Source organism: Capra hircus, chromosome 23 (genome assembly GCF_001704415.2).
Source record: "Capra hircus breed San Clemente chromosome 23, ASM170441v1, whole genome shotgun sequence".
Lineage (NCBI taxonomy): Eukaryota > Metazoa > Chordata > Mammalia > Artiodactyla > Bovidae > Capra > Capra hircus.
Window position 1 is genome coordinate 39,190,087 of NC_030830.1, and position 127,868 is coordinate 39,317,954.

Genomic DNA, 127,868 nt, shown 5'->3' on the forward strand with positions numbered 1-127,868 from the left:
AAGACATGGAAACAAGCTAAATGTCCACTGATGGGTGAATGAAGAAGTAGTGAAATAATATATATAAATATATATAGATTTATATACATATATAAAAAATTCCATAAGTAGTGAGTTATACATACAATTGTATATAATTCTATAATATAATACATATAAATACTATATGTATATTAATTCCATTATAATGGATAATGGAATATTATTCAGTTACAAAAAGGACAGCTGGCAATTTGTGACAACATGGATGGACCTTGAAGGCACTATGCTAAATAAAATTAAATTCATACAAAGAAACACAAATATTGTATGACCTCATTTATACATAGAATAAAAAAAGACAAAACTCTCATAGATACAGATAACAGAGACAGCAGTTGCAGAGACCAGGTGAAATGGGTACAGGTAGGTCATCAGAAGGTATAAACTTCCAGTTATAAGATAAGTAACTCCTGAGGATTAATGCACAGCATGGTGACTATACTGTATCATATATTTGAAAGTCACTAGGAGAGTAAATCATAAGTTCTCAACAGGAGAAAAAATTATTGTAACTATTATTTGTGTGGTGGTAGATGTTAACATATATGGTCATTGTTTCAAAATACATACATATATCAAATCACTATGTCCTACACCTAAAACTAATATAATGCTATATGTCACTTGTATCTCAATCTTCTAAAAATCTCCCAAGAAAAATCCTAGGGAATTCCCTGGCAGTTCAGTGGTTAGGACTCTGTGCTTCCACTTGCAGGGGGCCCAAGGTCTGATGCCTGGTTGGGGAAATAAGATCCTGTGAGCTGTGCACCGCGGCCAAAAAGAAAAAAGAAAGAAAAGTCCTTGATGTGACAGCTTCACTGGTAAATTCTACCAAACCTTTAAATAAGAGTGAACACCAATCCTTCTCAAACATTACCCAACAACTGAAGAGGAAGCAATACTTCCTAATTCGTTTTCTGAGGCCAGCATAACCCTAATACCAAAGCACTACAAGGAAACTACAGAACAAATCCTTTATGAACATTGATACAAAATCCGTGACACATTACTAGCAAACAGAAATCAGCAGCGGGAGAAAATACTTGCTAACGAAGCAATTGACAATGGATTAATCACCAAAATATTAATATATAAACAGCTCATGCAGCTCAGTATCAAAAAAAAAACCAAGTAACTCAATCAAAAACTGGGCAGAAGACCAAAACAGACATTTCACCAAAGACGACATACAGATGGTCAACAAATACACGAAAACATGCTCAACATCACTAATTATTAGAGAAATGCAAATCAAAACTGTAATACCAGTCAGTACGGTCATAACAAAAAAAAATCCACAAACAATAAATGCTGGAGAGGTTGTGGAGGAAAGGGAACCATCTTGCACTATTAGTGGAAATGTAAATTAATATAGCCACTATGGAGAACAGTATGGAGGTTCCTCAAAAAGTTAAAAAATAGCAATGCCACATGACCCAGCAACTGCACTCCTGGGCACGTACCCAGAGAAAACCATAATTCAAAAAGATACATGCACCTCAATGTTCACTACTTACAGTAGCCAGGACATGGAAGCAACCTAAATGTCCATCAACACAGGAACGGATAAAGAGGTGGTACGTATGTACAATGGGATATTACTCAACCATGAAAATGAATGAAAATAGTGCCATTTGGAGAGATGTGGATGGCTCTAGAGACTGTCATACAGAGTGAGGTAAGTCAGAAAGAAAAAACATATCACATACTAATGCATATATGTGGAATCTAGAAAAATGGTACAGATGATCTTATTTGTAAAGCAGAAATAGAGACACAGAGGTAGAGATCAAACATATGGATACCAAGGGAGGAAGGAAGGGTCGGATGAACTGGGAGACTGGTATTGACATTTACACACTATTGATACCGTGTATAAAACAGGTAACTAATGAGAACCTACTGTGTAATACAGAGAACTGCACTCAGTGCTCTGTGGTGATCTAAACGAATGAACTGTCTGAAAAGGTTCACATGAACAATAAACTCTCTGAAAAAGAAATTGAAAAAGCAAGTCCATTTACAATAGCATCAAAAAGAATAAAATACTGAGCAGTTAACTTAGCCAAGGTGGTAAAGACTCATACAATGAAAAGTACCAAAGATCACTAAAAGAAATAAAAGACAACAGAAATAAATGGTAATATACCATATGGACGTGAACTGGAAGACATCATTATTTAAAATGTCAGTGCTACCCAAACAACCTTCAGATTCAATGCAATCTCAATCAAAATTCCAATGATTTTTTTTTTTTCAGAAATAGAAAAACTCTTTTTAAAATTTGTATAGAAACTGAAGGGGCCCTGAATAGTCAAAACAGTCTGGAAAAGGAAAAACTGGACAGCTGATTTCAAAACTTACTACAAAGCCACCATAATCAAAACTGTGTGGTTTTAACATAAAGACAGACATATAGACCAATGGAATAGATAGACCAATGGAATAGAATAGAAATAGCCCAGGAATAAACCCTCACCTATATGGTTAAATGAATTTTGGTAACAGTGCCGAGACCATTCAATGAGAATTTGTCTTTTCAACAAATGATGCTCAAGAAACTGAGTATCCTCATGCGAAAGAATGAAACTGGGCCCTTATCTCACACCATATACAAAACTTTTAACTCAAAATGGATCAAAAACTTAAATATAAGACCTGAATTAAAACTCTTAGAAAGAAAATTGGACAAGAGCTTCACAACACTGAATTTGGCAATGATTTCCTGGATATGACACCAAAAGAACAGATAATAAAGAAAATTAGACTAAATGAAGGTTTTTAAAATTTTGTACATCAAAAGACATTATCCACAGAGTTACAAGGCTGGGAGAAAATATTGTAAGTCATGTATCTAAGGGCTTAATATGCAGAACAAATACAGAATTTCTAAAACTCAACCAAAACCCAACCCACTTCAAAAATGGGCAAATGATTTGGACATTCCTCCAGTGAAAATAAACAAATGTCCAATGAGCACAGGAAAAGATGCTTAACATCACTCAACCAGTAAGGAAATACAAATCAAAACCAAAGTGCGAGAGTGTCTTATACCCATTAGGATGGCTGCTATCCAAAACCCAGCAAATGTTGATGAAGAGGTGGATAAACTGGAAACCTTGAGCCCTGTATGGGCAGTGTCTCAAAAAAATCAGAAACATGGTTACTATAAATAAAAAAGTGAAGTGAAAGTGTTAGTCACTCATTTGTATCCGACTCTTTGCGACCCCATAGATTGTAGCCTGCCAGGCTCCTCTGTTCATGGAGTTCTTCAGGCAAGAATACAGGAGTCGAGTTGCTGTTTTCTACTCCAGGGGATATTCCCAACCCAGGGATCAAATCTGTGTCTCTTGCGTCTCCTGCATCAACAGGTGGATTCTTTACCACTGTGCCACAGGGGCAGCCCCTCAATCTCTAGTACCAACTCTAAAACCTTACATACATACGCTTACTATATTACTAAAAGCACACGAAATCCTTGTATTGCCAATAGATGCTGGGAACTTCACACTGCATCCTCGAAGAGGCAGAATTCCATTTGCAAGAGGGCCGTGTAGTCCTCCCAGCCTGATGGAATAGCTCCCTCCCTGCCCTCGTGGTATGTATCTTGGAGAGCTTAAAGCAAGGCTCAAAGAGATCTTTGTACACCCATGTTTATAGCAGCATTACTCACAACTGCTAAAACACAGAAGCAACTAAGTGTCCACAACTGATGAATGGATAAGCAAAATGCTGTGGACACGTACAATAGAATATTACACAGCCTTAAAAAGTAAAGTAAATTCTCCAAAATGTTACAACATGACAGCATTTTGGTAAGTGAAATGAGCCAGTGAAATTTGTTTTTTGTCTTACAAAAGACAAATATTGTATGCTTTCACTTGTATGAGGTACTCAGAGTAGTTAAATTCATTAAGACAGAAACTAAAATGGTGGTTCTGGCGTGGGAAGAGTGAAGAATAGGGAGCTGTTATTTAAAAAGTATGGAGCTTCCGTTGTACAAAATACGGTGAGGAACCGTGACAATGGTTGCACACCAGCGTGAATGTATATAATGTGACTGAACTGCAAAGTTTAAGGCGTTAAATTAGATGTTTCCTGTATTTCACGCAATAAAAACAAACAAAAACACTAAAAAGTTCACTGTTCTTACTAAGAGTCAGCCATTTTTCTTGCATAAACACTTCCTGAATCCCTGCAAGCCTTTGGTGAATTTCCAGAGTTTGGGAAAGTTAATCCTGACCATTTTAGCCAGTTTTCTCATCGCTTTTATGGAGGAAATTTTGGAGATTCTTACTTTGGTGTTTTTTTTCCAATACCCATGTTTTCACATTGTGAATATCCCTGCGGCTGCCTGCTTTACCACCTGGGGAAAAGTAAAGATTATAATAACCCCAGGCCATTAGGAAAACTCCTGCTGGCCTTCCAAAGGGTCCCAGCTCTACCTGAAAAGCTCACCTCAGGCAAAGATGAATAATCAAAGAGGAACCTATGCAAAGATACTAGAGGGAAAAACAGGAGAAAGAAAGAGCAGGACAAATGTGAACACTGGAAAACACTTATTAGGAAATTGTTACCACAAAGCCGGTGAAAAAAAATCCGACCAGATATTTCATCTTCGGTTTAAAACAAACAACTCTTCCATGAAACCAGAGCCCAAGGATGAGACTAAGATGCGTGAGCATTGCATGGGTAATAATGAGCAAAACATGGGCTGGCAAAACCCAGGGGACGAGCGAAAGAAAGAAGATTAAAGCAGCACAGAAGAGGAGATGAAAGTATCTCGGGAAAAAGAGACTGCGAAACACAGAAGAGGGTTTGGAAATCCCGACTGCTGAAGAGTGAGCAGATAAATGGAAGTACTTACACAGGCTTAAAAGGAAATAGCGTGCATGGCAAATGGGCAAGACAGAGAGTGAGTGAGTGTGTGTGAGAGAGAGCAAGAGAGAGTGACAGAGAGAGATCCCCAGGGAAGAAAATCCAAAGAGACTCGAAAACAGAATCTTGACTGCTTTCACCAATGAGCAAACACACGACGTGACACCTGGAAAGGCCGGGTCCCAGGGAGAGGGGGTTACAAACTGAAGACGTCCAATGCTGGCTGTTACTGGACTTCAAAGAGAAGAACGCTTTGAACTGGCAGGCAAACAGATCACATCTGGGCTCACACCACCCTACAGCTGTATTCGGTGTCGGAGCACAGCGGAGCTGAGACAGGCTGGGACCCTTTGCTATAGTGCCTGCACCTGGACGACACCTCTCCTCCAGCAACGAAATGCAAAGAAATGATATGGGACTAAAAATAACTGCACGCATGAGCAGTTGGGGCAAATTTTGGACCCCCTCCCCCCAAAATACAAAGAGACCAAAAAATCCAACTGCCACTTCTGAAGAGCCTGGAGCAAAAACAAGGTGTTGGGAGCAAAAGCAGGGTACTTGCACATGGCCCCCTGCACATACCACCGCCTAAGGGGTGGGCAAACCGCCTAAGCCAGCCCTCCAGCCTGACCCCTGGACGCACCTTCACTCCATATAAAGAACAAGCTTGCCCCGCTCCAGCGAGAGCAAGCAAGCAAGGGAACCTGTTGGTCTCACTCCCCCTGCCCAGTGCTGCGGCAGGGTCCCCAGCAAAGCCTTGCCTGAATTTCCTGTCTGGCCTCTAGTCAATTTCTATTGACTAGGGAAGGCTAAGAACCCTGGTTGGCATCAGATTTATGGCGCCCAGAGTGGGACAGTTGTCCCCTTCTGGGGAGATCTGGGCACCTCCAGAATCACTGGATGCAGCTTTCCCATGGGCGACAGTGTCCACCTGAACTTCTTGTTCCAGAGTCATCTCCTTTGCTAAGCCTGCCTTCCTGCCCCTGGGGGCTTCAGCACCCTCATTCAGACCATGCGTTCCCCTCCCCGCTGTCCTCTTCCCTTTCCTGAGATCGCTCTACTTCTCTGTCTTCTCCATCTTTGACAGTGGACGTCAGGCACCTACAGCATCACTCCTCTCAACCTGTCAGACCTGACCCGTCTGGCCGGCAAGCTCACCTGGACAGGTGATGAACAGAGGTGGGAGCAGGCTCTCCCTGACGGAAGGCCTATGAGAGTGATAGAGGTTCAAACCTCACATCGTGCAGTGGCTGGAAGTCCTATCGTCCCAGGAGTCTCACCTTTACTTACCTGCTGTCTTTCTTTTCCAGTCTTTTTCTGTCCCTCCTCCCTGAACCTCTCCCTTGATTCTAATCCTTCAGTTCAGTTCAGCTCAGTTCAGTCATTCAGTCGTGTCCGACTCTTTGCAACCCCATGAATCGCAGCACGCCAGGCCTCCCTGTCCATCACCAACTCCCGGAGTTCACTCAGACTCACGTCCATAGAGTCCGTGATGCCATCCAGCCATCTCATCCTCTGTCGTCCCCTTCTCCTCCTGCCCCCAACCCTTCCCAGCATCAGAGTCTTTTCCAATGAGTCAACTCTTCCCATGAGGTGGCCAAAGTACTGGAGCTTCAGCTTTAGCATCATTCCTTCCAAAGAAATCCCAGGGCTGATCTCCTTCAGAATGGACTGGTTGGATCCCCTTGCAGTCCAAGGGACTCTCAACAGTCTTCTCCAACACCACAGTTCAAAAGCATCAATTCTTCGGGGCTCAGCCTTCACAGTCCAACTCTCACTGCCATCCCCTTTATCATGAAAACTGCTTGTTTGTGTCTTTAAGATTTTGTCATTGGCGTCTTTGTTTCACGTAGTCTTGTCTGTCCAACTGCTCCTGCCAGTCTCTGCCAAAATCATGGGCATGGCGGAACATTTAAATCTTGAAATACAAATGCAACCCACTTTGCCAGAGAGACCAACCTTGGGTTACTTGGTGGGATTTTAGAGAACACAAAGAAGAGAAGGAGCTTACATTTTTCCTCCTCTGCTCTTGCAATGTAACTATTCTGCCTGGGTTCTCAGTAACTGCCTGATCCATGTGCCATCCTCCAGACTAAAGAAAAAAAAAGGTGGGGGGCATTTTACATTCAAACAAGAAGGCAGACTTCCCTGGTGTTCCAGAAGCTAAGACTCCACACTCGCAATGCAGGGGGCCCAGGTTCGATCCCTGGTCAGGAAACTGGATTCCACATGCCACGGTGAAGATCAAAGATCCCGTGTGCTAAGACTAAGACGTGGTGCAGCCAAATACATAAATAAGTATTTTATTTTAAAAGTGCAACTTCCAGGACCTCCCTGGAGGTCCAGTGGCTAAGACTCTGCTTCCAATGCAGGGGGCGTGGGTCCGATCTCAGGTTGGGGAACTAAGATCCCACATGCTGTGTGTTGTAGCCAAATAAACAAATTCAAGTGAGGAAACTATGAGATCTCTGGCTCTATAGAAGTTGGCCTGACTGGCTTACGCTTGTGGGTTTAATTAACACAGACCTGACTTTAGATTCATCAGAATTAAGTATAGGACTTTTCTGGTGGTCCAGTGGTTAAGAATCCCCCTGCCAATGCAGGAGACACAGGTTCGATCCCTGGTTGGGAAAGATCCCACATGACATAGAGCAACTAAGCCCGTGCGCGACAGCTATTGAGCCTGTGAACCACAACTACAGAAGCCTGTGACCCGTAGAGCCTGTGATCCACAGCAAGAGAAGCCGCCACGTGAGAAGCCCACACCGCAACTAGGGTGTAGCTTCACCCACTGCAACCAGAGAAAGCCTGCACACAGCAATGAAGACCCAGCGCAGCCAAAATTAAATAAGTAAATAATTTTTTTTTAATTAAGTATAACACTTTCATTGTACCTAGGATCACTGAAAGTCAATAAGTACATATTGGTTTTGTTATGAAATTTGTCAACAGGGAAAACAAACTTTTATGATCAAATTTTTAAGTCAATGTAACTGTGATAAGAACTTTTTGGTAAACTCTTTAGGAATAATTATGTTTTGAAAATATCCATCTGAAATAGTCCCTCCGGGGCTTCCCTGGTGGCTCAGTGGTCAAGAATCCACCCGCCAGGGCAGGAGACATGGGTTCGATCCCTGACCTGAGAAGATCCCACGTGCCGCAGAGCAGCTAAGTCCAGGTGCCGCAACTATTGAGCCTGTGCCCTCTCTAGAGCCTGGGAGCCGCAACGCCTGGGCCCACGAGCGGCAGCTACCGACGCCTGGGCGCCCTCGAGCCTGTGTTCTGCAACAAGACAGACCACGGCGGTGAGAAGCCCGTGCGCCACCAACGAGAGCAGCCCCACTAACCACAACTAGAGAAAAGCAACCGCAGCGATGAAGACCCAGCACGGCCCAAAATAAAGAAAAACAGCGCCTCCAAACTTTGGTAACTCAAAACTACATGAAGTTACATGATAGGAATTCATTGAATAGAGAGGCCATTTCAAATAAAATATTGGGAACATTAATGGCTGAACAGGCCTAAATGTACCTCTTTTGACTTCTTGCAAGAAGTTTGGTGCCACCTTGAGATGTCCTCTACCAATCTATAGAATACTAATGTAAAAGACAGTCCCTGGGTGCTTAAAGAAACTATGTGTGTTTTTAGAAAAGAAGGTAAAAGGAATGGGAATATATTTTGTACAAGAAAAAAGGGTGGGTTTGTCCTGAAACTGATTATTTCTAAATGAAAAGAATAAGAAATAAAGTCTGGCTCCAGAAAGGTGCAGAAGGTTTGTGGAAGAGGAACACTGAGAAAACAATTTTGTATGTGGTCAGGATTTTCGAAGGTTGGACTAAACTTAATCAGGTAAATGGATTTTTTTTTAAGATAGGCTGATGCAAGACTGGATTTGGCCTCTTTCTCGTAAGAGAACAAACTTTCCCTGGAATGCTGCTTTTGATAACAGATTGCGTGAATTTCTGTGCCTTTAAGTGATCTGCATTTACTTTTGAAATCTTTTTTTTCCACCTTAGCTCAAGGAATAATTGTTTCACAGTGACCTATGATTCTATCTGACTGGGTTTTTTAAAAACTTTATGAAATCTTTGACAGACTTTTCAAATGTCAATTCTAATTAAAGTTCTTTTGACCTCCAGCTAGCTTTGGGGTGCTTCAAAGGACCCCTGGAGCATCCCAAAGTGAGATCCTAACCTAATTGGCTTGGTATGTTAAATTGTACTGGAAATTGTCCAAACTGGCTGTTGCCTGTGTCAGCTGGAAACATCAGGCTCTCCCCACCTTGACAGCAGCCATCAGACAGGGGAAGGAATTCTGGGTTCTTCTGCTGCCAAGTCTCTCACCTTACTCTATGTCCAAAAATATCCCCTGTGGGAATACTCCCCCCTGCAGGCCCGCAGGTCCTGACCCCTTTCCGTCCAACTTGAATTCCTCCAGGAGCTCCTTTTTGCAGCCCCTCGCTCCAGGCCTTGGCAGCCCATATCTTGCTACAGACTGCCTGTGGGGCTGGCCACCTCCAAGAGGCCCATATCCGAGGCTTTATAGCTGCTCAGTCTTGAAGAATACAACCCGACCCAACACCAGGAAAACTGTTACAGGACATAAGCATTCTAGGCAACAGTCCTGGCAACGCACTGGTTCAAACATCCGCTACCAGGGGACACCGCCACCCCCATCCCCCGGCAGGAGGGACTGAGTACCAGAGACATCTGGATGGGTGATAGGAGAACAGAGGAAGCCCCAGATCCCACTAGGTGAGGAGGGAATTCGGAGGACACCCCAACCCCCTTCTAACAAAAGCCTCCTAGTCAATGTCTCTGGGATGCTGGACTTCACTTCTAGGAACACTCTCAATTGCAAGTTACTCAACATGGGAGCACCCTCTTCTAAGTGAGAAGAAACACCTCTGGAGTGTATCCCCCCAAAATGGAAATTTTAAAAAACAGAGGGCTGAAAAGGGAAGAATTTAAATCCTACGGTAACAACGCATGGCCTTTATGTAAGTTGGGGGGGATAGAGGAAAAAAGGCCTAAAATGGGTCTTAAACTATGATACTAGCTTGCAATTGGCTCTTTACTGTCACAAGATGGGAAAATGGACTGAGGTTCCCTATGTTCAAGCCTTCACGGTTCTTTACCAGAACCCTGCCCTCTGCAGCTCCTGTATTCAAGTCTGAGGAATTGAAAAACACTCCCAACATTTTGGTGATCCTCTTTTAACTTTTCCCAACTTTCAGGGAGGAAACCAAGTCTCCCCTGCTTTTCCAGAGCCACCTACTTCCCAAAGGCACCTATTCCTTCAGATCCCTCTGCCCAATCCCACACACCACCTCCCTATGTCCCTTTATGGTCTCTGCTACCCCAGGAGAGAGACTAGTCCCTCTGGGATAACTCGTAGTGGAACTTCCTATCACCCAGGATCGGGCAAAGTGTGCCCTCTGAGGAAAGTGGCAAATGGTGAAGGGACACCCAGAGTACACGTGTCCTTCTCTTTAACCAATTTAGCCCAGTGCAGACAGAGACTGGGCCAATTTTCTGAAGACTCTAGTACGTTTGTTGAATGGTTTTAGGCCCAAACTCTGGCCTTTGATTTAACCTGGAAGGATGTCCAAATATTCCTTCCTACTTGCTGTGCCCCTGAAGAACATCAGGGAAGTATGGACAGCAGCCCAGGGGCCTGGGGACCAACTTGGCAGGGACCAACCTGAGCGTTTTGTTGTGGGTGCAGATGCAGTCCCCAATCAGGAGCCCCACTGGAATGATAACTCCTGGACGGAACAGAAGCCAAGAAGCCCACAGTCCAGGGTGTGTCGGAAGGGATGAGAAAGCGCCTCAAAAAGCCAGTTAACTATGGATAGTTGAAGGACTGACCCAAGAAGAAAAAGCAAATCCAACCCTCTTTCAGGGACGGTTTGTGGAGGCTTTTAGAAAATTTCCTAACACTGATCCATCCTGGGGGGTCAATCCCTGCTGGGACAACATTTTACCAGCCAGTTCATCTCTAATATTAGGCAGAAACTCCAACAGTTACAATTAGGCCTGCAAACCCCAATGCCCCAATTCCTAGAGGTGGCCTTTGGGCTATTTAATAATCGAGGTCAAGCTGAGGAGGAAGAGAAGACCCGGCAAACAGAAGAACAGGGCTCAAGCCACGCTTACAGCCACAGCCATCAGCCAGGCCCTGCAACCACAGGACAACCCAGGGAACAGCCATGAGCCAGGCCCTGCAACCACAGGACAACCCAGGGAACAGCCATGAGCCAGGCCCTGCAACCACAGGACAACCCAGGGAACAGCCATGAGCCAGGCCCTGCAACCACAGGACAACCCAGGGAACAGCCATGAGCCAGGCCCTGCAACCACAGGACAACCCAGGGAACAGCCATGAGCCAGGCCCTGCAACCACAGGACAACCCAGGGAACAGCCATGAGCCAGGCCCTGCAACCACAGGACAACCCAGGGAACAGCCATGAGCCAGGCCCTGCAACCACAGGACAACCCAGGGAACAGCCATGAGCCAGGCCCTGCAACCACAGGACAACCCAGGGAACAGCCATGAGCCAGGCCCTGCAACCACAGGACAACCCAGGGAACAGCCATGAGCCAGGCCCTGCAACCACAGGACAACCCAGGGAACAGCCATGAGCCAGGCCCTGCAACCACAGGACAACCCAGGGAGACCAAGGGAGCTTAACCACCCACCTGGAGGACGGTTAAAATCAGCAAGAGGGATGCTTCAAATGTAAGTCGACCAGCCACTGGGCCCAAAAGTGCCAAAAAGAACCCCCTGGTCCACGTCCAGTCTGCAACAAACAGGGAGACTGCAGGTGGGACTATCCCCAGTCCTGGAAGGGAATGGGGGCTCCCGCCCCTGAGATGGCCACGCTGGATGACTGAGGTGGCCTGGGGTTCTGGCAGCTCCCCTCAACGAGACATCTGTCTCCACTGAGGAGTCCTGGGTGGTCCCTGACACGGTAGGCAAGAAAATCAATTTTTAGTTGATACGGGAGCCACTTACTCTGCCTGAGCTCTCACACTGGGCCTCTTCCCTCCAAAACCTGTACAGAGACTGGTGTGGATGGAAAGCCCATCACTTCACTAGGTGTCTCACTTGCCAATCCAAGCAGCATTTAACCTCACACGGCTTTCCAGTGGTGCCTGAGTGTCCTACTCCACAACTGGGGAGAGACCTTCTCAGCTCCTTGGGGCCATATCACGATTAACAGGCCCCAAGCAACCTTCTCTTGATTCGAAGACAAATCAGCTGGAAGAACAAGGGCCTGTTCCCAGCCATATTCTACACATAGCAAACCCTACAGCTTGGGACAAAAGAATCTCTGGGAAGGCTACCAATGCCCAAGCAGTAAGAATTAGCCATAAGCCAGAAGTCACTTATCCTAACAAGAGAGAGTACCCTATAAAGTAGGAAGCAAAAAACAGTTTGCAAACTCTCATAAATAAATTCTTAAAACACAGGCTCTTAGTGCCTGGTCAGTCTCCATGCAACACCCCTACTTCGCAGTAAACGAGGCAGTGGTCCCCATGTATCTCTTACGGCCGATCCTTATGTTAGCTCAGATTCCTGGAGATGCCAAATGGTTTACTGTGCTTAACCTCAAAGATGCCTTCTTTCGCATCCCAACCCATTCCTCCTCTCAGAACGTCTGCCGTTAAGTGGACGAACCCCTGCTCGGGCCAAATGCAACAATACCTGGGCAGTATTGCCTCGGGGTCTCAAGACAGCCCACACTTGTTTGGTGGTGCTAGTGGTAAAGAATACACTTGCCAATGCAGGAGACGCAAGAAGACTCAGGTTTGATCCCTGGGTCAGGAAGATCCCCTGGAGGAGGGCATGGCAACCCACTCCAGTGTTCTTTCCTGGAGAATCCCATGGACAAAGGAGCCTGGCAGGCTACAGTCCATGGGGTCACAAAGAGTCGGACACAACTGAGCAACTAACACTGGGGCTACAGGATCTCTCAGGGAAAAAAAGCCCAAACCTCAAAGCAACAAGTTAAATATCTGGGATATATTATAAACCCTGGAAGCAGATAGTTATCTCCTTATAGAAAAGAAGCTATATTAGGCCTAAGTGCCCCAAAAACAAACAAACAAAAATCACCCTTTCTTAGGTGTGGCAGGATTTTGCAGAATTTGGATTCCAGGATTCAGACTAGTGGCCAAGCCTCTGTATGAAGCCACTTAAGACCCAGATACAGAACCATTACTCTAGACTGGTTCTTAATAACATCAAACAGATCCTCACCCAAAGCTCCTGCTCTGGGTCTCCCAGTTTCAAAAAGCCATTTATTTCATATGTAGCTGAGAAGCTGGGGGACAACTCTGCAGGGGGTCCCTGTACAAAAGCTAGGAGAAGTTCCTCAGCCTACAGGCTATTTTTCCAAACAACCAGATTCTATGGCCCATAGCTGCTTCTGGGTGCTAGCTGCCATCTCTTTATTACAGGAAGAAGCTAACAAGCTTGCCTTTGGAATGCCACTGGAAGTCTAGACCCCTCATCAAGCACAAGGGATTCTGGAGATTAAAGACCACCATGGGCTTACTGGAGGCCATCTGACTAAGCACCAGGCTTTACTCCTTGACTCCCCAGAACTAACCCTCAACACCTGCCACACCCTCAACCCTGCAACACTAATGCCTGCCGAAAGCCCAGAACTAACACAGTCCTGCCTTGAAACCTGTGACCAGGTTTATACCTGCGGGCCTGACCTAACAGACCAGGCTATAGACGACCCTGAGGAAGAATGGTTTACTGAGGGCAGTAGTTTCGTTAAAGATGCAGGCAGCAGGGCAGGGTATGCTATCGTGAGAGCTCATACTGCTGCAGAAGCCAAACCTTTGCCACCTAACACTTCAGCCCAGAGGTGAGCTAATGGTCCTAACTCGAGCCTTAACCTTAGAAAAAGGAAAAATTATAAATATACACGTGTGCTTAGTTGCTAAGTCATGTCGGACTCTTTGTGACCCTGTGGATTGTAGCCCACCAGGCTCCTCTGTCCGTGGGATTCTCCAGGCAACCAAACCGGAGTGGGCAGTCATTCCCTTTTCCAGGGACTCTTCTCGACCCAGGAATTGAACCCCAGTCTCCTAAACTGCTGGCAGATCCTTTACCGTCTGAGCCACCAGGGAAGCGTGGTGCATAAATATATGTACAGACTCAAAATAGGCCTTGTTTTACATGCCCATGCAGCTATCTGGAAAGAAAAAGGATTTTTAAATGCAAAAAAAAATTCCCTGTAAAGTATGGGTTAAGGGACCTCCCTGATGATCCAGTGGCTAAGAATCCACCTACCAATGTAGGAGACAATGGTTCAATCCCTGGTTCAGGAAGATTCTACATTGCCGTGGGGCAGCTAAGCTTATGTGCCACAGCTACGGAGCCTGCCAGCCTACAGCCCGTGCTCCGCAACAGAAGCAGCCCGCACTCTGCGACTGGAGAGAAGCGCCTGCTCACTGCAACTAGAGAAAGCCTGAGCATGGCAACAAAGACCCTGTGCTGTGCTTAGTTGCTCAGTCGTGTCCGACTCGTTGCGACCCCATGGACTGTAGCTCACCAGGCTCCTCTGTCCATGAAATTCTCCAGGCAAGAATACCGGAGTGGGTTGTCATGCCCTTCTCCAGGGGATCTTCCCAACCCAGGGATCAAACCCAGGTTTCCCACAATGCAGGCAGATTCTTTACTGTCTGAGCCACCAGGGTAGCCCAAGAATACTGCAGTGGGTAGCCAAGACCCAGCATAGTCATAAAGAAATTAGTTAAATATATGGGGCTAAGATTTGACATCTCAAAGAACTGACTCAAAATCCAAAACAAGGAACAGTCATTCACTGCCGTGGGCACCGAAAGGAAATTGACCTCTGAGTATCTACAGACAGAACAAGGAGGGGTGTGGCCACTGCCAGTATTGCTGGTAGCCCGTGTCAATACCTCGTTCCAGGTAGAAACCACTGTTGAGAAAATTCAGCAAGTCACCTGGCTTCAGCAGACAATTAACCACCAGTGCCTGCTATTCAGTATGGACAGGGAAACTGAAAGCTGGTTCTCTAGTTTGTTCTCTTGCATCCTACAAGATGTAAAAAACTTTTTGGCAGGAGGTTTTCATTTTCTTATAACCCTTTTCTTTTCAGTCTTGGTCACAGGTTTACAACAGTACTCCGATGTCTTCCCTAGTGTTGTAAACCTGTGACTAAGACTTTTTGGGCCAAGGAGGAGACCTGGAACCAACAGGTCCAGAGCCTCTATTCTAAAAATAGAGAAACATGTTCAACTTTAACCCTGAGAGTAACAAAAAATAGATACCCAAGCAGAACGGCTTCTTAGCAGGGGTAACAACTCCTCCCCTGTCTGGTCAACAGTTAAGCAAGCCCTCCCAAAGTTAACCTGGCTCCTTCCTTTCTGAGGCCCTTTAAAGGCTACTGTTGTTATTCTCCTTTCTGGTCCTTGTTTGATTAACCTTTTGTTGAAGTTTGGGTCTTTTAGGCTTCAGCAGTTGGAAGTAAGGCTCATGATGTCTCAAGGAGTTCAACCCACTCCAGCAGAGAGTGGCCCAGGTCCCTACGGGTCCTTGGAACAGTCAGCAAGGGACTTCTACACCTTTTGGGTAGGCTAGGGTCTGCTGCCCCTGTCCAGCAAGAAGCCGTTTCAGAAGATGAGACCTTCAGCCCCTTACCCCTTAAGAATAAGGAAGTCTCTCAGAGGGCATTGAGACAAGCTGGGACCTGGGACGCTTTTGCTGCAATCCTTGCACCTGGACACACCTCTTCTCCAGAAACAAAATACAAAGAAACTGTATGGGACTAAAAATAACTATGGGTATGCAAAGTTGGGGCAAATTCTGGACAAAAGAGATCAAAATACCCAACTGCCACTTCTGAAGAGCCTGGAGCACAAAACTGGGTGTTGGGAGCAAAAGCAGGGTACTGCACGCGCCCCCTGCACCACCAAAGGGGTGGGCAAACCACCTAAGCCACCCTCCAGCCCAATATGGACACACCCCTACCCTCATCCCACATGAGGAACAAGCTTGTCCCTGCCCAAGAAGCAAGCAAGCAAGGGAACCCGTTTGTTCTCGCTTGCCCAGCATCCCTGCTTCAGCAGGGGCCCCGATAAAGCTTTGCCCAAGCTTCCTGTCCAGCCTCTAGTCAAATTCTATTGACTGGGGAAGGCCTAGAACCCTTGTCCATATCCTGAGCCAGTGAGGCTTCAAAAGGCAGGAAAAAGCAAACATTGCCAAGACATTTATACTCAGTCCAAACAGTTCTGAACAAGCAAAATGAGGAATATTGTTTTCAGAAGGCTTCCTCAGAAAAGACTCAAGGGTGAAACTCAGCCTCCAGAGGGAAAGTCAGCACAGAAGACCTGGAGCCACAAGCCTCCTGGGATGACTTCTTCCTCTGAGGCCACTGCTCCATGTCACACCCTGTGCGTGCTCAGCCGCCCAGTCAAGCCCAACTCTTTCCCACCCTGTGGACTGTAGCCCATCGGACTCCTCTGTCCATGAAACTTTCCAGGCAAGAATACTGGAGTGAGAAGCCATTTCCTTCTCCAAGGGATCTTCCCGACCCAGGGATCGAATGCCTCGTTTCCTGCATTACAGGCAGATTCTTTACCACTGAGCCACCTGGGAAGCCCACGTTTCAAACCCCAGGCGGATCGTTTTAACACCCTCTTCTCTATACACAAAATTGTTTTTTCAGTAATAATCACTTTTCTTGACTCATTCCTCAGTTTTAAAATAACTATTAAAAAGAGTAACTTCAAAATTTAAAAATAATCAACAATTTTACGTACGAAAATTTGCACTCACCAAAGAATACACACACACACCTTGCAGTTTACACTCAATTTTGCCATTTAAAATTTTAAACACAAAGTAAAAACTTTAAGTGATCATATAAAGACAGAACTGAAATTGTATCAGTTCTGTGTGATAATTTTTACAACCACTGTGCCATCATTGTTTCTTTCATATTCACTAATTAAATGCAGGAAAATGCGGTACATATTATAGACACAATACAGCCAAAGTGAGCTTGGAGGATTTCATACCCCGAGGTTCCTACTTTCCTAATGAAAGCTATTGTAGATTGAGTGAGTGTGAGTGTGTGTGTGCGCATTGCATCAGGAAAAGGTTTCCTATTATACAAATTGAGATTTCTCCAAATGAGCGTCCAGGTAGACTAAAAAGGATAAATAATAAAAATATGCTAATTTGAAGCACACAGTGAAATTCTGTGCTTTGAACTTCAATAATAACCAAGGCAACTGGAACAAAAGATTTGGGGAAGGAGGCATTTTACCGCTAATATTGTTGAGGATTGCCAGTGCGAGGTTTTTTCAATAAAAAGCCAGCAAGATGCTCAGTTTTATAATTGTTTTCAAAACTCTCCTACATCTGTCTCATCCATTTTACTTTCTGCAGCCTTGCTACAATCTAAGAAAGAAGTCACAGATAAAAGAGTAAACATGGGCAGTCATTAAAGACAGAAAATAGCCCCTCTTATATACTGAAGCTGGACCACCTAAATCAACACAAGGTAACATTTCAGCAACAAATCTCCAGAGACCGCACACTCCCTCAGTGCCAGCACCCGGGGCTGCCATGCCCACTGCCCATCCGAGTCCAGCACCGGGCTCTCCCCAGTCCTCCTGCCCTGTTACCTGACCCTGGAAACTCACTGCTCCAGATCCCCAGCCAGGAGGGTACTCACGCTTGGAGGTGCTTCCCCCTCCGCTACAGACACACCTGCGCGGAGAAGGGTGTCCCTGTGGCTGCTCCGGAGTTGCATGCAGGGACAGGCAGCGGAGCCCAGAAGACACTATGCATGGGGACGAGAGGGTCATGGCCAGCCGAGCAGCGACAAGACGCTGCCTGAGAAGACCGGACAAGACCTGGAAAGGATAAGCCAGGAGTCCCACCTGTGAGAAGAGGCGCGCAGTTCAACAGCCCACAGCTGAAGGACATTAGTGCTTCAGAATTTAGCCAAACTGTCCTGGCCGCCACGGAGAGGGCAACTGTTTTTGATCTAGAACCTGTGGTTTTCACCGAGCACCTGGAAGCCTATAATTATTACTACACTTTACTGGGAATTGGTGCATTTTCCATTTTCTTGCAGGAAACTTTCTTTTCCATCAAGAGGAGAAGATATCAAAGGCTTCACAGAAATTCTTTTCTTGTTGATAAAATAAGCTATTTCAAAACGTAAATTTATGAGCAAAAGAGCAAAGCAGATATGATCTCTTCTGAAGGGAATAACGTACAAAAAGGAGAACTCACCTGAAGAGGTGCTTAGGCTTTACAATGCACTCTGCTAGAAGGCTCGAGGGTCCAGACCAAATTCAAGGGGGAAAATGTTTGGCGTCGGGGGTGGAGGATGGAGGGAAGGAAAGAGAGGCGAGATTGAGGGTGGAGGTGTGGGGATGGGGGCGGTGGAGAAAAAAGACAACGTAAAGGAGATGCGGGAAGCTTGTAAAGAGGAATTCGGTGAAACTTTAGGAAGGAAAAGAAAAGCCCGTAAAGAAACACGACCGATTAGAAAGAAGATGAAGTCTGAATGCCTTCAAATTCTAGAGGAGAAAAAACACCGAATTTCAGAAGAGCTCGGAGCTCTTACTTGCAGGAAGCGTTGGGGATGAGCGAGCATCCCAAGCCTTCCGCCGACTCCCTGCAAGAGCTCCCCCAACTGGCCATAGAGCGCAATCACAGGGGGGCTTTAAAGCCTCGGGACCCTGGGCCGCATCTGCTTCCAAAGAGCTTCACTGTGTTGATGTCAGGTGTGGCTTCACTGTTGGGCTTTACAGGCTTCCCGGGTGACTCTAGTGGACAGCCAGGGTTAACAACCAGAAGCTCTGACTTCTGAAAAAGAAAGAAATTCAAGTTTTTGGAACATTACCTTATACCGTTGACCATCGTTCAGTTCAGTCGCTCAGTCATGTCTGACTCTTTGCAACCCCATGGACTGCAGCACGCCAGGCTTCCCTGTCCATCACCAACTCCGGAAGCTTGCTCAAACTCATGTCCATCGAGTCGGTGGCACCATCCAACCATCTCATCCTCTGTCGTCCCCCTCTCTTCCTACCTTCAGTCTTTCCGTTGACAATGTTGAGATGATAATGCCTTAAAGCTGGAAAAGGCCATGAATAAAATTGTAGTTAAAAAGTACTGTGCTTGAGATGGAAAAACTCAAAGGTTCATCATAACCAATCTGTGCTCTATCCATACACTAGGATACCACTCAGTGATTGAAAAAAAAAAAAAAGGAACAATCTTATTTTCAAACAGGCACCAAAGATATATCTCAAAAACATGATGCTATGCTGAGTGAAAAAAAAAAATCAGACACAAAAGAGTACTTTCTAATATATGGGTTTAATTATGTGACGTCCAAGAGCAGGCAAAATTAGTCTGTGATGAAATCAGAACAAGTGGTTGCCCCTGGGAAGTAGAGGTGGGAATTGACTGGGAAAAGTCACAAGATGGAATGTTTTCTACCTTATTTTGAGTAGTGGCTATAAAGGTGCAAATGTTGTCAAAATTCATCAAACTGGACACTTTATATTTTTTTGCATGTAAATTATATTCAATTAAAAATATATATCCTGCACTTTTGAAAAAGAGACCATTTCTAATCAAATAGGTGATGAGATATAAGCCTGATAATAGCTACATCCTGTCACAGAGATAGCGGGGGATAAATGCAGAACCTTGTGGCAGAGAACAAACCTTTAAGTACTGCATTAGCAGAGAAGGAGCTCAGAGGAGAAGCTGGCTTGAAAAAGAATGAATGGGGAAATTCTCTGGTGGTCCAGTGGTTAGGGGGGCTTCCCTGATAGCTCAGTTGGTAAAGAATCCGCCTGCAATTTAGGAAACTCTGGTTCAATTCCTGGGTCAGGAAGATCCCCTGGAGAACGGAAAGGCTACCCACTCCAGTATTCTGGCCTGGAGAATTCCATGGACTGAATAGTCCATGGGGTTGCAGAGTCAAACACGACAGCAACTTTCACTTTCCAGTGGTTAGGACTTGGGACTTTCCCTTCCCTGAGCCCAGGTTCAATTCCTGGCCATCATCCCCACCCCTACCCCCACCCAAAAAACCCTTACTATTGTCAAAAAGAAAGAGAATAAATGAGAGGGGAGCAGAAGCTCTTAGCTGAAGAGGAAGCAAAAACACTTCTAAGCACAGAATTCAAGAACAGGAAGGCAAATTATAGGAAGGAGAGAGGGGGAGAGAGGAGTGATCAGTCTAATAAAACCCAAATTCCTCTTCAGGATCAGGAAGATCATGACAATTCATGAGCTCTTCTTGCTGCCAGGAGAGCTCTTGCTAGAGAGAAGACGCAAGCTGCCAGCCTGTGACAGAAGTTCACATAAGTAAAATCAAAGACAGTGGTAAAGAATCCCCCTGCCAAGCAGAAGATGTGGGTTTGATTCCTGAGTTGGAAAGATCGCTTGGAGAAGGAAATGGCAACCCACTCCAGTATTCTTGCCTGGGAAATTCCATGGACAAAGGAGCCTGGCGGGCTACAGTCCACAGGGTCGAAATAAAATCAGACTCGACTTAACAACTAAATAACAACAAAAATCAAACAGCAATGCTTCAAATACCAGTAACTTTAAGTCCATTTCCAGAAAGATGGGACCACAAAATCCTTAGAGGACCTCAGTAATGGGCCAGACAGTATTTTAGGTGTGCAGGCCTTAGGGTCTTTATGCAATAAACTCTGCCATTATAGCATGAAAGCGTCCATAGACAAGACACAAGTGAATGAGGCGCCCATGTTCCATAAAACCATCTATTGGCTCGGCCAAAAAGTTCATTCAGGTTTCTCTGCAAGGTGATATGAAAAACCCAAATGAACTTTCTGGCCAACCCAGTATAAATACAGCTGTCAGATCGTTGAAGACAGGCCATAATGGCTGAGTCCATTCCAGTCAAAAGAGAGTAGGAAAGGAAAAGCTACCCACACCACATGGAGTTGCACACATCACTTGCATTCACAGTCAGTGGCCAGAACTTAATCCTTGGGTCATACCCAGCTGCAGGGAATGCTGGAAGTGTGGTCTACACCGTGAGCAGCGTATCTACCAAGAATCAGGCATCTGCCACCCAAAAATCTAGTAGACCTAGTAAACAAGTTCACCAAAGTTGCAGTCAATATGCAAAAATCATCTGTATCTCCATACACATAACAAGCAACAGTCCAAAAATGAAACTGAAATTAAGAAAACAATTCTGTTCACAAAAGCATCAAAAAGGATAAAAAGGAGGAAATTGAACAAAAGAAGTACAAGACTTGTATGCTAAAACCTACAAAACATCACTGAAAAAAAATTAAAGACCTAAATAAATAGAAAGACATCCTGTGTTTAATGGAAGACTTACTATTGTTAAGATGTCTGCTGCTGCTGCTGCTAAGTCACTTCAGTGTGTCCAACTCTGTGCGACCCCATAGACAGCAGCCCACCAGGCTCCCCCGTCCCTGGGATTCTCCAGGCAAGAACACTGGGGTGCGTTGCCATTTCCTTCTCCAATGCTTGAAAGTGGAAAGTGAAAACTGAAAGGGAAGTCGCTCAGTCGTGTCCGACTCTTAGCCACCCCATGGACTGCAGCCCACCAGGCTCCTCCATCCGTGGGATTTTCCAGGCAAGATTACTGGAGTGGGGTGCCATCACCTTCTCCATGTTAAGATGTCAATACTCCCCAAATTCATCTATAAAATACAATGCAATTCCTGTCAAAATCTCAACTGCCTTTTTTATGAAAATGGATAAGCTGATCCTACAGTTCATAAGGAATTGCAAAGGATTCTGCCTAGCCATAATAATTCTGAAAAAGAACAAAGTTGGAGGGCATATTTCTGGTTTTAAAATTTACTATTAATCAAAGCAACAGTAACCAAGAGTGTGTGTTACTAACATACAGATAGACATAGAGAGAAAAACAAAACTGAAAACCCAGAAATAAACCCACACACATCTATGGTCAGTTGATTTTTGACAAGGGTGCCAAGACCACTCACTGAGGAAAAAAAAGTCTTTTTACCAGTGGTCTAACTGGATATTCATGTGCAAAAGAATGAAGTTGGACCATTACTTCATACCATATATAAAAATCAATTCAAAGTGGATCAAAGACCCAAACATAAGAGCTTAAACTATAAAACTGTTAGAAGAAAACGCAGGGATAAATCTTCATTACCTTGGATTTAGCAATATACACACTTATATTCACAGAATCTTAACACTTCTGGAAGAGCACTGGTAATACTGACTGCATCTAAGGAGGGAAACTGGAGGGTCGAAAGAGGGGGAATTACTTTCAAAGGTATATTCATTTTTACCTTTTGAATGGTCTAGCATGTGTTTATAATATCTATTAAAACAATACAATTTAATTTAAGCCAAAAACAGATGGCAGGCTGGATTTGGCCTAAGGGGTTGCCTAGCGATGCTCTAAGTCAAAATGGCTCAGTGTAAAGGAAAAAACTCACTTCCTCCTGTGTCTCCTTTCAGTTCAGCTCAGTCACTCAGTCGTGTTCGACTCTTTGTCACCCCATGGACTGCAGCACGCCAGGCTTCCCTGTCCATCACCAACTCCTGGAGGTTACTCAAACATCGTGTAGGTGATGCCATCCAACTATCTCATCCTCTGTCATCCCCTTCTCCTTCTGCCTTCAATCTTCCCTAGCATCAGGGCCTTTTCCAATGAGTCAACTCTTCACATCAGGTGGCCAAAGTATTGGAGTTTCAATTTCAGCATAAGACCTTCCAATGAATATGCAGGACTGATTTCCTTTAGGATTGACTGGTTGGATCTCTTTGCAGTCCAAGGGACTCTCAAGAATCTTCTCCAACACCACAGTTCAAAAACATCAATTCTTCGGTGTTCAGCCTTTTCATGATCCAGCTCTCACATCATACATAACTACTAGAAAAAGCCATAGCTTTGACTAGACAGACCTTTGTTGGCAAAGTACTGTCTCTGCTTTTTAATATGTTATCTAGGTTGGTCATAGCTTTTCTTCCAAGGAGCAAGTGTCTTTTAATTTCATGGCTGCAGTCACCATCTGCAGTGATTTTGGAGCCCATAAAAATAAAGTCTCTCACTTTTTCCATTGTTTCCATATCTATTTGTCATGAAGTGATGGGACTGGATGCAATGATCTTAGTTTTCTGAATGTTAAATTTTAAGCCAGCTTTTTCACTCTCCTTTTTCACCTTCATCAAGAGGCTCTTTAGTTCTTCTTCGCTTTCTGCCATAAGGGTGGTGTCACCTGCATATCTGAGGTTATTGATATTTCTCCCGGCAATCTTGATTGCAGCTTGTGCTTCATCCAGCCTGGCATTTTGCATAATGCATACAAGTTAACAAGCAGGGTGACAATATACAGCCTTGACGTACTCCCTTTCCTATTTGGAACCAGTCCATTGTTCCATGTCCAGTTCTAACTGTTGCTTCCTGACCTGCATACAGATTTCTCAAGAGGCAGGTCAGGTGGTCTGGTATTCCCATCTCTTTCAGAATTTCCCACAGTTTGTTGTGATCCACACAGTCAAAGGCTTTGGCTAGTCAATAAAGCAGAAATAGATGTTTTTCTGGAACTCTCTTGCTTTTTTCATGATCCAGCGGATGTTGGCAATTTGATCTCTGGTTCCTCTGCCTTTTCTAAAACCAGCTTGAACATCTGGAAGTTCACGGTTCATGGATTGCTGAAGCCTGGCTTGGAGAATTTTGAGCATTACTTTGCTAGTGTGTGAGATGAGTGCAATTGTGCAGTAGTTTGAGCATTCTTTGGCATTGCCTTTCTTTGGGATTGGAATGAAAACTGACCTTTTCCAATCCTGTGGCCACTGCTGAGTTTTCCAGATTTGCTGGCATATTGAGTACATCACTTTCACAGCATCATCTTTTAGGATTTGAAATAGCTCAGCTAGAATTCTATCACCTCCACTAGCTTTGTTTATAGTGATGCTTCCTAAGGCCCCCTTGACTTCTCATTCCAGGATATCTGGCTGTAGGTGAATGATCACACCATTGTGGTCATCTGGGTCATGAAGATCTTTTCTGTATAGTTCTTCTGTGTATTGTTGCCACCTCTTCTTAATATCTTCTGCTTCTATTAGGTCCATACCATTTCTGTCCTTTATTGACCCCATCTTTGCATGAAATGTTCCCTTGGTATCTCTAATTTTCTTGAAGAGATATCTAGTCTTTCCCATTCTATTGTTTTCCTCTATTTCTTTGCACTGATCACTGAGGCAGACTTTCTTATCTCTCCTTGATATTCTTTGGAACTCTGCATTCAAATGGTTATATCTTTTCCTTTTCTCCTTTGCGTTTAGCTTCTCTTCTTTTCTCAGCTATTTGTAAGTCCTCCGAAACAACCATTTTGCCTTTTTGCATTTCTTTTTCTTGGGAATGGTCTGATCACTGCCTCCTGTACAATGTCATGAACCTCCATCCATAGTTCTTTAGGCACTCTGTCTATCAGATCTAATCCCTTGAATCTATTTGTCACTTCCACTGTAAGGGATTTGATTTAGGTCATACCTGAATGGTCTGGTGGTTTTCCCTACTTTCTTCAATTTAAGTCTGAATTTGGCAATAAGGAGCTCATGATCTGAGCCACAGTCAGCTCCCGGTCTTGTTTTTGCTGACTGTATAGAGCTTCTCCATCTTTGGCTGCAAAGAATATAATCATCCTGATTTCGGTATTGGCTATCTACTCCATGTGTAGTCTTCTCTTGTGTTGTTGGAAGAGAGTGTTTAATACGACCAGTGTGTTCTCTTGGCAAAACTCTGTTAGCCTTGGACCTGCTTCATTTTGTACTCCAAGGCCAAATTTGCCTGTTACTCCAGGTAGCTCTTGACTTCCAACTTTTGCATTCCAGTACCCTATAATGAAGAGGATATCTTTTTTGGGTATTAGTTCTAGAAGGTCTTGTAGGTCTTCATAGAAGCGTTCAACTTCAGCTTCTTCAGCATTACTGGACAGGGCATAGACTTGGATTATCATGATTATTGAATGGATTGCTTTGGAAATGAACAGAGATCATTCTGTCATTTTTGAAATTGCATCCAAGTACTGCATTTTGGAGTCTTTTGTTGACTATGATGGCTACTCCATTTCTTTAAAAGAATGCAAGGATCTAAAAAATAGTACAGGGGATTCTTGTACTTACTATTTTTTCACACTACTACAAACTTGTTTCTGACACCAGGTGTGTGTGTGTGTGGTTGTTTTTCACACGCTCAAGCAATTCTGTGCTATCAGCTAGGTGTCCCACAGTTTAACTCAATTTTGACACTACCTGGAGATTATGTCTGATCCCACAAGTTAAGGACTCAGTCCACAAGACACCCCTACTCCCAGTTCAGATGCCAATCAAAAGTCCAGACTGGGGACTTTCCTGGTGGTCCAGTGGTTAAGACTCTGCCTTTCAATGTGGGGGAGTAGGTCTGATTTCTGGTTGGGGAACATGTCACAGGGTGTGGCCAAAAATTAAAAAAAAAATAGTCCAGGTTGTTACTTGCATTTCTTTAAAAAAAAAAAAATTTATTTACCTCCTTATTTGGCTGCATCGGGTCTTAGTTGTGGCATGAGGCCTTCGTTGCATCATGCAGGATCTTTCATTGTGGTGCAGAGACTCTCTAGTTGTAGCACACGAATTCCCTGGTTGCAGTGCACAGGCGTAGCTGCTCCAGAGCATGTGGGAGCTTAATTCTCCGACCAGGGATCAAACCTGTGTCCCCTGCATTGCAAGGCAGATTCTTAAACCACTGGATCATCAGGGAAGTCCCTGGCACTTGCATTTCTGACCAATGAATTACAAATTTCCCTCCTCAGTTTCAATTAATTTCCTAGAGTGGCTCACAGAACTTGGGAAAACATTTACTTACTAGATTATCAGTGTGTTATAAAAAAATATTTAACTCAGGAACAGCCAGATGGGAGAGATGCAGAGGGTAAGGAATGTGGGAAGGAGGGTGGAGTTTCCATGCTCCCTCAGAGCGGGCCACTCTCCCAGCAGCAACTCGGAAAGTCTCTGATCCCTGTCCTTTTGGGGGTTTTAAGGAAGCTATATTATGTAGGCAAGACTGACTGAACTCAATCTCCTCTCCCCTCCCCAGAAGTCAAGGAGGTGGGGCTGAAAGCTCCAGCCCTCTAATCAGTGGTTGGTTCCCCTGGCAACCAGCCCCCATCGTTTGGGGCTTCCCAAAAGCTACCTCATTAACACAAAGCAGCTGTGATTGAAAGAAGTTTGTCGTGAATAAATACCAAAACGCTGTTTTCGCCTTTATGGCTCTGAAGCTGTTTCACGAACCAAAGACAAAAGACCAAATGTTATCATGAAAAAAAAACAAAGCTCCCATTGCTTGTATCATTTAGGAAATTCCAAGGATTTTAGGGGCTCTGTGCCAGAACCAGGAAGAAGACCAAATACATGTTCTTATAAGTCACACTTCTTTTGCCCTCCACTGAAATCAGCAGGGCACTCTATCCCCAGTAAATGAGGAATATATTGCCTGATAATGCCGTATGCATTAGAACAGGCCAACTGCTACAACAAACAAACCCCACAATATGTAAGGGTCATACGCAGCAGGAGAAGGCAATGGCACCCCATGCCAGTGTTCTTGCCTGGAGAATCCCAGGGACGGGGGAGCCTGGTGGGCTGCCGTCTATGGGGTCACACAGAGTCGGACACGACTGAAGCGACTTAGCAGCAGCAGCATACACAATAGAAAGTTCTTTTGTGGGTTACGTAACGCTACTGAGCAGGTTAAATAGCCTTCATCCATTCAGTCATTCAGGTACCCAGGCTATTAAAAGAAACCGAGGCCCAGTAGCAAGACATGCAGAGTAACTCGAGTCAGCCCAAACTGTTGCTGCCCCGTTTCTAACAAGATAATGGGCTGTTTTTCAGAGAAAACAGAATAAAACCTCAAGTCACACAAACAGTGCATGAGCAGAGGAGGAAATTCCAACTCAGTTACCTCCCCTCAATGGGATCAAAGGACCAGGACATGCCTGGAACCTGAACACTGGAACCCTTTCAGAAGCGAAGAGTCGCTGTCCAGGAAGATGCTGAAGCTCCCTTTACCACACCTTACTGTAAATGACCAAGTTCCAAAGCCCACCAATCAAAACCTGCTCCACCAGCACTTCCCCAGATCAACCCTCCTCCCCTACCTCATGAAAGTCTGACCAAACCCCAGAACGGAGAGACAGATCTGAGCTCTGCCTCCTGCCTCCTTGCTTGGCTGCTCTGCCATATAAAGTTTTTCTCTCTGCAGAAGACCATTGTCTCAGTGTTCGGTCTTTCTGCACAGTGGACAACAAGCCTACTCAGTGGGTCACAGTAGCGGACTAGGGGGCTAGAACATAGGCAGGCTGGTGTTTGACCTAAAACCTAGTTTCTTAGTCATGCTGAGCCCAAATACTGAGTTTCTTAGGTTCATTTTAGTTTCATAATTTTTTAATATCTTGACCCTGGATCTTAAGGAGCATCTTTATCAAATTAAAAGACAGTGTTGGGTATGTTAATTTGGTGTGTAGAATATTTAAAATGAGTTTTTATGTGTGTGTTAAGTCGCTTCAGTCATGTCCAAGTCTGTGAGACCCTATGGACTGTAGCCATCCATGGAATTCTCCAGGCAAGAATACTGGAGTGGGCTGCCATGCCCTCCCCTTAAATGAGTATAACATTGAATAAATGGATGAGTGAATGAGTTGTCTTTTACTATAATCTACCTTAAATCCTTTTAGGTAGTGGGTAGGTGAAATAAATCAGAGGGTTGAAAATAAGGGACCCTCCCCCACAGTGGACCCAAAGCAGACAGGACACTGACCCGGCTGGTTAAGCCATGTGGATATGACACCAGAAGAACTAATTTCCTTAGGAAAGCCATCTCCCAAGTCAATTTTTTAATACTTTTTTATCTGGCTGCACCAGGTCTTAGTCGCAGCATATGAAATCTTCCATCTCCATTGCAGCATGCAGGATCTTTCCGTTGCAGCATGTGGGATCTAGTTCCCTGACCAGGGATTGAACCTGGGCCCCTGGGATTGGGAGCTCATAGTCTTAGTCACTGGACCACCAGGGAGGTCCCTCCCATGTCAAGTTAACCCAATCCAGTATTCATGTATTACATACCTGTGGCTGCTGTAAAAAATTATCACAAACTTGATGGCTTAAAACAACAGAAACTTACTCCTTCCCACGTCTAGAGGCCCTAGAGGAGAACCTGCTCCATGCTGCACCCAGTGGCTGGCTGCCAGCAGCCCTTGGGCTTATAGCCACATCACCCTCATCTTTCAGGCCAGCATCTTAAAATCTCCCTTAGCTCCATCTTCACATAACCGTTTTCTCTATCAAACTTCCTCAGCATCCCTCTTGTAAGAATATTACATGTGTGTGCTTTCAGGGACCACTTGGATAACGTAGGATAGTTACCTCATCTCAACACTCTTAATCACATCTGTAAAGATCCTCCCACCCCCACCCCCAGGCTCCATGGATTAGGATATGGATATCTTTCATGGGCACATTGATTCATTCAATACACATGACTCAACCCTTTACTGAAAATTTATGTAAGTCAGCATTCAGTCTTCAGTTCAGTCGCTCAGTCGTGTCTGAGTCTTTGCGACCCCATGAACCGCAGCATGCCAGGCCTCCCTGTCCATCACCAGCTCCTGGAGTCCACCCAAACCCATGTCCATTGAGTCGGTGATGCCATCCAGCCAGCATTCAGTCTTATGGGTATGCAAAAATTTATAAAACAGGGTCTTTGACTTCTGATTTTAATAAAGTTGGCATGTTCCCCCTTGTCTGGAAATCATCTGTATCAGTCAGGGTCCAGTCAAGACAAGAGGTTCCAGAGATTTCCTTGGTGACCCAATGGCTAAGACTCCATGCTCCCAATGCAGAGGCCCTGGGTTCAGTCCCTGGTCAGGGAACTAAAGCCTGCCCGCTGCAACAAAGGACTAAAACCGCCAAATAAACAAATAAAAGAAAACAGGTTTCATACTGGTTATTTTAACAGAATGTGAGATAGGACAGTGATTAAACAGGGGCTGGAGGACTCAAAAAACAAAAGGAGGACACTGAGGTCGAACCAAGATATACGCTACCCCAAGAAGCAACTCCCACCTGAAGCGCTGGGGGAATGATGAAAAGACGCTAAAGGTGAGGCCTCCAGGGACGGCGGAGCCTGGTGGGCTGCCGTCTATGGGGTTGCACAGAGTCGGACAGGACTGAAGTGACTTAGCAGCAGCAGCAGCTTGGAGGTGAGTTCTGGACCTCGGAAAAGAGGTGGGATCCAGCGGCTGCTACCATCCCAACTGCTCCGAGGAAGGGCTGGTACTGCGCTCCACCCCCAAGGAGAGATGCTGTGGCATCATGTGAGTGTATCGGGAGACTTCGGGGAGGCTGAAGCCTGGACCGCCAAATCAAGCTGGAGGCGGAAGCCAACCTTTGCTGCCCGGTGTGACATGCGCGCATTGCTGGTGAAATACTGCGCAAGCCCAGCAAGCACCCGGCACGTCTCAGCTCTGGCCGCCTGGTCTTCCCTCTAGCGCCCCCTGCTGGCAGAAGCCCGCAGGACGCTATCTAGCAGGAGAAACGCCGCCGAGTTCCAGCTCCAGCACTTCAGAGCAGAGCACAAAAGGGTCGATTAGGAGCGAAAAGACAGTAGCAATCCATCCAAGCCACCCCTTGGCTCCTCAGCATCCAGTTCCACCCTGCCACCTACATTTGAACTTCCATATTCCCACAAAACAAATTGATGCTTCTGCCTAACAAGCTAGATCCAACTATCCTTCAAATAAATGAAGATATTCTCAGCCTTTCCCCAAAAGGGGACACACTAAGTCTGTACAGCCATCGCTAAACGATGTTAATAACTACATTGATGCTGATAATATAAAGCTATATTATATATATATATATTTCTTTTATATGTATATGTGTTTGTATGGGGGCGGGGTGTGGGGGCAGTAGCTTCCCAGGTGGCACTAGTGGTAAAGAACCTGCCTCCAACGCAGGAGATGAAAGAGAAGTGGGTTCCATCCCTGGATCAGGAAGATCCCCTGGAGGAGGGCATGGCAATCCACTCCGGTATTCTTGCCTAGAGAATCCCATGGACAGAGGAGCCTGGCGGGCTATGGTCCATAGGGTCGCAAAGAGTCGGACACAACTGAGCGACTTCACACACGTGCATGTGTGTGTGTGTCTTATAGGGAGAGTTGGGTCTCCCGAAAGGATGGGCTAATGTCCTGACCCTCAGTACCTCAGAATGTGACCTCACTTAGAGACAGGATCTTTGCAGATGTAATAAAGTCTGCTGCTGCTGCGAAGTCGCTTCAGTCGTGTCCAACTCTGTGCAACCCCATAGACGGCAGCCCACCAGGCTCCGCAGTCCCTGGGATTCTCCAGGCAAGAACACTGGAGTGGGTTGCATTTCCTTCTCCAAGGCATGAAAGGGAAAAGTCTAGATGAGGTCATTAGGGTGGACCCTAATCTAATCTGACTAGTGTTCCTACAGGAAGTGGCAAATGACATGTGAAGATACGGACCCAGAAAGAACAGCATGTTCTCAGAGGCAGAGATTAGGGTGATGTGTCTACAAGCCAAGAAACCACCAGAAACTGAAAAAGAGGCAACAAAAAAAGTATTCCCTTGCGCCAGTGAAGAGAGCATGATCCTGACCACACCTTGATTTCAGACTCCACCTCCTGAACTGTCAGAAAATAAATTTCTGTTGTTTTTAAGATACTTACCCTGTGCCTTTGTTACGGCAGCACTAGGAAACTAGCTGTGTGTGTGTGTGTGTGTGTGAGTGTGTATGTGTGTATAGAATAAGTAAGAAAGTGTACCTAGCTAGCCTATTCTCATTTTGGTAATTCACTACAAGACTGTACTTGATGTCAATAGTTTCTTTCTTCCATTCCCCATCCTGTGTTCCTTCTTCCTTCAGCTAGCACCTTAGCTGGTTGAATTATTTATGTGGTGGGGTAGCCCTTTATTTAATACGAAGGGTATGAGTTCTCAGTGTCTTTTGTTGGTTGCTATTGTTTTCCATTCACTTTCACTTGGAAATGTGAAGCACTAAGAGGCACCCCGGAAAACATCCCTGATTCTAGATGTCTGACGTCACTGTGTAGTAGCAGCCCCCTTTTCCCTTAGTCACCAGGTTCAGTCATTCCAGCAAGTCGAGTAACCCCTTCGTTTACCTGTTGGCTCAGTGACATGAGGAACCCCAGCTGACCAGGAAGCAGTCTCAGCTTCCAGATCAATGATATCCACGTCATATCCCATGGCGGAAGAAATTTCTCTGCTGGAAATCATGACCTTTAAACCAGCAGAGCTCAGAATGGCAGAACAGGAGCCACCTAGAGACAGACGTGCTTATGAAAGGAACCATGTACATTTTCACCGTTTGATTTCCAGGTCTGTATATTCTGGGTGCCTCTTCAAAAGGCCATCCTATAAGACGAACCCCATATTTCAAGATGTTGTCTCTCTTGTGACTTGATGGGTCAGATGACTCCCGGTACCTAACAGGCACCTCAGAACAAACAGCCACTTGATGTCTCATCCCCAGACACTTGGTCTCCACCAGGTCCCAGCAAGCGTGCAGCTAAATCAAAAGGAAAGTAGTTCTCTGCACAACACAGAATGGAGTTGCTCAGCAAACTTACATGTGTGTGCTGTGATTCCCCATCAGGGCTTCCTCGGTTGGATCATAAAAGGCCCAAGTGATGGAGCCGTTTGCACTAGAGCCTGAGCCCGCTACAGAGCCCGCCTCTCCCTGGACCCTGCTCGAAACTCAGTGAATGGATCTGGGTTGTACACTCCCTGTGATGGGCATCGCTCCCTGTATTCACTTCCGAGGACTGCTGTAACAGGTTCCCACAAACACAGATGGCTTAAAACTGCAGAAAGGCGACTTCCCTGGGAATCCAATGGGCTATAACTCTGAACTCCCAATGCAAGGGACCTAGGTTCACTCCCCGGTCAGCAAACTTGATACCGCATGCTGCAACAAAGATTGAAGACCCCGTGTGCTACAACTGAGACCTGGCGCAGCCAAATAAATAAACAAATTTCAAAAAGACAGAAATTAATTTTCTCATAGTTCTAGAGGCTGGAAGTCTGGTATCAAGGTGTCACGGGGCCACACTCTCTCAAAGGGTCTAGGTGAGAACTTATCACATGACATTCCACCTCTCAGCTTCCGGTTGTTCCAAGAAGTTCTCAGTGTTCCTTGGGTTGTAGACACATCACTATGATCTCTGCCTCCACCCAAACCTGGCCTTCTCCCTGTGTGTCTGTGTCTTCATGTGACCTTGGCCTCTTCTTACAAGAACACCAGTCATGTTAGATTAGAGTCCACCCTAGTGACCTCATCCTAACTTGATTACATCTGCCAAAACTCTATTTCTAAATGAGGTCACGTCTGAGACATAAGGGGTTAGAATGTCAACATATCTTCTTGGGAAATGCAATTCAAACCATAACACCTTTGAAATCCAAAGAGACCCATGGAGCATTGGGCCTCATTTTCGGTCAGAGGCAGTAGAAGGTACCACACTCACCTGTAAGGAAATAACCCAACTTGCACCAAACTGCTGTGTACCCTCAGGACGGCTGTTGAGACGGCAAGCCCCTGCATTTTCACGGGCTTTGTCTCCCACCCTCTGGCTTGGTTGGGCCTTACTAAGGTGTCTAAAGTCCTTGCTCCTCAGGTCCTATCAAATGAGCATCATCAAGACCATGATGTTCTGTGAGATACTGGGATGATGAGAACCTCTGCACACTAGGCTATGAGAGAGCTAGAGGGTTGACATGGCCCTGAAGAAGACTGTAAACATATACTGTTGGGCCTGGTCAGTGATTTAAACTGCTTTTGGTACTACTTGCAAGCTGTTACAGAGAAAACATCATTTGCCAGGTCAATAGTGCTAACCAGGAGGACATGCAGCCGTAATAATTTGTTCCAAAAAAGATAATGCATCTGGAACAACAGGTGTAATTGGAATCACCGTCTGATTACGTTTACAATGAATTACAGAAATGCTCTCCTAAAGCCATCTTTTTTTGTACAAGCCAAACAGGTAAGATAATAAATGGGGGTATACCAGGTAACATCATCCACATTGCTTTCCCATGTTGCAAAATTGCTTTTACTTCACTACCTGGTTGCTGCTGCTAAGTCACTTCAGTCATGTCCGACTCTGAGCGACCCCATAGACGGCAGCCCACCAGGCTCCCCTGTCCCTGAAATCCTCCAGGCAAGAATACCGGAGTGGGTCACCATTTCCTTCTCCAATGCATGAAAGTGAAAACTGAAAGTGAAGTCGCTCAGTCGTGTCCGACTCCTAGCACCCCATGGACTGCAGCCTACAAGGCTCCTCTATCCATGGGATTTGCCAGGCAAGAGTACTGGAGTGGGTTGCCGTCGCCTTCTCCTACTACCTGGTTAGGGAAGGTCAATTCTGAGATTCTTCTTTGTGGTACTTCCTGCCAAAATAGCCTTTATACAATGGTTCCGAGAGTTACTATGAAGATTCTACCACTGGCCAAGTATTCATTCAAGAACTAGGAAAACAGTCACAGGATGGGTCTGTGATCCTGCTTGGCTCATTGTGATTTAGACTTTAGCCAAAATTCCATTTATCATCTGAGCACCGTGAGGCCCTACTGGCCTTTTTGGTTGCCAGGAATTAACAATAATTCAAAACCAGTATCTAGTGATCTCCAAAGAGGCTGAGAATGTCCCTTTACCCAAGACACAGCTATCCTAGTAAATGGCTGCAGGGTCCTTGGAGGAAAGCTTGGAAGATATATATTGCTTGCTTACAGGAGCTTGCAAGATCCCATCTCAGAGGGACCTCAGCCTCAAGTCAGTTAAAGGGCTCTGCAGCTATGAACTGCCTTAGGTCCATAGGCTGGGTGGGGACTGTGACCATTACTGTGGGAACTAAGGGTTCTGGCTTTGTAGATTAAGAAATATTTTACAGGTTGTTCATCTATTTTATTCCTAGGGACACCATGGTCAATTGGGCACCCTCAAAATCCATACAGATCAAAACATTCTGATTGCCATTCTCTAACGTCTATGATGTTTCTGGTGACTAAACGCTGCCCTGTAGCCCCTCCTGCTCCAGGACTCCGGCTTTGCCACTGAAATATGGGAGCCCGTCTCAGGGGTGGGCCCCTGGTATTCCTGGCCTATGGGAAGCAGCCAGCACAGAGCTGGCCGAGGACACTGATACAGAATCCCTAGTGCCCTCGGAGGGATGTGTCCTCTGGGACTTCACAGGGGATGTGAGGCAGGGGACAGTGAGGCGGGGATGTGCCCACCACACATGACAAGTCCATTTCATATTTCTTCCCTCCTGCATGTTGGGACTCTTTCTACATAATTTCAGGGATGTGCTAGCACCTCAACTTCACTGAATGGAGTCAATCACTGAGTCCAGGTTTTAGTTAATCAACCAAGCAGAGACTTTTCTGGTGGTCCAGTGGTTTAGACTTCATCTTCCAAATTAGGGGGTGCGGGTTCAGTCGCTGGTCAGGGGGCTAAGATCTCATATGCCTTGCAGCTAAAAATGGAAGCAATATTATAACAAATTCAATAAAGACTTTTTAAAAATGGTCCACATTAAAAAAAAAAAAAAAAACAAGAAAACTGCTCAGTACCCTCCCAGCTGTACCAGCTGACACACTGGGAAAGATGGCAAAATAAAATAGTGACAGTCCCTCCCCTCTCTGTGTGTAAACCCCTTCAAAGTGTGACTTGACTGCAACTCCTGTCAAGGGGACACCTGTGTCTCCATTCCCTTAAATGCCACCTGGGCTTGTAATGTGCTGTGACCAACAGAACATGGCAACGGTGATTTTGTGGGTGTTCCGAGACCAGGTCCTCAGGAGTTTTGCAGCTCGCACTAGCCCTGACTGTCCACTCTCTCACTGCCCTGAGACTTCCAGGGAAAGAAGCCAGGATGGTCCTCCTGGAGAATGAGAGACTGCATGGCTCCACAGACAGCCAGCACCCACAGGCCGACTGTCTTGGGGCGTTCTCCCAGCCCCAGCCGAGCCACCAGATGACTGCTGCCAGGAGAGACCAGCAGAAGAATCGCCCCGCTGAGCGCAACTAAACTGCTGACCCACAAAATCACGACCAAATGAACCATCTATTGTTTTACACCACGAAGTTATACAGTAACAGATAACCGGGGCACACAAACCCAGTGTGATCTCATATTGATGAACCGAGGAACAGAAAGACCATCTCTGAGGAAACGAGAAAATAACGAAAACTGAAAACTACCAAACGGGCAAAGGCGGTGCCCAAAGCAACTGAGATGAAGAATCAGGGAGGGTGGGGAGCTAAATGGAGAGAGGATGCCTCCAGCTTGGATCTCAGGCAGGGCCAGCCAACAGCAAGCCCAAATGAGGGGCCTGTCATTGGTAATACTAGAGCCTCAGGTGTGACCGTGCGGCAGAAGGCTGAGGCCAGGTGAAGGCAAGGTCACAGGTAGGGAGGAGTCAGGGGACTGAGGCACCGGGGGAGGACCATCTATGTGAACACTGAACATGTAAAGAGTTATGGCTGGAACAAACAGTCCATTGAGAAATGGGCAGGGGTGGGGCTTCCCTGGCAGTCCAGTGGCTAAGACAACTGCACTTCCAAAGCAGGAGGCCCAGATTCTATCTCTGGTCCGGAAATAGATCCCATATGCTGCAACTAAGAGTTCGCATGCTGCAACTAAAGACCCCATATGCTGCAAGATCGAAAACCTGGTGCAGCCAAGTAAATAAATGGGCAGGGGCTGAATAGACAATTTTCCCAAGGAAGACTTACAGATGGCAAACAGGTATATGAAAAGACACTGAACTAATTATTGGGGAAATACAAATCAAAACCACAATGAGACATCACCTGTTGGAACGGATATCACCAAAAAGACAAAACATAACAAGTGTTAGTGAGGATGTGGAGGAAAGGGAACCCTCCTGTACTGTTGGTGAGAATGTAAACTGGTGCAACCACTATGGAAAACAGTATGAAGGGTCCTCAAAAAAATTAACAAAAGAACTAACATACAATCCAGCAATTCCACTTCTAGGTGTTTTCTCTAGGAAAACAAAACCACCTATTGGATAAGATACATGCACCCCATGTTTGTTACAGCATTATTTACAAAAGCCAAGATATGGAAGAAACCTAAGCGCCCAACATGGACCATCGCCTGCCAGGCTCCTCTGTCCACGGGCTTATCCAGGCAAGAATACTGGAGTGAGTTGCCATTCCCTTCTCCAGATCTTCAAGACCCAGGGATCAAACCCACACCTCTTGTGTCTCCGGCATTACAGGCAGATTGTTTAGCAAATGTGCCACCTGGGAAGGCCATCGATAGATGAGTAGATAAACCAGATGCAGTATATATACGTGTGTATAGCGGCTTCCCTGGTGGCTCAGAAGGTAAAGAATCTGTCTGCAATGCAGGAGACCCAGCTTCTATCCCTGGGTTGAGAGGATCTCCTGGAGAAGGGAATGGCCACCAACTCCAGTATTCTTGCCTAGAGAATTCCATGGACAGAGGAGCCTGGTGGGCTACAGTCCATGGGGTCACACACAGTCAGACACGACTGAGTGACTAACACTGCTACTAGTACACAACAGAATATGACTCAGCCAGAAAAAAAAAAATCATGAAATCTTGCCTTTGGAAACAACATGGATAGACCTACAGCATATCATGCTTAAGTGAACACTGCACTTAAGTGAACTGAGTCAGACAGAAAAAGACACTGTATTATTTTACTTACATGTGGAATCTAAAAAATAAATGAACAAACAACAAAATAGAAACAGAGTCAGAGATACAGAGAACAGACGGTTGCCAAAGGGGTGAACGGAGAGGAATGAGTGAAACAGGAGAAGGAAATTAATGCGTAGAAACTTCCAGTTTCAAAATGAATGAGTCACAGGGATGAAATGTACCGCGTGGGGAATGGAGTCAATAACTACGTAATATCCTTGCATAGGTGACAGATGGGAACTTACTGTGGTGAGCCCTGTGTCATGCACAGACATACTGAGGCACTAAGTTGCACACCAGGAACTAATACAGTGCTGTAGGTCAATTATCGGAGAAGGCAGTGGCACCCCACTCCAGTACTCTTGCCTGGAAAATCCCATGGATGGAGGAGCCTGGTGGGCTGCAGTCCATGGGGTCGTGAAGAGTCGGACACGACTGAGCGACTTCACTTTCACTTTTCACTTTCATGCATTGGAGAAGGACATGGCAACCGATTCCAGTGTTCTTGCCCAGAGAATCCCAGGGATGGGGAAGCCTGCTGGGCTGCCATCTATGGGGTCGCACAGAGTCGGACACGACTGAAGCGACTTAGCAGCAGCAGCAGGTCTGTTATACTTCAAAAAAATTATGCCTGGAGTGGTATTTAAGAGAAGGTGCAGTGAATTAGGTGCTGAACCCTTCAAGGAATCAGGAGTGACCAAGGGCCAGTAGCTCTGTAATAACAGTTCAGTTAAATAACATGAGATTTAACGCTGAGAGTTTGGGGAGGGAGGAAGAAGGAAGGGTCGCAAGTGGAACGAGTCGATCACTGACCCCACCTCTTCTTGGCCCCATGGCAAGAGGAGCGAGAGAGAGAAGACAGTCACCGTTTGAGCTAGTGGCTGGGAAAGCCGTGTCCCCAGGGAGACTCGGTTTTCCAGAAGAGCTAGGAGATGAAGAAATTGTCCACAGAAGACAAATCCCAGGGTGATTCCCCTGTCTGAATTTGCACAGGCTCGTGAAGGGTTTTTAGTAAAGGCACAGGAGACAGGATGAGAGAAGGGAAAGCTCGGCCAGACGAGGATTAGACGCAGGGAGGAGGCTGAGCAGAGACCATAAACAGGGATGACGGATTCAATGAGATTAGTCTGCAGCAGAGCTGTGGTGGGGCTGGGTGGCTGGCAAGGCTGTCAGGGAGAGAAGTCATGCAGAGACGCATACATAACCACACCATGCAGAAACAACCCTGTGTGTGCTGGGATTGTATATGTCTTGCCAGGTGTATCCAGTAATATGGGATGCTCACTATCCTCAAGTCCGGCTAAGGACATGGGGAAGGTGGGCTTTTCCAGAACTCTGACTCCTATCAAGACTTTTCCAAGACTGATCAAGACAATGAAGAAAAATCCAGCGTAACAGAAGAACACATGAACAGATACCAAGATAGATTTGATTTAAAATGTGACAACGCAGGATTTCAATTTGGTGAGGGAAGAATGTGCTTTAATAAGTGTTGCTGACTCACTGGGATGCCACCAGGGAGAAAATGAGTTAGAACCACCACCTCTCACCATAGCCAAATTTAAAAGAAAAAAGAAATTTCAGATGGTTTAACTGTGTACATGGGCTTGCTGACCCAGAACTACTCACTCAGACTCTTCAGAGGCTGAGCCACAGGATCTGGATTTTAAATAAGACACTTAAGCAGCTAAAAGGGACTTCCTTTGTGGTCCAATGGTTAAGAATCCACCTTGCAATGCAGGGGATGTGAGTTCGACCCCTGGTCAGGGAATTAAGATCCCACAGGCCATAAGACAACTAAGCCTGTGAGCCATGACTAGATGGTCCGTGTGTCGCAATGAAAGATGACGCAACAAAGACCCTACGTGCTGCAACTAAGACCCAACGCAGCCAAGTAAACAGATATTTTTAAAAAACAGCACTAAGGACTGCCCTGGTAATCCAGTGGTAAAGAATCTGCCTGCCAATGCAGGGAACAATGCTCCGGGAAGACTCTACATGCCTTGGGGCAACTAAGCCCAGAGTGCCTGTGCTCCACAAGGGAAGCCACTGCGATGAGACGCCCCTGCTCCCTGCAACTAGAGACAGTCCATGTGCAGCAACGAAGACTGCAGCGCAGCCAAAAATAGACAAATGATTTTTCAAAGCACTAGAAAACATAGCCATTATCTGTTGTTATTGCTGTTTTAGTCACTAAGTTGTGTCTGACTGTTTTGCAACCCCATGGACTGCAGCCTGCCAGGCTCTTCTGTCCATGGGATTTCCCAGGCAAAAATACTGGAGTGAGTTGCCGTTTCCTTCTCCAGGGGATCTTCCGAACCCAGAGATTGAACCCCATTTCCTGCCTTGGCAGGGGGCTTCTTTACCACTGAGCCATCAGGGAAGCCCCCAACAATTATCAATGAATAAATTCAATGAGAAAAAATTTAACTAACTGAATAAATGTATGCATACATATACACATGAGTACACATGTACACACACACACACACCACATTCAAAGATTGGAAGGCAAACTTCCAGGATACAAACTTTCAGTTATAAGATTAATAAGTTCTGGGGGTGTAAAATACAGCATGGTGATTATAGCTGCTGCTGCTGCTAAGTCGCTTCAGTCGTGTCCGACTCTGTGCGACCCCATAGATGGTAGCCCACCAGGCTCCCCCATCCCTGGGATTCTCCAGGCAAGAACACTGGAGTGGGTTGCCATGTCCTTCTCCAATGCATGAAAGTGAAAAGTGAAAGTGAAGTCGCTCAGTCGTGTCCGACTCTTCACGACCCCATGGACTGCAGCCCACCAGGCTCCTCCGTCCATGGGATTTTCCAGGCAAGAGTACTGGAGTGGGGTGCCATTGCCTTCTGCAGTGATTATAGCTAATAATACTCTATTACATACTTGAAATTGCTAAGAGAGGAGATCTTAAATGTCCTTACCACACAAAAGAAATGGTAATTATGAGACAGGATGCTAAGACAGCTAATGCTATAGTAGCAATCATTTTGCAATTTATAAGTGTATCAAATCATCACATTGTATACCTTTAACATACACAGTGTTGTATGTCAATTATGTCTCAATAAAGCTGGAAAAAAAAAACCAATTTTGTTAGGTCTCCCCCATCTTAAATCTCTTCTTAATATGTGTACATTTAAAAAAAAAAGGATTAGAAGATATGAATGTGATACAATCAAATCAAAATCTTCATGGGTTATTTTTTCGGTAGAATGTGACAGGTTGATTCTAAAATACATATGCAAATGAAATATGTATGTAAAAAAAAAAAAACAACAACAACCCAACATGGGACTATTACTCAACTGGAGAGCAAAACTTGATAAAGTACAGTGATTAGGAGAGGGTGGTACTTGTGGCAGCATAGACGGACTGAAGCAGATGGGAGACCGACACAGAGAAGGACAGGAGTCATGATTTATGCGGCAATAGGAGCGCAGGGAAAGATGAGGTTTTTCAATAAATGGATTGAGTGTTCACATGGGGAAAAAGCGAAACTTGATCCTGACCACACACCATAAACAAATAATCTTGGGTGAGCTGTCATCATATGGAGGGCAGAACATTAAAGATTACAAGAGATGATAGAAGGTGAAAGAAAAGTTTGAGGCTGAAAGCCTCGGGGTAGTGACAGAGTACTTTTCCTGACACGAAAGCACCAACCTTAAGTGAAAAGCCTGACAAATTCGGTTTCATTCAGATTAATAAGGACTTCCATTTGTAACACTCTAAAACAGGCAGAACTGCCCCCATGGTGTTTAGGAAGGCATCCTCAGGCTGAAAAAGATGGAAGGAAGCGAGGAGCCGACCAGGGCAGTGGTTCCGACCAGGGCAGTGGTTCCGTAAGGGGCAGGCGGGGCTGGGGCTTTGAGTCTGACAGTGTTTGCTTTGCTTTCGGGCCTTGCTGTCTGAGTTCCCTGATCAGGGGCTGAACCTGCGGCCCCTGAACTGGAAGCATAGCACCTTAACCACTGGACCGTCAGGGAAGTCCCCACTGTTGTCTTTCTAGACCTTAAAGAGGTTACATGGGAGTCGGCCTTGTAATAATACATTCACTTGTATGTTTATGTTTTATGTCTTTTTCTGTATCTATAAAGGTTTAAGAAAAAAAACAAATCTCCCCATGTGATTCTTTTGTTTTGTTCTTTTTTTTTCCCATAGCATTTTTATTCCTTAAATTTTTATTGAAATATAGTTGATTTACAATACTGTGTTACTTTCAGGTATACAGCAAAGTGAGTCTCATACACACACACACACACACACACACACACACACACACACACAAATTCTTTTCCATTTTAGGAAAATGGATTCTTTTCCATAATAGGTTATTATAAGTTATTGAGTATGGTTCCCTGGACTATTCAGTAGGTCCTTGTTGGTTATTTATTTTATATATAGTGTCATGTATATATATATTTTTATTTATTTATCTTTATTTTACTTTACAATACTGTATTGGTTTTGCCATACATTGACATGAATCCACCACGGGTGTACATGAGTTCCCAATCCTGAACCCCCCTCCCACCTCCCTCCCCATACCATCTCTCTGGGTCATCCCAGTGCACCAGCCCCAAGCATCCTGTATCCTGTACTGAACCTAGACTGGCGATTCATTTCTTACATGATAGTATACATGTTTCAATGCCATTCTCCCAAATCATTCCACCCTCTCCCTCTCCCACAGAGTCCAAAAGTCTGTTCTACACATCTGTGTCTCTTTAACTGCCTCGCATACAGGGTTATCATTACCATCTTTCTAAATTCCATATATATGGTTTAGTATACTGTTTTGTTCTTTGGCTGCACCGGACTGACATGCAAGGTCTTAGTTTCCTGACTAGGGGTGAGACCCGTGACCCCTGCAGTGGAAGCAGAGTCTTGATCACAGGACTGCCAGGAAAGTACCCCCTTACCCATGCGATTCTGATGAGCAGCCACATCTGGGTGCCCCTCGTCTAGAGCCTCAGTAAAGCAGCACCGTAATGGCCACGTCTGTTTCAGGTGATAGAGTCCAGTCCTGACTCATGGATCTCAGACCGTGACTCACATCGCCGAAAAGCCCAGGGTAGTTTCAGGAATGGCTAGTTCCAGATACTCCAATAAGACTATTAGGAACCTCCCCCTCTTTGCTCAGCTTTTCTCGTTATCGTGCAAGCTCTTGACCCCAGGACAGCCCCAGCCAAGTCCTACCAGGTGAGCCACAGGAGCAGAAAAAAGGTGTCCCCTTGGGTTGGCTCTCCCAGGGTCACGCCTGACCCAGCACTGTAGCCAAGCGTCTGAAATGCGATTGAGAGTAGAGTCAGCCTCATTCGAATCATACCCATATGGGAGAAAAAAATCAATTTTCTTCCAAGGAATAAGTGAGTGTCATTACCAACAGAAAAAAAGACCAACAGGGAGATCAATGGGCTGGAAGCCCCAACGGGGTCAGAGGAGAGGTGTGGGGGAAGAAAGTGGGCAGGGCTTCAGGGAGGAGACTGTCACTGGAGACTGGGATGTCTGAAGTGCAATTTCAGAGGTGGAGCGGTTTCGGGTGATGACAGGGACCGGGGTGTGGTCTTGGGGGTGAGTGGCAGGGCTGTCAAGGAGCCAAGTCCCCAGGGTGTTGGAGGGTGAAGTGCTCGTGCCCAAGTCTTCATTAGTAAGGGTGGAGCCCTAATAAAATGTGGACACACATGATCCAGTCTCAGAAGGATACAGCTGGCACCAGAAACACAACCCAACAGCCAAAGTAATTAACAAGCAGTTTCATTCTTTGGTGACACCTCTTGGAGGATGTAAAGGGAGTCAGGTACATGGTTCAGAGCCACGCTCATTAAACCCCCTTCTCCTCTCTTCTCTTTCTTCATGCCTCGAAGCTACTCAATCTCCATCTGCCACCAAAAGAAAAGAAAAGAAAAGAAAAAACGCTCCTCCTCCACATCTAGCTCAACTCAGGAGCTCCTTTCCCATGGGGAAGAATCACTCTTCTTCAGGAAGGCAAGGCAGGGAGGAGAAAGTGGACCCATAATTACAGGACTCTTTGGGGGATAGGGAGTGGGGAAGGGAATGAGAACACATCTCTGTGCCCAGCCTCTCACTGACCATTTTTACCCCATCACAAGGAGAGCGACCTACTACATATGAAATAGATAACTAATAGGGATCTACTGTACAGCACAGAGAACTCTCCTCAATAGTCTGAAGTGGCCTATATGGGAAGAGAATCTAAAAAACGATGGCTATGGGGCTTCCCTGGTGGTCTAGTGGTTAAGAATCTGCCTGCCAAGGCAGGGAACGTGGGTTCCCTGTAATCTCTGCTCTGGGAAGATTCCACTTGCTGGGGAGCAACCAAGTCCATGCACCACAACTACGGAAGCCCACGCTCTAGAGCTTTCAAGCCACAACTACTAAAGCCTGGGTGCAGAGAGCCCACGCTCCGCAACAAGAGAAACCCCCGCTGTGTGCATAACTGGTTCACTTTGCTGTACACCTGAAACTAACACATTATAAATCAACTATACTGCGATTAAAAAAAAAAAAAAAACTAAGGAGAATGACCTAGGAGGTACATAACAACAGCTACTAGGGGACTTCCCTGGAGGTTCAGTGGCTAAGAGCCTGCACTCCCAGATCAGGCGGCCCAGGTCAGGGAAGTAGATCCCACATGCTGCAACTAAAGCAGATCACACACGGAGCAGCTAGGGATCCCATGTGCTGCAAGGAAGACAGAAGATCCTGCATGCTGAGACCTGGTGCAGCCAAAATAAACAAAGGAATATGTAAAAAAGAATAATAATAACAGCCACTGGGAGGACTGGCCAGTGATGAAGCCAAATGAACGCGAGTTTTTACATTCGTGGTCCTCGACTTCATGAGCCCTCTGCTTCAACAGCCTCCATCTCAGAATCTGGAATTCATGCTAAATAAGCAGAAACCCTAAGGCCAAAGCTCAAGCAGGAGCCACTTTCTCTTCTCTGTTAACGGACCTAGTAGGTTTTTAAATTTACTTTACCAATAAACATGGACTTGTTTTATTTAGTATAATAAATCAAGCATTAACATTTTGAGGAAAATCATTCTGAGGCTGTCAACAACATTGGTCAATTCTGGACCTTCCACTTTAAATCTAACAAAAGTTAATGCAAATTTAAATAATAATGAAGTACTATCTCTCACCCATTAAATAGAAAAAAATGTAAAATAATAGAACCAAAAGTTGGTGAAGTTACCGGGAAAAAAGTGTATCCATACATTATTTGTGTAATCCTCTTTGAGGAAAAGAGATGACTGACAATCAACACTCATCAAATCCCACATATATTTATTCATAAATTCATTCAAAAGAAGAAAATCACACTTACCTTCTCAATCTTCAACTCTATCAACCCAACCATCTTAAACATTTTAAAGTGTACAGTTCAATGTCAGTTGCTGGTGTTGTTCAGTAGTTAGGTCGTGTCTGACTCTTTGCAACCCCATGGACTGCAACATGCCAGGCTTCCCTGTAGTTCACTATCTCCCCGAGTTGACTCAAATTCATGTCCATTGAGTTAGTGATGCTCAGTGTCAGTTCAGTTCAGTCGCTCAGTCGTGTCCGACTCTTTGCGGCCCCATGAATCGCAGCACGCCAGGCCTCCCTGTCCATCACCAACGCCCGGAGTTCACTCAGACTCACATCCATCGAGTCAGTGATGCCATCCAGCCATCTCATCCTCTGTCGTCCCCTTCTCCTCCTGCCCCCAATCCCTCCCAGCATCAGAGCCTTTTCCAGTGAGTCAACTCTTTGCATGAGGTGGCCAAAGTACTGGAGTTTCAGCTTTAGCATCATTCCTTCCAAAGAAATCCCAGGGCTGATCTCCTTGTCAGTAACCTTCATATTATTGTGCAACCAGCCATCTCTGGAACTATTTTTATTTGGTAAATCTGAAACTCTGTTACCATTAAACAATAACTCCCCACTGCTCCCTCCCCTCAGGCCCATTATACTTCCTGCCTCCATGAAAATAATTTGACTATTTTAGATACATCATATAAGTAGAACCATACAGTATTTGTCTTTTTGTGGATGGACTTATTTCACTGAGCTTAATGTACTCAAAGTTTATCATGTTGTAGCGTGTGTCAAAATTCCCTTTCTTTTTAAGATTGAATAATACTTAATTGTATGTTTATACCGCATTTGCTTCTGGAAAAGGAAACGGCAACCCACTGCAGTATTCTTTCCTGGGAAGGTCCATGGGCAGAGGAGACTGGAGAGCTACCGTCCACGGAATCACGAAGAGTCGGACACAACTGAGCGTGCACGCACGCATGCACCACGTTTGCTTATTCATTCACCTGCTGAAGGACACTTGGGTGGTGTCCGCCTTTCAGCAGCCAAGAACAATGCTGCCATGAACATGGTTGTTCAAATACCTCTTCAGGATCCTGCTTCTAAGTCTTTCGGGCATATACCCAGAAGAGGAATTGATAGGTCACGTGCTATACTGTCCCATCTTTGGAGGGGGTGGGTGTAGCCTGGCTTCTGAATCAGAGGGTATGAGGAGGTTGGAGGGGATTGGCTGTGTGACCTTGGGCAGGACACTTTCCCTCTCTGAGAGCAGATCACGTTTCCAAACAGGGACTTCTGTTAACCAGACACGTTCCCAAGCCCATTTTCCTGGGATATTCTAATTCAATGCCTGTCCTGGGACCCAGGAATTTGGAATTTTTCGAAGAGCCTCAGGTGATTTTTATCATCAAACAGGTTTGGGAATCACATGGCCCGAGAATTGCTAAAGACCCTTGCAGCTGTGACCTATGACTTCAGTGATTAAGAGGCTAACCTGGAGTCCTTTCAGTTAAATTCCTGGTTGCCAGTCACCAGCACCACCTCAGTTCATCCCGTAAAGGAGGGTAATGGCGCCTACCCCAGGACTCCTGCATGAAGTAAATGGAAATGAAAGAAAATAAGGCTTTAGCATTTACCTAGTACTCCAAAAAGTCCTCTAATATCTTTGTGTTATCCCCAGTCGTCTGCCCCTTCAGCCTGACTGTTCTTCTCGCAGTGGGTGGGTTCCTGTCGCCTCCTGGTGGTAAGACTAAGTCAGTGCGCACACCCTGACTTGCCCGTTTCCCCATCCAACTCTGCCCCAGCTCCCACCTGGCCCATTCCATCCCGAGCTCACCCTACTCAGAAGCCTTAGGTCCCTCCGCGAGGGTGAAAGATTAAGGCGGGAGGGGCTGGGGTCTGAGGCTCCCAGCGTCCCTTCCACAGCCTCAACCTAGGGATGGTGAGTCGTTGGCAGACTCCCTGGATGGTGCTGAAGAAGCCACTTCTGTCCTGACTCCCCCTTGATAGTAAGAATGGAGCTGAATGCCAGTTCTAGGCTGGAGGTCTTATAGGTATCATCTCATTTGATCTTCACATAAAGAAGAGGGACTTAGAACCTTTCCCACAGACGAGGAAATTGAGACGTAGAGAAGGTAAGTGACCGGCACAAAATCACACATTGCGACAGCGGAGCCAAATCTCAAGCCCAGGTGGATCTTTTTTTAAAGGATTTTATTTTCTTTTTTCAGAAAGGAAAGCTACAGAGTTAGAAATTTTCACCAGAATTTAATATACTGCTTGATTCTTCAAAACAGCCTCAGGCTTTTCAGCTCTGGACACTCAGGTTACGCAAAAACCTTGCGAAACTGATTCAGCCAGAACCTTCATGCTTTCTCACTAAAGAACAGTCAAACCCAGGCAGATCTTAAACTATGGTTATTTCTATTAAGCTAGAACGCCTACAAGGAGAAGGCAATGGCAACCCACGCCAGTACTCTTGCCTGGAAAATCCCATGGACAGAGGAGCCTGGTGGGCTGCAGTCCATGGGGTAGTGAAGAGTTGGACACGACTGAGCGACTTCACTTTCACTTTTCACTTGCATGCATTGGAGAAGGAAATGGCAACCCACTCCAGTTTCTTGCCTGGAGAATCCCAGCGACCGGGGAGCCTGGTGGGCTGCCGTCTATGGAGTCGCACGGAGTCGGACACGACTGAAGCGACTTAGCAGCAGCAGTAGCAGAGAGCCTACAAACTAGTGATTATCCGCCTGGGCTGAACACTGAATTCACCTGGGGAAGCTTAAAGAATATTCGTGCCTGGGCTCCACCCCAGAGATTCTGGTTACTTGGCCTGGGATATGGCTTCAGCTCCCCCCTGAGTATTCTTGTGGGCAGCCCGTGTTAACCACTGTGCTAAAGTCACTCCTGTTTTCTGTTTCCTGGGGCTTGGGGCTCTGCTCTCTGCTCTGTGGGTAACAGCAAATTTCCCATAAACGATCTGGGCCCAGTCGTTCCACTTGCCCCAGGTTCGCAGGTGCACTGGTTGGGGTGGGGGGGCGGGAGTGACGGTGCCACGTGACAGCCCCAGCCTGGAGCAGGTGACCTGGTTCTACCACTGAGAGGTAACTGGAGGACGAACTTCTGTGTGCACCAGGACGCACTCTAGAGTGACCCCCGAGGGTGTGGGGCCCCGGGTTCTGCTGTGTACTAGTTGTGTTGGCCTTGGGCAAGTGACTGCACCTGTCTGTGAAGTTGCTGGTATGGAAAGCATGTATGAAAGTAAAAAATCGACGGCACAATATGGCTAAGTATTAAATGAGCTAATTGATAGGAAACCCACTTAGAACGATGCCCAGAACCCAGCAGGCTCTCAATAAATGTTACGGCTACTGCTGCTGCTATTATTATTCCTCACTGCCACAACAGCGCAGGTGCGGACTGCTCACCGAAAGGTCAGAAGAAGAAATCCTCTTTCCTTTTTCAGAACTACTGTTCTCGCAAATCACAGAGAGCGGGCGTAGGTCTGAGCTGGCCAATCAGAGTACACCCATCCTAGGACTTAGATCCAGGGGTAAGCAAGGGACCAAAGTGCAGCCAGTCAGGCCTCCGCTTGGGGGAGCTGATGAGCTCAGGGAGTCGTCTGAGGTCACCTTTCCCAGGAACGCAGAGGAGAGCAGAGAGGGTGAGAGAGGGGGACTTGGGGACGCCTTTTGAGCCCCTGGGTACAGCCATGCCAGAAGTGAGCATGACCCAGTTGAGGGTGCAGTCCTTTTGTGCTTATGCTAGTTTACGCTGGGCTTCTGTTACCTGTCACTTACACGGCTTTAGGTTGGGTTCATAGTCCCTGTTTATCCTCAAGGATTCAGTTGAGGCAATGTCCAGGAAGTGGCGTCTTATGCGGAGGCTGGGCCTGAAGGCAACTGTTAAATCAGGGTAATTACTCATAAGTGATGGAGAAGGAAATGGCAGCTCACTCCAGTATTCTTGCCTGGAGAATTCCATGGACAGAGGAGCTTGGTGGGCTACAGTCCATGGGGTCACACAGAGTCGGACACGACTAAGTGACTGACGCACACACACACCCCTGTAAGTGAAAATCGCACAGAGCAGAATTGCCCTTGACAATTCCTCACAGATTGAGAAGGGCTAGAGAGACATCACAACCAATGCGAAGTGTTCCCCTGAACCTAGAAGGACCATTACTGGGACAGCAGGAAAAATCTATCGGTCTCTGGCCAAGGGTATTCCAGAGTTCATCACACTATTCTTGAAACTTATGTGTCAATATGAAGTTGTTTCAAAAATAAAAAAAACACCACTGGAGGAAAAAAAAAAAAAGAACATTGGAAGGGAAAAAAAGGAAAAGTTTTTGAAGAAAAACCCTCATAAACTGCCTGTCAAATAGTGTACCTGCCACCACATACACCACATTGGAGGCACAAACGGACTTTGAACAACAGCCAGAGGGCTGCTCCACCAGGGGCAGAAGAAGGCCACATCTCCTCCCCTGAGCACTAGGTGGAGAGACAGGTATTTAAGGGCCCACTTGTGCCAGAAATCTGTATCTTTAAAGGCTAAAAACACTAGAGTCACATGTTGCAGGATCAAGACAGAATAAGAAACAGGCAGGGTCTCCCCTCCCCATTCACAGCATCCAAGACAGTTCTTTGTCTCTCTCTCCCCGTTTAGTTACTCATCACACACCGTGGGCCCTGGAGAGACAGCTATGAACAGAATGGACAAAGTCCCTGGCCTCAAGGAGCTTTTCTTCATAGCTCCTGAGACATCATTCAGAGACGTGTGGGGAACTACCCAGTCGGGAGATAGTATCCTCATTTCTTGAAGGCCTCTTGGAGACGGTGCTGGGCTGAGTGGTTCTCAGACTCAGGTGGGCATCTGAATTCCTAGAGGCTATGATAGAATGCTGACGGCTGGGCCCCAGCCCAGAGCTGCTGATAGAGGTGAGGTCTGCACATCCACGCTTCTAACGTGTTCCCCAGTAATGCAGATGCTGCTGGTCCAGGGAACCCGCTTTGAGAATCAGTGCTTTACTGCGAGAGTAATTTCAAGAGCAAGCATTTCAGAAACCCCAGTAATATTATTTGTCATGTTCTCCTTTCCTAGAGGAGGTATCAGTACCCCAGTTTTATTCTCTGTGTCTCCCAACAACCTCATCTCACAGCCTGTGCATTCCACGAGGAAAAAAACAAGCCGAAACCCCATTTTCAGCTCCTTCGGCCAGTGCCCAACAGTCATCAGGGCTGCCTTCAGCCCAGGCTCTGAGCTCAGACAGCTGACCGGAATCCTGCTCACTCCCGCCTGTCCTCCTGTGAGACCCTGGACAGTGGCTTAAACTTCCTAAGGCTCCGTGTCCTTATCCGAGAAGCAAGGCTAAGACTAGGACCCTGGGGACTTCCCTGGTGGTCCAGTGGCTAAGACGCCAAGCTCCCAACGCATGGGCCTGGGTTTGATGCCTGTTCAGGGAACTAGATCCCATCTGCCGCAAGTAAGAGTTCACATGCCACAGCTGAGAACTGATGCAGCCAAAAAAAAAAAAAAGACTAAGACCCCGGCACTGCAAGTCTAGAGCTCACTGAGAGAAACTCCCTTCTAGAACAGTCTGCCAGGGGCTATGTGACATCAATAGCACCCTGATGGATAAAAGAAGCCCCAACCTTCAACAAAATAAAGCTGACAAAAATCGGCCATTTCTAAGCCCAGACCTCTTTTCTATTTTGCAAGAGCCTGAACACACCTTCAGGCAGCTGGAGTTTCCAGATTTCTGAAAAGCCCACCTGAATGGATCCTTGCATGATACAAATGTATTTTGCCAGATTGAGAAACTGAAGCTCAGGGCAATAGGCTCTAAGCAAGGGGGATAACTTCCCCAAGGTCACCCCGCTGGGACATGGAAAAGCAGGACACATGGGTCTGTTTCTGGGTAAAATCTCCAGCTTTTAACCACTGCTTCAGACTTTCTCCAAAATCCCCTCTTTCCTCCTTTGCACCACACAGGCTGAGCCAGGGAGGGCTGGGTTTGAGTCGCTTAGGGACTGGGCCCTAGTTTCCTTATACATAAAGCACCACATAGCTGACCTTGATAAGGTCTATGCCAGGCACTGCACTAAGCACCGAACATGGATCAATCCATTTGATTTTCACAACTTCCATAAAGTCAGATACAGTTATTGTCACCACTTTACCGGCTAGAAAATGGAGAGGTGAACTAATGTGCTCACCTGCCTTTCAAAGTTTCCAGAGGGACTAGAGATAGATAACACAAGTGAATACCGCACACCTAGTAGGGGCTTGTCCATGGAATGGCTCCACCACACACCAGCTGTGTGACCTTAGACAAATTACTTAACTTCTCTGAGCCACAGACACACAAGTGTGCTATGAGAATCGGCTGAAAGCACTGGCTGCAATGCCTAGCACATGGCAGGAGTCGTTATTGATCAGCGTCGTAGTCATTGGTGGTAGCAAATCTTTGTCTTCTGAAAGTAGATTTAATTTTAGGAAATAGCTAAAATTCCAGTGGAATTGAGTCTGGTGACTAATGCCAATGGTCAAACAGAAATGTCATTTTTAGACCAGAACAAAGTGTAGTTACAAAGTCTCAAGCTTGTTTTCCTTTGTGAAGAGGTTTGGTGTTCTGGTGTCAGAGCAGAAGGTACCAGAAGATATCTGTGGTCTTTAAAAAAAAATTTGGGGGGGTATTTATTTGAATGTTCTAGGCCTTAGTGGCAGCATTCGGGATCTTTTTTTGTTTTTGTTTTCGTTTTTAATTGCAGCATAAGAACTCTTAGTTGCGGCATGTGGGATCTAGTTCCCTGACCAGGGATCAAACCCAGGCCCCCTGTATTTGGAGTGCAAAATCTTAGCCACTGGACCACCAAGCAAGTCCCTATGTGTGTTCTTGACATGAATCTTATCACTAAATTCCTACTTTCAGCAAAATCTTGACGGCCAATCCTAAACCTACCCATCCTTGGCCCAATTCTAAACACCGACACATCTCTAAGTTTCCCACCCATGCTTACGCTGTGAAAAGTGAAAGTGAAACTCACTCAGTCATGTCCAGCTCTTTGCGACCCCATGGACTATGGACTTCTCCAGGCCAGAATACTGGAGTGGGTAGCCTTTCCCTTCTCCAGGGGCTCTTCCCAACCCAGGGATCAAACCCAAGTCTCCCGCGTTGCAGGCAGATTCTTTACCAGCTAAGCCACCAGGGAAGGTCCCCAACAAAACTCTGAAGATTCTTTTGATTCTTTTCTGTGTTTCGTTTGGCTATTTTCTGTTTCTATCTTGATCTGGACCCAGACTAACTCTCCAAGGATTAAAAACATGTCACTGCATTCAAAGTGTACAAAATGTGAATACATTCTCCTTAGAGTAAGTAAATGTTAAACTTTTTAACTAAAATTATTTTTCATGTATGTTTTGAAAAGTGACTTTTCCTTGAATATATTCGAAATGATATATTAAAATTTGAAGGCAAATATAGTTTACACTTGATAAATATCCCCCAATTAATCAAATTTAAATGGTTTTTAGAAGTTTTAATTTCATCTTATTTAACACTTTTAGGAAAACTGAACTGTTCTTAAAGTATCATTCAATGTTGCACTAGTTGCCAACATGAAGAACTGCTATCATGCTTCACAAGTCATGTCCAGACTTATGCAGGTACACATTACCGTGAATTAATAGTCTATAATGCTCCTCAGCTGCCATGTGCAACAGGTACAGAGACAATGCTGATTCAGAGACCCTTCAGAACAGGAAAAAAAAAGCAACTAAATGGACACTTTGTTATGTAAATATTGATCACACCCATGCAACCCAAGAGGAGAGATCTGAGAAGTGAATTTACCTTTTCTTTCACCTTAAAGTTTCTGCTGCTCAGTTCTGCCCCCCAACTCAGGAGCAGAGTTTCTCTCTCATGGGGGCCAAAGCTCAGCCCACACGCCTCCTACAGGCGGGTTCAGGAATCTTTGCTTTTGAGAAGAGTGGGCAAGAGAGAAGTGTCTCTGGGACCACTGCAGGGTTGGAATCTGGATGTTTAGGGTTACAGCCCGCTGAGCCCCAGGCTCCCCATGGTTCTCGGCTCGGATGTGTCTGAGGTTAGAGATTCCCTCTGAAGGGTGGTTCTTAGGCAGGGTCGCTGCAGTCCTGGTCAAGGCGGCTCTGGCACCCACTACTACATTGTGTCAAGTTCTTTGTTGCTTGGAAACATGTTCTTAAGCTGTGCCCTTTACCTGGAACATTCTCTTTCCTAGCCTTTGAAATCCTTCAGGTCTCAGTTTAAAATCCCCTTCTCAAGGACTTCCCTGGTGATCCAGTGGCTAAAACTCTGTACTCCCAGTGGAAGGGGCCTCGGCTCCATTCTTGGTCTGGGAATTAGATTTCACAAGCTGCAACTAAGACCTGGCACGACCAAATATTATAAATAAATACAAATTTTTTTTAATTCCCTTCTCAGCCTCATCTATCCTCTAAATCCAGACTGGTCCCCCCTGCTAGTCTCATGGAGCCCAGTTCTTTCCTTTCCTGGCAGTTATTAGAATTAATAATAATGATATCATCATAACTGGGCTTCCCTGGCATATTCATGGCTATGCTCTCTTCCATTTCTCACAAGAACGGAAGCTCCATGAGGGCAGGGACCACCTCCTTTTGTCCATCACTGTATAACCAGTGCTGTTTGGCACACAGAGTTGATACCCAGGAAATGCTTGCTGATGACTCTCAGCTGTGAGTTTCCTCACCTTTAATATCAAGGTGTTACTATCTGCCTCCGTGGAGAGAGAATGGGAACAGTGACCTGATGCACAGTAGATGGCCAATAAATGCTGCTCCCGTTATCCCACATTCAGAGGCAGATGACGACTGAGGCATCTTAGCAGTGGGGACTTAAGGGCTATTTAGGGCTGGATGTGGAGAAGGAAATGGCAACCCACTCCAGTACTCTTGCCTGGAAAATCCCATGGAAGGAAGAGCCTGATAGGCTACAGTCCATGTGGTCACAAAGGTTCGGCCACGACTGAGTGACTGAGCGAGGGTTGGATGGATTTCTTGGAATACGGAGGGCAACCCGGGAGGAGGGAACAGCTGCAGCAAAAGTATGGAGGAGAGGAAGCACAAAGGCAATAAGCAAGCCTACGGGGGTGGATGGAGAGCAGGGTTTGAGACAGCCCTGTAGTGAGAAAAGCAGACTGGGGCCAGGTCAGGGAGAGCCTGGACCACCAACCCAGCACACTTATCGTGGGGACGCAGTGATGATTTAGGAGCTAAGGTGTGAACTGAAGAAGCAACGTTTTAGGAAGATATGTATGGCAAATTGGGACCAGGTGGGCCAAGGAAGTGGAGAAAAACAAAAAGACTTTCATTCAAAATCCATCTAATCATTGCTGCTGCTGCTAAGTCGCTTCTGTTGTGTCCGACTCTGTGCGACCCCATAGACGGCAGCCCACCAGGCTCCCCTGTCCCTGGGATTCTCCAGGCAAGAACACTGGAGTGGGGTGCCATTGCCTTCTCCGATCTAATCATTATGACCATATAAAACATAAAAGGGCTAAGAGCAAAAGCTCTGACAGGAGACAGCTCTGGTTATCATCTGGCCGATCCTAAGCAGGTCACTTCATTTCTCAGGGCCTCAGTTTCTCCACCTATAAAATAGAAATAATAATCTCTACCTCACCTATGTCACTGGACTACTGTCCAGTGAAAATCAAATGAAATAGGGAATTCCCTGACAGTCCAGTGGTTAGGACTCAGCACCTTCACTTCTGTGGCCTGGGTTCAATCTCTGGTCAGAGAACTAAGGTCCCACAAACCTTGTGGGCATAAAAGGAAAAAAGTGCTAATTTACTCATGCAAAAAATGAACCCCAATCATGTGCCAAGTTGTATTGTAAATGCTGAGGAAACACAGATGAATCCAAAGTGCTCTGAAATGGGGCACATAATTACCAATTTTTTGTCCTTTTTTTTTCTTCTAATTACCAATTTTTGAGCGTTTACTATATGTGGCTTTCCACCTGTCATCTCATTTAATATGCACAACATCCCTACCAGGTCAGTGCTGTTGTTAAACACATTTCATAAAATGAGGAAACAGAGGCTCAGAGAGGTTAAGTCAGTCACCCAAGGATGTTCAGCTCTTAAGCAGCAGAGCTTAAGGCTTGTGCTCAGGGCTGGCTGACCCAGGCCAGAGATGGCTGCCTCCCGCCTAGTGCTAGATCTTTGAATACATCTGTTTCCAACCGTTGGTCTCTACCTTGCTGTTCCCTTTCCAGCAATAAACCATCCCACCTTTTCTCTTTTTTTTGACTGCAGAACTCCCCTCACCTTTCAAGTTTTAAATCAGGTTTCAGGAAGGACCCCCAGTTGGGCCCCTCTTCTGCGCTTCCTCTGCACTTAGCCAAACCTCTCCCATGATATTAATCATACCAACACTACATTCTCTTGTCTCTAAGCTTTTTAAAAAGCACGTTCCAGGACTTCCCTGGTGGTCCAGTGGTTAAGACTCTGTACTCCCAATGCAGAGAACATGAGTTCAATCCCTGGTGAGGAAACTAAGATCCCTCACTAAGATCCTGTGTGCTACATGGCAAAAAAAAAAAAAAAAGACTAGCTGAATCAACAAAACTTCATAAAAATTAACTAAAATATATTTTAAAAAGCATGTTCCTTATCATAAAGAAACACATTTACATCCAGAATATAGGCATATTTCTTTATAAAGTAATACACATGCATCTGTCAATCCATATATATTAAATATCAGTAAATCTTGATTCTTTTTTTATGAAAAATGAAGATACATACAGGATCCGATCTCATGTTTTCTTCCCATGCCCCATTTACCACTACCACATTACAAATCAGCATCTCTTGAGGCAAAGCTCAGGGCGTGGGGGGACCTCCTACAGGGCGCCAACCTTCAGGCCGCTGGGGATCTGAGATCTTGCGAGTTCAGCCTCTTCTCTTAGTGGGCCGGGCCGGGGGAAGCGGGGAGGGTGCTCTGGGCAGGAGCCCCTCCCACAGTCCTGCCACCCTCTGGAGCCTGCAGGAGGTGGGGGTGAGGCTGAGCCTGGATTAGCTGGGGCCGGCGGCAGAGAAGCTTCTAGAGCTGCAGGGCGGCCAGAGAAGTAGGTGCAGCCAGGCGCAGGCACCATGCCGCTGCTGGACGACACCCTCCGAGAGGTGTGGGCCTCAGACAGGTCTGGAAAGCCCCTACCTCACCCTACCTGAAGCCTGGTGGTGGGCTCAGATGGAGGGTTTGGGGAGGGAGACAGGCTGATTTCTTTGCTACCCTCAGCGGACACGAGGAGGAAGGCCGGAGCCCTGAGGTCCAGCAGCGCACCAAGCAGGTAGGTCACCCGGCTTGGGGTGGAGACAGCCCCCCCACGCAGCACAGGGGATCTGGGAGTGGGCCCGGTCCCCCTCAGCAGCCTCTGGGGGTCCTTACTTCCCTGGAAGTTTGGGCTTTATTTTGTTCTTGCAGGAAAGGGGTGTTTGGGGGGCATGGGATGTCGCGGGGGGAATCTGGGCTTTGGGACATTGGAAGTGTCCATGAGACGTCGGAGGGAGTCATCCATTGTGTTCCAGGAAGGGGCGCAGTTCCCCTCCCGATAATCCGCGGTTATTTCTGGCGGCTCAAGGGATTAGAGGGTGATGGGCAGCCCTCAGAGCACCCCCTTTCCTTCCTCTCCCTCCTCTTGACCCCCCACTCCGCAGCGACAGAAGTTGAGGAAGAAAAAGCCAGAAGCCCCAGAGGCCCCCTGCCCCACGGGATCCAAGCCCCGGAGACCTGGAGGTGGGCGGGGGATGGGGGGGCGAGTCCCGGGGCACCCCCAGGGTGAGGGTCCCGTGAGGGAGGGCCCGCAGGCGAGGAACGAAGCGGAGGGGGTGAGCTGAGGGATAGGAAGAGCGGAAGGATGCATGAAAGCCGGGAGAGCGGTGTCCAAAGTGAAACAGAGCCCCGGGGAGCCCCCGGAGTGAGGAGCCCGAGGGGGCGTGGGCGCCTTCGCAGGAAGGCGTGGGGTCCCTCCTGACCCGCGCATCTCGGCTCAGCGGGGCGGAAGGGGAAGCCGCGGGAGGAGCCCGCGCAGGGACCGGCTGAGGCCCGGGCAGCGCAGACAGTCTACACCAAGTTCCTCAGGGACCCCGAGGCCAAGAAGCGCGACCCCCGGGAGACCTTCTTGGTAGCCCGCGCCCCAGACGCCCCGGACGCCCCGGACGCGGAGGACGGTGAGCGAACCCGAGGGAAGGGGGCGGCTGGAGACCAGCAGAGGAGCGGGCGACGGGAGAGGAGAGGTTGGACGGGAACAAAGAGGGAGAGTCGCAGACAGCTGGGGAGAACAGCGTCTGCATCCCTGGCCTTGGCTCTGAACTAGGAAACCCTTTATGCTCGTGTTCTTATCCCCATTTTCCGGATGGGGAAACCGAGGCACAAAGGAGCGGTTAAGAGCTCTGCCTTAGACTACGGCTAGGGGTCAGCGGGAGCTCAGATGGGTCTGGCTGGGGGTTAGAAAGGGAGACAGACCAGGGTAGGGAGAAGCAGAGTGGGAGAAGCAGGCACGGGTCTCATTAGAAGGGATGGAAAAGGGGAAACTGCAAGATGCCTGGAGGGTGAGTGACAGCCAGAGAGAGAAGGACCTGCAGAGAGGCGCATTTTCCCAGAACAGGATTGCCAAGCCCCCACGTACCCCCGACTCCAGCTCTCGTGTGACTTGCACACTGGAAGACTTTGGGGTCACCGCATTCTTTGAGAATCTTCCTCCTGTTTCTGTTCCAGAGGGGAGCCTCCTACCCCTGGCTCCTTCACTGCCTCCCAGAAATCTGGAGAGACTGAGCCGCACAGAGATTAGAGGACCCACCCCAACCCCCATATTGATGAATTTCTACCTACAGGGGATGAGGAGGAGGAAGAGGATGACCTGGAAGATGAAGACGAAGAGGAGGAAAAGAAAGAGAGAGTCCGCCTGCCTCCCAAGAAGCCCCCCAAAGAGAAGGCTTCTACAGACACCAAGGAGAGGAAGACCAAGGCCCAGGGTCCAAAGGGTGGGTGTTGAGGGTCCAGAGGGGGCAAAAAGACACACAAAACTGACCCCAGAGGGGCCTGGGGGTTCATGGATGTGCAGGGGTTGAGACATCAGAAAGCTACCAGGTGCCTGGACCCAAGTGTTCCGTCCTTTGGTGATTTCTTCCCTCTGCATGCTGTGTGCTAAGTCACTTCAGTTGTGTCCTACTCTTTACAACCCCATGGACTCTAGCCTGCCAGGCTCCTCTGTCCATGGGATTCTCCAGCCAAGAATACTGGAGTGGGTTGCCATGTCCTCCTCCAGGGGATCTTCCCAACCCAGGGATCGAACCCACGTCTCTTATGTCTCTGCATTGGCAGGCGGGTTCTTTACCACTAGCGCCACCTGGGAAACTTCTTCCCTCTAATGATCCTTCAATTAATATGTGCCCCCCCCATCCCCCACCATCACCACCATCCTCCCAGCCCCCTGCTCAGGGTGTGCTGAGCCAGGGAGGGCAGAGGATTTTCATGTTCTTGGTGAGTTTTTAGTTTTTTTTTTTTTTTTTAACTCAATATGAATTTTATTTGTAATTTTTACAAAAGTATCAAAGTGATTATAATAAAAATCAATCAGTAAGAAAATACTGTGATGGTTTCCTGGCTGGGCACCTTGCCCTACGGGTACTGGGGTCTGGTGTAAATGTAGACACATGACTAGGACCTTGGGCCTCTCGAAGTGGGAGGACTATCTGTAGCTCTGACCAGAGAAGGTTTGGAGGATTTCTGATGGAGATGGGGTGGGAGCTGGGATTCAGAGTTTCCTTATGGCCTGGCATTCATTCATTCAATGCTTGTTATACTCTTAGTGTTCATTCAGTTCTTTTTGGACTCAGGGTTAAAAACAAGACAAGCAGAGGAGCTTTGGGCCTCCCAGGGGACTGAAGGGACAATGAGTGAGGTGGAGGGTGTGACTCATCTTTGTCTAACCCCCACCCTCCATTTCCAGGAGATCTGGGAAGCCCTGGCCCCCCACTGAAACCTCTGCGAGTTAAGAAGAAGGAGGCTCCAGCGGGGGAAGGGACCAAGATAAGAAAGATGAAGAAGAAAGGTGAGCCTATTCTCCAGAGGAGCAAGGGTCTCTGGGTGTGGGGCTGGTGGGGGTGGGGGTGTGACCTCTTCACTTCCACACCAGCAGGGTCCGGGGAGGCTGACAAGGACTGCTCTGTGAGCCCAGGCACGGTGAAGAAGACACCAGCAGCCATGTTTCTGGTTCCTGGGGAGTGCCCAGCGGAGAAAGCTCTGAAGAAGAAGGGTGGGTGGTGAGCTTTGGTGAGCTCTGGTTCCAGGACATCCAGGGGCAGTCAGTTGTCAGTGTGGAGGGGCGGGTGAGGCCTAGATGGGGTAAGGCGGAGGTTCTCAAGTCGGAAGACTTGGCGGCACCTTGACGCCCACTTTAATAAGCCGTGTGGCCTCAAGACAGGGTCTTCGCCTTTCTGAGGTTATTGCTTTCCGATAATAGTGAACTGGAGTTGCTCCCCTGTGGCTGTGGGAGGGGTCCAGGTGAGGCGTGGGTGAACCTTGTAAACTGTGATGTGCCCTTGCCAGGGTAAGGGGTGAACAGACTTCCACCTCCACCCCCAGGCACTCCCAAAGGCTCCGAAGAGGAGAAGAAGGAGGAAGAGGAGGAGGACGATGAGGCGGCCGCTGTGATGACCAAGAACAGCAATCAGAAGGGCAAAGCCAAGGGAAAAGGCAAAAAGGTGGGAGCCCGGAAGGGAGAGGGTGAGGTCCCTGCTGGGACCAGTGGCAGGGTTTGGGGGACCCGGGCATGGGGCCGTGGAGTCCCTTGGGGTTGGAATTCTTAGCTCCCTCTTTGGTGACAGGGTATGAGGACAAAGGGAACCAGGTTTGTAGGAACAGAAGAGGCAGTTGTGGGGTCACCAGGCTGGGACCTGCCACCCGGGGGCCTTGCGCTGTCTGCCCTGAGCCCTCCCCACTGCAGCCTAACCATCAGACACAGCCGGAGGTGCTTGCATGGCCGCGCCTGAAAGCACACACATTTTCTGTACCAGGAGGTGGAGCACAGTCAGACAGGGACAGGCATAAACACCCCTGGACACAGGGACTGTGACAGCCAGCTGACTGTGAGTTATTATAACAGTTCTACCCTGCTGCTCTGAAAGTGCTCAGAATGCTTCCTCCTCTCCCACCCAGGACCCTCAACCTTCCAGCAACCAAACTATCCAGCAACCAGAGGGTTAACACTGGCCCTCAAGGGCCTCCAGGATCCTCCTCTGAACCTGCCATGTCCATTCTGATTGGGCAGTCTCCAGGGGCAGAACATGTTGTTAAATATATTGAATGCTGCCCCTCCTCACAAACAGGGCTCAGGTACCAACATGCACAGGCTGGAATAAGGAAGAGAGAGGGGTCCAGCTGGAGAAAGTGATGAAAGCCTTTGAGAAACAGGCTTCCAGGAATGGAGAGATCACCCCGAGGGCAGAGCCTGGGGGGTGAGGGTGGGGTCTTAGCTTTGTGGGTTTATTCCTTTGTACAAGAGTGGTCAGGTCTCGAGGGACTGATTCACATGGGCCAAGATCACCAGATACTGATGTATAAACTGAAAGCCCAGTTTATTATCTTCCAGAAGGAATATGCAGGCATGCAGAGCCTTTAGTATAGTAGGCCCTTGAAATTCACCATGTAGAAATGTTTAAATGAGTTCCGGCTTTCTCCATACCGCATTCCAAACATAGTCCTGAGTTTCCCAATATTCTTCTGCAGCAGCCTAGAGTGGAGAAGAGATGCCCACTCACCCGGAGGTTAAGGGCCTGCTTCCCAACACCAGCCTCACTTCACACCCAGTGCAAACCTGCCTTCAGCAAAATGGGCAACCTCAGCCTACCAGGGCTTCTTGGTGGCTCCCAGAGAGCATTTACTCCTCAAATGCACATGCCTAGGTAGCAGTCCCTTCTCTCCCCTGCTGAGAAAGTTGGGGTTAGAATCTTGATTGCCCTTCATGTGAGGGACAGAACGTATGAGCAAAGGGTACTAGCCTTGTAAGAACAGAAGGGGCAATAATCAGGCCACCCTAGGGCCTAATGCAGCCAAAGAGTTATTAAAAGTTTTCGATGAGCAAAATGAGCTTATTTATTCATTTGTTGTATTGCTATGTAACAAACCACCCCAAAACTTAAAACAACAATTCATCCTCTTAATTTCTGTGAGTCAGAAATCTAGGAACAGACTCACAGACTTAGAGAATGAACTTATGGTGGCCAGGGGGGAAGGATGAGGAGAAGGGATAGTTATGGAGTTTGGGATGGATACGTACACACTGCTATATTTAAAATGGAAAAGCAACAGGGACCTGCTGTAAAGCACAGGGAACTCTACTCAGTGTTATGTGGCAGCCTGGATGGGAGGGGAGTCTGGGGGAGAATGGATTCAGGTACATGTATAGCTGAGTCCCTTCACTGTTCACCTGAAACTATCACAATATTGTTAATCGGCTATACCCCAATACAAAATAAAAAATTTAGTAAGAAAAGAAATCTAGGAGTAGTTTAGCAAGAGTAGTTCTGGCTCAGGGTGTCCCATGAATTTGCAGTCGAGATGTCAACTGGGGCTGCACTCATTCTCAAACCTTGACTGGAAACGGAGGAGCTACTTCTAAATTGGCTTACTATCATGATGGTTGGCTGGAGGCCTCTCCAGAGGCTCCTTCAGTGTCCTTGTGATGTGGTAGCCAACTTGCCTCAGAGTTCAAGAATGGCCCAAGAGTCAGAGCAAGGCAGAAGCTGTAATATCTTTTATGACCTAACTTTCAAAGCGACCGCCCATCACTTCAGCCTTATTCCATTGATCACAGAGACCAATGTGGGAGGGACCTACATTAGAGTACAAATACCATCTTGGAGATTGGCTGCTACATTCAGTACGTATTTACTGTCTGCTAAACTAACAGGTGGCACTAGTGGTAAAGAACCCACCTGCCAATGCAGGAGACGCGAGACAAGGGCTCGATCCCTGGGTCAGGGAAATCCCCTGGAGGCGGGAGCAGCAACCCACTCTAGTATTCTTGCCTGGAGAATCCCATGGACAGAAGCCTGGTGGGCTGTGGTCCACAGGGTCACAAAAAGTCAGAACAACTGAAGTGACTTAGCACCCCTGCATGTGCATAGTAACAATAGTAGCTAACACTTCTGTAACACCATGTGCCTAGAAGGCAGAAATCCAAACCTTCAGCCTCACCTCAGTTTACTCCCTAAGAGCATCCATGTGTGGAAGGTCTTTCAACAGGCTATGCATCTAACAGAAGACGGGGCAGCATTCAGCATCCAGCTTCACCTCTTACTAACTGTGAATTTGGGCAAGTTATTAAGCCTTTCTGAGCCTCAGCTTCTTCACCTGTATAAAGAGACCAACCACCTCAGTAGTTATAGATAAGAAGAATGATAATATTCCAAAGAGGAATACTTGGAAAGTGCATAGAATAATTCCTGGCACGTCGGTAGACTTTCTATGAGTGTCTGTTAAATATATAAACTAAGGTCTGTCCCAGGTATCCACCCCCATCCTGCATACTTCTCAGAAGAAACGAACTGAGTCACAGCGTTGTTAAAAATTAACAAACATCATAGACAGTTAGTGGTGGAACCAGGATTTGAACCCAAGCTGTCTGACTCCAGAGCCTTGGCTCTTAACCACAAGCTAAACAGAATCTTAATAAAGCACAAAGCCTCCACAGCCTGGCAAGCTTCGGGGGAGGCTGATGGGCCTGGGGCAAGCACTGGAGCAGCCTCTGTTCTCTCCCCTAAGCAGAAAGCGGTGAGTTGCCCTGCCTGCCTCCCGGTCCGGACCTGCCTGCCGAGGGCTGGGGGAGATGGTGCTCTGGGGCTGACGCACCCTCTGCCCCGACTCAGAAGGAGGACAGGGCCCCATCCCCACCCGTGGAAGTGGATGAACCCCAGGAGTTCGTGCTTCGGCCTGCCCCCCAGGGCCGGACGGTCCGCTGCCGGCTGACCCGGGACAAGAAGGGCATGGACCGGGGCCTGTATCCCTCCTACTTCCTGCACCTGGACACCGAGAAGAAGGTGGGTCGGAGGAGGGAGGGAGAAGGGAGAGGGGAGGGACCCGGACCGAGGCAAGAGCCAGAATGGGAGTGGGGGCTGGGGGGCAAATGGGCCTTCTCCTCCCCGCACTCTCCTCCCGCTTGCCTCTGTCTTCCAGCGCATCTCCGCTGCCCCTCTCCCCAGGTGTTTCTCTTGGCTGGCAGGAAGCGGAAACGCAGCAAGACCGCCAACTACCTCATCTCCAGTGACCCCACCAATCTGTCCCGAGGAGGGGAGAATTTCATTGGGAAGCTGAGGTGGGGCTGCGAAGCTCGGGGGCCAGTCACCTCTGCCCCGCTGTGCAGAGTGTCCCCACCTCAGACACTCTGGAATTGTCCCCCGGCCCCGGGCTTCTCTATACACATGGACACTTGTCCGCTTTGATGCATGTAGATCACTTGGGGATCTTCTTCAAATGGTTCAGTGAGTTCTCTGGTGGTCTAGAGGTTAAGATTCTGGACTTTCACTGTGGTGGCCTGGATTCAGTCCCTGGTCTGGGAAACTGAGATCTTGCAAGCCCCAGGGTGAGGCAAAAAAAAAAAAGGGGTTCAGAGGGTCTGGGCTGGGAGTGAGCTTCTGCATTTCTAAGACACACTGGGGTGATGCCCATGCTGCTGGTCCAGGGACCTCACTTGGAGTAGGGCATAAAGTCCATGAAAGGGGGATTATGCCTGTCTTGTTCATGGTTGAATTCCTAGCATCTGGCACATAGTAGCTATTCAATAAACAGTTACTAACTGATCAAACGAAATAGTCAGCACCTACCCTGTGTTATGTCTCCCCATATAGCTCATCCAGTCCTCACCACAAATCTGAGAGATGAGGAGAAAGTGAGTCCCCAAGTCAGGCTTTATTTCTTTTCTTTATGTCTTTACCAAACACATATGTAAGGCCTACCTGTGTGTCAGAGGTATTTCTAGGTAACTTGCAAATATTAATCCATTCAATAATCTTATCAAACAAATTGATAGTAAATACTATTACCACGCCCATTTTACAGATGGGGAAGTTGAGGCTAAGAGTTTAAGTCACTTGCCTGGGGTCATACAGCTAGTAAGAGCTGAGGTTTGAAAGCTGCCCAGTCTCCCTGTAGATCCAGGTTTTTAATAAGACTTCATGGAGAAAACCAGGGGCAGGGTCCTAAGACACACCCATGCTTAAGGCAGAAAGCTCTTAAGCTTGGCTGTGAGGAGGGGTCTGGAAGAAGGGGTGTGGAACCCCCTCAGCCCCGCCCCCAGCTCCACCCTGCTCGCAGGTCCAACCTCCTGGGGAACCGCTTTACTGTCTTTGACAATGGGCAGAACCCGCACCGCGGCGGCAGCACGGACGTGGGGAGCCTTCGGCAGGAGCTGGCAGCCGTAATCTATGTGAGAGCGCCCTCTGTCCCATGTGCCCTGCGGTAGGCCCCTTCCCTCGCCGAGTGGTCTAATGCGCGTCTCCTTCCCAGGAAACCAACGTGCTGGGCTTCCGAGGTCCCCGGCGCATGACAGTCATCATTCCTGGCATGAATTCCGACAACGAAAGGGTGCCCATTCGGCCTCGCAACGTGAGCCCCGCACCTCCCTGACACGCCTTTCCCTGTGGGTCTTGCTCCCTAGTTACCGGCTTGTAACCCACTTCCGGGAACCCCTGTGGGGTGGGGAGGGGGTGTCCCGCCTACCCCATACCCAACCTGGAGCACACCCATCGCCCTGTCACAGATTCATTCTGGCAACTTGATAGGTTCAGTTTGGAGGGTTTTCACTGAACTCACTGAAACGAGCACAATAGGGTTGGTTAGCGGTGTTTGTGTGTTTGCTTTTTTTTTAGTGTACATCAAAATCAATCATTCATATATTCATTCAACACACATACATTGAGTACCAAGTATTAGTCTAGGCAACTGCAGACATCAGTCAACAAAACGAATATCTACTCTCATGAACCTGGCATTCTAGTGGAGGGAGACAGACGGTAGACAGAGACTGTGATAAGTAAGTAAATTGCGTAGTGTGTTAGAAAGTGGTATTTACTGTAGAGGGGAAAAGAAAAAGTTGAACAGGGAAAGGAGATGAGATGTGTGTCTAGGTTTTGATTTAAATTCAGTGGTCACAGTGGGTCTCACTGAGCAGATGAAACTTGAAGGAGGTGAGGAGCAACCCTGCAGATATCTGGGAAAAGATCATGCAGGCAGGGAGAAGAGCCAGTGCAAAGGCCCTGAGGCAGGAGAGTGCCTGCTGGGTTTGAGGAGCAGCAAGGTGGCCAGGGTGGCTGGAGGAAGATGAGGTCAGAGAGGTGAGAGTGAGGGGCAGGTGAGCCTGTGTAGCTGGTTTTTACTCAGAGAAACAGGAACAGCAGGGCTTTGAGCAAAGGAGTGATATGATTTGACATATTTTTAAAAGCAAAGGTTGTTTTTGTGTGTGTGTGTGTGAGGTGTAGGGCAAGATGGAGGGCTTGCCCCCAGAGAGAGGGGGCCTCCTTCAGTGTGTCAGACCCACGCTTTGCCCCTCAGCACCGCAAGCTGAGTGAGCCCAGGATTTCAGAGACGGTTGACTGGCCTGTCTCATACTCACAGTGATGTCACTTTACTCATTTACAATGAAAAAGAATACTCCCGTCAGCTGATCACACATCCTTCCTTGCTGGAAAGCCACACTGGAATAGTCAGAGACCTGGCCAACCCGTGGGGCACAAGCTCTGGGTGGCTCCACACCTGCTCCTCCCATCCTGGAATAGACACACAGATCCTCCAAAGGCGGTGCCTCCCACGTGTGCTTGGGCTTAGTAAGAACTGACACCCAGAGCTGCTCTGAATCTCTCTTCATCATCAGTTCATTCATTCTGCAATCATTTATTAAGGCCAGGTATTGAGGATGTAAAATCAATACAAGAGGTACCATCAAAACAATATCTGATATTTATTGAACATTTACTCTGTGCGAGGAACTGCTCAAAACAACAGTTCATGCACTATTAATCATTTAATCTTCACAACACCCTGTTATGAGGGAAACTAAGGCACAGAGTTCAGTTCAGTTCACTTCAGTCACTCAGGCATGTCCGACTCTTTGCGACCCCATGGACTGCAGCACGCCAGGCCTCCCTGTCTATCACCAGCTCCCAGAACTTGCTCAAACTCATGTCCATTGAGTCAGTGATGTCATCCCACCATCTCATCCCCTGTCACCTGTAAGGCACAGAGCCATTAGTCAAATACTGCGCCTGCTGTTAGGGTATCTAATTCCGTCCATAACAGTGCAGTGGGAGAAATCATAAGAGCGAGGTGTTATGGAAATTCAGAGCTAAGACATTTAAATCACACCTGGGGTCAGGAAGGCTTCTTGGAGGACACAATCTTGAGAGGACTCATTCTAATACATGAACATGAACAGGGGACAAAGAAACCAAGAAAAGAAATACATGTCTCATACAGACCCTGCTCCTTCCTTCCAGAAACTCTTCCAGGACATTTTAACTACTCTTTACCTGTACATCTCTTGAAGCTCAACTCTGAGCTCCTTGTAAATCCTAGAATATCTGGTTCATCCTTGTGATAGATGCCAGCGTGTGGCCTAAGACCCCTTGGGACCAATGGCACAGAGCCCCTCCTGTGTGGCAGATACTGCTTTTCACTTTTCAACCTTCCACTTTGGCGACCCACAGCCAAGCCCATTCTCCCAGACATACACCCTGGCCAGGTGGATGCCGCAGATACCGTGGGCGTACTCAAAGAAACCCTGGCCACCATGGCTGTTGACACCCAGGCTGCACACACATACAGGGGCACCACAGGTCCCCAGCCACCGCCCCACCCCATCAGTCCCAAGATAGCCAGCTCTCACTATCCTGCCCCTAATTCTGCCCCACCCCTCACACCCCAGGCCAGCGACGGGCTGCTGGTGCGCTGGCAGAACAAGACGCTGGAGAGCCTCATCGAGCTGCACAATAAGCCCCCCATCTGGAATGAAGACAGTGGCTCCTACACCCTCAACTTCCAAGGCCGAGTCACCCAGGCCTCGGTCAAGAACTTCCAGATTGTCCACGCTGACGACCGTGAGTATCTGAGGACACAAGCCAGGCTGTTCCCCACCACCTCCAAGACCTCAGCCCTCACTCAGGTCTTTCCCTCCCCTCTCCCCCTGCCATCTCCCTCTCTCTCTCTCTCTCTCACACACACACACATGCGCGTGCTGGAGTGGAGCTGGCCTTTATCCCTGCAGCCAGAACATTCAGGAAGGTCACTCTCTCCTGTGGGGCACTCACATTGTACCCCCCAAAGAGCCTCAGATATTCCAAGCAGCTGTCTTCGGGTGCATTGTTTTCAGGCCCTCGTTCTAGCACTGACCAGAGCCTGGGCAGATGCTGGGCTGTTCTGGGTAAGACTGTGTTGAAGGGACAGTTACGCTGCTAGCGTTTAAATACCACTGAAAGGGAGTTCCCAGGCGGTCCAGTGGTTAGGACTTGGTACTTTCACTTACATGGCCTTGTCAGGGAAATAAGATACTGCAGTTCAGTTCAGTTCAGTCGCTCAGTCGTGTCCAACTCTTTGCGACCCTATGAATCGCAGCACACCTGGCCTCCCTGTCTATCACCAATGCCCGGAGTTCACCCAAATTCATGTGCATCGAATTGGTGATGCCATCCAGCCATCTCATCCTCTGTCGTCCCCTTCTCCTGCCCCCAATCCCTCCCAGCATCAGGGTCTTTTCCAATGAGTCAGCTCTTCGCATGAGGTGGCCAAAGTACTGGAGTTTCAGCCTCACCATCAGTCCTTCCAACGAACACCCAGGACTGGTCTCCTTTAGGATGGACTGGCTGGATCTCCTTGCAGTCCAAGGGACTCTCAAGAGTCTTCTCCAACACCACAGTTCAAAAGCATCAATTCTTTGGCATTCAGCTTTCTTCACAGTCCAACTCTCACATCCATACATGAACACTGGAAAAAGCATAGCCTTAACTAGACGGACCTTTGTTGGCAAAGTAATATCTCTGCTTTTTAATATGCTATCTAGGTTGGTCATAACTTTTCTTCCAAGGAGTAAGCATTTTTGAATTTCATGGCTGCAGTCACCATCTGCAGTGATTTTGGAGCCCCCAAAAATCAAGTCTGACACTGTTTCCACCGTTTCCCCCTCTATTTCCCATGAAGTGATGGGACTAGATGCCATGATCTTAGTTTTCTGAAAGTTGAGCTTTAAGCCAACTTTTTCACTCTCCTCTTTCACTTTCATCAAGAGGCTTTTGAGTTCCTCTTCACTTTCTGCCACAAGGGTGGTGTCATCTGCATATCTGAGGTTATTGATATTTCTCCCAGCAATCTTGATTCCAGCTTGTGGTTCTTCCAGCCCAGCGTTTCTCATGATGTACTCTGCATATAAGTTACTGAAAGTGGAGCCTAAAAGCCACAAGGCTCTGCCAAAAGTAAAAGTTAAAAAAAAACAAACTTATGGGCACTTTCCTCGTGGTCCTGTGGCTAAGACTCCATGCTCCCAGTGCAGGGGGCCAGGTTCAACCCCTGGTCAGCGTACTCAGTCCCACATGCAGCCACTAAGACTCAGCACAGCCAAATCAATAAAAATAAATATGAAAAAAAAACAACAACCCATAACTTATAGCCCAGCCCCTATGTGGCCAGAGAGGATGCTGAGGATCAGAGAGGGCAGTCCCTTACCCAAGTCTCTCAGCAACTGCAGGCACTTACCCTGGCCCTCAAATTTTATTTCACAAATACACAGTGCTTTCTGTGGACCAGACACTGTTCTCAGGACTTCACAGATACTGATTCATTAAATCTTCTCAACAACCCTGTGAGGAAGGTATTATTCCTATCCCTATTGGAAGGACAGAGGAGGCTGGCGTGCTGCAGTCCATGGAGTCACAAAGCATCAGACACGAATTAGCGACCGAACAGCATTTGGCAGATGAGAAAACCGAGGTGCAGAGAGGCTGAGTAACTTACAGCTTGTGAAGGCAGAGCTGGGGTCAGAACCCAGGTACTCTGTCTCCAGTGCCCCACTCCTAACCCCATCAAGATGATTGTCTTTCAGGAGTAGGAAGTATAAGTCAAGCATTTCTATTGTCTTTCCAGTGAGGTCAAAGGCCTGCTATCATAGAATTAGGGAAAAAAAGATATACTCAGACACAAATAAAAACATCCCCTGTTACAAGCCTGGAGGAGAGGTCCCCACTAGGTTGAAGGGATTTGGATACAGAGTGGTATCTCCTAGGGATTTTCCAGGTTCCCAGGATTGGCTAACATTGAATGAGCTCCCTACCCCCACTTCATCCTAGGGAGGTGCCCCCAGTGTCATCTATCCTAAGGTCTTAAAAACCCATCTCCAGATCACATTTCTGGTGGAGCCTGGTCTGCCTGGGTTGGGAGTATTTTTAGCAACATCCTGTCCCATGGATGCTGGGGGAAGTGTTGGGATTGGGGCTGGGAACCTGGGCCAGATATGAGGTAGGGGCTGAGTAGGGGCACTGGTTGAGGCCATGAGGTTGGTGGTCTCAGGACCTGGGGTGTGGGATGGGGTAAAATCAGCAAACGTTGGAAAGGAAGGATTCTAGGCATAAGCAAGTTTGACTGGTTACTACAATGCGGGCAGGTCATCTGCCTAGCCCTGGGCAGTAGAAGGTAAGGCAGGGTCCTTGCCCTCAGGGGCTTACAGTGGCGGGTACAGCGGCAGGCAGGCTTATTGGGTGAGATAAGAGGGTGCATGGATGGAGGGTGAATAACTGAGATGGTGGCTAAGGACTGGGGTCCCAGTGCAAGGGTGGGGGCCCTTCCCTCAATGATGAGGTCTTCGTCTGCCAGGACAGAGAGCCCACGAGGTCTCAGGCCGCCCCCACCCGTATTTGTGTCCATAGCCGACTACATCGTGCTGCAGTTCGGCCGCGTGGCCGAGGACGCCTTCACCCTAGACTACCGGTATCCGCTGTGCGCCCTGCAGGCGTTCGCCATCGCCCTCTCCAGTTTCGACGGGAAGCTGGCTTGCGAGTGATCCTAGTGAAAGGATTCACGCTGGAGGCTTGCACTGTCCCTTCACCAGAGCCTCTCGATGAAGACTTCTCCCTTGTCGGGGGGCTGACCCCTCACCGTCTCCGGGTGACCTTCATTCACTGCCCAGCCTGGCACGGTGCGGGGGCGGGGAGGAGCTCAGACGGCGGGTTGGACGGAGATGAAGAACATCTGGAGCTGGAGCTGCACATCTGGTCGCGGAGCTAGGCTGTGCCGCTTCACCAACACCACCCCCGCCCCGCGCCCCAGTCACTTCCTGTCCAGGAGCAGTAGTCAGTGTTGTTTTAACCCCCTCTGGGACTGTACTGGGGCTCCGAGGAGCCGGCGCGGGCTCAGAGGAGGGGGCAGGTGATGGGGGACGGAGAGCCGGTACCCACACCCCCAATAAAGCCACTTCCTAGGCCCGGACGGGCAGCGGTTCTTCAGCGCGTGCGGAAAACGAGGCGGCAGGAGGGGTCCGGGGGACTGGAGGCCTCCGATCCCCCACCCCCGTCCCGCTCCGGCCCGGGGCGCTCCCGCGTCCCCTCCCACGCGCCCATCGCGGGTCCTACCGAAACTCGGCGGGCTCGCGGTGTCGAGACGCCCCCTGCGGGGGCCCCTGGGGAGCCGGGACGAGGGAGGGCCCCGGAGGTACAGGAAGAGGGGGAAAGGGAGAAATTCGAGAAACAAGCCTCTCGGGGAGAACCAGACAAACCGGGTCCGGGCAGGGCGGGCGCAGCCTCTAGGGCGGGGCCGGTTCTGGGGCCCCGGGAGTCGGGGGTGCGGGCCCCCGGGCCGGAGAGGACGCTCCGCCTCGGCTGCTCGGGACTCGGGGGGTGGAGGGTAAGGAGCCCCGAGGCCCGTGCGCCCTGAGGCTCCGCCGGGCTCCTAGTGACGCGGCACCCGGGCCCTGGCCCCGACGGGAGCCCTGCCCTCGAGGCTGGAGCTCCGCCCTCGGCCCCGCCCAGGCCGGAGCCCCAGATTCCGGGGAACCGGGGAGGTGGGGGAGTAGCGCCCGGCGTTCCAGGCAGGTTAAGAGCGCCGCTCCGGGCGGGCGAGGAGCGAGGCGCCCGGGCGCGGAGACGCCGGGCGGGCTGCCGCGGGGGTCCCGGAGCCCCGGGGTGGGCGGCCCGGGCGCCGGCCGGGGGCGGCCCCGCGCGGCCCCGCCCCTCGCGGCCGGTGCCCGCCCCGCTCCGCGCCCCGCCCCCTCCTTCCCCGCAGCCCCCACCCCCAGCCCCGGCTCCTCAACACAAACTTTCCGTGCGGCTCGCTCCCTCCTCCGCGCCCGGCGCCTCCCGCTCCGGCCCGGCTCATTCCGCACATTCCGGTCAGCCCCCTCCCCACGACCCCCCTCCCCCGGCCCCCCTCTTCGCTCCCTCGGGCCCGGCGGAGCCGCCCGGCCGGAGCGCCCCCGCGAGATCGGACCAGGTAAGCCGGGCGGACGCCGGGAGGAGGCCCCGCTGGGAGAGATGGTGTGGTTGGTCGGTGCTTTGGGGGGTGGGGGGTGGGGAGCAGCCGAGGGGGGGGCTGGTTCCAGAGCCATTGTCCAGACTGAGCCTGAGCCCCGGATCTGGGTGCCGGGAAGTTTAGAGGAAAGGGGGAGAAGCTCTCCGGGAAGCCCCGCCCACCCTCCCACCAACCCCCCGCGACCCGGACGAGTTGTTCTGGGGGAGGTCGGGGAGCCGCGAGCCTGGCCCCGGTGCCAGCGCCTGTCCAGACGTCCGCATTTGGGGGTGTCGAGGCCGGGGCTCGGGGGCCCGCACGGTCTGGGGCTGGGGAGGCCTGCCACCGGGGAGCTCGTCCCCGCAGCGCCCAGCCCCTGGCCCCGCCGCCCTTTGGACTCCCGGCTGGCGCGCTCTCGGAGCCCGCCCGGCCCCAGCTCCACGCAGGCCTCGAGCCGGGCCTCCGGGCGCCCAGGCCGGCTCCCGCGCGCGGTGCCCGCAGCCGCGCCGGACTGTGGACGGTGTCTGGCAGCCAAGCTTCACGACCCCGGGCGTGTGCCCCCTAAGGGGGGCAGGGGCTTAAGTTGCCTTCAGTTCTGCCGCTGGCGTCGGGGTGGAGGTTTCGGAGTTCCAGCCCTGAGCCCTGTGAGCCTGGTTCCGAAGGGGACTGGATTTGGGGCCTTGTCTTGGCCACACACTTCGTCAGAGCCCGTGTTTAGACTTCAGAGGACTTGAAGGCGGCTTGTCTCCTCCAACCCCAAGCCTCACCATTGTCTGTCATGCCCTCTACTCCTGCCTGGGGAAGGAGAGCTGGGAGCGCCTGTCTGCCTCTGGTTTCCAGCCTAGCGGGGCCCTGGGGCAGTGTCACTGAGACCAGACCCCACCGTGTCACCTTTCCGGGAGAGGGGCCCTCATCCAGGGCTGAGAGATTTTTTTTTTTCTGTGAACAAGGGGGATTGAGGCCTTGGGGTAGAGCTTCTCAAGGGAGGGAAGCCGTCCCTCACCTCCCTCTGTGTCTTTTCTCTCTCCAGGTAGAGGCAGAACCAGGTCAGGCCTGAACTTGTAGCCGAGCAGAGCAGGGGGTGGGGGTGGGGGCTGGACACAGCTCAGAGGGGCTGGTGCCCAGGGCGGCTCTGTGTAGCCTGCCTCCTGCAGCCCCAGAGCAGGGGGGCCAGGACATCTCGTTGGCCAGAATGATGGGGGCAGCCTGGGGCAAGGAGGGAAATCTAAAGTTGCCAAAAGTTAGAGTTTTGGTGAGAAATGAGGTCTTCCTCCCACCCAGATTCTTGCAGCTCTTTTTCCCCATAGAGTTGCCACCGCAGACCATGGTTCTGGGGTCTTCCTGGATCCCCTGCTCACCCTGTGAGCAGGCGATGGACAGATGTCTTTTCTAGGACTAGGGTATATGATGAGGGGGACTCGTGGGACCCCCAAATGCCCCCTCCTCAGAGAGGCTGGGATCCAATGGGAGTCTCAACCTCGTGGGCCTTCCCCCACTATCACTCCCCGCCCCCCAGGGAGGGAACAGTAATTAATGCTAATTAGCTCATTTGGCTGAGTAGGATGGTCAGTGATGGGCAGGTCAGAGCTGTGTGTATGTGTGTGTGTCCTGGGCCCTGCTCCCACATTCATCCTCAGGTTTGCAGATCTTGGCACATACTGAACAGTTGGGGAAATTGAAAAGGAGACATCTCAAACAGAGGCCAAGAACTTAAGAGATCTGGCCCCAGCTTGGCCTCTAACCAGTTGTGTCATCCTGGTGGGCCTCCGTTTCCCTGCTTGGAATCCAGGACTTCTCTGGTCCCTTTTCTCTGAGCTTCTCCAAGTCTCTCTTTGGTTCCTGGTCAGTCGGCCTTCCCATCATGGAAACTGAACCTGGTGGGATCTGGAGAGGTGAGTTGGTGATCAAGTGGGTCTAAGGAAGAAACTGAGGGCTGACCAGGAGGTGACCGAAGACAGCGAAGCCAGTGAGAGGGGCTGAGAAGGTTACGGCAGCAGGCATCCGGGGGCCAGGGAGGCCAGGTGGAGTCAGAGAACAGTCCTGGGAACTGGCTGTGGGGTCTGGCAATGAATGGTGTTGAGAGGCCACCTGGATGGCCAGCCCTCTCCCAGACCCCTCTGAGGGCTCAGGGTGGAAGCTGGAAAGGAGCAAAAACTCCCAGTCCTTTCCACCTCTTCGCTCAGGAAGGGAGAGGAGCCAAGGGGTCTGGCTCACAGGGCGGACAGTGCTGGGTGGGGGGGGGAGCTGGTGGTGCCAGGCCCCAAGGAGCCAAGAAAGAGGGCTCCCAAGGCTGCAGCTCTCCGTGGAGGTGGCCAGGAGGTCCCAGCCTCTGCTTCCCATGTGGGGTCCAAGGGGTAGCATTGAGGATCCAGGTCTCCATGGACCCCTGGGGCCATGGCGGGGAGCTTCTCTGTTCAGAGCTGGGGTGGAAGCCAGCTGATCACACTTGGCCCTGTCCCTGTGGCCTCGCCCCGTCCTCCCCTTCCCCGTGTTGTGACAGCCTAGGGTGGTCTGCCGGAGAGGCACTGCCCCTCGGGGCTCTGCCTGTCTGCTCAGGGCCCCGCAGGAGGCTGGGACCCACAGGCCAGGGGACCAGAGAACCGTGGTGAATCCTCAAAGCCTCAGCCCCTGAGGTTTCCTAGAGTGCTGATTGCTTCCTGTGCTCCCTGCCAGGCCCACAGGACCGGAAGTGATAGAGGGAAACGGGAGTGCAACTGTGCGTGCCGCTGGACCTGTGTGTGTGTGTGCGCGTGTGCGCGAGGCCAAGAGGGACCCTCTGTGGGTGACACCGTAGGGGTGGTGCACGTGAGGGGAACTGGGGTGAAACCAGTTCATGTGTGTGACTTCACAGGACGGAACTGTATGCGGCATTGTGACTTTGTAACGTGCATGTGTGAGACGCTGTGACGTTCTCAGCATGTGACTGGGGCTGCGGGTACTTGAGAGAAACGATGAATGACGTTCTTCGTGTATGACTGACGCTGCGTGCGTGCGTGCTTGTGTGTCTGTAGGGGACCTCTGTGTGTGTGAGGGGCCATCACACGGGGTGGGTTTGTGAAAGAAACTGTCTGCTTGCCCAGTGGTGTGAGCTCATAGCCATGTCCGGCACTGACTGGCCGGGATTCCGATGCTCCCTGTGTGAGGGCCAGTCCCACCGTGTGATGCTGTGTGTGTCCGAGGCAGAATGAGGCACCCTGTGTGCCAGGTGCGCTTACGTGTGACACGCGGAGAAGCCGTTATGACACGATGGACTCTGCCTAGCGCAGCATGCGAGTGCTGAGAAGCCGTGGCGACGGCTGAGTGTGAAATCAGGTGTGTGGGTGAGACGGAGAAAGAAAGTCCACACGCCGAGGGTCGGTGCCGCTTGCGGGGTGAGACTGACCCTGTGGGCGGTCACATCCATGGTGGTTTGAGACAGTGGGGCCGTGGGGGGTGACATCCTTCAGGGCTGTGGCATATATGGCGTGGGATGACGGGTGTGTTGAATTTGAGGGCCCGTGACCCCATGCACGTGCATCTATGTGGTGGATCACCAAAAAAAAAAAAAAAAAAACTGTTAGAAACAAAGGATGTAATTAATGAGGCTGAATTGTGCACTTTAAAAAGGTACTTTTTTTTAATCATGTATATTTTATCACCATTAAAAAAAATTAAGGGACTGCCCTGGACTGCCCTGGTGGTCCAGGAGTTAAGACCTTGGTGCTTCCACTGCAGGGGGCGCAAGTTTGATCCCTGGTAGGGCTGCGTGCAGCCCCCCCAAAAAATGTTTCTTTAAAAACTAAAGAAATCAGGGAGATGCAGGGGACAGTGGATGTGCGGGACAGTGGCTGTGAAGAGGGGTGTGTATGTTTGAGAGAGAGGAGGGGCCCAGGGCAAGCTTCTGTGTTTATACATGACATTGACGGTGTGACTTGCCCGAGGAGGCAACAACCGACTGAGGGACGGGTCACAGCTCAGTGGCTGACCCAGCGTCCAAGGGGTCCTCTGACACGGTGAGAACTGTGAAACCCAGAGTCACCCCTTTACTGCACGCCCGCCCTCTCCAGCCTGGATCCCTGGCCTTCCTGGACTGGGTCGGGATGAGGAGGCTGGACAGCGGCTCTGAGTGAGGGGTGAAGTCTGGGAAGTGGGCCCCTTCTCTCTGCAGGAGGTTTGAGGGCTCGAAGCCTCTTTCCTCCCTCCTACACTGCTGGAGGGGGGAGACAGTGAGGGGGAGCCTTGGAGAGAGAAGCCTGGGGGGGTTCCCCACCCCCTCGGCTCCCTGAGAAGCCTGTGCCCTAGGAGAGGGGGTGGGTGGGTGCAGAGGCTGGATTCCCAAATTGGAAGCACATTAATAAGCTGGGCAGCGGGGGAGCCCCCTTCACCTCCCTCCTAGTGGGCTCTGCAAATTGCTTCCTCCTGTAAAAATCTCAGCCTGGCTCTAGGGAGTTGGGTACTCCCTCCCCAGCCTGGCAGGGCGTGGTCACTTGGCAGGATCCCTTGGGGGGCTGGGGGGGGTCCTTGGGCTGGAGGTGGGGGCGGCGGACACCATCCTCATCCCACCCGCCCTGCGCTCCCTGTCCCAGCACAGCACAGCTACTTCTAGGGTGGGAGCCTCTGGCAGCTGGAGAACAGCTGGCCCCGCGGTGGGGGTGGGTGGGGAGGAAGGAGGGAAAGACAGATGGGGGCGGAGGCTCTCCGAGCCTTCCTCCACTGCCCGCCCCATCCTCAACCCCCCGCCTGTCAGCCCTGCCCTGGGCTGCCCTGGTCTGGAGGCAGGGCATTCGGGATGAAACTGCTGATTTCCTGATCTTCCCACCCTTTGAGTGAGGTTCTCACTCAGCATGAGAGCACTTTGGGGGCTAAGTTCCTGCAGGAGCGGACAGCTGCTGCCGCTACCCCCAGTGCAGACAGCGGCTCAGTCGCCTTCTCGGTGGGGCTGCTACCTGGGGAGAGTGGGGGGATTGCTGACACCTGCCTGGACTGGCCTGGCCTGGCCTGGCCTGGCCTGGCCTGCATCTCCCATGAGGCCCAGGCTCTGGGGAGGCCCAAGCTTCAAGTCTGTCCCTGCCCCTGCTTGAAAGGCAGTAGAGGGAGGGTGGTCTGGAGTTGAGGGGGAGTGGGAGGGGCTGGGGTGGGCGTTTAGGTCCACTGTGGCAGCCCCGACCTCCCTAGCCTCCACCCCTGGAGCTGTCCAGCCAGTTATTCCAGCAGGTCTGGCCCCAGGGAGGGGAGTGGGCTGCAGAGTACCCCTTATCTCCCTCAGGGCCCCGAAGCCTGCTCGCCTGGCCTCCTATCTCCCACCTGGCCACCACCCAGAGGCATCTTCTGACCTCCCAAAGCCCTGGGAGAAGGGGAAGCAGGTATGACTGGTCAGATCGAAGGTAAAGGCCATATGAGACCACAGAGGCCTGCAGGCCCTGCAGGAACACTGAGAGGGGAGGTCCTCCGAGAGGAGGGGTCCGTCGCCCCGGCTCCCCTGTCACTCCTCCCTTCCCCTTCGGTCTCCTAGCGCGCTTTTTGTCCTTGACTCCCTCTGCCTCTTTCTTTCTCCCCCCACCTTCTGGTTTTCCGTTTCTGCACAGCCTGACCATGTCTTGGTTTATTGATTGGCCCCTCTCAGCTGGGTCTCCTGTCTCCTCCGTCTTGGTCTCTGTCTTCCTGTGTCTCTGTTGGTCACTCGCCCCCTCCGCGCAGTGTCTGTGGAGCCCACCCTCCTGTTCTCACTCCAGCTTTCCCTCTCTGGGTCTCTTCTCTTGTCAGTTTTCTCGGCTGTCTTCTCTTCACCCACTCCCAGACTCTCCCCCATCCTGTACCCCCCATCCCTCCACCCCCTTTGCCCCTCACTTACGTCTTTTCCCCCCTTCTCCCACCCCTCTTGAGAGCAACGCAGAGGCTCTGCACACCTGGGCCAGCGACAGTGAGCGGCTGGGGCTGCCACCCCTGTGAACCCCACCATGGAACGGGCAGATCAGACCCTAAGCTGGGTGGGGGCTAGCATCCCTGGGGTCAGCTCCCTTCACCGTCAGCCTCAGGATTGGCCTCAGTCCAGTCCTGCAGCTGTCTGAGGGGAGCTCATAGCCTCCTCCCTCCCCGCAGGCTGAGTCCCGGTGATTTGGAGTCTGGGGGCGGGGGCCCACTCTCTGTCCTCGCCCCAGGGCAGTAACTCTGGGAAGGACAGAGTGGCTGTCCAGGCTCTCCTCACTGACCCCCTCCTGAGTGACATGGCAGGACAGAGACCCTACCTAGTTCAGCCCCCAGCCAGGCGCCACTGCCCACCTGCCAGCGCCCCGAGTGTGCCTCGTTCTGGGAGGGGGTGCAGATATTCTCACTGGGCGTCAATCTGGGCACCCACACAGCAGCATAACCTGCACACACAGTGCTCCTGGGCATGGCTGTGTGGGGTGGGGCGTCACCTGCGGGCCCCTGGGTGGGTGCCTCGGGCCCCCAGGAGTGTGCCCGGAAAGTGGGTCTTGCATGTAGCCTGTGAGCCAACGGGAGGGACGGTGGTCCCGCTTCTCTCCTTGACTTGTCCTTGCGGCGCCCCCCCCCACCCCCGGGGCTCCCCTCCCCCTCGCCAGCTGCCAGCAGTCCCGGCCAGGGGCCGCCGCCCCGCCCCCCCAGTCTGTCCCAGCTCCCAAGCACTGCTGTGTTCGCCATATTTGGCCACAGTGCTCCTGCGGGGGGCGGGGCGGGGCTGACATCACCCTGAGAAGGGGGGGCCCCCCCGCCGCCTGGGTGAGGGGAGGCGGGCAGAGACTTGGGGGAGGCAGGAAAGTTGCTTTGGAAAGTCTGGGGCTGGCAGGGCCCCCCATGTGCCGGGCCCCTGCTGCTCTGAGGGAGGCCTCAGGGAAGGATTTGGGGGGAAATGGGCTGAGGAATCTGTTGGGAGGGGTCTTAGCTCATCGTAATCCCTCATCTGCCTCCCCTCTAGAGCCCACCCATCTGTGGCACTGTCAGACCTGGGGGAGGCTTTGCATCCCAACTACCCCAGTACAGAAGCCGCTGTGGTCCCCCTCACCCCGCATTGCCCTCCCCAATTAGACTTGGCCTCAAGGGGTTGAGGAGGGGATGGAAGTGGGGATGCCGTTCCTGGGCTGAATAGAGAAGTGTGGCCCTTGTGACCCGTCAGGAGCACGGCTTCCTCTCTCCATGGCTGCCCTCTGGTGTGCCTTGAAGGCCTTCCAAGGAAGGGTTATGGCAGTAACCTGGGGGTCCTTGAAGCTGCTCCAGCCACCTGGGTTGAGGGGATCCCCTGGCCCAGACCCCACTAGGCAGACTGAGGATGGTTGCCATGACAGCCGGGTCTCCTTTCTGTCTGCAGATGGTGGGACTTCTCATCCTAGTTAAGAGACCAAAGTTAGATCGCCTGTGTTCAGAACCAAGCTTTAGTACTCACTAGCTGTGTGTCCTTGGGCAAATTGCCTAACCTCTCTGTTCCTTGGCTGTCTCATCGGTAAAGTGGAAATAATAATAGTAGCCACCTCATAGGCGACGGTGAGGATGGAGTGAGTCAGTGTGTCAAGTCCTACTAGTGCCTGCCATATGCAGGTGCTCTCGTTTGTAGTGATGTGAAGTATAAACTCTGTCCACCTGACATTCAGGCACCACCCCCCGCCGGGTCCAGCTGTCAGCAGCCACCTTCAACGCCTTCCAGAGTAAACAGGTGGTCCCCACAGGGAGAACCCCCACCCATTTGGCAGGACCTGGAATTCTTGTTTGAAGGGAAAGAATTCTCTTCCCTGGCTTCTGTGGTGTTCTCCCACCTGGTTCCCTTCTCTCCGTTCAGCCCAGAGCACATCTCAGAGTCTAGCCATCTGGGGCTCTGCAGCTCCCTGGATCCTGAAAAAACACTGGACGTGCAGTTCTGAGGCTGGAAGGGGCTGGGGGTGAGCTGAAGGGCTGTGTGTGTTGGGGGACTGTCTGGGTGTGGTCTGCTTTAATAACCCAGCTCAGCATGTGCAGGGAACTCAGAGTTTATAGAGCCCTGGCCCTTCCACCATGTGGGCCAGGGCAGGGGCGGGCGTGTGGGTGGTTTATGGGCTGCTGTGGTGCCGGGAGGTGCGGGAACAGGAAGTGGGATGGAGGAACGGGTGGGGTTGAGCAAGGCTGTCAGCCCGGCACCTTCTCAGCTGCTCCCTTACCCCCCAGCGTCGCTCCATTCTCCAGGATTCCTAGGGCAGTTTCTGCCCTGAGATTAGGTTCCTTGGCAGGGTTCTCATGAGTTAGCTTTTGAGGAAGGCAAAACCATACCCTCCCTGGATCAGGGACCCTCATCCCATGGCAGGTCCTTGGCAGGGTTGGGTTGATGCTGGGGGAGAATGAGGGGTGAAGTGTTAGTTGCTCAGTTGTGTCTGACTCTTGTGACCCCATGGACTGTGTAGCCTGCCAGGCTCCTCTGTCCATGGAATTCTCCAGGCAAGAATACTGGAGTGGGTTGCCATGCCCTTCTCCAGGGGATCTTGCCAACCCAGGGATCGAACTGGGTCTCCGACATCGCAGGCAGCTTCTTTACCGTCTGAGCTACCAGGGAAGCCCACGGGTGGGGGTCCCTGATCAGGGCTCCTGACAACAAGGAGGAGGAGAGGCAAGGAGCCCTTTAGAGAGCCGCAGAAACCCTTGGCCCTGCCCATGTGGTCCTCCTCTCCCCCTCGTCATGGTGCCTTTGGCAGCTGCATGGTCTTGTGAGCCTGCTTTTCTCGTCTGAATAATGGGCATCACTCTTGCCACCCCTCTTGCCAACCGCCCCCCCCACCTTAGTTTTGAGGGTTGAATGAATATGAAAGTACAGGTGGTGGTGGTTTAGTCGCTAAGTTGTGTCCGACTCTTGCGACCCCATAGACCATAAGCCCACCAGGCTCCTGTGTCTATAGGATTTTCCAGGCAAGAGTACTGGAGTGGGTTGCCATTTCCTTCTCTGAAAGTACTTTTTCCCCATAAAAGTACTTTTTCCTCACAAAAGCGCAGTGCAGGTATAAGGCATTTTATTGTTGCTCTTGATCCCCACTAGTACCATGTCTTGAGTGTTAAGAGCCAGGCATCATGGTTGGCACTTTGATCTCATTTCATTTTAGCCCTCACAACCTCAGGGAGACCCTTCCTTCCTTTTAATAAGGCTCAGAGAGGTGGAGTCACTCATCCAAGGTCACACTGGCTAAACCACTCCACCCTGGAGCCCCAGCCTGGCCCCTGGAGTGGGAGATTGCTGTTGTCTGGAAGGGTCCTGCCCTACCTAACCCCTCTGCTTCTGCCCCCCAGGCTCAGGCTGCCCAGTGGGCTCAGGCCCAGAGCCCAGAGCAACCAGCACAATAGCGTCCAACAGCTGGAATGCCAGCAGCAGCCCCGGGGAGGCCCGGGAGGATGGGCCCGAGGGCCTGGACAAGGGGCTGGACAACGACGCAGAGGGCGTGTGGAGCCCGGACATTGAGCAGAGCTTCCAGGAGGCCCTGGCCATCTACCCGCCCTGCGGCCGCCGCAAGATCATCCTGTCGGACGAGGGCAAGATGTATGGTGCGTGCAGGGAGGCAGGGGACCCTGGGCCAGACTTGGGGAGGCGCCTGGCCCTCCCCGCCCCTCCCCCTGCTCTCTGCCCCCTCACCCAACCGGTTTGGCGAAGTCCTGCGGGGCCTCCAGCCCTCCTCCAGCAGGGCGGCCGGGCGGGCGGGCGAGTCTGGGCGTGCAAGCCTGTGTGTCTGGATCCTCCTCACAAACAGGCCAGGCTTGCCCCCTCCACCAGAGTGCAACCCACACGCGACACCCCCCTGGCTGCCCCTCCTCTCCTCGCCCCTCCTGGCCTGGAGGTTTCGGGGTGACTCAATGGGCCCTGGAAACTGGGTCAGTTCGGTGTGTTCTGGTCTGGACCTGAACACAGGTCCCCCTCCTAGGAGGATGTCGAGGAAGGTCCCTCCTAGGAGGATGTCAGGGAGCCCCCCAAGGGCTGAGGCCTGGGGTGGGTTCCTAGTGCAGAGCAGGAGTTCCCACCATCATGGGGGGGTCGGGGAGGGTGACTGCAGGGTGGTGAGAGGCCCACTCTGGGACAGGGCCTGTGTGGGGAAGAGGGTCTCACCTCCTCCCAGGCCTCCTGCTTGCCTCCCTCTGCCACCTGGCTCACCTCCTGCCTCCAGAAGGGAGTGTCCCCCACACCCCGTTCCTTCCTCAGAGGGCTCTCCCAGGGCTGCATTTTTGGGATAACTCAACCCTTCTGCTCCTGGCTCCTTGCCAGCATCCTCCAGCTCTCTGGAGTGGGGCAGGCCGTCAGCCCGTCCATGCCCGGTGTCCAGCGCCGTGGCGGGCACAGAAGGGAGACAGCTGGGCTGCCATGGTCCCCTTCTCCTCCCACGGGCACACGCCCACTGCCAGCCCGGGCCCACTCGTGGGGCAGGCAGGTGTTCCCCGGGTGCCTTCCCTGGGATGGGGGCCACCTGCCCCCACTGCTACCTCCCAGATGGCCGGGGCAGCCCCGCAGGGTATTTTTAGACAGGGTGGAGGGAGTGGGGTGGAGGGGGCAGGCAGGAAGGGAGGGGCAGTGGGCCTGGCTCTGTCATGGAAGAGGAATTTGGAGAATGTGGCCCTTCTGCGGAGGCTGTGGAGTTGGGGGGCAGGGGGCCTAAAGTTGGGGGTAAGCGGTGTGCCCCCTGAGGATGCTGACATACACTGCACCGTGTGTCTCAAGCACTGCCCCTCCGCTTCACAGGGCTAAGCCCTCAGACACTGGCCAGCCTCTGGGTCCCCCGAGGGTCTGGGGTGCAGAGCAGAGCTTCCCCCATCCAAGGATGACAGGCTGAGCTTGCTCTCACAGGGCGGGACAGACACTGGGAACCAGTGACTTGGGCGTGACAGGCTCAAGGACAGGGCGATATGCTCAGTGACACCCCTTTACCCAGGCTGTCAGTGTAGAAGGCATACTGGGGACCGTCTGGTCCTTTCTGGCTGTTTCACCAGAGAAGGGCAGGGACTTGCCCAAGGACTCCTGGTAGCCAGGACACCAGGACAGGGACCCAGGGCCCAGAATTCTCACAGACACACAGGGATGTGTTGCCAGGAAGAGATGTCACACACACCCTCGTTGACAACATGAGGGGGAAGGAAGCCCTGCCCGGGGCTGGGAGTGGGGGGCCCAGCTGTCCTGCCTCCCTTTGGCCGCACCTGCCCCTGCCCGTCTCGCAGGGAAAGCCCGTCAGGCCGCCTGACATTGTTCCACCTCCTGCTCTGCAACCCCTCCCGCAATGAGCAGCACCCCGCCCCCCCCAGGTCCTGGAGGCCATAGGGGAGCCCTGGGACTTCCCCTTCAGCTGCCCTGCTTGTGCCCCTTGGGGGGCGGGGAGAGGGGTGGTGTGGAGTGGAGACAGATGGGGGAACAGGCATGGTGTGGTTTCCAGCTGGGGAGGGGCTCTCCTCTTTGCCCGCTTCCCATTTTCCTCTCATCCCAATCTAGGTCGAAATGAGTTGATCGCACGCTATATTAAATTGAGGACGGGGAAGACTAGGACGAGAAAACAGGTAAGAGATGATTTATACTGTGGGCACCACCCCCCCGAAAGACACCCTCTTCCCTGCCTCCTTCAGCTCCTTCCTGGACGATCTAGCCCACTGCCCTGCCCGCTTCCTCGGATTCGCCCCATTACTCAGCCCAGGTTCCCCGACCTGGGATCGAACCTGAGCCACCCACGTTGGGAGCGAGGAGTCTCCTCCTGCACTGGACCTCCGGGGAAGTCGCCGCTGTCCTTTGTGACTGCCCCCCTCCCCCAGATCTTTGGTTCAGCGACCACAAATCGCTGGGCGACTGTGGCAGCTGTGTGTCCCTGCCCTGAGTGGCTCACTGACCAGGCAGGGAGACGGATGGCTGGACAGATGAGTGCAGAGGGCGGCATGGCTGAGATTGGAGTGTGCGCTATCGGACAAGCATCTAACCCTGACCAGCCAGGGGAAGGGAGGAGGGAGGGCTTGGAAGGCTTCCTGGAGGAGACGATGCTCAAGATGCCTTTTTCTAAGAAGGAACAAGATTTAGCCGGGCAGGAGGAGAGGGAGATGATTCTTCCAGGCCGAGGAAGTTAGCTGTACAAATAATAATTGTTAACGCCTCCAGAGTTGACTTTACGTTCATGTATTTAGTCCTCATAGCAGCCTTGTGAAGTAGGTACAGTAATTCTCTCCATCTTACAGGTGAGGAGACCAAGGCACAGGAAAGTTAAGTAACTTCCTAAGGTCGCTTGGCAGGTTGGCCATTGGATCCACTGGACAGGAAAAGAGATTTCAGTTGGTGTGGTGTGTGGAGGGAGGGGTGGAGACATTGAGCTGGCGCCCAAGGGCCAAGTTTCCCTGGGGGCAGCTGGGTCCCTGGAAGAGCCTAGATCAGGGAGTGGCAGCTGTTAAGGCCTGTCAGCCCGAGCACCCGAGGCAGTGCTTAGGGAGAGCCAGGCGGAGGCAGGGACCTAGGTCAGCGGCCGTGGCCTGGGCAGCGACCGTGGGTAGCGACAGTGGACATGGAAGAAACTGGCGATCTGGGAGATGACTAGGTGGCTTCCAGTCCAGGGAGGAAACCTGAACGGAGCCCCTTAGGGTGGGTTGTGTGTGGGGTGAGAGAGGCAGGCTGGAGTTAGGGACCTGGAGAACCGAGGTCAGCACCGCCCGGACCTCCCTGTCTGGGTGGGATTTGGGCCTTGCCACCCACCCCCGAGATCCCACTGTCTGCAAGGAAGGCTCTGGGTCCACTCCCCCAGTGTGGAAATTGCGCCCTCATTGTTCAGGCCTTGGTTAGTCACTCTCCCTGGGCCAGCGCGTGGTTGTTGTTGTTAGTTTATTATTTATTTCATTTTACTTGGCTGCACCTGGTCTTCCGTGTGCCACACAGGATCTAATTCCCCGAACAGGGTTTGAACCTGGGCCCCCCTGCGTTGCGAGCTCGGCGTCTTAGCCGCTGGACCACCAGGGAAGTCCCTGGGCCAGCTCAGACCGTACAGCATTTATTCACTTAGCAAATCGTTGAAGGTACTACTGTGTTCTCTCGGCACTAGGGATCCCTCCAAGAACCGGACAGACAGGGCCCAGTTCCCTGAAGCCTGGAGCCATGGGAGGAACACTAGCTGTTCAGCCCCCGGCTTCAAATACTTGCTCCTCTACCTGCGGGCAGGGGATGCCTCACCTCCCAGCCTCTGTTCCTCAGCTGTTCAGTTAGCTGAAATGTAATACAGAGTGTATTTGTGTAAGAATTTGCCACTTCTATCGCTATTATTATTATAGTCATTACAGGCTGCCATCCCAGGCTCAGGAAGAGGGGACTGTCTTGGGCAGGCGTGTCCTGCTTCACCCAAAAGATGTGTTTACAGGAACCTGTTGGTCAGAGTGGGAAGGGGCCCAGGGATCTTTAAATGAGACCAGGGAGGGTAGCAGATTTTCTGAATTCTGGGTCCAGCATCACACCGCTCCTGGCCAGATATCCCAAGAAAGCTGGCTGAACAATGACATCTTACATCCTAGCTGTTGTTAAGCTCAGGATTTTAAAAACCTCTGGCTTTTGTCATTTTGCAAGGGTGACACTCCTCTAACTTTATTATTAGAGCTCTGATGTCTGATATCTCCTCAAAGAGGGACCCAACCTATGGTTGTGAGAACAAGGCGTGTCTTTATGTGTCACAAAGAGCAATGCAAGGTTTTTTGGTGGTTTTCATTTTACTTTTAGCTGGAAAAAAAAATGCAGTTTTTAAATTTATTTTTTATAGCTACTTATACCAATTAATGGGCTTCCCTCATAGCTCAGTGGTAAATCATCTGCCTGCAATGCAGGAGACCTGGGTTCAATTCCTGGGTCGGGAAGATCCCTTGGAGAAGGAAATGGCAACCCACTCCACTATTCTTGCCGGGAGAATCCCATGGACAGAGGAGCCTGACAGGCTACAAGCCATGGGGTCGCGAGAGTCGGACACGACTTAGCGACCAAACCAGCACCACCACAGCAGTTAATAGCAAGTGCAATGCCTCCATGGGCTTCCCAGGTGGCTCAGTGGTAAAGAATCTGTCTGTCAAGTAGGAGACGTGGGTTTGATCCCTGGGTCAGGAAGATCCCCTAGAGAAGGAAGTGGCAACCCACTTCAGCATTCTTGCCTGGGAAATCCCATGGACGGAGGAGCCTGGCGGCTACAGTGCCGAGGTCGCAAAACATCAGACGCGACTGAGCGACTGACAACAACAGTGCCTGCGTGGCGAAAGCACAGCTAAATATTACAGTAGGATTAAGTCCCATGTGACTTTCAGCTGTCACAGAGTTGGCCATCTGGAGATAAGTCCTCTGGGCTGAGGGCCTATTGGTAATGGCCAAGTGGGCTCTGCTGCCAGGCCACTTGGGTCCAGCGGTGTGACCTTGGATAAGTTGCTTAACCTCTCTGTGCTTTGGCATCATCATCCCAATCATATTAAATTGGGAATAATATTAGTGCCAACTTCTTAGCATTGCTGTAAAGCTCAGATGAGTTGGTACATGTAAAGTGCTGGGAACAATAGTAACTATGTGGAACTTCCCTGGTAGGCCAGTGGCTAAGACTTCGAGTGCTCAGTGCAGGGGATCTGGGTTCAATCCCTGGTCAGGGAACTAGATCCCACAGGCCACAACTAAAGATCCTGCATGTTGCAAATGAGACCAAGTGCAGCCAGATAAATAAATAAATGAATGATACATTCAGCAACAAACAAAAAAATACTAGCTGTGCTCCATAAATGCTGGTTATTGTCCTGATGTGAAATGATCAAGAATCTTGCTGGATGTAGGTCTGAATCGTGGGCGCGGTGAGATGAGAAGCACTCATTTAGGTCCTCACCAGATAGCAGGGGCCCTCCAGCAGCCCTTACATAGTAACTTTTAATCCATGATTAGAAAGAAAAACTGTTTCTTTGTGGCGATAAAAACAATTTGCAAGGCAAGCCAATAGCAATTGCTGCTACTGAAATGGAAGCAGCTTAGAAGATTCTCCAGTTCCTTCCCGCTTGTTTCATGGAGCGGGGGTGGGGGGGTGTGGGGGGGTGTGGGTGTGGGGGGGTGTGGGGGGTGGGGGTGGGGGGGCGTGGTGGGGGACAGAGATGTTTAGTTCTCTGTGGCTCAGGGTCAGATCCTTGACAATGTCAAGGGGGTGTTGTGCAAGCCCAAGGCGCACACATCCAGACTGGCTAGCTCAGTTTCGCCAGTTGAGGGAGGCTTCAGGAAGGAGGAGCCGGAGAAGAAATGCAGTTAAGAGGATATACTGTGTACATAGAGAGAGTGCACACTGCCATGTGTTAGTCCGAGGGGGAGAAAGGTGTGCTGGGGAAGGGAGCTGCGTGAACAAAGCAGGAGTGAGACTAGGCCTGGTTCCATAGGCCGGCAAGCTGGGGTCTTCTTGGGAGGACTTAGGCAGAGGTTCAGGGGAGACCTTCTGTAAGGGATTTGGCCTTGATGGGTAATCTGGTGGCCAGCAGGAGCATTATGGCCATGGCTAGGAGAAGGCAATGGCACCCCACTCCAGTACTCTTGCCTGGAAAATCCCATGGAAGGAGGAGCCTGGTGGGCTGCAGTCCATGGGGTCGCTGAGAGTTGGACACGACTCAGTGACTTCATTTTCACTTTTCACTTTCATGCATTGGAGAAGGAAATGGCAACCCACTCCAGTGTTCTTGCCTGGAGAATCCCAGGGACGGCGGAGCCTGGTGGGCTGCCGTCTATGGGGTCACACAGAGTCGGACACAACTGAAGCGACTTAGCAGCAGCAGCAGCAGCCTCTGAGATCCCAACTGGAAAAAAAAGGGGTCCAGTGAGGAAGAAGTCACGTGTTCTTGGAAGAATACAAAGGTGCTCTTCCTCTGTTTTTTACCAGTCATCTTTTAATGGCTGTTAACTCTCCATTAGGATATGAAAGGATTCAGGGCTGCCAGGCAAAGGTCGTGGTCAGGAACGCAGAGTGTCCCTTCACATCGGGCCTCTTCAGTGGTGCTTGCCTGGCCGCTTGTGTTTGAACTCCTCGTAAGAATAGCAGTAGTTGAAAAGCTTGTAAGCTGCCAGCACCATGGAAAGTCCGGCAGAGCTTCCTTTCTTCACATTGACATATTTGTTGTCATACTCTTGACATGCTCCAGCAGTGCCTTCAGGGGCGAAATCCTGCATCAGTATCCAGCTTAGCAGCTCCCCTGTTTTGATATCCAGGAGCTTCTCCAGCTGGTGGTATGACTGATGCCAGCTTGGACTCCAGGGGGTCTCTTCTTCGTTTACTTTAGATGCAGCCCTGCATCAGGGCACATGGCTTGGCCAGCAGAGCTTGGGCTTGATTTTGGCCCTCACTGGTCAGGTGCTCTTACGCAGTGAACAACTTGTACAACTGTACATGGTAGTCCTGGAAGCCACAGTAGGCTCATGATCATGACAGGCCAAAAGAGAGCGGAACTGGCAGTGCAAAGGGGTGTCTGCCCACAGGTCCCCCCCACCTCCCCGCTTACAGTTGGTCCCAGGAATAAGGGCTGGGATGCTCCTTGCCTGTGGCCACCCCAGCTATGCCTCCTCACTCTCTGTGTTTTCCTCTCTGGCCGGGCACGGGGCTGCCCCTAGGTGTCCAGCCACATACAGGTTCTAGCTCGGAAGAAGGTGCGGGAGTACCAGGTTGGCATCAAGGTATGTCAGGCACCTGACCGGGGCCTCCAGCGCCCATCCCACTCACGGTGCCTCCTCCACTGTCTGCGCGGCTCAGGCCTCTGCCTCTGCTGGCCCTCCGGCTCCACTATGGCTCTCTTCTGGCTGAAGCTCTGCTCTCGCCTCTCCTGTTCTTTCTGCTCTTTTTCTCTTTCCTTTCTCTCTCTGCAGGTCTCTAGCCACTTGCAGGTTCTAGCCAGGCGGAAGTCTCGGGAGATTCAGTCCAAGCTGAAGGTAGGGGGTCCCCTGCCACTTGGCCTGGTCTTGCCCGGGCCTGGTACTACTCTCTGACCCAGCCCGGGACAGGGAACCGGTTGTGGAGCTATAGGTGGGCAGCACGGGGGTCTCAGAAATATGAGAAGCAGAAGAAGTCCAGTGGCCGCCTCATGCTGCACAGGGCCACGGTCCCTGGAGACAGGGAGGAGCCCAGGAGGACAGCCCGCCCGACAGCGAGAGAGAGGAAGACCATCTGGGGGCCCCTGAGGCTCACCTCTCTTCTCCTCCATTTTCCTTCTCTCCTTCCTCCTAATTGCTGCTTGCTAATTGCATGGGGACTTCGGGTGGGCAGGGAGGAGACACGGGGTGGAGGGGACTGGCAGGTATGGCCGTTCCTTGTTTTGGGCACTCGATCCTGGTGGCCCTGTGGCTGAGGATCTCAGAACCTGGGCTTATGGCCCCAGCCTGGGTAAGCTGAACCTCTTCTCTGCCCACGGCTGCCCAGCAGACCAGGCCTCCTGCCCCTGCTCCTCTGCCTGTAGCACAGCCCCAGGGGGTGTGGACAGACCCAAAGGGCCCCAGAATGGTCCCCTAACTAGATCTCCAGCCCCTCCACCCTCATCCTGCCCTTTCCAGGGCACCCTCAGCCAACACGGACTCCCTCTGGGTGGCAGTGGGCTGGGGGAAGGTCCACAACTGCCTCTGAGCTTCCCTGGGCCCCTCAGGACCCTGAGAGCCAGGTGGGCATTGAGAGGAGGGTGGTGAAATGACATGCCCCCCACCCCCCACCCCATCCGGGCTCCTCTGTGTCTCATCTAATCCATCCTCCTTCTCTTCCACAGGCCATGAACCTGGTAAGTAGCACTGCCCCTGCCCTGGGGGTGGGGGAAGGGCAGTGGGTGGGAAATCACCTATGCAGAATTTTCAGATTATGGATTGCAAAATCAGTGTAATAGACTGTGCAAACAGCATTTTTTTTTAAATGGATGATAGTGGCTCTTAAACTTTAGCTTGTATCAGAATCACCTGGAAGGCTTAGGGAGCCAGATTTCTCGGCCTCACCCTCAGAGTTTCAGAGTCATTAGGTCTGAAGTGGGGCCTGAGAATTTGATTTCTAATAAGCTTCCAGGTGATGCTGGTGTTTTGTCGGTCCGCGGACCAGACTTTGAGAACCGCTGACGAAATAGAAACTATGGGTGTGTGACACAAGCAAAATAAAGGGAAATGTTTTTCACGTCTCCTGGGTTAGGGAATAAAATAAAAGTATCTCTTCCTGTGGATTGTAATCAGAGGGATGATGTACACTTAGGAGACAGGGCCTGGGACGGGGCCCCTGAGGCAGGCCCCCGTCCTGTCTCTGGCCTGGCCTAGGCCTCACAGGGCTCCTCTCCTACCCAGGACCAGGTCTCCAAGGACAAAGCCCTCCAGAGCATGGCGTCCATGTCCTCCGCCCAGATTGTCTCGGCCAGCGTCCTACAGAACAAGTTCAGCCCACCCTCCCCTCTGCCCCAGGCCGTCTTCTCTACTTCCTCACGGGTACGGGGGTCCTGGGAGGTGGGACTGGCGTGAGGGAATGCCTTTAGGGTGGGCAAGGTGGGGGTCCTGAATACTGAGGGACCTTGGCCTTTGTCCCGTCTCTGCAGTTTTGGAGCAGCCCCCCTCTCCTGGGACAGCAGCCTGGACCCTCTCAGGAGTGAGTATTGGGAGATGTCCTTCCCCCACCGTTTTCCTTCCCCTGTCAGCCGCGCTGGTCTTCCCTTCCCATCTGGGTTCCAGCAACAGCTGAGCAAAATCTTAAATTAAAAATAGAGGGTTGGAGAATACCAGTTCAGAGAGCTAATGCTTCTGTCTGTTCATTCATGTGTTTGTTTATTCATCAACCACTTGTCATCCATCTTACAATTATTTTTCACTCAGTTAATCCCTGAGTCAGTCTTTCAGTCAACAAGTCAGGTAGCCAAGTACTCTCAGCTCCTTCAACTCCAGGATGAATTTCTTCCTAAGACACGCCCTCGGTTTAATGAGCAGGTCTGCAGGGTGGGGTTTGAAACGCTACATTAAATGTGCACATCAGTTGTGAGATGCAGCCAGACTTCATAAAAGTTAACACATGAAGCAAACAAAACACTTGGGAGTTAGCTGGTCGACATGCATTTCGGGGAAGTGCACAGGAAGGCCAGGTTCCTCCCTGCGGGGTCCCACATGAGACCCATGTGACTGGGCCAGGCGGAAGGTGGGGAAGGGGGCGACTCTCTCACCAGTTTGTGCTCCTGTCTGCAGCATCAAGCCCTTTGCACAGCCAACCTACCCTGTCCAGCCGCCCCTGCCACCGACGCTCAGCAGTAAGTTCCCCTCACGAGGCAGCCGCCAGCACCTGTCCCCGCTTCAGCACCTGCACGTCTGCTCGGGAGAGCCTGGGCCTGACTGTGTGTGTGTGCACGCGCGCGGACACATGCATGTATGGATACTGGGAGGGAGTGGTGGGTAGCATCTGTAGAGGATTGGAACAGGCCAGGAATAAGCCCTTTACCTTTTACTGTGTTGCTTCCAAAACTCTGTTACAAGTACACACCACCAAAAGTGTTACACTGATATGTGTGTATACATAGAATTCCTTCTGGGAAAATACACCAAAACCTTAACAGAGTTTTACTTCTTCTAGGTATTGGGGTTTTGGGTAGTTTTTGTTTTTCCATTTTCACTTTTTTTTTTTCTTTTTGAACTTTTTATTTTGTATTGGGGTAGAATGGCTACCCACCCCAGAATTATTGCCTGGAGAATTCCATGGACAGAGGAGCCTAGCAGGCTACAGTCCATGGGGTCAGAAAGAATCAGACACAGTGAGCTACTAACACTTACAGCCAATTAGTGTTGTGATAGTTTCAGGTGAACAGCAAGGGACTCAGCCATACATATGCATGTATCCATCCTCCCCACAACCGCCCCGGCACCAATCCAGTTTGACACATAACGATGAGCAGAGTTCCCTGTGCTATACAATAGGTCCTTGTTGTTTATCCATTTTAAATATAGCAGTGTGTACATATCCATCCCTAATGATCCCTTCCTCTCAGCAACCGTAAGTTCGTTTTCTGCCTTTTCACTTGCCTTGTATTTTCTGTTTGGACACACATTAACAGTGACACAAGGAAAATCCACTGGTGTACATTACTGAGGCCACAACACACGGGGGTGCAGGGTCCACACTGCACACAGGCCCTGTGCAGACGAGGGTCAGCTCTGTGTGTAACCGCACAGCACCCCATGCAGACGAGGGTCCATCTCGCCCTCCCAGGTTACGAGCCCCTGGCCCCGCTCCCCTCAGCTGCTGCCTCTGTGCCTGTATGGCAGGACCGCACCATCGCCTCCTCCCGGCTGCGGCTCCTCGAATATTCTGCCTTCATGGAGGTGCAGCGAGATCCTGACACGGTACCGTGGGGTTGGGGGCAGGGCCTGTGCGGTCTAGGGCTGCCGCTCAGGGTCATGCGGCTGGGATACTGTGGCGGGGGCGAGGGGGGTCTGTCTCTGTGCAGCCCATTGCCCATCCCGCCCCCCCAGCCCCGGGGCTTGCACGCTTATGTGCTCTCCTGACCCTGTACTGGGCCCTCCCCACAGTACAGCAAACACCTGTTTGTGCACATCGGCCAGACGAACCCCGCCTTCTCAGACCCGCCCCTGGAGGCAGTGGATGTGCGTCAGATATACGACAAGTTCCCTGAGAAGAAGGGTGGCCTGAAGGAGCTCTATGAGAAAGGGCCTCCCAATGCCTTCTTCCTCGTCAAGTTCTGGGTGAGCTGCCCTCTCCCCTCTGTCCCCGACGGCCCCCGCCAGGAGCACAGTGGCCCCCAGGCCCGCCCTCCCGCTGCTGCCCGTGCCCCTGCCCTCTCCTGTGGGTACCTGGGCCTGTGGGTACCATGCGGGCAATGGGCCCCCAGGCGGGATGCCTCCCTTGGCCTCGGGCAGCACCTCACGCCGCCCGGCCCCCTCTTCCAGGCCGACCTCAACAGCACCATCCAGGAGGGCCCAGGCGCCTTCTATGGGGTCAGCTCCCAGTACAGCTCGGCCGACAGCATGACCATCAGCGTCTCCACCAAGGTGTGCTCCTTTGGCAAGCAGGTAGTGGAGAAGGTGGAGGTGAGTGGGGGGCCACAGCGAGGGAGGGGCTGGGGGGTGGGCTGCTAGGAGTGGGCAGGCCAAGTGACTCCTGCCCCCCGCCCACCCCCTCCGGCTCCCGCAGACTGAGTATGCCAGGCTGGAGAACGGGCGCTTTGTGTACCGTATCCACCGCTCGCCCATGTGTGAGTACATGATCAACTTTATCCACAAGCTCAAGCACCTGCCAGAGAAATACATGATGAACAGCGTCCTGGAGAACTTCACTGTCCTGCAGGTGTGGAGGCGGGGGCGGGGCACCCGGGCACAGGGGGAATGGGGGTGGGTCAGGGGGCACCCGGGCACAGGGGCCTTCAAGTGGGGGTACCTAAGCCCATTCCTCAGAGGAGGAGCCTGAGCCCCAGAAAGGAGGACCCCTCCCCACACCCCAGCCCCGGGCCGCCTGACCTCCCATCTCTTCCTACCTGGCCCCTAGGTGGTCACCAGTCGGGACTCCCAGGAGACCCTGCTCGTCATTGCTTTCGTCTTTGAAGTCTCCACCAGCGAGCACGGAGCTCAGCACCATGTCTACAAACTCGTCAAAGACTAGGGTGCCCTCAGCCCCCACCACCACCGCCACCAGCACCAGGATCCAGGACGAGTATCTTTCCCACACACCTGCCTGGTCCCCCCACCCCAGGGGTCCAGAGTGGAGGACTCATCCACCTGCCAGGCCACAGGCCCAGGACCCGGGAGGCCTCCCCAGCCACCCCTGCACGTCCACTCCCTGCCACTGTTCTGCGCTTTCATTGAAGGAGGAGAGAGGCGGGGCTCAGCGCCGGGGCAGCCCGGCCGGACGCTGACCACCGTCACCAACTCTGCCCAGCCTCGAAAGACTGGGAGGATGCCTTCCAGCTCAGGGGTGCGTGGCTGCTGACCTTTCAGGGGACGGTGGTGGGCGAGGAGCCGGAGTGCAGAGGCCCCGGATGAGGGAGCATCGAGCTGGGGTCGTGTTGGGAAGAGAGAGGGCCTGTGCTTTCTCTGTGCCTGCAGTGTGCCAGGCCTGGGGCAGGCCCCCACATGCCATCCTCAGACCCTGAAGGGCGAGAGTGGGGCTCAGTGTCTCCATTGAGGGACCCGGGGGAGAGGAGGGCGAGTTGGGAGTCCTCTCCCAGGGCAGCCTGTCCCTAAAAGCCCAGGTTTACACTACCTCCATGGGGTGGGGGCCAGCCACAGGGGCCAGAGGGAGTCTGCACTGAAGGGCCAGGGTAGCTGGGGTGGGTGTCCAAACAGACCCCAGGGCCCTACCAGCCTGCAAATCCAGGCCCTGGGGGCTTCCTGGTCAGATCCCAAGCTGCCCGGCCTGGTCCCAGCCCACCCCTGAGAAGCCTCCCTGTGGGCAAAGGTTCCCAGGGCCAGGCCCGGGCTCCAAAACAGGCTGGAGGGTCAGGTCCGAGGATGGAGTCCCAGCCCCTGGGGAAGACCCATGGCCCGGGGACAACGGACAGCAGAAAGGTTTGACAGTTTCTCTTGCCTGAGACTTGCATCTGGTGGTGAACCCTCGGGGGATGCCGTTCTCTTCTGTTCTCCCCACCTCGGTCTCTCTGGCCTGGAGCGGCGGCTCCCTGCACCCAGACCTGGGACTGCTGGGTATCCCTCCCCATCACCCGGGCCCCTCTGCCTCCAGCTGCCGCCCGTGGGTATTTATGAGTTTCATATGAAGTACTGTGCCCCTTCCTTCCGCCGCCCCTGAGCTTCCTGAAGGTCCTCACAGTTTGCATATTGCTCAGGCCACCTCCAAACCCAACCTAGGTTTTATAATGTATATTATATATTTTTTGTGTATTTTTTAAAATCCAGCTGTGATGGGTTATATCATACATGTGGCACAAGGCTGGGGCAGAAGGCCTGAAGGCCCGGCTCCTGCTTAAAAAAAAAAAAAAAAAAAAGAATTAAAGTTATTTGTTTGTGGGCTAGTTGTGTGCCCGGGTGGTTGTGTGTCAGGCCTCTGCACTTCGGGTGGGTGCTCCCCCTGGAGCAGGTCCTAGTGGGTCATCCCGCCCTGTCTCTGCTGGGTGGGGTAGGGGGGAGCCAATTCTGTCCACACTTAAAATAGATATGTGCTGGGACTTCCTGGGTGGTCCAGTGGTTGAGACTCTGTGCTGCCAATATGGGGGGTGTGATTCAACCCCTGGTCTGGGAGCTAGATCCCACATGCCATGGGGTATGGCCAAAAGATTAAAGAAAAAAAAAGAAAAAATATCATTAAATGAATAAATATGATTCAAGGGTCTTGGGAAAGCTTTGCCGACTCCAACCTTTCTCCCACCCCCCCACGAGTTGAGCACAGAAGTGTGACCAGTGCGGGCCTGAGCCCTATGTTGCACTGTCTCTTCAAATGCGGTGACTTGCCCCAGGTGACTTCAGTACTGAGATGGGGCCCCTGTTAAATCCCCACAGTCCGTAGGGGCCACTACAGGTTTTACCACCCCATCCGCACTCCACGCGTGAGGAAAGAACCTCAGGGAAGTGAGTGCTCCCCAAGTGGGTAGCTGCTCGCTGGGGGCAGCCGGATTCCAACCTGCTCTGTGCCCAGAAAACCTCTCCGCTTTGAGCTCTCCTGTGCCTACACAGCTGGGACCACAGTGCGGGGGTGGGGGTGGGGTGGAGATGGTGAACTCAGTGGACAGCTGTTTATCCAAAGTTCAAATCAGGGACTTCTCTTGACGGCCTGTGTTCCCAATGTAGTGCAGGGGTGGGGGCGGGGGTTCAATCCCTGGTCAGGAAAGTAGGATCCCGCGTGCCGCATGGTGTGGCCAAAAAAGATTCAAATTTAACTGGGTATCCTGTATTTTCATTTGCTAAATCTGGCAACCCTACACTGAAATCTAGATCATTCTGGCCCAACTTCCAATTTTGCACATGGGGAAACAAGAGGTTAAATGTTCTCACTCCGCTGTCAGTGGCAACACCAGGATTTGAACCTGGTCTTCTGACTTCAAGCCTAGCCACCTAGTATACTATTAGATAATCAGGTGGCCTTTTGTCTTGGTCCACTGAGACTGTTGCTTGCAAGATGGGGAGGGTGCCTGGAGCCCCAGCCAGATGGGAGGGTGTCCTGCAGACCGAAATTGGTTTATGAGAAACCCACCTTGTGCTAGGCCTAGGGCGGGATACAAAATCCAATCTCTACTAATAGGTGAATATATCTGTTGAGTGCTTGAATCATCCTCACGTGGGTTACTGCCTTCACGCTCCTGGAGTAAACAGCCTCCAGGTAATTTCTATTAGAATAATATAGGTCTCATGAAAACTCAAGAAATGAAATTCGACTGCCTTCCTCACTCGCCACCCCCACCCCCACATAGAAATGCAACAGATTCGGGGTGGGTGAAAATTACATAGTTCTGAAATCTCAAAATAGCGAAGGAACTCAATAAGAAGGTGGGTTTTATGAACCCAAAACCTAGGGCTCTCTCCTGGAGGTAGCGCTCCCTGCCCGGAGTTCTGTGGGAAGCTGTAAGGAAAGGCCAGGAGAGCAGGGATCCAATGAGCCCCTCTGTTCCCGTTTCCATGTCCTTAGGGAAGATGGAGGTGGGCCATCATTTTGCCAGGTCCACAAAGCCTGAGCGCTGTCATGAGGTTTCCTGGGGGCTCTCTGTTTCCCTCTAGTACCAACGCTGGCTTCTCAGGTGGCTCAGTGGTAAAGAATCCACCTGCGAATGCAAGAGACACGGCTTCAGTCTCTGGTTCAGGAAGATCCCCTGGAGAAGGAAATGGCAACCCATTCCAATATTCTTGCCTGGAGAATCCCATGGACAGAGGAGTCTGGAGGGCTACAGTCCATGGGGTCGCAAAAGAGTCGGACACAACTTAGTGACTAAACAGTAACAACAAATGCTGGAGAACTGGGGCCCCCCAGATTTCTAACTCAGGAGCACACTAGGCTTTAGTCTAGAGTCAGCCTAGAGGCTGGGGCTTGGCTAAGATAGCTCAACTGTCACTTACAATCAAATCAGTCTGCTTTCCGTCCTGCCTCCCACTCTTGGCTCTCTAGTGTGGTGCTATGGGCCTCTGGAGGGCAGGCACCATGGCTCTAAACAGCTTTTGAGCAGGCCAGCAGAAGGCAGGGAGTCACAGTAGTCTAATATAGTTTTTAAGGACTCTTGCACCAATACATGGAGAAGGCAATGGCACCCCACTCTAGTACTCTTGCCTGGAAAATCCCATGGACAGAGGAGCCTGGTGGGCTTCAGTTTCACTTTTCACTTTCATGCATTGGAGAAGGAAATGGCAACCCACTCCAGTGCTCTTGCCTGGAGAATCCCAGGGACAGGGGAGCCTGGTGGGCTGCCGTCTATGGGGTTGTTGCACAGTCGGACATGACTGAAGCGACTTAGCAGCAGCAGCAGCACCAATACATAAGGCTTAATAGATCTTATAAAGTGGGGAGTAGGTTTAATTTTTAAATCCAGGTGATGCAAATCAGTAATCCAGTAAGACTCAAGTTTCCAAGAATTTCCAAAACATACCCATAGAGTTTCCAAAACTATTTTTATTAAGACTTGGCGTTTCTACCAGAGGGCATGAGTTAGATCCCTGGTTGGGGACCTAAAATCCCACACTCGGCACAGCGAGACAGAGTGGTTGCGGGGGAGGGGTGCGAGGGTGCGACTGATTCTGAAGGCACCTTGTTCTCCCCACGCATCACCATTGATGAGACAGCTGTCCTCAGGATGACCTCCATTCCATCCTACAGCCAGCTGAGCCAGACAAGCAGGTATTTATGTGCCAGGTCCAGAATACACGTGTACGTAGCTCTGCCTAACCACTGTTTGAGTACCAAGTGCCTGGCACTGTGCAAAGCACATCATGCTTTTAGTAGGTACCTTCTTCAGCTCCTTTCAGATAAGCTTTCTGGAAGAGGCTGGCTCAGTAGGTACCCATCGTTTCTGAGTGGTAGAGCTGGATTCACTTAGGCAATGAGGGCCCCAGCCCACAATCTGGTCTCACACCCAACACATTATGCGCAGCTGGTCATGGGAACCTCCTCCAGGAAGCTCTTGCTTTGCTGTGATCTGCTCATGACAGCAGGCTGCTAGCAGCTGGTCTCCTAGAAGTGACTTGCTTCCATCTCACAGGCTGTGATCATTCTCTCAGAATTGGCTGCCGAAGGTGCACTTGGGGCCCACCTTCCGGGAGGCTTGCTGGCCTTACCTCATCGCTCTCAGACCTTTTGCTACACTCACCTTTATAAGAGACAGGACAGAAGATGTAGTCACTTGTGAACTACCTTTCATACTCTATTCCTCTAGTTACCAAATCATAAATTTTCCCCGTATTACCTTTATTGTTTTGGATAACAAAAACCACACAGCTTCAGAAAATCCCCTAAATCACTTAACTCCCAGCTTTCAATGTGCTCAACACTTTAGTTTGTAAGCTCCCAATCATTTTCCTTGAGTTGGCCCAAGTTTGTTCTGTCACTTAGTCGTGTCCAACTGAGACCCCATGGACTGTAGCCTGCCAGGCTTTTCTGTCCAAGAAATTTTCCAGGCAAGAATGCTGGGAGTGGGTTGCCACTTCCTTCTCCAGGGGATCTTCCTGATCCAGGAATTGCAGGAAGATTCTTTACCATCTGAGTTATAGGAAGTCTTTTTCTGTGCCAGCTTAACCCAGAGTGAACCTTTTGGCCAACCCCATACTAGGAATAACACTTGTTTCCTTTCAGTAAAATTGAGCTCGTAGCCAGCTTTTCCCCCTCCATACCTACTGGGAACACTGTTCAACAGGCCTAGGTGTTTTATCACTAACTATATTACCAGAGGAGCAAGTCAGGACTACCACATTGAGAACCAAAATTAAATGCTCATCAGATGATTAGGTGTAATACTTACAACCTATAAGCTAAAATGACAGGACTTCCCTGGTGGCTCAGATGGTGAAGTGTCTGCCTACAATGAGGGAGACCTGGTTTCAATCCCTGGGTTGGGAAGATCCCCTGGAGAAGGAAATGGCAACCCACTCCAGTATCCTTGCTTGGAAAATCCCATGGATGGAGGAGCCTGGTAGTCTATAGTCCATGGGGTAGTAGAGTCGGACACAACTAAGCGAATTCACTCATTCACAAGCTAAAATGACAAATCCCTCTGGTTAATACCCTGATGCTAGGAAAGACTGAGGGCAGAAGTGGGTAAGAGGAAGAGATGGTTGGATGGCATCACCAACTCAATGGCCATGAGTTTGAGCAAGCTGCAGGAGATGGTGGACAGGGAAGCCTGGCATGCTGCAGTCCATGGGGTCTCAAAGGGTTTGGACACGACTTAGCCACTTAACACCTTGTACACAAGTAGATAAAGGTTGTTTTAACAAGTTTCAGCATTGCTCCATGATTTTGAGGACAGAAAGGCCTTGCCTTATTTGCAGTAAATGACTACCCACCACTGGCTCATCAGTGCAGGGTAGCAAAGCACCTCCCTTCCTTCCCAAAGCCACAGAAGACACTGCTGATGGTTCAGTATGGTTTATTAAGCTGTGCCTTAGTACAGACGCTGGGGCTTGCCCATGGTGCTCTTAATGTACAAGGCCCTGACGTTCTGCCAATTTTTCTTGAGCAATGATACCAGGAAGTTGACAGCTAAGTGGATGTTGTACACAAGCTCATCATCTGTCATCTTCACGTGGCCAACAGCCACTGCCAGACACAGCACCTGTGGGGAGGTCAAATCAGGTTGGTGGCCTGATTCAAAGAAACCAACTGTGGAGAGTGGGTTCATCTACAAGCCAGATGGCCCATTCCTCCCCCTTCCAGTGCCCTAATAAGCAGTGCTTTGCCCTCAGACCTAGAAGACCAGAGCTATTTGAAAATCTTCAATCCTGTAAAGTGACTGTTCCAAGTCTCAAGAATCCACAGAAATGCAAACCAGGGCTTCCACTCAGAGAACGTGGGTAAACTGCAGGGCCCTGCCACCATCACCACTGTTTAATCTATGCAACCAGCCAGACCACCGCACCTTCTTCATCTGGAACTTGATCGTGGACTTCACTTCATCAACTTTGGCCACCATGTTCTCATTGTGGGTCAGCAAGGAAGGGAACTTGCCAGCCTTGTTCAGGCCTGGGCCCAGGATTCGGGGGATCTGCTTGATCAGAGACTCTGAAGCCAAAAAGGCATCATATTTCTTGGCTGGTAGAGAGAAAAAGCCATTAGAACCTGGCCCCGCAAGACAACTCTGAAAACAGAGCTCTGTGACCCCAACCACAGAAGTGGCCTCCCATCAGCATTCTACCCTTTCCACAGCTACCAAGTGTTTTGCATCCTCCTCCGGGCAGTGTAAGCGCCATCCTCTGGACTTTTACTGGCCAAACATCCACATGAAACCAGGTGGCAGAAGTGCACGCTAACTCACAATCCATGTTGCAATGAAAAAGGCTCACTCTAAGACCGCCTGGTTTCAAATCCCACCTTCCTACTTTCTAGCCACGCAACTGAAGAACCTGTCCATCTGGGTAAACACTCCAATCATACAGCATAAAGATTAAAATGAAACAACAGGAGCTCTAAATAGAAATTCCAACCCAGAAGGCACAAGCACCTGACCTGTCAATTTGACAAGAGCTCACTTGCTTAGCAAAGAACCACTACCTGGTCTTCTTCCCTTAAAAATAACCCTCAAAGCAAAAAAACCCGAATTTTTACATGGCTAAGTTTCAATTTCCAGTTGGCCAAACACAGCAGATACTTGGTCATGACTCTACCCCTTCATCATTTTCAAACCCAAACAGCAGAAATACCCCTATATTCTACCACTCCCAAGAGATCTGCCATCACTCTGCCCCACCTATGAAACCACACCAGGCACACTCACCCAGCTTCTTGACCAGTTTCTTATTCTTGTTGAGTTTTTTCAGTGCCTCGATGTCCATGTGGGGGATATCCACAGCCTTGGCCTCATCACAATGCTGCTGGTCCCCCAAGACACACACGGAGAACTTGGGGCGGGGAGTGGACTTAAGCCTGCATTTTGGGGGGGACAGGATAGGTCACGTCCAGCCCTAGGCTATCGAGGCTGAAGGTGAAGGGGTCTGGGACCACTGAGCCTTACCCAGAGCCGTCCACATTCACCAACAGCTAGTCTGGCTTCTCAAACTAGCCGGCGGGCTCGGCCAAAGCCTCCCCACGCCTCCCCTCTTCTTTTAAGACCCAGGGTGGGGGTCCGTCCAGCCACGCCTGCGCGGAGCAGGGGGTCTGAACTACCCGGGCACTTCAGTGCCGCACGAGCCCGGCCGCCTCGAGCTCCACTGGAGCCACAAGGGAGGAGACGGGGCAGCGCGGGGGCACTGAGGGCTGGGTGGGATCGGAACGGTGCCAACCTGACGGTGCCCGAGAAACGTTTGTCCTTCTGAGGGTCATAGTTCTTCAGGCTGATCTGAAGCTCCACCGTCTCCAAAAACCTTAAAAAAAATGTTAACAAAGTTATAACAAGCCTCCAGCGGCTTTCCCCAAAGCGGCTCTCCCCGAGGCCGGCGCTTACTTTCTGCGCTTGCGCTGGTTCCCGTGCAGGACTTCCCGCACCGCCTCGTAGAGGGTGTCGCGGGAGACTTTGCTGCTGCAAGAAACAAGCAAGACGAGCGGTCAGAGCCCGGTAGCCGGGCACCAACCCCCGGGGGTGTCAGGAGCCTTGGGCGCGGGAGGGCCTAGGGATTACTCCCCGGGGGCTTCTGGACACCAGAGTGGGGCGACTCGGGCCCAAGGACCAACCCCGGGGAAGAGGGACCGACCCTACTGGAGACCGGCCTTGGCGCGCCAACTCGAACGCCAGGCCCGCAGGCCGAAGCCTGACAAGAAATGCACCTCAACGAAACAGGGGCAAGAACTCCCGGGGCTTCTGCCCGCAATGTTTCCTTCCCCACGGGGGCGCCCAGAAGTGCGGATGAACGTGGATAGCACGACTAAGCGACACCAACCTCATAGTTCTCTACGCCGCGATAACCGGAAAAGAGAGAAACGCCACTCGCGCATGCGCCCAAATAGGATCCTTGTTCTCGCGAGAGATGACTGTTTCCGCGGCTTTTCTCCTGAGTGTAGTTAGTCTGGTGGCTCAATCCCGGGGAGCGCCGCCATCTGCGGCCACTGAGGGGCGCAGCTGCCGTGCCCTGCACCGCGAGACTCGCTTGGGAAGACCCTAGCCGCGCGCCCTGTGGCACCAGCCTCTGCCAGGCCCTTAGGGAAGAGGCTAAGGCCAGGGATCGAACTGCAGTAGTCACACTGCTGGGCATCGCACCCTTGACAGCCGCTGAGAGGATGCAGACAGACCCCACCGTTTTTGTCTCTTATACCTCCGGCGCGCACTTCCTCCTGCCTTGCGAACCTGTTTCACGTCTCAAAAGCAGGCTTTACTAAAAGTTTCTTTCTTGGCCGCTCAGAGCCTGAGGCGGGGAGGCCTCAAGGAAGGTTTTGTGATGGACTTACACCTGACAGTTGATTCAGGAACATGAGCAAGGCGCCTCGCTAAGTGCTGTGGGGATATAGAGACGTAGGACAGACCTGCCCACAATATTGCACACTCTGCCTCTTCTGTCCGGCAGGCCTCGTCTTGTCTGCTCGCCGTAACCCCAGGAGCCCTTCAGATCCCTCCTCAAAGGCCATCATCTGCCCCAAAGCCTTCCCCAACTCCGGGCTGAGCCACTCCCGCCCTCAAAGCCCCTCTCCCGCAGTGTGGCATGCCCAGTCTCACCCACTCCACAGACCGCTCTGACAGGGCTCGGGTGCGTGGTATCACACATGATCTGGCCCACAGAACATGAATGAACCTCCGAACCCCACCACCTGCCCCACAAGGAGAAAGATGCCCCCTGTCACTGAGCAGAATGGGGCAGGGGGTGGGGAGTTAGTAGGAAGACAGGCACTGCTACTAATAAGACATTATTGAACGTCTTTTTTTTTTTTTTTATGAAATAACCATTGATAAATTATTCAAGTCAGAAACAAGAACACAGAGGATCATCACATATACACTTGAGCACAAGAGATCGGTGCTGAACACATGTCCCTGGGGCTCCTGGAGTGTCATCATTGTCCACTCTGGGTCTGCTATGACCCTGCTGAGGCCTATCTTATGGTGTCTGCCCCCAGAAGTGACAAGGAGGGAGCCCAGGGTCAAAAGCCCTTGGTAATAAAGATCATCTAGCCCCAGACCCTTCCTGCCAGCCCCTCTGCAGCCTGGAGCAGGGAGGAAGTTGATCCCTGGGATAGCCAGGTTCAGCCCTGACCCCCAGGCAAGAGGCAGGGTGAGGAGCTGAGGGCAGAAGTGTCCTTCAGGAAGTTGGTGAGGGAGCTTCGGGAGGGTGGTCCTTTGGTGGACAGTTAGGGAGTCAGATGTCTCAGGGCAGCCTGCAGGGACTTCCTCAGGAAAGTGGTGTTGAGTTCCACAGCTGCAGCCAGGCCCAGCCTCTGGGGCTCAGTGATCTGGAGAGAAGGAAGAATCATGTCAGGACTTCAGCAGCTGATCTCTCCTCTCCCCTATCCCGCCCCTGGGCTCTGTTAGTTAGAAGAGAGAAATCCAGGACCCAAGGACAATTGGAGATGACTCCCTGAGAAATCTAACTTCCATTAGATACTACCATGACCAGGGGATGTGACCTTGGGCAAGTTACTGCATCTCAATTTCCTCATCTATAAAATGGAGCCAATAATAGTATCTTCTCATAGGACTAGTTCTCACAGGACTAGTACCAAGTTAACATAGATAAAGGGCTTAGAAGGATGCCTGGAGCATAGCAGGGGCGACAAGTATCAGCTTAGTATTTTAGCTCTCTAACCTTATGGATGGGCTTGATAAAGGACAGAAATGGTATGGACCTAACAGAAGCAGAAGATATTAAGAAGAGGTGGCAAGAATACACAGAAGAACTGTACAAAAAAGACCTTCACGACCCAGATAATCATGATGATGTGATCACTAATCTAGAGCCAGACATCTTGGAAAGTGAAGTCAAGTGGGCCTTAGAAAGCATCACTACGAACAAAGCTAGTGGAGGTGATGGAATTCCAGTTGAGCTGTTTCAAATCCTGAAAGATGATGCTGTGAAAGTGCTGCACTCAATATGCCAGCAAATTTGGAAAACTCAGCAGTGGCCATAGGACTGGAAAAGGTCAGTTTTCATTCCAATCCCAAAGAAAGGCAATGCCAAAGAATGCTCAAACTACCGCACAATTGCACTCATCTCACATGCTAGTAAAGTAATGCTCAAAATTCTCCAAGCCAGGCTTCAGCAATATGTGAACCATGAACTCCCTGATGTTCAAGCTGGTTTTAGAAAAGGCAGAGGAACCAGAGATCAAATTGCCAACATCTGCTGAATCATGGAAAAAGCAAGAGAGTTCCAGAAAAACATCTATTTCTGCTTTATTGACTATGCCAAAGCCTTTGACTGGGTGGATCACAATAAACTGTGGAAAATTCTGAAAGAGATGGGAATACCAGACCACCTAATCTGCCTCTTGAGAAATCTGTATGCAGGTCAGGAAGCAACAGTTAGAACTGGACATGGAACAACAGACTGGTTCCAAATGGGAAAAGGAGTACGTCAAGGCTGTATATTGTCACCCTGCTTATTTAACTTATATGCAGAGTACATCATGAGAAACGCTGGACTGGAAGAAACACAAGCTGGAATCAAGATTGCCGGGAGAAATATCAATAACCTCAGATATGCAGATGACACCACCGTTATGGCAGAAAGTGAAGAGGAGCTAAAAAGCCTCTTGATGAAAGTGAAAGAGGAGAGTGAAAAAGTTGGCTTAAAGCTCAACATTCAGAAAACGAAGATCATGGCATCCGGTCCCATCACTTCATGGCAAATAGATGGGGAAACAGTGGAAACAATGTCAGACTTTATTTTTTGGGGCTCCAAAATCACTGCAGATGGTGATTGCAGCCATGAAATTAAAAGACGCTTACTCCTTGGAAGAAAAGTTATGACCAACCTAGATAGCATATTCAAAACAAGAGACATTACTTTGCCAACAAAGGTCCGTGTAGTCAAGGCTATGGTTTTTCCTGTGGTCATGTATGGATGTGAGAGTTGGACTGTGAAAAAGGCTGAGCACCAAAGAATTGCTGCTTTTGAACTGTGGTGTTGGAGAAGACTTTTGAGAGTCCTTTGGACTGCAAGGAGATCCAACCAGTCCATTCTGAAGGAGATCAGCCCTGGGATTTCTTTGGAAGGAATGATGCTAAAGCTGAAACTCCAGTACTTTGGCCACCTCATGCGAAGAGTTGACTCATTGGAAAAGACTCTGATGCTGGGAGGGATTGGGGGCAGGAGGAGAAGGAGACGACCGAGGATAACATGGCTGGATGGCATCACGGACTCGATGGACGTGAGTCTGAGTGAACTCTGGGAGTTGGTGATGAACAGGGAGGCCTGGCGTGCTGCAATTCATGGGGTCGCGAAGAGTCGGACACGACTGAGCGACTGAACTGAACTGAACCTTATCCCCCACGACCATCCACTCTCGGGTTTTTAGGCCTCAGCTACAATGACCTACCTGCAGATCCCCTCGGACATTCAGTGCTTACACAGTTTATTTGGCTGGAATGCCCTTTTGTCCACCTTGGCCTTTAACTACCACCCATCCTTTAAGAGTCAGGAAGCCTGCACCAATTCCCACGACAAACAAGGTTTAGTTGCCCCCTTTTCCTCTGCCATCAGATGCCCTGTGCTTACCTTCACCTGGCTGCTACCAGATATTACAATGATCTGCTTATCATTTCTCTCCCCTCTCACTAACCCAATAGGTGCTGGTGCAGAGGTCAAGTCCAGGACAGAAACTGTGATATCGTGATTGTTGATTCCTAATGCCTCAGAAAGCATCTGGCCTACAGCAGTGTTGGCTGGATGAACGAACTCCTAAGCAGCCTCACTCCCCTATTCTTGGACTTGAACTTGTGGTTTCCCTAGCTTACACTCAGGGTTTTTCCCTGGCGAACATCAGACACCCTCGTGGCACAATCAAGCAGCAGAAACTGCCCTTGTGTGTGCTTAGTTGCTCAGTTGTGTCTGACTCTGCGACCCCATGGACTGCAGCCTTCCAGGCTCCTCTGTCCATGGGATTCTCCAGGCAAGAATACTGGAGTGGGTTGCCATGCCCTCCTCCAGGGGATCTTCCCAACTCAGGGATCAAACCTAGGTCTCCCTCATTGCAGGCGGATTCTTTACCAACTGAGCCACCAGGGAAGCCCCACACTTGTGGCCCTACCAGTACTCACGTTGGCTTGATACTTGGTCATCACTGTCAGCAGGAGCTTGGCATAGGCCATGGATGTGGTGGCCACTGGCCCCTCTTTACAGAGTTTCTCCATCAACACACTGAACTTCTCAGGGGGCATCTCCACCTGCACACATTAGGAGATGGGGTAATAGCACAAGAAAGGGCCCTGGATTCAATTCCCCAACTCCACCACTTCCTAAGCAGGTGACCCTCAACCAAACTGAGCTTCAGGTCACTCAACTAGTCTGAGCCTCAGCTTCCACATCTGTAAAATGGGGCTCATAATACTGAACTCTGAGGACTTTGAAAGTGATTTAATGTTATTATACAGATAAAGTCTGGCACACAGGGCTCAGAAAACCGGTGGTCACTGCTGCACAGGCTCAGATTAGGAGCAAGGGGAGGCTGAGGATCTTTAGCCTGGCATAGTGGTTGAAAATAAAAGGAGAGAGTGGCCCCAAAGGAGTCCTGCCAGCATAATAACAACAGCTCTTCATAATCATAACTTAATAAACACTTATTAGGCACTAGGTACCGTTCCGGACATGCTACCCCAATTATACCAGTTAAATCTCACCCTAGTTTTACATGGTAGGTGCCATCATCACTCACCTTTTGCCAATGAGGAAACTGAGGCATAAAGAGGCTAACTACTTGCATTATAAACAAATGAGGCAGACTCTTATGTATCGATATACGGAAGAACTGCCAAAATATCCTGTTAGATGGAAAAAGCAAAGCACAGGGCACTCTGTGTTATAGCTTAGAGCTTGGTGTGTTACAACCTATGTAAAAAGCAGGAGAAGAGTAAATTTCAACATGTGTCCTTGTATATATACAGCATCTCTGGGAGGGTTCCACTGCAGCTAGTAATACTGATTAGCCCTGGGGAGGGGAATCTGGGTGGCTGGGAGGAATTTTTTCACAATATCCTTGTAAGGATACAGTTCAAAAGTGTGAACATATGACTCTATTACCTATTCAAAAATAAATTAAATTTACACATATACATCAACAAGTCTGTCCTCCAGGCCACACAGCCAGCAAGAGGCATAGCTGGGATTAACCGTGCAGTCAGCTCTCTGCTCCTGGCCTTTCAAGCCCCAGGACCCTCCTCCCAGTATCACAGGCACCCTCCTGGAGGGCTGCCATCCTGCTTGCCCATTCCGTCACTGAAGTGGTCAGAAGCGCAGGAGCCCCACGCCCGCCCACAGCACAGCAGCGCTTCTTTGTCCATCCCAAGGCAGCCCACTCACCTGCCGCTCCAGGAGTGACTGCAGCACCAAGAAAGTCTCCTCCTTCCAGGGCAGCTCCGAGATCTGTCTGCAAGCACAGGCCCCAGTGAGGAAAGCTCAGCCTCCCACCAAGCGTGGGGATCTACTGCTCCTACCCCAAGGCAAGGCCCCGGGGACAGCTAAGATCCCCAGCTGCAGAGGAAGTAGTCAGGGCCCGTGATGCTGGTGGCCAGGTAGGAGCCGCTGCTGCAGTGCCGGGAAGGCCATGGCCCCAGACCCCTGGGAGCTGACAGTGGAGGCCTAGCTGAGAGGTACAACGATTCCCTGAAAAATGACCAGGAGTCGAGAGTGCATCCTGAGCAAAATGGGGAGGGTGACCCAGGGAGAGGATGATGACGATGGTGGGAGAGATGACACATGTGAGGCCTCTGAGAGAAGGCGAGCCGTCCCTGCAGAGCCCAGCCCTGGGTGAGGCCCACTCCAGGTGCACCTCCTGTCCTCAGTTTGTCAGGAAAGGCAGGATGGCACGGAAACAGTGTCCCTTCCCGGGTGCACAGACTCGGGTCTGAGGCCAGGCTTTTGCAGCTCTGCGGCCTTTGGCCACCTCCCTCAGCCTCTCCGAGCTTCAGCTTTTCTATCTCTAAGGTGGCAGCCACACAGGACTGCACGCAGACTGAAGTAATGAATTGAAAACACAAAGTCCTCGGCAACGGGTGGCTAGTAGTTTCTTGGAGATTGTCCCCTTCTCATATGATACTTAGCATTTTATATTTCATGTTGATGTCCAATGGGGTCTCACCTACTCTTTATTTCTACATGTCTGTATCTTAACTCCCCAATTTGATGCCCAAATTTAACACCAATTTTATAACAGTATTTGAGCACTTCCTAGGTGCCAAATGCTGTGCTGAGGTCTTCAAGTGCATTATCACACTTAATATCTAGAAAAATCCTACACAGTTAATGTGTGGAAGCAGAGGTTCAGAGAGATAGAACAACCTGATTAAACTTGCACATTTAAAGGCAAAGTGGAAAGATAAAAAAATAAAGGCAAGGTTGAGGTTTTCACCCGTGTCCATCTGACTCCAGAGCCAGGGCTCTGAACCACGATGTCATGTTCCAACTATACCGAGAACTCAAGCACAGCAGCACCGGCCTCTTCTCCACATTCCCTGGGGCACCCGGCACAGAAGTCTGGCCCCCTGGGCTGGGGAAGGGACATGGTATGGCAACTAACAAGGACCCACTATGGTAAGGCACAAAGCCAGGCTCAGGTCAGCGAGAGTGGGCATCGGCTGTGCCACTGCCTATATTTCAGGCACTTTTGGGCACAGGGCCTGGTGCCCAGTCAGCTCCAATTCCAGAATGCCAAGAGCAGCTTGGCCAGGGGGAGGAGGTGTGGGTGGGGCCAGCAGGGGTGCCTCTCACTTACCCCAGCATTAGAACCTGCACGTCTGGCTCCAGGGCCTTGTCCTTTGTAAGGCAACACAGTAACTCTGTTTGAGCTGGACCTGAGTGGGTGACAGCAGATAAGAGAAGTCTGGGGGAAGATGGCAGGAGAGGAGGGGGTTGGCAGGGAACAAAATGCCCGGCTCATTACAGGGGGCAGCGTCAGGGAAGCAACTGGTATCTTTACTCCTTGAATACTCAATTCCTGCCAGGACCACCCAGGGGAGGTGAAGGGTGCTGGGAAGAGAGAGGGCAGAGCTACTGGGCCTGGGGCCTGTTCTAAAATTACCTATTCCCGGGGCTTGGAGCACAGGGCCAAGGAGGGCTCTGCAGACAGCATAGGGATACTTGGTACAGAAGGAGGTCAGGGCAGTCGTGAGCAGGCGGGAGGCTGAGGCAGTCAGGGAGAGAATCTACAGCCAACAAGGAGGAAACTATTAGTTAATTGCTTCTTCTCTCCAACAAATGTTTATCAGACTCATTTCAGAAGCTTATACATTACACCAGGCTTCCCCAGTGGCTCAGCGGTTAAAGAATCTGCCTGCAACGCAGGAGATACGGCAGGAGGAGCTGCAGATTCTATCCCTGGGTCAGGAAGATCCCCCGGGGAAGGAAATGGCAACCCACTCCAGTATTCTTGCCTGGAGAATCCCATGGACAGAGGAGCCTGGTGGGCTACAGTCCATGGGGTCACAAAGAGTTGGACAAGACTGAGCAACTAAACACAAACACATATATTACAGTGACCAAAAAATTCTTTTATCCAGGACCCACATGGATCCACCCATTGGAAAGGACACATAGCTCCCTTCCCCAGCTCCCATATCCCTTCAGCTTCTATAAGGATCTGCGGCCCAAGAGGGATGGATGAGTTAGATGCCCCGTAGGTAGATGGCCTAGGGGTCTGTGCCCTTCCCTTGCTCCCAGAACCCGGGACAGGCCAGATGTGTGCAAACCTGAGAACCCCCTCTGGCATCCTGCTGAGGGCTCAGACTTTCTCCCCGCTGCCCCACCAGTCCCAGACCCTTCATGTGCGTCCCAGAGCACCTACCCGTCCAAGGAAGAGGCTCCTGGTCAGCACAGTGGCATTGCCCAGGCTGAGGTCTGGTGACAGGGCCAGCAGCCAGGTGCAGAGCTGGAGGAGACCCGTGTCCAGGAGCTGCGGGAGCTGCAGCTGGGCACACAGTAGGTCCACCTGCCAAAGACGGGGGAGGGTCCCGGGACACAGCCTGTCTTGGCTGAACTGTCAAGCCCGCCAGGCAGAATGGGCGGGGCCAGGACACCCCAGGGTAAGGTAAGACAGGAAATCCGCCCTATGGGAACCAAGGGCTAAAAGAAACCACTGCGGGTGACCCCTGCCCCTGAGAACAAAAACCCAACCAAATCCCCTCCCCAAATTCCCACACGAGGCAGGGGAACAGAAATTTAAGTGGAGACAGGGACCGTGTCCTTGGGGCCAGCCAGGCTTTCTGGACTCACCTGGCCAGGACTGCACTCCTGGAGAAGCTGCAGCTCAACCGGTGGGGTGCCCTCCAGTCCTTCCAACCCCTGAGAGGGCGAATGCCATGTTAGGGCTGGCAGAGCCCTCAGTGACAAGTCAACTGGCAGAGTGGGTGGGTGAGGACCCCAGAAGGTGCTACTGGAGGAGAAGAACCACTTGCCAGGGGTTAGAACAACATATGTGGGCCGAGAAAAGCCTTCACATGGATGGTGAGACCTTCACTTCCCACCCCCCACCCCCACCGAACAGCTGTGCCTTGCTGCAGTGGGGCTTCCCTGGGCGCCCCTGGGGTCCAGGAAAGGGTGGAAGAAGGGCTGTGGGGAGCAGGGTAGGGCAAGTCACCTTCCCGAGGGTCTTGAGCAGCTGCTGCAGCCTGGGAACCTGGTCCTGCAGAGGAGAGCCTGGTCACTGCCAAGTCCCCACCCATGTAGCACGGCCCCCAGTCATGGCCGTGGCCCCAGCCGGGGCCCAGCCCCCTCTGAGTGAAGGCACCGGCTCAGTGGGAGCTAGTGGGCAAAGATGACTCAAGAGAGCCAGAACATGAAGCCTAAACTTTACAAAGTGCTTCAGAACTCAAACTAGACAAGGGCCCATGTAAATCCAACTGAACAAACTTGTCTTCTTTGCATCCATCCTGATGGGGCTAGACCAGGCCCTGGGCTGGGAGGTCAAGCTGGATGCTGGGATGACTCCCCCATTTCCCATAAGATGGGGCGTCAGGGGTAGCTCCAGAGCCTTTCCTCTTCCCCGGTACCCCTGACCTCACAATACTGATCATTAGGTCAAGGGTTCCCACCTCCAGTCCCTCCCCTCCCTACCCTCTTCTCAGAAGCTTGTGGGGCAGAAACTACATTCCCTCATCCCTCCTCCTTCCCCTTGCTCCACAGACTACAGTCATTCCAAAGGGGACAGTGTCCCAACCAGCTTTTGCCCTGTATGAACCCTCCACTCCAAAAGATCACTCTAAAGCAGCAGCCTCACCCTAGTACCTGGATAACTTTGGGCAACTCCAAACTCTCAGGTAGGCCCTTAGCATCCTTTAGACTCTGACCAGCCTCACTGGGCTCAGGTCCCATGATAGGCTGGTTTGTAATGGATGATGCACCTCCTCCATCAGCCAGGGATTCCGAAGATTCGTGTTCAGGTCTCTTCCCCTCATGACCTTCTTCTTCCTCTTCTTCCTTTTCCAAACACCGGAGCCTTTTGGGGGCCCTCTCCCCCTCAGGACTGACAGGCTCTTCCTCTGGCTCCTTCCTGCGTTTCCCAGGCTGCTGGGAGTCCTTGTTCTCCTGCCCTTCTCCTTCAGAATCTGGAACTGGGGGCAACTTCAACTTCCTGCCCCCTTGGCCCAGCCGCCTACACAGGCCTTGAAGCTGTCTCTGGCACCTTTCAGACAGTGGGGATGCTCCATCAGTGGAAACACCAGCACTCAGATCCCTTTGCAGAAATTCTCCAAGGGCCCGGAGCCAGGGATCAAGGTCAGGGCTTGGATCCTGCCTCGCAATCTGCAGCACAGGGAGGAGCCTGCTTTCGGGCAGCGATGGCCAAACAGCCATGAGCAGGGACATCAGGTTTGTCCGGCATAATGGGGGCAATCGCAGCAGCAGTGGTTTCCTAGGTGGCAGAGGGAGGGTACCATTAGGAGCATCTCGCTGAAAGGAGCACAGAGCAGGCTAGCTAGAGTTAGAGGCTACATGGCGCTGGACAGAAGTGGGTGGGGAGCGCTGGAAGGCAGCACCTGAGGGTCAGTGTGGATGGAAGTGGAGACAACATGGAAATCACTCAACAAGCGAGCATCTATTCTACACTACACTAGGCCCTGCTCTTTGACATCTCCTATTTCAGCTCAAAAATTGGAACCTACCCTGTAATCCATCACTTCATGGCAAACAGATGGGGAAACAATGGAAACAGTGACAGACTTTATTTTCTTGGGCTCCAAAATCACTGCAGATGGTGATTGCAGCCATGAAATTAAGATACTTGCTCCTTGGAAGAAAAGCTATGACCAACCTAGACAGCATATTAAAAAGCAGAGACATTACTTTGCCAGCAAAAGTCTGTCTAGTCAAAGCTATGGTTTTTCCAGTAGTCATACATGGATGTGAGAGCTGGACTATAAAGAAAGCTGAGGGCAGAAGATTTGATGCTTTTCAACTGTGGTGTTGGAGAAGACTCTTGAGAGTTCCTTGGACTACAGGTAGATCCAACCAGTCCATCCTAAAGGAAATCAGTCCTGAATATTCATTGGAAGGACTGATGCTGAAGCTGAAACTCCAATACTTTGGCCACCTGATGTGAAGAGCTGACTCATTTGAAAAGACTGATGCTGGGAGAGATTGAGGGCAGGAGGAGAAGGGGATGACAGAGGATGAGATGGTTGGATGGCATCACCAACTCAATGGACATGAGTTTGAGTAAACTCTGGGAGTTGGTGATGGACAGGGAGGCCTGGCATGATGCAGACCATGGGGTCGCAAAGAGTTGGACCAACTGTGACTGAACTGAACCCTGTAATAGATCCATACCTGTTTTATGTAAACAAGAAAAAAAAAGTCCTTTCTGAAATTTTATGTAAAAATGATACTCCAGGACGCCGAGTAATGCTTAGTCTGCAGCCCTGTGCTCCCCTCGGCAGTCCCTGCAACTCACAGGGTAACCACCCTTCACGCTTCCGCACCTCTTCACACACAGACACTTGGGCTACGTGAGGCAGGAAAGAAACCTTTTATTTATTTGTGTGTGGGGGTTAAAAACACATCTAGAGCAGCGGGTAGCGCCAGCTCCTGCTTCACACGACCCTAGAGGATGAGGGCACCAACAGGGCCGGAGGAACGCGGGCGGACGACTTACAGCTCCAGGCGACAGTCCGGGCCCTCCACGACGGGCTCCTCCCGGCACAGCGCCTCGAGGACGCCGCCCCAGGCAAACGGCTCCCCGCCGCGGCCGCTCAGTGTCCGCAGCACCCCCAGACCGCGCCGCGCCCCGTCGGGCCCGGCCTGCAGCGCCTGCAGCAGGAGGCGGCCGGGGGCCTCCAGCCGAGCCCAGGGCGCCGCCGGCTCTGCGTCCTCAACCCGAGCGGGCTCAGCCTCCAAGGCCTCCATGCCCGGGATCGGGGAGTCGCGCCGCCCCGCGATCCGGCTTCGGGCCTCAGCTCCGGGGCCTGGGGAAAGGGAGGCTGAGGACAGCGCCGCTCCAGCCAAGTTCCATACTCAGCGCCGGGAGACGCCCGGCTAGGGCGCGGGACTCGGGCGCTCGGCAAAGAAGAGAAGCTGGAGGTGCGGCTAGGGGCGGGGCGCCGGGGAAAGCCGGAAGGGGCGGGACTGGGATAGGCCGGGCCGGAAGCAGGAACCGAGCAGGGGAGGGGGCAAAGGCCGACTGCCGGTCTGCTGATGGGGCGGGGCCAGAGTTGGGGCGGGGCTACGAAGAAATAGGCTTGTGGGCGGGGTCATGCAAGAGATTGGGTGGGACAGGGCTTGATGGAGGAGCGGGTCCTTACCTTCCTTCAGGTAAGCGATGAGGGCGGAGGTACAGAACGGATATCAGGGTTGGTTGTATTCAATACTTCTGGACCCAAGCCTATTTAAACTGACGCCTATGTTGCTTGCAGATCTTGGGCTTTGGCATAGATTTGATCATAAAACACCGTAAGGTCACCTCTTCCACAGGCCATCAGCTGCCATCATTTGAGTTTCAGCCATCTCCAGAAATATTTGATGTATAAGTACACCAGAGAATGGGAGTTTCAGTAAAATCTAATGTTATCTGTTACAGCAAAGAACCTTGCTACTGTAACCTTCCTCTCAAATCAAGAAGTAGCCTTGCTCTGGTTGTTTATAAAGGACCAAGAGAGCCTCCATTTCCCAGTGTTTCAGCTTAGGGAAATCTGGAGGAACCAAATCTTCCCGCGAAGGGAGGGATCACAGCAGAGGATGGAAATAAAGGCAGAGGGGAGAAGACCCCACAGGACCCCCATAAAGCCTCCTTCGGGTGCCAGCTTGTATTTCTGTCTTCCCAGCTTCTGCTGCCATGCATACATCCATTTGATCAATAAGCCTTCTACTGATCACCTAGGGCTAAGGATACAGGGAACAAAATAAAGATGCTTGCCCTTATTGTTGCTGATGCTCAAGGGAGGAAACAGACAACTGAATAAGTAAACAATAGAATGACTGTTTGTGATAGGAGGGAACAGAGATAGAGTGAGGTAGTTTTAAATAGGTGGTCAGGCAAGCTGAACCTAAAGGAGATAAGGAAGTAAGCCAGGTAGAGGTCTATGGGGAGACCATTCTGGGAAGAAGGTTATGGTTAGGCTTTGAGCAGAAGCCTGGCTGGAGCTGAGTGCCCCTGCTGGAGAAAAATAGATGAGATTGGAAAGATAACCAGACCAGATTTTGTGAGGCCGTGAGGTCCCAGAGGGAAACTTGTCTTTTACTCTGAATAGTATGGGAAGCCATAGGCATATTTTGAGCTGGATCTGATTACCATTAGAGTCAGTTTTATAACTTTTTCCAAAATGATTTCAAGGGAGCTATTGGATAGGACTGGAGTTCCCAGGTGACTCAGTGGTAAAGAATCCACCTGCCAAGTGTCAGGCAATATCCACTGGAGGAGGAAATGGCAACCCACTCCAGTATTCGTGCCTGGGAAATCCCATAGACAGAGGAGCCTGGAGAGCTACAATGCATGGGATCACAAAGAGTTGGACACGACTGAAGCGACTGAACAACACTGGAGAGGAGTAAGGAGGATTTCTTAGATAGTGCCTGCTTTGCAAAGCCCAAAATAGTAGGAAAGAAATTTCTTCCAGGAACCTCTCTCTCAGGCTATCAGTTCTAACTTAATAGGAGATGTTTTTGGTCTTCTAATGATGTTGGGGGCAAGGAGTTAAGAGAGGCCCAGATAAGTAGTGGGCAGGGCCAAGAATGCTAAACAACCTTCAATGCCTTGCCCACCCTCAACAAACAAAGCTTTCCTTTGTAGTGGCTCTAGCTCATGCCCTTCAAGGTCTGCATTCTAGCCGATGGGAAGGAGATGAAGGAGAAAAGTTCTTAAAAAGTGTTCTCTAAAAGTGTGGTTCAAGATCCCTGAAGGAATACTCAAGATCCTTTCAGGGGATCCCTGACATCACTCTTCTTTGTAGTACTTATGTTGTTATTTGCCCTTTCTTGTCTCATTCTCTTATGGGTATAAAGTGAAGTTTTGCAAAAGCCAAGTCACAAGTGATACTACACAACAGGTTAAGTGCAGAAGCAACCCCTTGGTTGGGATGGGGGCACGCCTGGGGTATAAGCAGACTCTTCAGACACCAGCAGTGATGCTTTAGGTACATTTTAATGGTTTCCTTCAGAATCCTTTTACAAAAGAACAAAGTTAAAAACCAAGTCCCTGCCGAGACATTGAGAACCCTACCCCCTCGCTACGTCCCCCAGCTGGGTCACTGCTGCAGTCCATGAGGGTAGAGGGCTTGCTACTTTCGTCCCTTACCAAGCCCCCAAAGGGGAAATACCTACCACCTGGCAACCCCTGCCCCTCAGCCCCATCCCCCACACGTTGATCGTGGTTATGGCAGGCAGTGGTAAGAACTATTGGGGTCCAGGAGGAGTTCTGAACCCCAGAAAGTCATGCCCAGGGCACAGTCCATGAAGAGCACTTCCTCTTCTGGCTCGGTGCCCCCTAGGAACACTGGTCTGCCCACCATCTGGGAGTAGAAAAGGAAATAAGAGAAAACCCATCAGCTTCAGTTCTAGTTGTGCCTGGTACCAGAGAATCAAGGCCGACACATAGGTTGGGGAGGTTATCCATAGCACAAAAGTACCACATCCACACAGGCACCATCCATGTCATAGACAGCATATGTAGGTTTTACAATTCACAGACATTTATTATAAAGCATAACTAGCAGCCTTCCCAACCTCCATATCCCCGCTATTACCACCTCACTCACAGAGGCCAGCTGCATACTCTCAGGCCAGAGAGGATCAAAACTCGGGGCCTCATCTGGGAGCTGGGGCAGGTAAATACAGTCAGATTTGAAAGGGCAGCGGCCATTCCCCCGCACGAAGAACCGGCATTGAATCTGGCTATGAGAGGGCAGAAGGAGAGAAGACCATCACCTTCAAGCCCAGTTGCCCCAGGAACAAGGGCCAGCATGTAAGCTTGGGTAGGCTGTACACAGCACAAGGACTCCACATCCATCCTGGCACCTCTGGCATCATCCTAAAGGAAATCAACCCTGAATATTCATTGGAAGGACTCATGCTGAAGCTGAAGCTCCAATACTCCAGCCATCTGATGCGAAGAGCCAACTCATTGGAAAATACCCTGATGCTGGGAAAGATTACAGGCAGGAGGAGAAGCAGGCAACAGAGGATGAGGGGTTGGATGGCATCCTCGACTCAATGGACGTGAGCTTGAGCAAAGCACAGGAGATGGTGAAGGACAGGGAAGACTGGCTTGCTGCAGTCCACGGGGTCGCAAAGAATCAGACACGACTTAGTGACTGGACTGAGCGACTCAACAGCTAGCATCATAGTCAAGTGTAGATGTTAATGACAGTTACTTCCCAGCAGATGGCAGTAAAGTGTCTTAAGTGGTCAGTTCCGTTCAGTTGCTCAGTCGTGTCCGACTCTTTGCAACCCCCTGAATCACAGCACACCAGACCTCCCTGTCCATCACCAACTCCCGGAGTTCACTCAGACTCACGTCCATCGAGTTGGTGATGCCATCCAGCCATCTCATCCTCTGTAGTCCTCCTGCCCCAAATCCCTCCCAGTATCTGGGTCTTTTCCAGTGAGTCAACTCTTCGCATGAGGTGGCCAAAGTATTGGAGCTTCAGCTTCAGCATCAGTCCTTCTAATGAACACCCACGACTGATCTCCTTTAGGATGGACTGGTTGGATCTCCTTGCAGTCCAAGGGACTCTCAAGAGTCTTCTCCAACACCGCAGTTCAAATGCATCAATTCTTCGGTGCTCAGCTTTCTTCACAGTCCAACTCTCACATCCATACATGACTACTGGAAAAACCATAGCCTTGACTAGACGGACCTTTGTTGGCAAAGTAATGTCTCTGCTTTTCAATATTCTATCTAGGTTGGTCATAACTTTCCTTCCAAGGAGTAAGCATCTTTGAATTTCATGGCTGCAGTCACCATCTGCAGTGATTTTGGAGCCTAAAAATATAAAGTCTGACACTGTTTCCACTGTTTCCCCATCTATTTCCCATGAAGTGATGGGACCGGATACTATGATCTTTGTTTTCTGAATGTTGAGCTTTAAGCCAACTTTTTCGGTCTCCTCTTTCACTTTCATCAAGAGGCTTTTTAGCTCCTCTTCACTTTCTGCCATAACGGTGGTGTCATCTGCATATCTCAGGTTATTGATATTTCTCCCAGCAATCTTGATTCCAGCTTGTGCTTCTTCCAGCCCAGTATTTCTCATGATGTACTCTGCATATAAGTTAAATAAGCAGGGTGACAATATACAGCCTTGACGTACTCCTTTTCCTATTTGGAACCAGTCTGTTGTTCCATGTCCAGTTCTAACTGTTGCTTCCTGACCTGCATATAGGTTTCTCAAGAGGCAGATCAGGTGGTCTGGTATTCCCATCTCTTGAAGAATTTTCCACAGTTTATTGTGATCCACACAGTCAAAGGCTTTGGCATAGTCAATAAAGCAGAAATAGATGTTTTTCTGGAACTCTCTTGCTTTTTCCATGATCCAGCAGATGTTGGCAATTTGATCTCTGGTTCCTCTGCCTTTTCTAAAACCAGCTTGAACGTCTGGAAGTTCACAGTTCACGTGTTGCTGAAGCCTGGCTTGGAGAATTTTGAGCATTACTTTACTAGCGTGTGAGATGTCCTTTTCATTATAGGGGACTGGAATGCAAAAGTAGGAAGTCAAGAAACACCTGGAGTAACAGGCAAATTTGGCCTTGGAATATGGAATGAAGCAGGGCAAAGGCTAAGAGTTTTGCCAAGAGAACGCACTGGTCATAGCAAACACCCTCTTCCAACAACACAAGAGAAGACTCTATACATGGATATCACCAGATGGTCAACACTAAAATCAGACTGATTATATTCTTTGCAGCCAAAGATGGAGAAGCTCTGTACAGTCAGCAAAAACAAGACCGGGAGCTGACTATAGCTTAGATCATGAATTCCTTATTGCCAAATTCAGACTTAAATTGAAGAAAGTAGGGAAAACTACTAGACCATTCAGGTATGACCTAAATTATGATTATACAGTGGAAGTGAAAAATAGATTTAAGGGACTAGATCTGATAGACAGAGTGCCTGATGAACTATGGATGGAGGTTCGTGACATTGTACAGGAGACAGGGATCAAGACCATCCCCATGGAAAAGAAATGCAAAAAAGCAAAATGGCTGGCTGAGGAGGCCTTACAAATAGCTGTGAAAAGAAGAGAAGCGTAAAGCAAAGGAGAAAAGGAAAGATATTCCCATTTGAATGCAGAGTTCCAAAGAATAGCAAGGAGAGATAAGAAAGCCTTCCTCAGTGATCAATGCAAAGAAATAGAGGAAAACACCAGAATGGGAAAGACTAGAGATCTCTTCAAGAAAATTAGAGATACCAAGGGAACATTTCATGCAAAGATGGGCTCGATTAGGACAGAAATTGTATGGACCTAACAGAAGCAGAAGATATGAAGAAGAGGTGGCAAGAATGCACAGAAGAACTGTACAAAAAAGATCTTCACGATCCAGATAATCACGATGGTGTGATCACTCACCTAGAGCCAGACATCCTGGAATGTGAAGTCAAGTGGGCCTTAGAGAGCATCACTACAAACAAAGCTAGTGGAGGTGATGGAATTCCAGTTGAGCTATTTCAAATCCTAAAAGATGATGCTGTGAAAGTGCTGCACTCAATATGCCAGCAAATTTGGAAAACTCAGCAGTGGCCATAGGACTGGAAAAGGTCAGTTTTCATTCCAATCCCAAAGAAAGGCAATGCCAAAGAATGTTCAAACTGCCGCACAATTGCACTCATCTCACATGCTAGTAAAGTAATGCTCAAAATTCTCCAAGTCTTAAGTGGTACCTTTCTCTTAATTCCCAGAGTCTATTTGGGACAGCAGTGACTCTGGGAATCTCCTTTCCTTCTTTGAACTAAGTTTCAATAAAACCACCTAAGGAGGGAGAACAGATAATCCTACACTGTGTCTCTGTAACTAGTTTAGAACAAGGCTGTCTTCTGAGGGGTGGTCTTAAGTAAAGTAAATTGAAGTCGCTCAGCCTTACTCTTAGCAACCCCATGGGCTGTAGCCTGCCAGGCTCCTCTGTCCATGGGGTTTTCCAGGCAAGAGTCCTGGAGTGGGTTGCCATTTCCTTATGATTTGGTCATTGCTAGCTAATGAAATTTGATTAAGAAGTTTCCCACTTCTGAGATTTCAAATTTCACTCTGTGAAAGGTCAGATACAGGAAGGGTTTGCGGGCAACTTGTGATCTGCTTAAGTAGGAACAGCGTTTTCTTGCACAGAAAGATGGATGAGAGAGAGAAAAAGATAAAGTGCTTTATTTGTAGCCTTTTTCCTGTATCACCAACTCTGCTTGACACCAGTGCAGTTGAGTCTTTCCCACTTCCTGCAGTCCCAGCAAGAATGCAGGATCCCTTTGGCCACCAAGCTGGGAGCAGGGGAGTCCCTCTAAAGCACTGCCTCTCTTTCTCTTCTTACCATTTGACCAAAGCTAGCATTAGGGACCCGTCCATCCAGACAGTGATCAAGAGCCCCCAACTTAGCCATGGGACTTCCCTGGTGGCCCAGTGGGTAAGACTTTGCGCTTCCAGTGGAGGGGGGATGGGTTCAATCCCTGGTTGGGGAAATAAGATCCCACATGCCTTCCTGCATGACCAAAAGATAAAAAGCCCCCACTCAATCTGACCAAATCTCCATTAGCCTCTCTCACGGGGTTTCACGTGACACCCGTCCTGTGGCTGCCTGTGCTGGAGCGTTCATCATCTTACCGTTTCCCTTCTTCTCTCACATCAGTGTCCTCCCCACCATTCCTTCCAGTCCGCGCTAGGGGCCAGAATGCCTGAGTTCAAGCCCCGCTTCCTCACTTAAGCCCCACAGGCCTTTCCTCAGTTCCGTCTGCAACGTGCGGAGAGTGAGAGCCCCGCTTCACAGCGTCTGTGACCTGCGATGTCTGTCGCACGCAGTGAACCCTCCACGGTGCTGTCTTCTATCACACCTGGGCCTGGGCGCTCCCTCTGGCCCCGGCGACTTCTGAACACTCCCAACTGGTATCCAGCCGCCAGGATTTCCCCGGTCCTCCCTCTGCCTGAGTGCTTCCATTTTCTTTCTCCTTACTCCTCCTCCATCCCCCAGCTCAAACACCTCCCCCTCTGTGAGACTCTGCCTAGGTTTGTTCTCAGTAACTTTGTTGAGGCAGTTTTTAGAGTTCACGGACAAAATTCAGGTAGAGACTAGGTCTTTTTATCCCTCTCTCTATCCAGATATACTTTGCATACATCAAGTGTAATAAACCCTTTGGGAAGGTAGAATTAAGAACTTGGAATTGTAACTAATGCTAGCTTTTAAATAAAAGCCTACCCTCCCCAAGAGATGAAAACCTACTCAACTTTACCCCATCTCCAAGGGCTGCATTTCAGTGTCTTCAGAAACCCCATGTTTTCAAAAATTATGTAAGAAACAATAGGCATTCATATCAATTTGCTTTCCTGATTTAAATGTCTTCTTCTTGTTTGGCCACACTGCAAGGCTTGGGGGATCTTAGTTCCTCTACTGGGGAAAGAATCCCAGGCCCAAGCAGTGAGAACTGAGTCCTAACCACTGGGCAGCCAGCGAAATCCCATTCTTTACTGCTTAAAAAAAAAAAAAAAAAGAAAGAAAGAAAACTAGAAATAAAAGCCAGGCCAGGTGTCTCATCGTGCTGAGAGGTCCTGCATGGATCCTGAGCCAGGCCAGAGGAGGAACTGGGCCTTGACTGTCTCGGTCACTCTTGTTACCTATCTGGCTTTCTGAAATAGTGGAGAAAGCTCACACTCTTGCCTGCCACCTCCGACACTGCGTTCCCAGGACTGGGAGGGAGAACTCCATGCTGGGAACCCCGGGGGAGTGGGAATGGATCAAGGGTTGCTTTCCTTCCTTCCTAACCTGTGTCACATTCCCCCCACCAGTTGCACCTGGTCCAAGCCTTGAAGTTCCTGATGCGTTGCTCCTTCTCAGGCCCCTTGCTCACCCAGAACCTGCAGGGGATGATGTAGCTGGAATGGATCCGGCACTGGGGACAGGCCCTGCGAGGTGTGTGTGTGGGGGGGAGAGTGGAAGGTGAAAGAGTGACAAGCCCACCCCTCCCAGCTGGCTTCTCCAAGACCCTTACTTGATGACACCGGGCGGGAAGTCCCCTTGGCTCTTCCGCCAGGCGCGCAGGCAGCCCAGGCAGTGGGCGTGGCTGCAGTCGGGCAGGATGCGGAAGAGCCGCTCGCCCCCGGCTTGTCCCACACCTTGTCCATGCAGATGCCACACACGACGTCCTGACTGTCCTGCACCCTCTGCAGCCACAGGCAGGGTCAGAGCACATCCCCCGAGCCCACCCTGCCAACACACAGACACAGAGACACACAGAGACACACACACACACACACACACACACACAGACACGCACAGACACACACAGACAGACAGACAGACACACACACACACACATTGCTACCCAAAATACAGCCCCAGGACCACAGGGCCCTCCTCCAGCAGGTCTGGGCATCCCAGAGGTCCAGCATGGCGTCCTCCCCTCATCCCCCTCCACTACCTGCTGCACCTCAAGGTCAAGGCTCTGAAACGGTGCCAGAAACTCCCAGACAGGATCTGACTGAGATGGAGGCTTCAGGAAGTAGTGATCACCATCAGCAGCTGTTGGGGAGAAACTGGACCCATTCATTCATTTCCTCATTCATGTGGCATCTGCCGAGCGTTTGCTGCATGCAAGGCCCTGTGGGCGCATGAAGTTCTTTTGCCCAGTAGCTCAGAGTCTGTTCTCTAACAAAACTGTCTGGACCCATGCCATTCATTGGGCTTTCCTGGTGGCTCAGAGGGTAAAGAATTGGCCTGCAATGCAAGGGACGTTGGTTCCATCCCTGGGTGTGGAAGATCCTCTAAAGGAGGAAATAACACCCCACTCCAGTATTCTTGCCTGGAGAATTCAGTGGACAGAGAAGCCTGGCCAGCTATAGTCCAAGGGGTCTCAAGGAGTTCAACACAATGGACTATGACAGCCACCTGCCATGTGTGGCTATCAAATACTTGGAATGGAGCCAGTCTGAACTCAGATGTGTTGCAAGGGTGAAATACACATGAGATGTTGCAGCTTAATACCCCAAAGAGTCTAAAATGTTTTACTAATAATTTTATATTGATTACCTATAGAAATGACATTGGATATGTGATTTTTGATATATTGGGTTAAAATATTTAAATTAATTTCATCCATTGCTTTTTACTTTTTTAAAAATGAGGCTACTAGAAAAATTTTAATTACATATGTGAATTGTAAAATGGTGCAACCACTTTTGGAAAACAGTTGGGTGGTTTCTCAAACTATTCAACATAGGGTTAACATATGATCCAGTATACACCCAAGAGAAATGAAAAGATACATCTGCATAAAAACTTGCACATAAGTATTCATAGCAACATTATTTACAACAGCCAAAAAGCAAAAACCACCCAAGTATCCATCAACTGGTGAATGAATAAAACAAAATGTGGTATATATCCATACAATGGGATATTATTTGGCCATAAAAGGGAATGAAGTGTCAACCCACTCCAGTATCCTTGCCTGGGAAATCCCATGGACAGAGGAGCCTGCCAGACTGCAGTCCATAGGGTCACAAAAGAGTCAGACATGACTAAACAATTGTTCTTATTACACAGGGTATGCTGCTAAGTCACTTCAGTCGTGTCTGACTCTGTGTGACCCCATAGATGGCAGCCCACCAGGCTCCCCCGTCCCTGGGATTCTCCAGGCAAGAACATTGGAGTGGGTTGCCATTTCCTTCTCCAATGCATGAAAGTGAAAAGTGAAAGTGAAATCACTCATTTGTGTCCGACTCTTAGCGACCCCATGGACTGTAGCCCACCAGGCTCCTCCATCCATGGGATTCTCCAGGCAAGAGTACTGGAGTGGAGTGCCATTGCCTTCAGTAAAGATTAAATGTACTGTTGCGTGAAAAAAAAGGGGGGAATGAAATACTTATATATGCTACAACCTGGATGAACCTAGAAAATATTACATACTAAATAAAAGAAACCAGACACAAAACAGCCATAGCATGTGCATGATTCTATTTCTATGAAATGTCCAGAACAGGTAGATCCTTAGAGACCAAAAACAGAGTCGTGGTTGCCAGTGGCTGGGAAGGGTTGTGGATGGAGAGTGATGGCTGATGGATTTCTTTTGAGATAATGAAAATCTTCTAAAATTAAATAGTGCTATTAATAAGAACCTACTGTATAGCATACAGAACTTGACTCAATACTCTGAAATGACCTATATGGGAAAAGAATCTAAAAAATCATGGAGATATGTATATATGTAACTGATTCACTTTGTTGTACAGAAGAAACTAACACTATAAATCAATAGACTCCAATAAAAGTTAATTTTTAAAACAGTGCTATTTTTTATACAACTCTGAACATACTGTACTATGTTAAACTGTACACTTTAAATTGGTGAAATTTTTGGTTTGTGAATTATATCTCAATAAAACTGATTCAAAAAACTATATATTTCTGTTGAACAGCATTGAACTAAAGCAATAATTTAAAAAGTAGCCCCTAACATTTAGTGTTTACTCTGTTCCAGGTACTGGGCTAAGCATACCACATGCACGAATTTGTCACAGCCCTGTGAGGTAAGGAATAATATCAGTGCCTTTTTGCAGATGCTGGGAAGGAAATGGCACCCCACTCCAGTACTCTTGCCTGGAAAATCCCATGGACAGAGGAGCCTGGTAGGCTACAGTCCATGGAGTTGCAAAGAGTTGGACACGACTGAGAGACTTCACTTTGCAGATGAGGCAGTCGAGGCCCAGGGAGGTTAAGTGGCTTGTGCAAGGTCACACAGTTCCAAAGCGGTGGAGCCAGCATCTGAAATTAGGTGGTTTCACTCCACAGGCACCATGGTATTCTGCTTCTAGAGCAGAGAGCAAGAGAGCTGGAGGAAACTTTCCCGCTGGCTGGGAGTCTCGAGGATGGAGATTGGTGGAAGGCAACAGCAGCCTTGCTTGAACACAGAGCAGGGACCCTGGCCTCAGAGCCTACTTGTGCCCACCTGCAGTGCCCCCGATGATTCACTTGATAGTGACAGGGACTCCCGGGAGCTGCCACCAGCATCCTCAGCCTTGCCGAACAGCCCCTCCAGGCCAAGCTCCATGTCTGGGCTGGCCCCTACGCAGCCCCAGCTGATGGCCACAGAGGGCAGGTAGGAGGGCTCAGAGCCCCTGCAAGTCAGCCCCAGCCAGGGCCCTGGCAGGGTGATGCGGGGCTCTGAATGGCGGTGGCCTCACTCGAGGTGACGGGGAGACGGCAGGCGCTGGTAGCTGTTAGGGGGTGGGGGAAGAGACGTGTGAGAAGACAGGGCTAGCCCTGCAGGGGCTCAGAGCCAGCTCCGCCCAGAACCTGGAGCTTAGAGGGTGCAGCAGGCTCTGGGAAGATGCATGGTCCATAAGGGACTGTTCCTCCCGAGTCCCACAGCCCGCTCCCCACTGGAGGAGAAGAGGCACCAGCAACTTCCCTGGTGGTCCAGTGGCTATGACTTCATGCTCCCAAGGCAGGGGGCCCCAGGTTTGATCCCTGGTCGGGGAACTGGAGCCTACGTGCGGCAACTGAAGAGCCTGCATGACCCAATGAAGATTAGATATCCTGCATGCCACAATTAAGACCTAGCACAGCCCAATAAATAACTAAATAAAAAGAAAAAGAAGAGGTACTTACCTGAAGCCATCTCCATGGAAGCAGAAGACTCTCTGGAAATATCTGCAGACCTGGATGCCTTCTGGTCCCGAGGGAAGCAGTGGCTGGACCTCCAGTGACAGGGCCCTTGGTCAACTTTCCTAAGAGATCATGCCCAGCCCCATTTTAGTCCCTGCCTTTGCAATCCTTCTCAAAAGAGGCTGTGTGACATGAGGGCTCAGGCTCCAGGCTTGGTCCTGTGTTCAAATCCTGCCTCTGCTGGATAATGATCCCTGGGTGGTAACTCAACTTCCCTAAAGCTTGATTTCCTCACCCTTCAAAACAAGAGTAGCAGGCACTTCCTTGGTGGTCCTGTGGGCGAGACTTCATGTTCCCAGTGCAGGGGGCCTGGGTTTGATCCCTGGCCAGGGAACTAGATCCCACATGCTGCAACTAAGACCCAGCACAACCAAAAATGAGTAAATAAATAAATAAATAAATAAATAAATAAATAAATAAATAAATAAATATATATATTTTAATGAGAGTAAAAATGTCTCCTGTTACCTCAGGGTCATTGTGAGGGTTTTTTAAGATTTCATACAATGTACACAGCAGGTGCTTAGTAAATCATAGTGATCACTGTTACTTTCTCCAGGCACAGAGTCTTGTGGGCTCTGGAGTCAGAATTCTGGGTTCACTTCTGGAACCAGGGCTGGCTCTATGGGTATGAACCCATGTAGTCATGCAGGGACCCCATACCTGCTTCAAAGCTCTGCTGTTGCCGCCTTGAAATTATTAAAGTTTTTGAACAAGAGGCCTTGATTCTCTTTTTGTTCTGGGTCCCACAAGTGACATAGCCAGTTCTGCCTGGTACCACTACTTCTTGGTTGTATGAGCTTGTCCATGCCTCAGTGTCTTCATTTATAAATTACTAGTACCTACTTCACAGGATGATGCAAAATGCAAGTGAGATATTATATGTAAAGTATAGCTATCCCTTGGTATCCATGGAAGGTGGGCTCCAGAACCCCTACACTCATCAAAATCCACAGGTGCTCAAGTTCCTTATATGAAATGGGATAGTATTTGCATATATACTTTTAAGTCATCTCTAGATCACTTATAAACCTATTACAATGTAAATACTATATATATATTGGCTGCAAATTCAAGTTTTGTTTTTTGGAACTTCCTGGGGTTTTGTTTTTTTTTTTCCCAAATTTTCAATGTGGTTGTTTTAATCCACGGGGTCAGAACCCACACAGCCAACTATACTCAGTCATAAAAGGAAATGATATTTTAGTATGATTTTTTTTAAGTTATAAATTAATACAGAAAAAAAAAACCCACAGTGGGGCTTCCCTGGTGGCTCAGTGGTAAAGAATCCACCTGCAGTGCAGGAGACATGGGTCCGACCCCTGGTTGAGGAAGAGTCTACGTGCCATGGGACGGCCAAGCCCGTGTGCCACAACTATTGAGCCTGTGCTCCAGAGCCCGGGAAAGCCACCAACACCGAAGCCTGTACATCCCAGAACCTGTGCTCTGCAACAAGAGGAGCCGCTGCAGTGAGAAGCCCACCCACCACAACCAGAGAAAAGCCAGCGTGGCAATGGAGACCCAGAACAGCCAAAAATAAATTAAAATCCACAACGAGCAAAATAGCAAAGCTTTAAATAAAGACAGGGTTCAACCCTGTATAATTTACCATCCCTGCCTCCCCTAGTCCTGGCCTTGCAACAAGGGCAGAGATCACCAAGACAAGTACAGATGGGAGAAAGGATTCAGGCAGAAATAAAAGGCTGGCAGGGTGGGAACCCACTTTAGACAGGATGGTCAGGGAGGGTCTTTGAGGAGGTGCTAGGAATAATAAACGTTACTACGATGATTATTGTCATACAATATAATAGCTGTAGTTATTATTGTTGTTATTTTTACAAAAGCTCTTGTGAGGGTAAGCAGGGTCATGTAAGGTCATTAAACAGTAACTTTTGATTTTAATTCAGACCACTACATCATTTTTTATATTTAATTCAGAAGAAATTCAAAGAATTGGGTGTCCCTACTGTAACAAATCACTTTTCATTTCCATTTGCTTATTTATGTGAACAAGACTTCTCAATGTTTCCATTCATCAATATTAGAAATAGACAGTGATGTTAACAGCACAACATTGTAGATCAACTATACCCTAATAAAATTTTTTAAAAATTGAATGACAAAAAACAATTGATGTTGAATCCTGTCTTATTCTAGCAATAAGTAATGTTTATCCATGGATGCATGAGCTTTTTTGACAGGGGGAAGCAATAACTTCAACTAAATTTTCCAAAGAAAATTTTCTTATTTAGTAATTAACTGTTAAATATATAGGGAATTCCCTGGCAGTCCAGTGTTTAGGACATGGCGCTTTCATGGCTGGGATCTGGGGTTCCATCCCTGGTGGGAGAACTAAGATCTTGCAAGCCATGAGGCACAACCAAAAAAAAAAGGGGGGCGGTGTATTGAGTACTTCCAATAACTAAATCTAGAAATAAAATCATATTTATGTTTCACAAATATCTTTGTTGCAGGAGCAAATAACATTGTGATCAGTAAAAGACTTCTGAGAATAAAAATATTTTATTAGGGACTTCCCTGGTCATCCAGAGGTTAGGAATCCACCTTGGAATGCAGGGGACGAGGGTTCAATCCCTGGTTGGGGAACTAAGATCCTACACACCTAAGTTCTCTGCAACTAGAGGAGCCTGTGTGTCACAATGAAGAGCCTGTGCACCACAACCAAACCCCAACAAGGCCAAATAAATAAAAACAGTACTAGAAAATCCTGTGGGGGAGTACAATAGGCATTCAAGGAGAAAAGGGAATTATGTAAAACCGTAAAGAGCCTGCTCATGTACTTTTTAAATGGATGACATTATATGTTAACTCTCTGGGATTTAGATGCCACTGGATACAGGAAAATAATAATATACTTATTCAGATCCACAATGCTCCCCTGCCGTTGCTCATCAGCTGCTCATTAGTAGGACCTAAAACAAGCAGCCTGAAATAGCTCAAGTTGAAATTCTACACAGAGCCCCAGCCAGCCCCAGCCCAGTACCCCATGGTGCCTTTTAATCATTATCACTGCCTGGCTTGGAAAAATGGACAAGTTCCTCTAGGAAGATTAAAGGAAAGTTTCTGTGGGCTGGGAGCTTTGAACACATCCCTCAAAATCTTGCCCGAGGTGCCAGCCTTGGAGAAAGAAGATTCAGAAATGGTGAAAAAGCATTTGATGTAGTGATGCAGCTTCTCTAAAAACAACTCTTAAAACTCTTTTGGAATGAAAAAAGAATAATTGTTTTATTTTAAAATGGGACTATTTCGTGGACTTCTCTGGTGGGCCAGTGGTTGGGTTTCTGCCCGGCATTGCAGGAGACACGGGATTGATCCCTGGTTGGGGAACTAAGATCCCACATGCCGCAGAGCAACTGAGCCTGAGCGCCACAACCAAGATTCTGTGTGCCGTAACTACGACGCAGTGCAGCCAAGTAAACAAATATTTTTTTAAAATGGGACTATTAAGAATGCATTAGAAATTTAACCTTGTGACAATTTACATTATGATGAAAACCATTAGATAACTTGGAGAATGAAGGGGAAACATGCTTTTTCAAATTTCTTTTAGGTTTATAGAAGATGCCAGGCCTGCTATGTTGCTGCTTCCAATTACAAGTTGGGGAATAAATAGGAAGAGGCTGGAGTAGGGGAAGGACTAGGTCAGTGGTGACCGCCAAATTAGCGAGGCTGGAGGGTGGACAGAGTTTTGGTGAAGTGGTGAGGTGGAAATGACAGTCACTGGGGAAAGGGTGAGGCACCCGAGAGGAGCA

At 50.0% G+C, this 127,868-nt stretch overlaps 4 protein-coding genes across 5 annotated transcripts; 2 read left to right on the plus strand and 2 right to left on the minus strand.

Annotated features, from left to right (window-relative positions):
• TULP1 (tubby like protein 1) lies at nucleotides 55,161-69,244 on the plus strand. Its single transcript, XM_018038904.1, has 15 exons — nucleotides 55,161-55,320; nucleotides 55,419-55,470; nucleotides 55,838-55,916; nucleotides 56,174-56,350; nucleotides 57,014-57,163; nucleotides 58,132-58,233; nucleotides 58,321-58,437; nucleotides 58,767-58,885; nucleotides 61,950-61,955; nucleotides 62,051-62,221; nucleotides 62,384-62,496; nucleotides 63,495-63,606; nucleotides 63,687-63,785; nucleotides 66,100-66,271; nucleotides 69,086-69,244. The coding sequence occupies exons 1-15, from the start codon at nucleotides 55,274-55,276 to the stop codon at nucleotides 69,217-69,219; spliced, it is 1,650 nt and encodes a 549-aa protein (XP_017894393.1). The 5' UTR covers nucleotides 55,161-55,273; the 3' UTR covers nucleotides 69,220-69,244.
• On the plus strand, nucleotides 72,262-93,566 carry TEAD3 (TEA domain transcription factor 3). Of its 2 annotated transcripts, none has more exons than XM_018038905.1 (13): nucleotides 72,262-72,550; nucleotides 79,896-80,147; nucleotides 82,072-82,136; nucleotides 87,202-87,264; nucleotides 88,341-88,352; nucleotides 88,897-89,034; nucleotides 89,142-89,191; nucleotides 89,779-89,840; nucleotides 90,794-90,927; nucleotides 91,114-91,287; nucleotides 91,492-91,632; nucleotides 91,736-91,888; nucleotides 92,087-93,566. In XM_018038905.1, exons 1-13 carry the CDS (start codon nucleotides 72,520-72,522, stop codon nucleotides 92,198-92,200), a joined length of 1,389 nt encoding a protein of 462 aa, XP_017894394.1. In that variant the 5' UTR covers nucleotides 72,262-72,519; the 3' UTR covers nucleotides 92,201-93,566. The 2 variants fall into 2 exon arrangements, with proteins under 2 accessions (XP_017894394.1, XP_017894395.1); XM_018038906.1 differs by lacking the exon at nucleotides 72,262-72,550 and adding an exon at nucleotides 75,807-76,000.
• On the minus strand, nucleotides 98,098-100,685 carry RPL10A (ribosomal protein L10a). Its single transcript, XM_005696250.2, has 6 exons — nucleotides 100,558-100,685; nucleotides 100,125-100,199; nucleotides 99,964-100,044; nucleotides 99,459-99,607; nucleotides 98,604-98,776; nucleotides 98,098-98,300 (listed from the first exon to the last, which is right to left on the minus strand). The coding sequence occupies exons 1-6, from the start codon at nucleotides 100,560-100,562 to the stop codon at nucleotides 98,130-98,132; spliced, it is 654 nt and encodes a 217-aa protein (XP_005696307.1). The 5' UTR covers nucleotides 100,563-100,685; the 3' UTR covers nucleotides 98,098-98,129.
• Nucleotides 101,519-112,357, minus strand: FANCE (Fanconi anemia complementation group E). The gene is made up of 10 exons (XM_005696467.3): nucleotides 111,905-112,357; nucleotides 110,041-110,665; nucleotides 109,394-109,438; nucleotides 109,030-109,098; nucleotides 108,602-108,745; nucleotides 107,840-107,963; nucleotides 107,534-107,612; nucleotides 106,123-106,189; nucleotides 104,865-104,990; nucleotides 101,519-102,058 (listed from the first exon to the last, which is right to left on the minus strand). The coding sequence occupies exons 1-10, from the start codon at nucleotides 112,153-112,155 to the stop codon at nucleotides 101,957-101,959; spliced, it is 1,632 nt and encodes a 543-aa protein (XP_005696524.2). The 5' UTR covers nucleotides 112,156-112,357; the 3' UTR covers nucleotides 101,519-101,956.

Excerpts from the sequence above, each read along its gene's own strand:
- FANCE (XM_005696467.3), bottom strand. The coding sequence starts at position 112,155 with ATGGAGGCCTTGGAGGCTGAGCCCGCTCGGGTTGAGGACGCAGAGCCG. Across the intron at positions 107,964-108,601 it reads GGAGCCTCTTCCTTGGACGG|ATTCTCTCCCTGACTGCCTC; the intron begins GTAGGTGCTCTG and ends TGTTGGCTGTAG. Across the intron at positions 104,991-106,122 it reads AGTCACTCCTGGAGCGGCAG|GTGGAGATGCCCCCTGAGAA; the intron begins GTGAGTGGGCTG and ends TAATGTGTGCAG.
- TEAD3 (XM_018038905.1), top strand. The coding sequence starts at position 72,520 with ATGGAAACTGAACCTGGTGGGATCTGGAGAG. Across the intron at positions 80,148-82,071 it reads GGACGAGGGCAAGATGTATG|GTCGAAATGAGTTGATCGCA; the intron begins GTGCGTGCAGGG and ends ATCCCAATCTAG. Across the intron at positions 90,928-91,113 it reads TGCAGCGAGATCCTGACACG|TACAGCAAACACCTGTTTGT; the intron begins GTACCGTGGGGT and ends CCCTCCCCACAG.
- RPL10A (XM_005696250.2), bottom strand. Across the intron at positions 99,608-99,963 it reads CGTTTCTCGGGCACCGTCAG|GCTTAAGTCCACTCCCCGCC; the intron begins GTTGGCACCGTT and ends CCCAAAATGCAG. Across the intron at positions 98,777-99,458 it reads GAAACTGGTCAAGAAGCTGG|CCAAGAAATATGATGCCTTT; the intron begins GTGAGTGTGCCT and ends TCTCTCTACCAG.
- TULP1 (XM_018038904.1), top strand. The coding sequence starts at position 55,274 with ATGCCGCTGCTGGACGACACCCTCCGAGAGGTGTGGGCCTCAGACAG. Across the intron at positions 55,321-55,418 it reads GAGGTGTGGGCCTCAGACAG|CGGACACGAGGAGGAAGGCC; the intron begins GTCTGGAAAGCC and ends TGCTACCCTCAG. Across the intron at positions 55,471-55,837 it reads TCCAGCAGCGCACCAAGCAG|CGACAGAAGTTGAGGAAGAA; the intron begins GTAGGTCACCCG and ends CCCACTCCGCAG.